Source organism: Hyperoodon ampullatus, assembly GCF_949752795.1.
Source record: "Hyperoodon ampullatus genome assembly, chromosome: 6".
In the NCBI taxonomy this organism is placed as follows: Eukaryota; Metazoa; Chordata; class Mammalia; order Artiodactyla; family Ziphiidae; genus Hyperoodon; species Hyperoodon ampullatus.
In genome coordinates, this window is record NC_136919.1 from 45,716,937 (window position 1) to 45,846,481 (window position 129,545).

A 129,545-nucleotide genomic window follows, 5' to 3' on the forward strand; every position below is an offset into this window, starting at 1 on the left:
CCATTCTGAAAGAGCTCTTAGCCTTTGTTCATTAATCATGGGAAACAGTTGTGCAACATGCCTTGACATTAACTTGAGCATCTAAAATTAGTCCTGTAACAATCAGCAGTTGGGAACAAGGTTTTAGTAGTTTGTGGTATATGTTAAGTAGACATTGCAAGGTTGGAAGGAACTCCCTAGAAATAAGTAAGTGACTTGTGTTATGTGTGTGTGCATGTACCTGTGTGTATACACAATTGAAAGTCTCTTTTTATTAAGCAGATGGACAAATTACATCTGTTACTACAAATGCATTATAAGCATCTTTATGCACTATGCTGTTTAATCATTTTAGAAGAAAAATATATTTATTGAAAACCTGGTATGCTAGAATGGATTTTTCTGCATGTTTCTTTTGTGGTTTTCATTTTTTAAAGGAATAATTGTATTATATATACTATATTTCAAGTGAATGAATTTTTTTTTCTCTTCAGAGTTTATAGAAATCCATTCACAAAAATGACATCCTGGTTATATGAATGTCTTTGTGAAGCTGAACTAGCACAGTATTATCCTCATTTTACTGCCCTTGGCCTTCAGAAAATAGATGAATTAGCCGATGTTACAATGAAGGACTACTCCAAATTGGGAGTCCATGACATGAACGACCGCAAACGTCTCTTCCAACTTATCAAAGTCATTAAGATTATGCAGGAAGAAGATAAAGCAGTCAGTAGCCCAGAGTATCCTCTACAGACAAGCAGTCTGTACATCAAGCCTCAGAAATCTAGATCTGGCCCTCGAAGGCAACTGCATTTTGATTCTTCTGCTGACAACAAAAACAGAACTACCAGCAACAATCAGTTTGAGCTGTGCGATTTATCACATTTATCTGCAAGTGAACAGAAGTCTAGTTACCTAAAAGTACTAGAGCATTTGCTACCAGATGATTCCCAGTACTGTACAAAAACAAGAATTCTGAATGCCACAGCTGCTGATTCCTACCTACAAGAAGAAACTAACACTTCACTCTTTTCATCAAATCACTTTTCTCCGATACAGGGAGATTGTGATAGTCCCGTTATGCAAAGAGTCTGTCATGTTTCAGGGTATAACTATGGAATCCCTCATTCCTATATCAGGTAATAACTTATTTTTTTCTTTTTTAATTTTGGAGGGAGGGTAGCCTTAGGCAAGGGCAGGCTTCTCCATGACCAGAGGAAACCAACTATTCCATATTTACAGAAAATGATAGTGAACAGCTTCTGCGGTGATAATGGAAGTAACTTGATAGGGCAAAATTAATGAAGAATTTGGACTTTCCAGCTGGGAGATGATATTGTTCATATGCATCAAGCAGCTGCTACTTACCAGGGTCTGCTATTATTCCTATAGCAGACATATTTTTATTATTATAGTGTAACATGATACATCGAATGCATCCATGAAGGTAAAATATCAATAGTTAACTAGCCTCTGCAGTGAAAAACAAAAATTACACAATCCACAGGATTTTTTTTAAGGCTATCAAATTCACTTCAGCCAGGAGGCATGAAGCTTAGTTAAAAACAGCTGTTTAATTCAACTAGTTGAATTAAATAGGTCTTTGGAGAAATTGATTTACCTGCACATATTGAAATATGGTCCTGATTTTGAGTGCTTTCTACAATTCCAGCCCTGGAAGGACAGGTGATTTTGGTTATTTCAAAGAGTAAGACACTTTTGATGGAGTTTAGAGTTTGGTTGTCAGAGTGACAGTGCTTTGAGTTAGAATTTGAAATAAGGTCCCTAAGAGGTGAAATATCAAGTAATCCCTAATACCAACCTTGGTATATGATAGAAAATACATTCTTTTAAAACTAATGTGTATTGTTTGTTTTGTTATTTTAAAAGTTATAGATGGTGAGTTGTGGAGAATAAAATACATTCTTAAGCCACTTTTAAAAAAAAAAATAAAGACTATTATTCATACCTTAAAACAAAGTATTTACCTCTGGTCTTATATTGGCTAAGGTTTCAGAGGATTTCATAACCAACTAGTTTTTTTATTCTAAAAAAATAGAAGACCCAATTTTAAAGGTAAAAATGCCTTTAGTTATTTGAAATACATAAGTGAATAATATAGTGTTTCTGGAAGAAAAAAAAATTTTTTTTTTGGTTTGGTTTAGCAAAGCACAGAGCATATAGTACTGTTTTCTTCTTTCAGTTGTGAAAGGACTAGATTGTTCTATGATCATCAATGCCAGGATTGTTGCTGTCCTATTGGTTAGCTCAGTGGTGAAAGAACAAATAGTTTCTTGAATGTTAGTCTTTTTTTTTTTGCGGTACGTGGGCCTCTCACTGTTGTGGCCTCTCCCCTTGCGGAGCACGGGCTCCGGACGCGCAGGCTCAGCGGCCATGGCTCACGGGCCTAGCCGCTCCGCGGCATGTGGGATCTTCCCGGACCGGGGCATGAACCCGTGTCCCCTGCATCGGCAGGCGGACTCTCAACCACTGCGCCACCAGGGAAGCCCTTGAATGTTAGTCTTTTTTTTTTTTTTTTTTTTTTTTTTGCGGTACGCGGGCCTCTCACTGTTGTGGCCTCTCCCATTGCGGAGCACAGGCTCCGGACGCGCAGGCTCAGCGGCCACGGCTCACGGGCCCAGCCGCTCTGCGGCATGTGGGATCTTCCCGGACTGGGGCACGAACCCGTGTCCCCTGCATCGGCAGGCGGACTCTCAACCACTGCGCCACCAGGGAAGCCCGAATGTTAGTCTTTTATTGAACAACACATAAAAATCTAAATTGGAATTATTTATAAATAGAATAAAGATGTGACTTTGCATTATTTATTTAGATAGAATGGATATTTTAGTTTAAATATTGCTGTTTTATTTATTTGGCAAATATAAAGTACCACCTCTGCTTGCCCTGATCCTAGATATAAAGATAATTAGGATATCTGGAGACTCTCAGACTCTTAGGGGGCAGGGTAACTGGGAAGACAGGCAACCATATAGTGAGATAAGTGCTCTCACAGAGGTTTGTACGTGGCAAACCCAGAACGAAAGCTATTCAATTGAGCTTTCTCACTTTATATCATTATTATCATACTCTTCCCATTCCTTATTATATTAGAGAAATGGAGGTAAGAAAGTACATTTTCCCCAATAATTCTCAATATTGTCTTCTCACCCAAACCCTAAGTAGGAGCCAGAGTTTCAGAACCCTGAGAAACTCCCTCACCAACTTAAGGCTTCCTATTAGTGAGCCATCCTTGTCCAAAGAGCATTCTCTTTGGATACCTCAAATCAGGTAAGTTCAAAATAAATTACTGGACTCAGAACTTTAATAAAAGTCTAAGGCATTTAGATAACTGGCTGCCCTGACTTATTTAAGATCTTGAACAGACCTAACTCTAGATGTATTAACTCTGCATGTCAGACAGATATATTTTATTTCTTCTAGGGAAGGTTGAGCAGTAAAACCAGAGCATTTTAGAATACATTAAAACTTTGTTGTTTTTTTTTTCTGGGGAATTCCTTGGCGGTCCAGTGGTTGGGACTCAGCGCTTTCACTGCTGGCCCGGGGTTCAGTCCCTGGCTGGGGAACTAAGATCCACAAGCCATGCAACATGGCCAAAAAAGAAAAAAAATTGTTCTTTTCTTATAAAAAAATCTAGCAAAAGAAGATGCAAAAGAAGAGAAAATAGAACAGTGAGCCCCCACATGCCCATCATTCACTTTCAATGATTGTCAAGATTTTGCCACACTTACTGTCAAAATGTTACATTTTTTTAGACGTCTACTCTACATTGGTTAAAATAACAAAACATGCTTCAAAGGGCTTGAGTAGTCTTTTTTTTTAAATTGGCGTATAATTGCTTTATAATGTTGTGTTAGTTTCTGCTGTACAATGAAGTGAATCAGCTGTATGTATACCTGTATCCCCTCCCTTTTGGACCTTCCTCCCACCCACCCCCCATCCCACCCATCTAGGTCATCACAGAGCACTGAGCTGAGCTTCCTGTGCTTCACAGCATGTTCCTCAACCAAGGAATATTGCCTCAATATTCTGGATGTTAAGGTTGATGAGTTCACTGAAGTCAGCCAGAGAAGAAATGTATCTAAATAGAAAGATGCATTAGTGGTGAATTAGCACCAGTGGTGAATTAGCACCAGTCATAAAATTGTCCTGGGAAGAGGAAATATAGGATTGTGTTCTAACAAATAAATATATATCAGGGTAGGCAAAAAGAAGATGCAAGGAAACAAGACAAAGGGAGTGCCAGAATATACCTGGGAGAAACAGGGGGAAAATACATTGAAACCTACCACCAAATTCAAGGTATTTAATAAACCCGGGTAGGATTAAAAAAAGAAATTAGATTGAATGGTCCAGAAAACAGTAAATGTACAATAATAACTGGTTTGAAAGGAAGCAAGAAACCTGCTTTTGGGTGGGGTGGAGTAGAGAAGGAGATAGAAGTAATCAGGAGGATTTATAGCGAATAAAAGAACTCAGTGTCAACACTTCAGTATGTAACATATTGTGTGTATATATGTGTGTGCGTGTATTACACCTAATATGTAGCAAAATGTACTGATACTTTGACCTCTTAAGTAGTTTTATCGTATTATTAAAAATAAAACCCACTTATATATCAGCCAGAACACCTCAGAGAAGGAGAATCCTTGGACTGAGATGGAAAAAATCAGAGTTTGTGTTCGAAAACGCCCTCTGGGCATGAGGGAGGTACGTCGTGGAGAAATTAATATTATTACTGTAGAAGACAAAGAAACTCTACTTGTTCATGAGAAGAAAGAAGCAGTTGACCTCACACAATATATTCTGCAGGTATGATGCTTTCCTTCTGTGTTTGGAACTAACATTATCAAGTGTCAATTTTTTGTTTTTTGTTTGAGTAGCAGTACAAATTCTAAAATCCAGTTCTGGGTTTGGGTGTTGGCATTCATTCCTGATGTGACATTGCATTAAATAATTGATAAGCCTTAGCCTTCATTTTTAAAAAATATAATGCAGTGGGGGATACAAAAACGTAACTCCTCCACTCTTGTGCAATAGAGTTGCATCATACAGTCACTTAACATGCTTTATGTGAACTTAATTACACATATTCAGTCAGAAAAGAGCGAATGAGGGAATAAAAAGAGTTTAAATAATGAACTGGTGGTAAGCAGGGCCAGTCACTGAGCGTATGCACCAGAGCAACTATGAGATGTTCACACAGTCTCAGTTCTCTCCTGTCTCTCACAGTGTGAACTTCTCATTCTGCTGAGTGCGAGTCTGGAGTTTAATGATGGAGGGTATATTTTTGAGCAAAAAGACCCCAGATTGCCAGCCAACTGCTTATTTTGATTCTCACTTGTATTTGGGCCTAGGCTTAATTTGGTGGAAATTGGGCTCCTGAACAGGCCACTTTGTACAAGGTAGATTGCAGTGAGTAAATATAACCCAGGGATATGATTTTACATAGAACATATAAGGGGTTAAATAAAACACTGTAGTTCAAACACATTAAAAAATGTTCACTCCCTGCCAGAATGATCATGATGAGTCCAAGGACAAAGGGTTTGATACTGAAAGGAATTTATTCCTAGCTGATAGGTACCCTTGTGATAATTCCTTCAGTCTCTTATAAAAGCAGCAAACCCCACAGATGGAAGATACCATAATTTAGGTACTCTTAAAATGATGAAGCAATTATGAATAATCTTAAACAGGGGATAATCCACCAGATGTTAAGATTTGGGAATTCAGAGTTTCTCTTATCTGAATCTGCCTCCCTGCATGTTCATATTATGTTCATTCTATTCTCTCTCTCTCTTGCTTCAAAACCCAGTGACTGGGAGTTCCTTGGTGGTCTAGGGGTTAGGATTTGGTGTTTTTCACTGCCGTGGCCTGGGTTCATTCCCTGGTCAGGGAACTGAGATCCTGCAAGCCACGTGGTGCAAAAAAACAAAACAAAACCCAGTGACAGGTAGAAAGAAAAAAAAAAGTGGTGAGTAATCTGGTGTGCAAGCAATTCACCTTAGTCAGCTGAGATATTACTCTACTAGAATAAATCCTTTAACACTGAAGTCAAATTGTTAATATTCTCCCCTCTTTAACACTTGCATTGTTCTTTTTTTTCTTTGCTTACCAAAATTGGCTTTCACAGTAACATTCAAAGCAATCTACTGTGTCTTTCTATGGGCACTAAATTACTAGGCCACTGTATAACCAGCCCAGTCACTTTAACAGCCTTATTGATTGCTGGTCAATGCACAGTCTATTAGGTCTAGGTGGGAGGTACTTATATTGAAGATGGTCCAAATGACCAATTAGTTGTAATACTATCTAGTTCCATGGCTACTTATAGCCATGGTACTAGCCCTATCCAATCACCATCTACCCAAGACTGCCTTAATGATGCTTCTGTCGCAGTAATTCCCTCAAGGAGGCGTCATCTTATCTTTTGTATTTTTCCATTATCCCAAAACACAATAACCTTACTTCTTTGTCATTGCCATTGGTCAATACTTATTGAATACCCATATTTTCCTTAGCACTTTCTCTGCTGTTTGAACTTTGGACCTTCACTCTCATAGGTCAAAGTCCTTACCTGTCAATACTTATAATATATGTGTTGAGAGGCCTTTTTTCTCCCCCTTTTTCTTAAGTAGAAAGAAGAAAAGGGAGGTTCATAGCAAACATAGCAAATAAATATTGATACTAGATTCTTTGGGTTTTATTTTTAAACTTATTCAGGAATTCAAATAGGTTTATGTGTCCTTTAATTAAACATCTTACCCTTTCAAATCTTCTTTTGTTACTTATGTGATCATATACATATAGTGTGCTGTTCTACTTACCATTAAATTTTAGGATATCAACATAATAAGTGAAAAAACAAGGAGACATATCTGTATGTGTTTCATTCCAATTTCTTAAAGAAAAATATATATAGAGAAAAAAAGATGGTACTGAAATATATCAAAGCCAATAGTGGCCATCTCTAGTGGTAGTAAGATTTACAGATAATTTGATTTTCTTATCTGTTGTTATCCATGTTTAAAATCTTTTTATGTAATCAGCAGTGTTACTCTTATAAAAAAAAAGTAAGAACTTTTGAATAGGATAGATTTACCTATTTCAAAATCAAAACGGTATGCAATGAAGAGTGTCTCTAATCCCATTTCCTCCTTGAAGACAACCAGTATTACTTAAGTGTTTTTTTCCAGAGATATTTTATAAAGACACTTATAACTTTAAAAAAAAACTTCTTTAAAAAATAAACTATGCAACTCTGATCATATCAAAGCTAAAGTGAATTTTTTTTTTTGGCCGTGCTGCACTGCTTGCAGGATCTCAATTCCCTGACCAGAGATTGAACCCAGGCCACGGCAGTGAAAGTCCAAATCCTAACCAGTAGGCCACCAGGGAACTGCCTAAAGTGAATGTTAATCCAACTTCATTGATAAAATATGATCAAATGAAAGCATATGTGATGCACATGAATTATAATAGTAATCTTGTATGTTCACATATCTTTCATGAAAGATTCGTACAAAATTACTGGGAAAATCAGTACTTAAATCCTATTGGAAGGAAAGATACTAATTCCTTTAGTCAATACATGCTTTCAAAGGTGTTTACTCAAGAGCACTTATAGAAAGAGAAGAATAGCCATATACTCATGAAATAAAAGAAAACCCCCCAAAAATGTATATCCACATTTACTTCCGTTCATTTTTTTATTTTCCTGAGAAATGCCAAAAATGCTTTTGACTTCATACTTAACTATAAAAACCTACAGTGATATTTGAGCAAAGAATGGATTTGTCTCCTTTCTTAAAGACCAGTTATGAGTTAGATATAAATCATGTCCATTAAAGTCAGATTTTAGAAATATATTTTACTCTTTATTATTGCCATTTTCAAGCTTAATCAAAAGTATAATGAACCCCCATCTACCTATGACCGAGCTAAAACAGAAACATTTAACTGTTCTTAAAATCAATCATATTTTTCAGAGCACTAAATGTTCACAGATCTCTTTATCATGCTGCACAGATTCATTTTTTTTCTCAATTCCTAACTTTTGGAGATTTTTTTTCTTTCTTTCTTTTTTTTTAGTTGTGCCATGCGGCTTGTGGGATCTTAATTCCCTGACCGGATATTGAACCCGTGCCCCCTGCAGTAGAAGCGTGGAGTCCTAGCCACTGGGCCTCCAGAAAATTCCCTGGAGATTTTTTCTAATTGATAAATTAGACTTTGTGGACCCAGTTTCTTTCAGATGACCTAAAAAATTTCCATTCTAATGTAATGTAATGGTACATGAAACAGAATTGAATGTGGGGTATGGTGACCCATGATGCATTGGCTCAAGTCCACTTTTCCAGCCTTGCCCATAAAACTTTTTCTTAACTGAATATTTAGAGCAGGCCCAGAAGGTAGCAGAAGATAGGGCCTCATCTCTCATTCATTATGTGTAGACTTCCATTATGATGCTACAATCAGACTTGAAATTATTAGGATTTCTTACTCAGATATAGTTGGGCTGCCAACATAGTGAGCCTCTAAATTATGGAAATTATTACAGCTGCTGAAGTAATGCTTTCCAGACCCAATTTAATGGGATTTCCTATCTCTCCTCTTTCAGATTACCATGATTTTTCATTTGGGAGTCATCTTGGACTCCTTTCTCTCCCCAGCTATCACAACCAGTCATTGCCAAATTTCTTATGCATCCATTTCCTTTTTATTTCCATTCTCATTGTCTAATTTAGACCCTTCTTAACCTCACCACTGAGTTACTAGTGTTCCTGTTTCCAATACATTCACAGTATGAAGCCAGATTAGTCTTCCAATAAAATGGCTCAGGTCATCCTCTCCTTTGCACAGTTTTTTGTCTTTCCACTTTTACTGAATTAAATATAAGCATTCTACCCCTTCCCTTAAGGCTGGTGTCCCAAGACCCCTACAACATAGTCCTAACTCATTATTCTCACCTTCTATTTCACTTTTCTACCTGCCAAGATCCTATATGTCAAACACATTGAATCCTCCCTGTCCCCTAAAGATTCTTTGTGCTTTCCTGCTTTGACTCTTTGCTCATGTTTCCCCCATGCCCAGAATACCTTCCCTGCCTCAGTCCCTACCTCTTAAATTCCTCTTCTTCCCCCATGGCCCATTCTTAGTACAAGCTTTTTCAGAATGTCTTTCCCAATCAGAGAGATTATGTTTTTCTTTTGAATTCCACATGTGCTTTATCTCTCAAATTTTTTCTACCTTGTGGTCATTTGTATACTTGTCCGGATTAACATCTTTAGGTTGTGGAGTAGGGTGCAATATACATGCTACCAGCTGAGCAATAGATATTTATGGAATTATAAATTAAGCTATGTAACCTATGGAATAAAGATCTTCCTCTAGAATTCCCCCCAAATTTCAAATATGCTGGCTCTAGGTGGGCTATGAGGATAATTTCCATAGAATTCAGTTCCTCTCCTAGACCTAAGGAAGATTGGCTCACTGTTGGACTCTTTAATTTACTTCCCTTAAGAGAGAACAAAAATTGTGTGGTTTAGTTATTACATTGTGAGAACATGTCTACAGAGATCTCAAGTAAAAGAAGGCCCTGTCATTTGACAGTTAATGATTGCTTATTATCTCTAAGTTTGTCATGGACAGTTACTATTAGTTAAAAATGTATTTGCGCCTTTATTGTGTGTTAACTAGAATAGTGATGAAGAAAATCAAGAAAGTGTCTCTTTCTATAAAAACCAAATTTCTTTTTCAGCATGTTTTTTATTTTGATGAAGTCTTTGATGAGGCGTGCACCAATCAAGATGTATACATGAAAACTACTCACCCACTCATTCAGCATATTTTCAATGGGTACGATAGAAATTATTTGCTCCTCCTGCCTTTTATTTTCTATTTTCCATAAATCTTATTTCTTTATAAATGTTACTTATGTTTTTCAATTATTTTGAATTAAACATGAAATTGTGTTTTGACTTAATGAATTTAAATTAGACTCTTCTGGAAAATTCAGTGTCTCTATAAGTATTCACAAAGCATTTAGAAATATTCAGCAAAATTTCCATTTATACTGATGATATTGATTCTCTGTGCTTAGTGGAAAAATATAAGCTGTCAACAATATATTTATTTTTTTATTTTTTAATTTTTTTGGTTGCATGGGGTCTTAGTTGCAGCAGGCAGCCTCCTTAGTTGCAGCTCACTGGCTCATTAGTTGCAGCACATGGACTCCTTAGTTGCGGCATGCGAATTCTTAGTTATGGCATGCCCATGGGATCTAGTTCCCTAACCAGGGGTCGAACCCGGGCCCCTTGCATTGAGAGCGTGGAGTTTTATCCACTGCACCACAAGGGAAGTCAACAATATTATTTCATCACAGTCCTCAGAATAAGAAGGTGTGAGTGGTTGTAGTTAGTCTGAACTTTTTTTTTTTTTTTTTTTTTTTGGCGGTACACGGGCTTCTCACTGCTGTGGCCTCTCCCGTCGCGGAGCACAGGCTCCAGATGCGCAGGCTCAGCGGCCATGGCTCACGGGCCCAGCCGCTCCGCGGCATGTGGGATCCTCCCGGACTGGGGCACGAACCCGCGTCCCCTGCATCGGCAGGCGGACTCTCAACCGCTGCGCCACCAGGGAAGCCCTAGTCTGAACTTTTGATAATAGGAATTATGTATTCTACCTATAGTTTCATTTTAATTTTAAAATAATTATTCACACATAAACATTAAATGGGACAGAGTAGGTACTAGGGGCCTCTGTTGTATATTCAAAATGTAGTCAGGTACAGGTAGAAAATGTTGAACAGCCTGCTAGAGTAACTGATTTCAGAGTATTTTTACTTTTATTTTTTAAAATAACTTTTATAACTTAAAAAAGTTGAGGTATAATTTACATACATTAAGATGCCATAACTAAGAGATCTTAAGAAGTACTCAGGTTTGATGAGCTTTGATAGTTGCACGTATCCAAGTAACCAATACCTGGAACAAGATATAGAACATTTCCATCACCCCAGAAAGTTCTCTTGTGTCCCTTTTTAGTTAATCCTCCCACCTTCACCCCCAGGTCTTATATAACCACTGACTTGCTTTCTGTCACTATAGATTAGTTTTGCCTGTTCTAGAATGTCATAGAAACAGAATCATTACAATATATATCTTATGCCTGGCTTCTTTTGCATAGCATAATGATGGGTTTTTTTTATAAATTTATTTTTATTTTTATTTGTTTTTGGCTGCATTGGGTCTTTGTTGCTGCGTGCAGGCTTTCTCTAGTTGCAGCAAGTGAGGGCTACTCTTTGTTGCAGTGCGCGGGCTTCTCATTGCAGTGGCTTCTCTGGTTGCGGAGCACGGGCTGTAGGCTCACAGGATTCAGTAGTTGTGGCACACGGGCTTCAGTAGTTGTGGCACACGGGCTTAGTTGCTCCACGGCATGTGGGATCTTCCAGGACCAGGGCTCGAACCCGTGTCCCCTGCATTGGCAGGCAGATTCTTAACCACTGCACCACCAGGGAAGCCCTACCACAATTTTTTTATCCATTCTCTTGTTAATGGACATTTGGGTTGTTGTTTCCAGTTTTAGAGAATCATGAATAAAGCTGTATGAACATTTTTATGCAAGTCTTTTTATGGACATCTTTTAATTTATCTCGAATAAAAACCTGTAAATGGAATTGCTGGGTCATTGGATAGGTGTATGTTTATAAGAAAGTGTCAAACAATTTTCCATGCACGGTTATATACTCCTAGAAGCAATGTATGAGAATTGCAGTTCTGCATCCTCACCATAGTTGATATTGTCAGTTTTTTTAATTTTAGCCAATTTAATGGAACTGTACCTCATTGTAGGTTTGGCTTTTTTTTTTAATATTTATTTATTTATTTTGTCTGTGCTGGGTCTTAGCTGCGGCATGCTGGATCTTTGTTGCAGCATGCAGGCTCTTAGTTGTGGCATGTGAAATCTAGTTCCCTGACTAGGGATCTAACCCGGGCCCCCAGCATTGGAAGTGCGGAGTCTTAACCACTGGGCCACCAGGGAATTTCCTCGTGTTTTTTAATTTTAATTTCCCCAGTGTCTAATGATACTGAGCATCTTTTCATGTACTTATTGGCCATTCAGATATCTTCATTTGCCTGTTTTTTGTGTTGTCTTTTTATTTTTAAAATTTATTTATTTATTTATTTATTTATTTATTTATTTATTCCTGTGTTGGGTCTTGGTTGCTGCTTGCGGGCTTTCTCTAGTTGCAGTGAGCGGGTGCTACTCTTTGATGCGGTGCACGGGATTGTCACTGCGGTGGCTTCTCTTTGTTGCACAGCACAGGCTCTAGGCATGTGGGCTTCAGTAGCTGTGGCACGTGGGCTCAGTAGTTGTGGCTCACGGGCTCTAGAGCACAGTCTCAGTAGTTGTGGCACATGGGTTTAGTTGCTCTACAGCATATGGGATCTTTGCGGACCAGGGCTTGAACCTGTGTCCCCTGCATTGGCAGGCGGATTCTTAACCACTGAGCCACCAGGGAAGTCCCTAATTTTTTTTTTAATTTTAATTTATTTTTGGCTGCGTTGCGTCTTCATTGCTGCCCGCTGGCTTTCTTTAGTTGCAGCGGGCGGGGGCTACTGTTTGTTGTAGTGCGCGGGCTTCTCATTGCAGTGGCTTCTCTTTTTATAGTGCATGGGCTCTAGGGCACACAGGCTTCAGTAGTTGTGGCTCGTGGGCTCTAAAGTGCAGGCTCAGTAGTTGTGGTACATGGGCTTAGTTGCTCTATGGTATGTGGGATCTTCCTGGACCAGGGATCAAACCCATGTCCCCTGCATTGGCAGGCGGATTCTTAACCACTGCGCCACCAGGGAAATCCCTGTGTTGTCTTTATTGTTGTTGTGTAGAAGTTACTTTTTTTTTTTCCATGAGCAGGTTAAACTGAAGTCTCTGGGGACTTCCCTGGTGGTCCAGTGGGTAAGACTCCACACTCGCAACGGCGGGGGCCTGGGTTCCATCCCTGATCGGGGAACTAGATCCTGCACACATACCGCAGCTAAGAGTTTGCATGCCGCAACTAAGAAGCCCGCATGCCACAACTAAGAAGTCCACATTGCTGCAACTAAGAAGTCTGCATGCCACAAGTAAAAGATCCCTCATGCCGCAACTAAGACCCCGTGCAGCCAAAATAAATTAATGAATTAAAATAAATTTTTTAAAAAAGTGAAATCTCTTTCAGGTTCAATTCCTATGCACCAAATTTAGGGAGTGCTTTTTGAGAGAGCAAGTTTCTAAAATAAGTTAGAATGTTAAGACATTAATAAAAAGAGAATTGCAAGTTAGGTGAAATTATTAGGTTAGTCCTTGTAAAGTGTAATAAGAGCTTTCTTCATCTGTTGTTTTTTTTTTTAAAGTTCATCACGAAAATGTTCAGAAGATAAGGTGGATATTATTCTTTATTATTCTCATGTTGCTAGCTCTTCTTCAGTGTGTTCAAATTTTTCTCTTGTAATTCTTTTCCTTACTGTGTCTCTGCCAGTGTATTCAAGTGCCCACACTGCTGGGAGCCATGGTTTAAAACACAAGGAGTAACCGGTCTCTGCTTCTAAACAGCTTAAGTCTGATTAGCTCCCATCTCTTGATTCTCACACTTCCATGGTTACTTTGCTCTTGTCATATCATTCTTTCTTTGGTTTCTATCTGGCTTCATGTCCTTTCTACGTATTCATCTCTCTGCCCACCTCCAGCCTCCCTCCCCGTGTCCATACATAGAATTTTTTTCTTGCTGCAAGTAGCTACTTTTATCATTAATCCATGTGATTCCTGTTCAAGAGTCTGCAATAGCTACTTACTGCATAACATTATATTCACTCTCTACTTAGTACTACATAGTACTAGGGCTACATAGTACATAGGACCTCACAGTACTCAAGTAATCTTGGCCTCATCTCCTCCTAAAACATACTTTGGCTGGCAGGTTGGCCTCCCAACTCTTCTGTCCATCTCTTATTTTGCAGTTTTTCACACTCATACAGGTTGTGTGTACATGCACGTATCCACATGCAAGAATAGTGACTCCCACTTAGAATCATAGGACATCAGGGCTAGAAGGGATCTTGGAAATCAAGTAGTCCAGTAATTTATCAATGAAAGTGAAAACTGAGGCCCTAAGATCTCTTTTCTGAGTCCTTCAAATATTTTACTTAAATTGATTTTACCTCTGTCTAAACTTCCTTAATATTCATATGAGTGGTCACTACCATCCTGTTTATCGTATGATCTTCTATTATTTATTGTATTTAATTCTCAATTACTTCTTTCACCAAACTTATCTTTCAGGATTAACACAATTTTTTTTTTCTCTAGGATCCTCTAAAGCACCTAACATGAGGTCTTTGTTTCCTTATTTTCTAGAGTTGTCTTATGGTCTTACCAGTTCCATAAAAAATTCCTAGTAAAAAAAACTCACGTACTGCTTTGAGAATTTTTTTCCTCCTCCCTTGTTTTTATAATGTAAAGCCCCCTTCTCCTTAAAGGGCTCTATATTTTCTAGCTGAATTTTGTCAAGGATTCTTTTTCCACCTGACTTTTGTCATTTAAAAATCTGTGTGTAGATTAGCATTTCTCTTAATATTTAAAAGTAAATACAAATGATTCTTCCCCCAGAGGCAACGCCACTTGCTTCGCATATGGACAGACAGGTGCCGGAAAGACCTATACCATGATAGGAACTCATCAGAACCCAGGACTGTATGCTCTGGCTGCTAAAGATATCTTCAGACAACTAGAAGTGTCCCAGCCAAGAAGGCACTGTTTTGTGTGGATCAGCTTCTATGAAATCTACTGTGGACAGCTTTATGACCTCCTAAATAGAAGAAAAAGGTATTGGATATGAGTAGGAAACTGTAAATCTGTTCTTTATTGTTTTAAGCCAGAGTCCCACTGAATCATGGGATTTAATGAGAGGCTTTGGTACACTAATGCCCTTTTGTGAAATGAGAGTCTCCTGAATCAGATGCATATTTTTTTCAAACTGTCAGTTCAGCTAGAGAAAAATATAAATTAGCCTTCCATTAGTATTTTTAAGTGATCAATATCCTAATGCTCATCAAAAAACTATATCCCTTTTATTTTGGTCTGTGAAAAAGATTATAATTTCAGGAAGTCAGGAAAGCAACATATACTTAAATCCCTTCCTATTCTTTTGACCTATTGTTACACTGGAAGAACTATAATGTTTCCCACTTCGTCTTGTTTTTCTTCTCAATAATCTTAGGGTAAACTTAATGATAGTTTTCTGATATCAGGAAAAAGAAAAGAAAATCTTTTCTTCACATTAACTCTTATAAGGCTTAACCTATTGCCCTTGCAACATAATACAATACTTTGAAATGTATTCATTCAGTAACTGATTTTAAATCCCTATTGTATTTTTCTGGCATAAAGTTTTGTTTAGGTTGAAACAGATGATTTTAACTGAGTAGGAGGCCACAAAGTTGTGGAGGTATCAACTGACTGGGAGAACAGGGAGGAGAGAGAGGGAACAGGGGAAGTGGAAGGATAAGAGGTTGTCAGGACAGAATTAACCAGACCTGAGACATGTTGGGAGCAGCCACACCAGGTGAAGAGGAGTGAGTTGAGGCTGAGCATGGTGGAAGTCTGGGGAAACCAAATCAGTGAAAGAGACTAGCCCCCAGCAAAGATATCTAAGTCCCTACAGAGCTGTCCAAAAGGTCGTGCAAGTTTCATGTGCTCCAGGAAAGCACTGGAATGGGGAGTAGGGGTGGAGGAGCAGCTCCAGTTCATGGAGAGCGTTGATAGGGCGGCCCCTGTCATAGAGGGGCACTAGAGTATTGAGTAGCATAACTGGAGAAGTCACTGGAGTGGGCTTAGGCAGGCCACCATCCTGTGGACTATTTCAACAAAAAGGGGACCTTCAGTATGCCCCAATTCAGAGAATGTACCGGTGTTGGGGGTTCAGTCATGACACAATTGCCAGATAAAGAAGGGTGCTACTTTGGGGTTGCTTTGGGGAAGACTTGCTTTTCTTTTCTACTCTCTCTGTGTTGGTTTTGAAGCCTCAAGTTAGCTCCATCACAGCTTCTCTTTCAAGCCTCAATATCCTTATTAGGAGCCCATTCCAGTCAGAACGGCCACTTCCTTTAAAGAACAGTTAGCATGAAAATAAAAGCCACTGTTGTGTGTGTGTGTGTGTGTTTGCACGCACACATTTTGTTTCTTTGTGTGAAAGGACAGTGAAAATATCCAGCTGTTTTTGAGTGCAGTTCTTTAATGAATGACCCCGATATACTGTCCTGTTATTTCTACATTCTTTAATTATAGCCAAGGGGATGGGAATCTGCTAACTCCTGGGTTTAAAGCTTCTCTAGGGCTCACTAGGGAATACCCACACTTATTCTGCAAGTGTCTTGAGCTGTGGGATTTTGGGTTTGTTTTTTTTTTTATGTCTCTGGTTAATTGGCTAATATCTCTTTATTTCCTGCCTTTCTGAGACTTCTGAAATGTCCTGCTCCATTGATAATACTCTTTCTTGTTTGTTTAGAGCTGTTATGACTCATCCTGTTGTTTTTAAAATAAAATATATTTTCTATAAGAGGGGCTTTGTCAAAGGTAGATAGAAGTATATGTGCTCAGTCTACCTCCTAAACTAGAAACCAAAGTTTAAAGATCTTAAAATTAACTCTTTAAAGTAGAAGATAAGTTGTCTTTACCTTTGCATAAAAAGTGATAAAAATATACTTCTTGCTTCTATGATTTAAAAATACAGCAGTGCATTTTAGGCTATTCATTAGGAACTTTTCTGGGGCCTGGGAAGTATGTTCAGGAGTGATGTGAAGGCTCTGAAAGCTAGATCCTTCTTTTATTCCAGAAGCCTAACTGTTCCAATAGAGTTGTCTTCTGAGAGATCATGGGCATTGGTGAGGCCGTTTTCCTATCCTTCTGTAAAAATTTGGAAACTTGGGGTAAGGTTTAGATGGAGAAAAAAATTTTTTGAGAAAATCTTTTTTTGGCTGTGAAGTGAAATTCCATTTTTATTTTATTTTATTTTATTTTATTTGGCAATCAGTATCTTATTAAGGGAGAAGATAATCTTAGAGTCTTTGATAGATTCAATACATGCCCCTTGGTGGATCTGGTTCAGTGATAATGGTAAACCGTAACCATTCATTTTGTTACACGCAGGCCTGAGGCTTTCAGGTGAAACACCAGCTCTTCCTTGCTTCCTTAGAAAATGTATCAGGACTCCTTATGTTGCAAGTATTTAGTAAAATAAGACCCCACTCTTACTGACTTATGCACTTAGGGGAGTCATTGGCTCGTATAACTAGAAAGCCTAGAGGATAGTCAAGCCTTACGGTCTTTTTACTCTAGCAGTTCAGTGATGTTATAAAGACCCAGTTTCTTTGCATCTCTCTGCTCTACCTTCCATGGTATTAGCATCATTCCAAAACTGTCTCTTTTGTGGATGTAGAATGGCTGCCACTGCTCCCAGGGCCACATGCTTTCACTTCTAGAGAGAAAAAGAGAGCACCTAACAACCAGAGACTAGGACTTTATTTTGATGGGACCAGGGAAGATCCCATATCCACTCCTGAACCAATCACTGTAGCCAGGAATACACCATCCACTGATTGGCATAGGTCTGGGTTAAACGCTCATTCTATTCATTGTAGCCAAAGATGCTGATTTGTTTAAAACAATCAAAGACTGCCTCTGAAGCCTGGGGCTGGAATCAGGAAGTGTGGGGGGTGGTGAGGAGAATGCATATCGATCCCACACAAACAGCAAAACTGCTACTTAATGGAGAGTGGTGGGTTGGGTTCTGGGGAGTCTGTTACTGAAGCTCTGCCAAACCAACCATGTTCTTGCATCCGCAGGCTCTTCGCAAGAGAAGATAGCAAGCATGTGGTACAGATAGTGGGACTGCGGGAACTCCAGGTGGATAGTGTGGAGCTTCTCTTAGAGGTAATTCTTCCTCCTTTACTACCCCACTGTAGCAGCCTAAGTACCAGGGAAGACTTCATTTTGCTATCTCGCAAATATAATGGACTCAGGTTTAGGCAAAGGACGATGACAAATATACCATTTCACATTTATAAAATATGAATCATCCTCTGAGAAGTTGGCTCCTTTCTCTACAAGGTTGTTGTCTCAGTGCCTTGATAGTGGGAAGTAAGGCATGTGAGAGAGCCTAATGCAGGAGAGGATACTTTTGAGCCAGTTTCAAAAGCTGCTAATGTGTATTTTTATGGTAGTGGGCTCTGGTAAAGGCTGCTGGAGAGAAATATTCTATTTTCAATAAAAATTTTAATAGGTAATACCTTCACATGGATTCAAAATTCAGAAAGTACAATGGAAATATTCCTTCCATTCCCTTTTCCTGAGGCAACTAATATATTTTTTAGTTTTTTGTGTATCATTCCAAAGGTATTTTAAAATCTGCTTTTTTCACCCTTTTAAAATATATAATTTAGTGATTTTTTTTTAGTATTTTCAGAAAGTTGTACAGCCATCACCACTATCAAATTCCAGAACATTTTCATCACACCAAAATGAAACCCTGTACCATTAACAGTTACTCTTTATTTCCCCTGTGCCTGGTGCCTGACAACCACTAATTTCTATCTCTCTGGATTTACCTGTTCTGGCCATATCATATAAATGTAATCACACAATATGCAACCTTTTGTCTCTGTATTCTTTCACTTAGCATAATGTTTTCAAGGTTCATCCATGTTGTTGAATGTATCAGTACTTCATTCCTTTTTATGGCCGAATAATATTCTGTTGTACGTATATACCATATTTTATTCATCTGTCAGTTGATGGGCATGTGGGTTGTTTCAACCTTTCGGCTATTATGAATAATGTTGCTATGAACATTCAGGTACAGGTTTTTGTGTGGATGTACGTTTTCAGTTTTCTTGAGTATATGCCTAGGAGTGGAATTGCTGAGTCACTTTTTGGGGAACTGCCAAACTGTTTTCCAAAGTGGCTGCACCATTTTATATTCCCACCAGCAATGTATGAAGATGGGTATTATTTTAAAAGCTCCCAAGGTGATTCTAACATGCAGCCATCATAGTCATGCTAGTATATCCAACAAGCCTGGCTAGAGTCAAAGGGAGAAGGCTCGAAGGACAGGCTGGGTACTTGACAATACCCACCTTTAGAACAGCTTCACAGTACATCCCTCCAGGGACTTGAGTGTGTGAAATGGCGAGGTGGCCCACCATTACTACGTGTCTTTTTCTAACAGTTTCTTTTTCTTGGGACAAATAGGTAAATTTTGTTTAAGGGCTGGAACCTTGTATTTATGTGATTATCAGATTCCTGAATCCTGGTACCCAAAATCAAAGGATGGCACCTCAGTGTGGTTGCAAAGGCAGGCACAGAACAAAAGTGTGTGGGACATGTTGAAGGGCTCTTCTGAGGCTGTTGACCATTCTTAACCTGTCCAGAGCTCCCTCCACTGCAGAGTCCTGAGGAAATGGTTTCTTATACACCTATTCCCTGTGGTCCTCTTGCCCCTACCTCCCCTAGTCGTTCCTTCATTTGGCTGGGAGTTTCAGGAGAGTTGGTCCTCATGACGCTGTTGTCCTTGGAAATTAGACCAATTGAATGGGAAAGGACCAAACGCTAAAAGGAAGTCCCTTTTCCTTGGCCATGGGTCATAACTATGTTAGTGGGCAATCTGGTGTCAAATCACTCTCACCCTGGAAGAGTTTATGACACTCTTCTACCCTAAGGTGTGTTTTCTAAGACAAGCAGAAGCTTCTTGTTAGTGAACATATTATTGCCATTGATACCCTCAGTCTGTAATACATACGAGGTTGTACAAGAGGGAAGCCAGCTGAGATCAAGGTGGAAAGTTGATATAAATTATGCATATCTGACATGGTTACCCTCATAAACATTTACTCACTTGAAACAACAGCACTTGCTAACTCAGGTGTCACACTTTCACTCTCTCTCAGGTGTCACCATTCATGCTCACTCAGGTATCACCTATGTGTTTGCTCAAGTGTCACCCTCAGGTGTCATCTTCATGTATGTCACCATCGCAGATCACCCTCAGGCTCACTCAGGCATGGCTGCTTGTTACCTGCCTGCACAACTGGCAGCTTCATTTTTCACACAGGATTGTCTTTCCTCCAAGAACTTTCTCCTTCCAGGTGTATTTTATTACCTGGTCTTACCAATGCAGGGACCAGGACTTCCCTGCCTTTACAGAGGACTTGCTAATGCAACCAGATTTGGAATCAAGGTTTTGCTTGTCAGGCAAATGATGGACATTTTTTCCCTTGTAGAGTTTTTTGGGCTTTTAAGTCATTCCTACAGACATTTCATGTACTTATAGGTATCCAGTCCTGAACTTCTAATAAATCTGCTTCGTGTTTTAACATTGCCTTGGCTGTAGTTGGTAGCAGAGGCCCACAGAGTAAGAGCTTCCCCTAGATAAGCCTCAGTTGTATGCCAGTGATAGAGACTTAGTCTATACACAGTGCCTATCCTACTGAAGTGCTCATAGCCTGTCTTTGGTATTTGTGCAGGAAGCTTAAAGTCTGTATGGAGCTGGGTCCCAGTGCCGTGTGTCCTTGAGCACATCCTTTACCTTTCTGAGCCCAAAATATGTGGATGTTAGGAGACGATTGGGTTGTGTGACAGAGAAGGAAATGAGATAATATACATATAGTGCTTACTGTGATGCTAGTTAAATTTGTCATGTCTATTATTCTTATTAATAAGTCCCTGAATATTTCCCAGTGCCACAGAATTCCATAGTTGTCTCTACTTTCTATTGTATCAGGTCCCCATTTTACTACTCACATAACATGATTTGTCTAAAGCAGCGGTCCCCAACCTTTTTGGCACCAGGGACCGCTTTCATGGAAGACAGTTTTTCCATGGATGGGTGGGATGGGGGGTGGGGGCAGGATGGTTCAGGTGATAATGCACAATGTGAGTGATGGGGAGCGGCAGATGAAGCTTCGCTTCCTGCTGTGCATATCCTAGTGCCCTGACCAAGGATCGAAGCCATGCCCCCTGCACTGGAAGCATGGAGTCTTAATCACTGGACCACCAGGGAAGTCCCTACATTGTTAAAAAGAAATAGTTTAAGTTTTGGAAGTTTACACAAAGATGTTAGTTCTTGGGACTTCCCTTGTGGCACAGTGGTTAAGAATCCGCCTGCCAATGCAGGGGACACGGGTTCGATCCCTGGTCCAGGAAGATCCTACATGCCGCGGAGCAACTAAGCCCGTGTGCCACAACTACTGAGCCTGCGCTCTAGAGCCCGTGAGCCAGAACTACTGAAGCCCGCGGCGCCTAGAGCCCTTGCTCCCCAACAAGAGAAGCCACCGCAGTGAGAAGCGCGCGCACCACAACAAAGAGTAGCCCCCGCTCACTGCAACTAGAGAAAGCCCGTGCCCAGCAATGAAGACCCAACGCAGCCAAAAATAAATAAATACATTAAAAAAAAAAAGATGTTAGTTCTTTAGTATATTTTCTTTAATTAATATTTATTGAGAACATATGATGTGCCAGTCGTAGTACTAAGTGCTTTACATACTACATATTATCTCTTTTAGTCCTCAAAAGTAACCTATGAAATTACGGTTTTATAGATAAGAAACTGAGGCCCTGAAAAGTTAAGTGATTTGTAAAAGTTCTCACAATGCACAAGTTTAAACAACCGTATTGTCAGAGCTGGCATGTAAACCCAGACAGTCTAACTTCAGATTTCACTCTTAACTGCTACACTTGAGTTGTATATCATTTACAAAAGTCTATCTAATGATCTTCACAGACTGCCTCATTTTTACTCCTCAGAGCTCAGCTGCTTTATACCACAGTTTCTGAAAAACATGGTGATTGCAGACTGTTACTGAAGCTGAGGAAACTGGACCATGGACCAGAAATTCCTTCATGTCTTCTCTGAAAGGCATTTATTTAGTCAGGAAAAGTCACCTCAACATGTTAGACGCACTCACAGGTATCTAGTACATCATGGCACAATGAAAAACCAAGTATAAAACTCTATAATAGAACCTCAGAAGACAGTCTTTCTTGACTCCCCTGGGGATGAACCACAAGGTCACCCCTTGAGCTTCCTGTCAGTATCCACAGTTCCTGAGTAGGTATGGCCTTGAGGCCTCTCTGAGCTCTCATCAGATTCCAGCAGAAGTAGCATCACTGATTACATGTGAGGGTACCTGGCTTCTATCCCTAGCCTGACCATATTCTGCCTGTGTGACCTTGGATAAGCCACTTAACTTAACTTAACTTCTGTGATTGTTCCTTTATCCATCAAGCATATTGCTTACACAATTCACAAATGTAGGCATTTAAAAGATCTCCCCTGTCTCTTCATGGGGTTTGTAAAAGACATATATATATATATATATATATATATATATATATCAAAAGAGCTGTGAGACCCCTAAAACCCTGGGAGGAAATGCACTAGAATCTTGTTAACTCTGGGGTTATGGAAGGTATATATTTTCTTCTTTATATTTTTCCTGTATTTTCTAAGTTTTCCCCAGTAAGCATGTCTTTCTTTTCTAATGAAAAAGAAGTTTGATTTAAAAAAGACTAATACAAATCTAAAATAATCCCTCATCATTGCATTGTAATCTATGAAAGTATGAAATCAGAGTGATAGAGAGAGACCAGGATGAGGAAGTGCATTTAAACTAGATGGTTCATGGGAATTCTCTGGCGGTCCAGTGATAAGGACTTTGTGCCTTCACTGCAGTGGCCCCGGGTTCAATCCCTGGCCTGGGAACTAAGATCCGGCAAGCCTTGCAGCGAGGCATGGATGGATGGATGGTTAGATAGATAGATAGATAGATAGGCAGACAAACTAGATGGTTCAGTCATAGATTTGGCCTTAAGTGACCTAGCCAGCATCCAGGTTTAGTTATCAGTGCTTTTTTTGGGGGGGGGGGACAGTTGCCACACCCAGTATAAAGGATTACTGCTCTAATTCTTCTGATTTCTGATTAGCAGCAACATGCTATCCATGCAGTTGATAATCCAGTTTTGTAAATTAACAATTTCTGCTCTTTACAAAAGGATTCATCAGATAGTCCCTTTAAACTTTTAGCAAGCTATATACAAAATGAGTGCATTTAAAGTTTGATTCTAAATTTGATTCTAAAATACAATTCTGAATCTCACTGATAATCTTTAGAGACATAACTCTTGCTATGGAGGAATTTATTATTAGTTAATTTTTTTAAAAGTACCTACCCCTGTTTGTTAAGATATTTTATGGACTATTGTTGAAGGTTTGACTCTGTCAATTTTTGGACTCTTAATCTGGAAACTGTAGCTATGTTCAATATGATAAAAATTAAACTTCTGAGAGATTGAGAAAAAAATTAGATAGGACTTTCTTAGTCTAATTCACTGCAAAATAGATGAATTTGTCCTAAGTGCCCCACAATGTAGTAGAAACTACATGGGCTTTGGAATCAGACATACTAGATGTGGAATTTGGTTCTGCCACAAAACAGCTGTTTGTGAGCACATCAACCTTTGAATTTATTCCTCAGCTGTAAATTGGGCATAATAATCATACTCACTTCACCTTAGGCTACTGTGAGGATTCTGTCAAATATTTTTAATGTTCTTCACCTTTTTGATTCTCAGTAATCAACACTCCCCCAAATCAGGGCAGGATATTCTTATATGGCTGTGTTTTCAGTGGCTTGAGGCCATTCCTGAGGCTTCACATCTTCTCCCCCATTCCTTTGTGGCCAGAGGGACCCAAGTTAGCCTTTACTCCCATTTGGAGGGGCAGTGGTCTCAAGGGAAATCATGGGCTTATGGCACTTGCGATAACTCATCACTTCCATGTTCCCACACATCAGTCCTGGTCTCCTTTATGACTGCATCGTGGTGGAACAGGCGGATGTGATCATTCATTCTGTGATGCACATTTCTGTCCTACTATGACAGATGGGTATGATGGGACCTTACTTTGGAGCCAAGTTATGCCCTGGGGATTTTAGTCAGGATAAATCCATCAAAGATATTAAAAAGAGGATATGAGATCAAGAAGTAAATTAGCTCTTGAGCTATTGAATGTTCTCCCCCAAGATTAGTATTCCACATTGTTTTCATTGCTCTTGGGTACTTATTCTGTATGATTTAGAGTTTAGGCAGCTTTCCTCATAGAGAGAAAAGACTGCAGTCTACTAACAAAGCTATATGTCTGGTCTCTACTGCTCTCAGCCAACTCTTAGGAGCCAGAGGGCTTTGTTTACTCCTTGCAGAAGTCACCCTGTGGATTTTATTTTCAGGTGATCTTGAAGGGCAGCAAGGAGCGCAGCACTGGGGCCACTGGAGTTAATGCAGACTCCTCCCGCTCTCATGCTATCATCCAAATTCAGATCAAAGATTCAGCCAAGAGGACATTTGGCAGGTGAGCTGGAAATACACAGGGAATCGCATTGTGTGCCTTTCCCTAATGTGACTTTGAAATATGTGTTGTCAACAACAGGACATCCTGCCACTGTGGAGTTCTTTATTTCAGGGATACACGGTAGAGTTATTAACTCTGAAATAAATCATTGTACTAAAGTGCCATCAGTTGATTAACCATGAAGTAATGACCTATTGTTGGTCAACCCTAAGTTATTAAAAGGGACATTGATTGCTTCTAACGTGAAAAACAGTATCAGCAGAGGAGTAGTAGGAAATGCATCTCAGAGAGCTTACAGGCAAAAAAAAGAAAAAAGAAAGAAAGAAAATTAATCCATCCTTCCTGAAAGAAGCCATAAGACAACTGGGTACATTCATTGCCTCTCTGGTGCTATCTTAGCAAACTCTGCCACAATGATGGATGAACCTATCTCACCTCTGAGTAATGAGTCTTCTTTTTTTTTTTGCAGGGAGAAGGGGGTTTGCTGGAAAGCAGCCCATGGAAGTTTCTATTTAATTATCTAAGTGGTCACCTAAGTGATTTGCATTGTGGTCATTTAGCCTTATGGGAAGAATGTTTAATTAATTTCAGTCATACTTTCTCACAAATGATTAAAACCAACAGAAGGGTCTAAGTGAACAGTGCCAGCAGTAACTGACAGATTAGAATCTTGCAATACTTTTGGGAAGCTGACAGTAATATCTTTTACTTTCCTGAGGATGGGTCAGTGTTGATTTCTTCCTGGGGTCACAAAATGCTGGCTGATGTAAAAATAAACCCCAAAGCCCCAAATAAGTCATCCCTGCTGTGTCTTTTCTCTAGGATCTCTTTTATTGACTTGGCTGGCAGTGAAAGAGCAGCAGATGCCAGAGACTCAGATAGACAGACAAAGATGGAAGGTGCAGAAATAAACCAGAGTCTTCTGGCTGTAAGTTGTTCAAAACCTTTAATCTAAAAATCATTCTTGAGAGATTTTGCCCCTCTTTACATGAAGCCAAAGTAGGTGAGGGTGGGGTGGAATAAGGCAGTGGAATTCCAAGGATGGAGACAGAGACGAAGGGTGCCCAGTCAGATTCTCGGCAGTTCTCGACAACTCTTCCTTCTCTCCCTGCCTTCTCTTCCTCTGGTCAATCCCCCTGACAATTAGGAACAGAGAAGTATTTCTGCAGTTGTTTGAATGGTTAACTTAGGTACACTTTCTCCCTCTCATCAAGTCTTAAAATTATTTTTTCAAACATATAATAGTAGAATAAATAGTATAATGATCTCCCAAATACTTGTCCCCCAGCTTCAACATGCGAAAAGTCTAACCAACCCTTTCCTTCCCCTGGTTGGATTATTTGAAAACAAATCCTGTCATCATGTCATTTCTTCCACAAATATTTAATGATGTATTTCAGATATAAGGACTCTTATTTTTTAATATAACATAATACCATGCAGACCTAAAGAAATAATTATTTAATGATACCTGTTATCCAGTAAGTGTTATAATTTTACCAGTTGTCCCACAAATGTCATTTTACAGTTGATTTATTCAAATCAAAATACAAACAAGATCCTCGGATTGCTTTTGGTTGATATTCCTCTTTCATGCCATATCAGTTCTTCCCCTCTCTCTCTCTCTTTTTAATCTTAATGTATTTGTTGAAGAAAACTCAGTCACTTGACTTATGAGATTTCCCACATTCTGGATTAGGCTAACTGCATCCCATGTTGATGTTTAACATGGTACTCTATCCTCTATTTTCTATAAAGTGGTTAAGATTTATATTTGTGCTGTCCAAGATGGGAGCCACTAAGCCACATGTGGCTATTGGGTACTTGAAATGGGGCTAGTCTGAATTGAGATGTACTCTAAGTGTAAATTACACATTGAAGCATGTAAGATATCATTAATGATTCTTCATACTGATTACATGCCAAAATATTATTGGATGTGTCAGATTAACTAAAATATATAATTAAGATTATACATTTAATATAATATACAATTAAGATTATATGTTTAATATAATATATAATTTCATCTGGTTTTATTTCTTTTTATTTTTTTCCTCTCTTTTTTTTATTGGGTTATAGTTGTCTTACAATGTTGTGTTAGTTGCTACTGTACAGCGAAATTAAGTAGAGTTCCCTGTGCTATACAGCAGGTTCTTATTAGTTCTCTATTTTATACATACTAGTTTTCTTTCTTTTTAATATGGTTATATTTCTTTTTAATATGGCTATTATAATAAAATTACATATATGGTTTGTATTTGTGGCTCACATATTTTGATTGGGAAAATGCTGATCTAGAGGCTTGATCAGATTTAAGTTCTGTTTTTTTGGCAAGAATAATTCATGAGTAGTTCTTAGACTTTCTAAAGGAACACATCAGGAGGTCCAGAATGTCTGATTATCTCTTTTTGTGATTTTGAAGTGTTATCAGTCTAATTCCTCCATTACTATGTTTTCCGTCAACCTTTTTCACCTTATGGTTTTAGCAGCCATCAATGAACATTATTACCTTTATCCATTGCTTCATTAGGGATTCCAAAATGGTGATATTCTAATTCTAATATTCCTTCTGTATTTATTAACTGGAAAGAACTTTCCCCCAACTATCTGATTATCCTGAAATATAATTCATACAATGGAGGCAAGATAAATGCTTGATTTTTTGCCTTCACTCACCAGTTTTCAGAATGAGTTGATGTCCTGGTAACCTAAACATGACCATGAGTTTGTTGTTGTTGTTATTTTTTGTTTGTTTTCATATTTTTATAAACATTGTCATCTTTTTTTTTCTTCTTCTTCTTCTTAAATTACACATTTTTGGCCAGTGGGAGTCTTTTCAAATATGTTCCTACTAGTCCCTGGCTTTCTGGTATGACAAGATGTTGTAGGCTCATCTTGTACATTTCTTTCCCCAGGCTTTGAATCAGCCATTTCTTCAACAAGCCTTGGTTTTAGAGGGAAATGGTATTTAGAGTCCATTTAGAGTGCTAGTGGTACTTACTACCACTGTTAGTCCTCGCTTCTAGGCCTTTTTGGTGGACAGAGCTTGGAAATAGGTTTTTTTTTTTTTTCTTTTGGCTGCATTGGGTCTTTGTTGCTGCACGCGGCTTTCTCTAGTTGCGTCGAGCGGGGGCTACTACTCTTCGTTGCGCAGCTGGGCCTCTAGGCACGTGGGCTTCAGTACTTGTGGCTCGTGGGCTCCAGAGTGCAGGCTCAGCAACCGTGGTGCACGGGGTCAGCCGCTCCCTGGCATGTGGGATCCTCCCGGACCAGGGCTCGAACCCGTGTCCCCTGCATTGGCAGGCGGATTCCTAACCACTGTGCCACCAGGGAAGCCCTATATTTTTTTTTTAAAGGTAAAAGTATATCAGGGACTCGTACTAATAAATTAATTCAAAATTAAGACTGCAGGATTTTTGCTTAACTTTTTAAGATTTGTATTTCTCTCCCTTTTCTCTTATGCTAAAATTCTTAGTTCCTAACAACATTAATATAATTTATTTGCTCTACTTCAATATATATGTATACCCAAATCATGTTACTATTACTCATAATATGATTACTGAATTCAGATTAAGATTTCTTTGCAGTTTCCTTTTTACCCTTAAATTGTATCCCACTAGGGATGTACAGTCATAATACTGTGTTGCAAAGTCACTTGAAATAATTCTTCTCTGTGTGTTTAAGCTTACGAATTTTGTATTGAGTTAAAGTTATAAAATAAGCCACATTCAGAAAAGTCTAGTGTTCAACCCTGTCCTCTCAATCCTGTTACCTCCCTCCCCTTAGATAATGATTTTCTACCAATATATATGTTTGTATTCACCCCTTTCTCAGGAGGAAAAAAAATAAGGGTAGCATACTGTAAGCACTTTACTTTTTTCACTTAACAGTATCCTGGAGCTCACTCCATGGCTGTGTACAGAGACCCTCATTCCTTCTTATAGATGCATAGTCCTGTCTTGTGCCCCTCCACAGTATTTAAGTCCTTTTGATCAGAACTGAAATCTCCAGCTAGACACATTATTTCCAGGCCTCATGAGGGATAAATTGGGAGGCTGAGAGAAGTGAGAGAATCAGCGTCTTTTTATTATTGTTTAAATTTTTTGAATAATTTTAGATTTTAAAAAAGTTACAGTCCGGGAAGATCCCACATGCCGCGGAGCCGCTGGGCCCGTGAGCCATGGCCGCTGAGCCTGCGTGTCCGGAGCCTGTGCTCCGCAACGGGAGAGGCCACAGCAGTGAGAGGCCCGTGTACCGCAAAAAAAACAAAACAAACAAACAAACAAAAAAAGTTACAGAAATAAACATGTAGCATTCCTTCACCCAGCCTTCCTAATGTTAACATCTTACATAACTATAGTCATCTAAATCAGGAAATGAACATTGATATAATACTATTAACTATCTACAGACCTTGTTTGAATTTCATCAATAGTCCCACTAATGTTCTTTTTCGGGTCCAGGATAACATTTAGTTATCATGGGTCTGTAGTCTCCTCAGTTTTTGTCAATTTTGACCTTAACACCTTTGAAGAATGCTGGCCAGTTATTTTGCAGAATATCTCTGAATTTGGGTTTGTGTAATGTTTTCTCATTATTAGATTGAGATAATGAATTTTTAGCAAGAATACCACAGAAGTTGTACGCTTCTCAGTGTATCGTACCAGTCAATATGTCTTATTACTGGTGATGTTAAACTTGATCACTGAGTTAAGGTGGTTTGTGCTAGGTTACTCCACTGTAAAGTTATGATTATTCCCTTTGTAATAAGTATCTTATGGAGAGATACTTTGAAACTATGCAAATATCCTGTTTACATCACACTTTTGCTGCCTAATTTTAGTATCCATTGATGATTCTTACCTGCAACAATTATTACTGTGGTGTTTACCTGATGGGATTTTCTATGTTCATCATTCTACATTAATTAGTTAGAATGCTACTGTAAAAAAAGAGCTGTTTTTTCTCTTTAATTTATTTATTTGGTTATTTAGTTATAATAGTAAATGGATATTTCTTTTATTTGCTAAATTAGAATCCATTTCTATCATTATTTATTTTCTTGCTCAAATTATCCCAGATGGCCATTGGGAGTTCTTTCAAGTTGGTTTCTGTATCCTTTTGACATGCCCCCATCATTTTTTGAGCAGCTCCTTGTCTTTTGGCACTATAAGGTGTCACACACTCTTCCCTGCCCTAGCCCTGGAATCAACCATTTCTCCAAGGAGCCCCAGAACCAATATATTTGAGCACGTACTATATGCTAGTCAGTTTACTCTTCACAACAAAGCAGGTTCTCTTATTCCCACTTTATAGATCAGGATTCTGAAGCTCAGGTTAAGTGAATTGGCCAAGGGTCCACAGCCTCTAGCTAGAAATCTTTGATTCTCATATTTAAATTTATGGTCCAGGAATTAACCAAGAAACCTAAGAAATACCTGTGAAGTTGGAGAACCCTCTGGGGCTTGACTGTGTCTATCTCACATGGGCGATAGCATGTAAAGGGGCCTGAGAACAAGCCTTATAGAATAGGATCAAAATCTTGTGCTTTGATGGGCTTCCCTGGTGGCGCAGTGGTTGAGAGTCTGCCTGCCGATGCAGGGGACATGGGTTCGTGCCCTGGTCTGGGAAGATCCCACATGCCGCGGAGCGGCTGGGCCTGTGTGCCATGGCCGCTGAGCCTGCGCGTCCGGAGCCTGTGCTCCACAACGGGAGAGGCCACAGCAGTGAGAGGCCCACGTACCGAAAAAAAAATAAAAAATAAAATCTTGTGCTTTGTGAGGTGCACAAAGGTGCCCCTTTTTCTTTCCTGGGTATTTCCCTTGGTTTTCCCTTAGAGTTTAGTAAAGTCTACTTTCCATTCTGATTCAAGGCTAAGGGGACCCAAAGGCTCATAGAGATTGATAGCCACACTTGGATTTGAGTACATAAGGGGCAGGTGTAACTCAGGGACCAGGTTTGGGTACCTGCTCGTCCCTTCTAGAGAATATTCCCAGTGCTAAAGTTTGGGGATATTGGACTGATTTGTAATAAAAGAGGAAATTCCCTTATACCTTCTTATAACCTGGCAGCTTCTTAGATAGAGAGGGGTTAGTTGTGGGCATCTGTAGCTGCTGCCAAGAACAGCCACAGCAGACTCTCAAAGCTAATTACCTGTTCTTGGTGAACTCCCAGAACTGGCACTGCCAAGGGATTCCTTCCATTCTTTTCTCTCCCTTTCTTCTCATTTACTGCCACTTAGCGGAGATGCAGGACTCAGAAATAGAAGACCTCTCCTCCCTGATCCTGTCCCCCCAACCCCTGCTCTTTCTGATGGGCATGTCGCCCCTAGAGATCTACATATGCAGGTTTCTGCTGGTACTAGTGATGTCCAATGAGCACTTCTTTGAGGGGCTCTGCCCAGGAGCAAGTGACATGCCCTTGCCTTTGGGCCACAGCCCCCCATTTATTTATTTATTTATTTGTTTATTTATTTATTTATTTAATACTGACTTTTTTTTTTTTTTTTTTTTTTTTTTGGTGGTACGCGGGCCTCTCACCACTGTGGTCTCTCCCACTGTGGAGCACAGGCTCCGGACGCGCAGGCCCAGCGGCCATGGCTCACAGGTCCAGCCACTCTGCGGCATGTGGGATCTTCCCAGATCGGGGCACGAACCCGTGTCCCCTGCATCAGCAGGCGGACTCTCAACCACTGCGCCACCAGGGAAGCCCCCCCACACCTTTTTTTTAAATGAGGAGGTAGACCTAGATGATTTCTCAGTTCCTTCCCAGCTCTGACTCTAGAATTTCTCCTGTCCCATCCAGACAACTTGAATCTGCACTTGAGTCCATAGCTATAGGTGTGCATGTGTGAGCAGGGAGGCAGGGGAGTAGTATAGTACTTTTCTATTTAAGTGCATCTTGTAGTTGGGAAGAGTGTGACAAGAGGAGAGAAAGGGAGCTGGCAAGCCAGAACTGCCACCACATAAGCTGGACTCTGGGACCTGTGGGAATGTCCCTGGGTTTGTCTGTTCTACGCTATCAGGGCTAATCCTAGGATCACAGCCTTTAAATTGGGGGACCCTTAACTAGGCACAGCTAGCACAGGATGATGTTTCCCAGTCTAGCTTGATTTTTCTTGTTGAACGAGAAACTACCACAGCATTTTGACTTCCTTTGGGGAATTGCATGACTGTGATTTACTTAAGAAAAACATGATCTGTTATTCTCACTTTGCATGTGATATTTGATGTGCTTCTTATTCTGCCACTTTGCAGCTGAAGGAATGTATCCGTGCACTGGATCAGGAACACACTCACACTCCCTTCAGGCAAAGCAAATTAACTCAGGTAAAGTTATATATGAGCTTTGAGTTCTGGTTCACTCATGTGTTCCTTCTTCCATTCATTTATTCCTTCAGCAGAGCATCCACAGCCAGCAAGGCGTGATGCTCCCTGGAGTGAGGGAGGGCGGAGGGGGGAGGGGCAGAGAGAGGAGGGGGAGGAGTCATGTTCCTTCCAGGAGCTCTCAGTCTTGGAGAAGAAAGGGGCATCCTCAGGCAGAGATACCTGCAGTACAAAGCAGCCAGGCTCCCTGTGGGGCAGCAGTGGTCACCATCCAACAGCTTTCTGCTTATTTCTAATGTAAAGAAACCTTGTTGATTTAGTGGAGTCTCTGAGCCTTTGAAGGGGATGGTAGTGCAGCTGTACTTGGTACTTTCTTAGTTGTAAGACTTAGACCAGTGTTTCAAGACGAAAAATCATAGCTGCAGTTAAAAAGAATGAGATAGATTTTTGACATGTCCTGACAGGAAAGATGACCAAGATCTATAGTTTAAAGATATGAAATGAGAAGAAAAAACTACACAGAAATTATGCATATGTTAGCTGATTATTTTGAGTGGTAGAACCATAGGTAATTCTTTTCTTCCATTTCTCTGTCACGAAAGTGTGCTTCTTTATTAATGGGAGACGCCAATAAGTGCGCATCTGTAATAGCTGCGGAAGAGTGGCCCACGGAGGGGTCTGCCTAGGTACAAACAGCTGTGAAGACAGTTATGGGCACCCCTGGTTCCCTTCTGCACCAAATCCTGTGCACAGGAGGGACAGACTAGGTAGAAGGCAGTCTAGGTGAGGATCTTTGTATTCTGGGAGAGGTTTTCACCCTGTGCAGCTAGACCGGCAGCCCCACAGGACCTGGGGCAGAACCTATAATAACATAGCTCCTTACTAGTCAGAATTGGGTTAGATTGTTTCTTCTCAAACATGATTTCAACCAGGGATCCAGGAAACCCTTCTTATAGGTGGTTGTCCTGATTCTGACATTGGTTTTGTTATTTTTCGAAACATGTCCTCCATCCCCAGAAATTGTGTCCTATTTAATTAAAAAAATAATTCCACACATGGATCCACTTACAGAATAATATACCTTTTTCACTCAAACATAAGTTTTAGATCTTTCCAGGTACCTAAGTACATATATACATAATTATCTTTTATGGTTGTATGCAGTTTACAATTACTTAGTTTGTTACCTGTTTATAGACTTGTAGATTTTCCAAATTTTACTATTATAATAAGGTAATGAATATCCTGTGTATACTTTTTTGGGGGGGAATCAATTGAGCAATTATTATCTCTTTAGGATAAAGTCCTGGAAGTGTGATTGCCAAACCAAGAGTGTGAACATTTTTTACCAAATTTTTACCATATTGCCAAACTGCCCTCCCAAAGGCATGTACCAATTCATGCTACGTGGTATACGGGCAGTGTAGCAGTGTACAAGAGCGCCCTTTCCCTAGACCCTCACCAGAGCAGGGTAGTACGAGTCTTAATCTTATAGGTGCAAAAATTTTGGTTTTTTATAATGGTTTGTTTGCATTTCTTTGATTAGTGGTGAAGTGAGTACCTTTTCTTTTGTTTATTGACTGTTTATGTTTCTCCTTTTGTGAATTACCTTTTTGTAGAAGGGGGTGAGGGTGACTGTGGCCCAGTGTCCTGCACACAGTAAGTAGTCAGTAGGCCCTTGGTTAGTTGACTTCATTGACCTGCCTTCTGTTTCAAACAGGTTCTGAAGGACTCTTTCATTGGCAGTGCCAAAACCTGCATGATCGCCAACATCTCGCCAAGCCATGTGGCCACCGAGCACACTCTGAATACCTTGCGCTATGCTGACCGGTGAGTCCCCCTCAGGTGGCAGGTCGTGTGTGTATGTGTGTGTGATACACACACAAGGATCTGACCTTGAGCTCCGCAAGCCTGTTCTTGGGGCAGTAATCCTACTGCCAGGGGAATGTGCAATTGGTCATTTGGAGAATGTGACCTAGGAGGCCCTGCCATTTTACAAGTGTGAATGTGACAAGAGGAAGGTGACACGCTGCCTTGTTTAGGAGACAACTCCATCAGTGGCTTCCCCCCCACCCCCGGCCACGCTGCACGGTATGTGGGATCTTAGTTCCCCAACCAGGGATCAAACCCACATCCCCTGCATTGGAAGCGTAGAGTCTTAACCACTGGACTGCCAGGGAATTCCCCATCAGTGGCGTTTAAATGGCTAGCGGAAGATGAAATATTTTTCCAGAGTGGAAGGCTTAGTGAGGTTTTCTTCCTGCTAGCCTCAGCTCTAATTATTAGGGATAGAATACCTATTACTTGTCAAGGCAGAAGTACTCAGAGCTGTGTAGGTCCAGAAGAGACCAACCTTGTGTTATGGAAGGAGAAACTGAGGCCCAGAAAAGGGTGGAAACTTTAATAGGGCTCACTGGGAGTTGGTGTCAGAACTAGCACCTCTTACTGCCAGATCAGGGCTCTAGTGACTTTGGTATCTGCCAGGGTCCCTCCCATCTCTTACCCTGGGGTCAAGTGTCTCCTGCACATGTGAAAATGCTCTCATTACCATTCTTTCCTCTGGCTGCTTTGCTGCTGGTCCTGTCTTACAACACCTCCTCTTCAGTCTCCCAAGAATCCATCTCCAAAGTTAACAAACTATTTGAGGGGAACCTGTTTGTTTTTTTTTTTAATTACTGTTGAAGAATCTTTAGTATCCATGGCATTTTATGAAACTCATTGGGAAGGAAAGATAAGCTACCATCTAAGTTCCGTGAGAACAGGAACCTTATCTTTTTCTCCACTGTATCTCTCCTGCCCAGACAGTACTTGGTACCTAGTAGATGTGTAATAAATATTTGTGAATGAAAGGAGGAGCTCCTCCTGGGCTTGGGGGCTTGAGTGAGGTTCTCTGTGTACCTTATCTCATTTAAATAGGAGAGATCATTTACAAAGTGGCTACCAGAGTGGACTCTGGAGTTAGACTATCTGGGCCAATACCCTGCCTCTGCCACTAGCTAGCTGAATGGTCTTGGACAAATTGCCAATTTCTCTGGGCCCCAATTTCCTTAATGTGAACAGGGATAATGATAGCACCTATCTCATATAACAGTTATGTGGAATCACTGATGCGATATGTTTGAAGGGCTTAGCACCACACCTGGCAAATAGTGAGCACTCATTATATGTTAACTTTAACAATAGGAATATTACAGGCATACTGTAGAGATATTGCAGGTTTGGTTCCAGACCACCACGACAGATCAAAGATCACAGTAAAGTGATTTTTTAAAAAATATATACATACCTTAATTTAAAAATAATGCTGTTGGAAAAATGGCACCAATAGACTTGCTCTATGCAGGGTTGCTACCAACCTTCAATTTGTTAAAAAAAAATGCACTATCCACAAAGCAAAGCACAATAAAATGAAGTATGCCTATAATATGTCCCCCAAATAAGTTTCCTCGAGGGGGGTTTCTTTTTTTTTTTTTTTTTTGTGGTACGCGGGCCTCTCACTGCTGTGGCCTCTCCCGTTGCGGAGCACAGGCTCCGGACGCGCAGGCCCAGCGACCATGGCTCACAGGCCCAGCCGCTCCGCGGCATGTGGGATCGTCCTGGACCAGAGCACAAACCTGCGTCCCCTGCATCGGCAGGCGGACTCTCAACCACTGCGCCACCAGGGAAGCCCATAGAGGAGGTTTTCTTGTTGCATGGTTTCCTAATGCCAGCACCCTAGCACTACTAGAAGACAATGAAGACTGAGATCAGATAGAAGACATGGGATGATCCAAAATTGTTCCCCCAAAACCAGTATGGCTTCAAGTTCTTTCCCCCCACGTATCCATTACCCAGCTTCAACAATTATTAACCCTGAGTCAATCTTGTTTCATAACCCCATTCACTCCCCAAATCACAGACATATCAAGTACTTGAAGTAAGAACATCATTAAGGAACAGAGAACAAGACTTTCCTCTCAGCGCCTCAGTAAAGGAGGACGAAAGTAACCCTTTCTCAGAGGGGATGTATTGAGTACGATTGAGAAATTATTTGAAGTAATTTTGGTTAAAAAATAGAATAAGTATAATAGAAATAATCTCTTCCATTTAAAGCAGTCTGACAAATTATTGAAAATAAATATGAAAGTTATTTATTTTATGTGTTTAAATTAATTGTTGGTAACAATCCATACACACACAGGATGAGGATGATTTTATTGCTTATTTAAAATTTTCCCCTGATTTAAAATTTTCATCTCTGCACATACTAGAAGAACGTTGCTAAATAGTCCAAAAATAAAGTTCCAGCTGGACCCCTAACAGGTGTATCAGAAGAGAACTCAGTAACAGGAGTGATTTTGGTAAAAGGTAGAGTACAGGGCTTCCCTGGTGGTACAGTGGTTGAGAGTCTGTCTGCCGATGCAGGGGACACGGGTTTGTGCCCCGGTCAGGGAAGATCCCACATGCCGCGGGGTGGCTGGGCCCGTGAGCCATGGCCGCTGAGCCTGCGCGTCCGGAGCCTGTGCTCTGCAACGGGAGAGGCCACAGCAGTGAGAGGCCCACGTACCGCAAAAAAAAAAAAAAAAAAAAAAAAAAATGTAGAGTACACTGGAAGCCTTTAGCATCAATGACCAAATTACCTGTAAGATTTCTTCCGGCACCCTCAGGTTTCTAGAATTATTTACTATGACTGCTAGGAGGAAATTTTGGTGTCTCTTTTTTTTTTTTTTGTGGTATGCGGACCTCTCACTGTTGTGACCTCTCCTGTTGCGGAGCACAGGCTCTGGACGCGCAGGCTCAGCGGCCATGGCTCACGGGCCCAGCCGCTCCACGGCACATGGGATCCTCCCAGACCGGGGCACGAACCCGCGCCCCTTGCATCGGCAGGCGGACTCCCAACCACTGTGCCACCAGGGAAGCCTGGTGTTTCTCTTTTAACAAAACTAATAGCTCAGATTTTTATAACAGGAAGTAATTTGGAACCATCTAGACTTGGTGTGGGACCTCTCAACCCATTCCGTGGATGTATGCCCTACTGCAATACCTCAGCAAAGGCCCAAGGACACAATTCATGTGTCTTTAGTCACATCCTATGTCTCTTTGCTTACTGTGTTATCTGCTTGACTTGCCTCTCAGACCTAAAAGGAAGATTTAAGTCAAGTCTCAGTGTCAGGTTTACTATCTTGGTTTTCAGTAATGGCCAGAGGAGTCATTTGGCTACTGTTGAGTGGATTAAAATCAAAACAATGGAAAAGACATTTTCTGGGAGCTCCCAGACAGAAGTACTGCTCCCACCTAGGGGATTTCCACAGAGAATCTATAAACAAACCACTGGAGAGTCACATTTTACTTGATGTCTCCTTGTAAATCCAAATTCTTACACTGTTTGTATTTTGTTTTAGGTATCACAGAGTGAGAGACTCTGATCTTGGCAACTGAATCCTAGCAGAGACTTAATTCTGGATTTTTCCATGCTCTCTAAAATTCCCTTGTAAAATAGAGCATGGTTCTCCATTTCTGTATCTAGGGTGCGATTTTGCCTCCTAGGGGACATTTGGCAATGTCTGGAGACAATTTTGATTGTTGTGACTGGGGAGAAATGCTGCTGGGATCTCAGGTAGAAGCCAAGGAGGTTGCTAAACACTCCACAGGACAGCTCCCCACAACACAGAATTATCTGACCCCAAACACCACTAGTGCTAAGGTTGAGAAACCCTGTGAATAGACAGGTCATTTTTCCCTTAATGGAATTAGCACAAGCCTGCTTATTTCCAGAGGGCTTTTGCTTCTTGAAGTGCCCAGCAGGTTCGAGGGAACTCATTTTCTCAGAGAAGCCTGAAAGGAGGTGGTTGCAGGGAAAAGAAGACTCTGATTATGGAAGAGTGGGTAAGGGGTAGACACTAGGCTCCTGAGTTGGCCGATCTTCAGGAAGCGTGGCATGGGCCCTGCATGGGCACAGTTCTGAGACTAGCTCCTCTGGCCTGGCCCTCACATGGGACTGTGGTAGTTCCAAAACTCTCCTGATCATGGAATACTGGATGCACACTACTATCCTGAGAGAAGACACCGGTCTTCTTTGTTCAGGTAAAGAGAGGTATTTCATGCTGAAATAGAATCTCCCCATTTCCTCCAATTCTCTCCCAGATAAAAAAGTAATTCCCAGGGGCTTCCCTGGTGGCACAGTGGTTGAGAGTCCGCCTGCCGATGCAGGGAACACGGGTTCGTGCCCCAGCCCGGGAAGATCCCACATGTCGCGGAGTGGCTGGGCCCATGAGCCATGGCCACTGAGCCTGCGCGTCCGAAGCCTGTGCTCCGCAATGGGAGAGGCCACACAGTGAGAGGCCCGCGTACCGCAAAAAAAAAAAAAAAAGTAATTCCCAGTCCTTGTAATAGTTTTCTTTGGTTTTTGTTTTCCCTGAAAGCTATGGGAAAGAAGGTACAGAACATGCAAGAATGCACATTTAACATAAAATGGTCGTTTACAGGGTCAAAGAACTAAAGAAAGGCATTAAATGTTGCACTTCAGCTAGCAGTCGAAATCGAACATCTGGAAACTCTTCTCCGAAACGAATTCAGAGCTCTCCTGTGGCCCTGCCAGGGGACAAGTGTTCTCCCAAAAAAGTCAAGTTGGGGCTCCAACAGTCGCTCACAGTGGCACCTGGCTCCACGAGAACGAAGGCCCATCCTCTGGCCAGTCACCCAGCCAATATCCCTTTTGCTTCTGTACCTAAGGCTCCTGGTAAAAGGGGTGGCTCTAGAGGGAGTCCTCCCCAAGAGTGGGTCATTCAAACTAGCTCTGTCAAAGGAACCATGCGGCCTGGACATGTAGCCAAAAAAAGGGCAGAAGAATCAGCTGCATCATGCTCCGAGAAAAATCCAATCGGCAACAAAACTGCCCTCCGGTGGGGAAGCAGGGCCCCTGGCCCAGGAGAAGCAGCAGTCCGTGGTAAGCTGCCCTCCCGGTGCAAGAAAGTGCAGACTGTGCAGCCAGTGCAAAAGCAGTTTGTGTCACGAGTTGAGCTCTCCTTTGGCAACGTCCACCACTTAGTAGAGTACAGTCAGGGCAGCAAGGGGGGCACACCTACCAGGCCTGCCTCTGAAGCTTGGACAGACATCCCTCCACATCAGAAGGAGAGGGAGGAACATTTGCGCTTTTATCACCAGCAGTTCCAGCAGCCACCTCTCCTCCAACAGAAGTTAAAGTACCAACCACTGGAAAGGTTTTTATGCCAGTCCCGGCCTCCAGAGGGGCAGCTCCAGAATGACACCCCTCCTCCCTTCCCCTCTTGTTGTGAGAGCCATGATGGCGCCCAAGCTGAGGACTTTGATGACAGTGATTTCAGTGAAGATTCTTTTTCACATGTCTCCTGTCAGAGGACCACAAAGCAGGGAAACACTCTGGAGAATAGCGAAGGCTCGTTCTTCCTTCATCAGAGGGAGCAAGGTCCTGAGGAGCAGGTAGCTGAAAGGCGGCAGAGTCTGTTTTTTAGCCCCAGGACAGAAGGTGACGAGAAGGGTCTAACTGGAAGCTGGATGTACTCCAGGGACGCTGCAAGCCACAGGATAGCACTTGATCACGGCCACAGCCCAAGTCAGGTGCCCTTGGACTGGAGCAGAGAGGAGGACTCCACCTCCTCAGGGCCTCCTCCCGGAGAAAACCTGGCAGAGAAGCCTTACTGCTCACAGGTAGACTTTGTGTATAACCAGAAAAGGGGGGTCAGCCCAGCCTTTGACCTCAGACAGGATGCCTTCAAAAATGAGGTTCCTCGGCAAGCTGAGGGCAGCTCCCCATCCCTGGAGGAAGATGGTTGCGCTTTCTCACTATCCCACATCACAGTTCCTGGATCCCCAGACCAAAGAGACACAGTGAGCACACCTCTGAGAGAAGTCAGTGAAGATAGCCCAACTGTGGTGACCAGAACAATGAAAAACAGTAACCCTTTCCAAGGAGAAGACTCTAGAGGGGAACTAGGCACATGCTCTGAGCATGCTTCTGGACTGATGGCTCCCCTCACCGTGTCTCTCCTGGAGAGCCCAGACGATGAGGGCTCTCCTCCCTTGGAGCAGTCGGCCCAGGATGGAACTGCACACAGTCTAGTGGCAGCAGACACAGGGGGGCCAGCTGTGGGCCACACAGTGTCACCTGGTGATCAAGAGGCAGACCTGCCAATGTCTTCAGCAACTGAGCACCTGTGGCTCTCATCATCTCCCCCCGACAGCAAGCCTGGGGGTGATCTTCCAGCTCTGTCCCTGTCACCCATCCATCAGCACCCACCTGACAAGCTGCCCAACAGGGAGGCTGACCTGGGGGAGCCCTGTCAGAGCAGAGAGACTGCACTCTTCTCCCAGGGGCACTATGATGGCGATGCTGAGACAGAGCTGGGCTGCTCCCAGGGTTTCCCAGAAAAACCCTTCCTCACCATACATACCGGGGGACCCCACTGTGGGCCTACACTCACCCCCCAGACAGGAAGTAGTGATGTGGCTGACCAGCCCTGGGCCCAGGAGAGAAAGCACCTGGCAGGGCTTGGCTGGCAGGAGCTGGATTTGTCCACAGACCCCATCAAGCTGTCTTGCTACAATGAGGACATCGCGTGGCTCAAACGCAGGCCAATCCCAAGGTACTTAGCAAGGCTAGGCTCTCCCAAGACTGCCAGGACACTCCGTCAGCCCATCCTGGAGCACGCACAGTAAGTTGGACTTTCCTACCTAGACTTGAGCCCCTTTGGCACCCCTACTCCCACTACAGCTGAATGTTTTGTCTGTTCTGGGAATGGCTGTGGTTGGCTCAGAGAAAGGCTTTTTGTCCACCTTTTCAAGGGAGCCTGCCTAGATGCATCTGACATGAACAGCAGGAATAAAATGTATTGGAGCAGGTAGGGTAGGTGGGATGTGAGTGAAAGAAGCTTGGGAAAGCTGAGATGTGAGTGAAAGAAGGGAGGATCTGACCCTATAAGCAAGCCTAAGACCTATGGTGAGATCAGAATCCTCTTCATTCTGTTGGGTCTGTGTTCCTGGAAGTGCTCCCCAGGGACACAGCAGCAGCAGCAGCCTTGTGACCCCAGAGCCAAGGCAGGCTGGTCACCTTCCAAGATGGTGAAGGTAAAAAACAGGGGCTGGTGATTTGTGCTGCTTTCCCCGAAGGAGGCTGTGGATGGTACAGCAGAATGAGAGAGCCTTTGAGAATATGAGAGAAAGGAGGGGAAGAGGTCTAGCAGCGTCAGAGGCCCAGGAGCAGGAAGGCAGGGCAGGCCTGTGGGAACAGATGCTTCCTCTGTGAGGCTGCAGCCCTCTGCTAGGGCTCCTGATACCTGGGCAGACCGTCTGCCAGCTGCTCGCTGGGGCTCAGGCCTGGGCCTTGGGCAAAGAGAAGGGCGTGTAGGGATGTGCAGCGGTGGAGCCCACCTCTACAAGATGGACAGTCTTGCTGTTTCCGTGGTCTCTATCCATCAGTGGAGTCTGACACAGTTAGGTCTAATAACCCTGTAGATGTTTCTAAATTTGGGGATCAGAGGATGGGGGGGTGGTCAGTGGTAACCTAGAGGTTGGAGACCACAAGCTAGGGAAGACAACATGCTAAGCCCAGAGGTTTTATCAGCTGGATTCTTCTGACAGAAGGCAGATCCTCCAGCTTCTAGCTCAAACCCCCTTGCTTTTTGGTCCCTGAACTCTCCAAAGAAAGTAGAAATCACAGCAGGCTAGGTGGCTGGCTCTACCTTGTGCCAAGTGTGCCAGCTGCAGTGGCAAAGCCTTGAGCTTTCTTGCAGGGAAGATGTGGGCAGCTCCTGCGGAGGAGAAGCAGCATCCAGCCCTGTGCCTCAGTGTACCTGGAGGCAGGGGGCAGCTCCAGAAGCCCATCTCTTGCCAGAATCTCATTTGTAGCCCCCTAGCCCCTTGACAAGGCCTGAAAAGAATGGGTGAGGGGCAGGAGGTGCTGGGGAGCTGGTTCTGGTCACAGCCTCGGCCTCTTTGGGCAGAAGCAGCTCCTGGCCTGGAAATGAGGCTCACTTCCAGAAAGCTGCCCAGGAGAGACGGGAGGCCCGGAGGACCACAGCATCCCCTCTGGTTCCCAGGCAGGTACTCATCCGAGCACACCAGGAACAGCTGGATGAAATGGCCAAGCTGGGCTTCAAGGAGGAGACCCTGATGAGCCAGCTGGCTCCTAATGTAAGTGGTCTTGGCCAGACTCTCAGGGGTTGTTGGGAATTAGCCTGCAGCTAGTTTGACAGACATCCTTTTTTGCTGTAGCTGTGTGTGCAGAAAGGGTCTGCTGTCACACTCTAACCTTGTTGAGGCCTTGGACCTGCTCTTGCCACCCCTCTGAGTTGGCCTGAGGGCGTGCAAGGACAGGTGGGAGATGGTGCTACACTACACTCCCCATTCCCAGGCCAAAATGTTTCCAGCCTCTGTTCTTTGCCATTCTGCCCTCCTAGTGGCTTGTCGGTGCCCCTCCCTGTGATGATAACAGTGACTTACTTGCCTCATGACCAGAGGTACTTCTAGGAAACCACCCTTCTGCCCTGCAAAATACCTCTCTGCGTAGAGAAGTGGTCCCACCCTGTGCCATGGTGACTGTCCTGCAGATTTTCCAGCTGGAGGAAGGGCCTGGGCTCTGAAATCTTCATACAAGAGAAGGGACTAGAAAAGCTGATCTGGCAGCAAAAGCTCCACTTGTCCTTTGTTTCTTTTCCAGGATTTTGAAGATTTTGTTACCCAGTTAGATGAAATCATGGCTCTGAAGTCCAAGTGCATCCAGAGTCTGAGGAGCCAGCTGCAGCTATACCTGGCCCGCCACAGGCGAGCTGCGGCCCCTGAGAGGACAGCAGTGTCTTAGAACAAGATCCAGCATGCGGTGGCTGGGCTCTCAAGAGCTGGAGGGCCCTCTGCCAGGTCCCCCTACAGATATCAGAACCCACTCCCTGGTCCTGCCCATGCTGGCCTCTCCCTAGCCACACGTGGCCTTGGCTGGGTCCCAGCCCCTCTCTCAGGGCCGAGCATCTGTCCCTCAATTCTAAGCACAGGAGCATCTGTAAGGAAGGACAGATCAGCCTGAAAAACTTAATAGTCCCCTCCCTTTTCTTTGGGGCTGGAGGAGGATTTGCCTCTACTGACCGACCCCTTGTCTGTGGAAACACAGGTCTAATAACCCTGTAGATGTTTCTAAATTTGGGGATCAGTGGATGGGGGGATGGTCAGTGGTAAAAGAGGTTGTGTTGAGGTCACAAGCTAGGGAAGATAACATGCTGAGCCCAGAGGTTTTATCAGCTGGATTCTGTGCCTTTCTCCAGGACTTGGTCAAAAACTAAAACATTGGTGCTAGTGGGGTGGGGGAGGGTGAGCTCTGCCCCATCAGCCCTTAGAGATTGATTTGGGACTTTAGGTAGCTTTTGAAAATGTAAAATGAATAAACCTTGATGTCTTTAACAGCAGCAGATGTGGGACAGGCTTTATGCTTCCAGTTCCCTTCCCTCCCTGCAATCCAGTATTTAGACAGAAGAGGGAGCTCGCGTCACTGCATTATTCTTTTCCAATCTCTACCTTGTGCTGGGACCATCCACCTGCGTCATGCTCCTGGCTCCTGTCTGTGAATCCTCACCCCCACGCTCCCTCACGGAATAGTGGAAGAGCTGCAGTATCTCAGGCAAGTCTGTCCCCTAGTCTCACCCTCATCCGGGACTGCCCTGGCCATCTACTCCTCCCTCAATGGCCTGTGTTCAGGGTCTTGGCACTGAGTGCTCTGGTCAGTAGTGTGAGGCTCTAAAGCAGTTCTACACACATACACGCACACCTTCATGTGAGTTCTTTCTGTATCTTTTTAGCAGAAAGAAGCTTAAGAAATACCAAGTGGCCTCCAGGTGGCCCACTTAACCAAGGCCACCCTGGATCAAGTTGAAATTCATTTCAAAGCCCTTGGCCCTGACACCATTTTGGTATGAAACTTTGATTTCCTACAGGTAAAGGATAACTTTTACAGGTTTTAAAAGAAGGGTTTAATTAATTTTAAAGGCCAGAAGAGGGGCTTTCTGAGACAATGGCCATGCCTGATCTGACCACCAGAGGGCAGCCTCTTTCCAGCTTGGTGCTTCCCAGCCCAAAGCTTCTGTACCCGCTCCTCATGTGATCACTAAAAAAAAATTAGAGACCCATCCAAGCCAAGAGCACTGGAGGGACTGTGGGACAGTATTAAGTATAAGGACAAGAAACTCTAGGGATAAATCTAGTGCCATCAGATACATCAGCACTACTGAGAGCTAGTAAAGCAGTCTGAATCCCAGTCCTGCCTATGGAACACATAATTATGCATGATGCTGCTCAGAGGACAAAGAGTTTGTTCCTCATTTCTGAGTGATTCCCTTCAAGGCCCAGCCTGTCTCACCGCCACAGTCAGTCTTGCAGGAAGGCATATGTCTATGTCCTTGACCCAGAAACTGGGCTAGGTCAAGTTTAAACAGACCCTTGTCTACCCCTGCCTTTACAAACCGAAAACCAGGGCAGACTGGGGGGACCAGCTCCTGGGTCCCATGGGCCTAAGAGTTGGAAGAAAGTACTGCAATGACAGAAAATGGCTAGCTCCTGTTCCATCCCCAGCAAATCCCTTTACCACTCACTCACCTCCACCCTGCAGTAATACAGTCCTTGGCAATAAAGAAGTTATCACAGCAGGATATACCTTTTAGATTTTTATTAGTAGTTCTCTCTGAAGAATCAAAATAGTTAGCAAATTACTTTAGATTCATCAAGACTGTATATCCTTTGTATTTAGATCTTTAATGATGTATAACATAATACAAAACAAACCAAAGAGACTGATTTCTATGACTAGGTGTTATTCACTGTGTCATCCTAGAGCAAGGGGCTGGAGGGAGAGGCTGTTCTCCAGGGAGAACTGAGGTGGAGTTAGTGCTGGGTGACTAAATCACAGCCTCTTTCTTCCCCACTTGATGTGCTGGGAAGGGGCCAATGATTTCTTAAACTGACAACTGTTTTCTAGAGCAGGGGAATTTAAAATCTCGGGTAGCAGAAGACTGTGGTCCAAACCAGGCCAAAAGAAACAGGCTGGGGCAGGGAAGTATGGTAACTGCCTGGCAGAAAAGGCAAACTCAGGGCCCCAAGGGGAAAAGGGCATTCTTTGCACCTCAGAGACATTGCAGAACCAGTGTTAACACTAAGTGACATCGTTAAAAGGGGAAAAAAACAAAACCCTGGAAGAACCTTTCAATTGCACTCAACTTGGATTAGAGGTCAGTCCACCCTTGCAGAGAAGGGAAACATCTAGCCCCAGAGCAGCACTGAGTCTGGCCCTCCCACCTCCTTCTCCCCAACTCCTTTTGGCAGCTGGGCCAGGTTTCGGCTGAGGCCATACAGACCCCAGAAAGACCAGAGAAGTCTCTCTGGATGGCCAAGGTGGGAAGGACACTTCTCAGAATACAAATACTTTTACTATAGAAGGAGCCGGGACAGTTCCGGGGGCATATGCATGCCCAAATCTTCCCCACTTTCTCCCCAGCTGAGGACCTAGGCTCATAGAGACTTGGCAAGCACAGTCTCTACACCTGACCTTCCACCCCCAAAAGAAAATCCTAAAGTGTGCCCCTTCTTCCCCACAGGTGGTCTCCTAAGGGTCTTCGGCAGGGGGGGCTCCGTGGCAGGGCCTAGGCAGGGCCTGGTCTCAGCTGGCTCCCGCCCGAGCCATGAGGTCTTCCAAAGCATTGTCCTGGTCATTGTTGTGTAATAGCAGAACTTCCTTAATATCTTTCAGTTCAAATCCCATTTCCTTAAATTTGCTCATTAGCTGAAGAAACTCCATCATCTAAGGGAAATAAGAGAATACAGACTCAAGAAAGGGGTCCAGCCACACAGCACAGCTGAATGGAGGAATATGTGTGTAAGGGGGCTGCCTGGGGGAGCGTTCTTTGCCGGAGCCTCACGAGCCTCTCTGAGGTCCCCTAGCAAGCAGAGGAGGGCCGTAGAGGAAGCGAGGCCGTGGAGGAAGACAGGTTGATGCCATGGCCAATTGTCCATCAGGAGCCATGCCCAGTCCCAAACCTTGCTGACCTTCACTCAGGTCGCACCATCCACATCTGTGCTCCCACCCAGCAGGATACTGAACCCAGAAATGGCTGCTCTCTGGCGAGCAGCCTAGGTGAAGTGACTAGCAATCTCCCCCAACATCCAAAAGTATGGCTTTTTGCCCAGGTCATTTTTCCCGTCCCTTCCCTGGGATTCTAGATAGTCTTCAACCCGATACTTTATCTGAGCCAAACTAGCCAAATGCCTGTCTGGACATGGGAGATTCTCTGCTTCAACTACCTCTGCCTACAGTCACTGGAAGGGATGAAGGTTGTAGTCCAGGAGGACCCCCAAGACAGACTATTTTGTCTCTTCTTTCCAGAGGGTTCCCGTGAAGCATGAAGGTTCCTACCTTTTCCTCTGAACACTGCTGCATTTCCAGAGCCTCCTCCACTAAAAGAGGGTCAAAGCCCTTCTCACAGAGCTGTCCATGTGCAAAGAGATAGTCGAGAATCTAAGAAAAGAGAAAGGTTTAAGCACCTATTGCCACTCTTATCTGTGCTTCCCAAAAGCCTTACACAAACCAGCAAGTGTGACATCTGCTCCCCACCTTGGCTATTAGATCCTAGATAGGACTTGATTTTGTACCTTGAATTGTGTCCAACACAGCAGTACCTCAGTGACCATTTGCTGATAGGTACACCCTTCTAAACATGCATAGCCATTTTTTAAAGGAGTTCCTGTCACAGCTGACTCACATCTCCCAGCTGATGTCAATTCCACAGCCTAGGCAGGATATTCTTTTTTTTTTTTTAAACGGTGGTTTTTCTTTTTTCTAAATTTATTTATTTATTTATTATTTATTTATTATTATCATCATCATCATTGGCTGCACTGGGTCTTCATTGCTGCACACAGGCTTTCTCCCTAGTTGTGGTGCACGGGCTTCTCACTGCAGTGGCTTCTTGTCACACAGTACAAGCTCTAGGCACATGGGCTTCAGTAGTTGTGGCACGTGGGCTCAGTAGTCGTGGCACGTGGGCTCAGTAGTCGTGGCTCGTGGGCTCTAGAGCGCAGGCTCAGTAGTTGTGGCGCATGGGCTTAGCTGCTCCGCGGCATGTGGGATCTTCCCGAACCAGGGCTCGAACCCGTGTCCCCTGCACTGGCAGGTGGATTCTTAACCACTGCGCCACCAGGGAAGTCCCAAGATATTCTTCTAAGAAACCACCCAAGTCAGAAAGTGCCCCCAAGGTTTAGGACTCCAGTACCCTATTTTGGAACTCCCTGGGCAGTCCTGACAGGATAAACATTTCTGGAAGAAGACATCTGACCATACCTCAAGCCTAGAATGCTGTCTCAGGAGAGGCAGAGAAGGGGATAACTGGGTAACAGTCAACAACTCCAATACTCTCAAAGCTCTCCTTCAGCCTAGGTCCCAGAGCAGCCCCCAAAGCAGAAGCACTGCTACTGAGGCTGCTGGTTTGCCCAACAAAGCACCCTGCATCCTGCCCACACCCCCTCAAGTCACAGGAAAAGACAATGGTGCTGTGAGTCTGAAGGACTCTAGGATAAAGGCAAGACACTATTCCAGCTCCAGAGATGTGGGACCTCTCTCCTACCCACGCCCTGCCCCACGGCTGACTAACCGCTCACCTGCTCAATATTCTCTCCTTTCTTCTTCATGGCTTTCAAGACACACTCATATGAGTAGCCCATGCTGACCACCGTCTCCACACAATGCCGCTCACTGGGGGACAGCGTCTGCAGTTCAGAGTAAGCCTGAGGACAGCTGGGAGTGTTGGGCACTTGTGACATTGAGAGATTAGGAGGTGTGACCTGGTGGTGGAGAAACAAAAGGATTAAGGCAAGAAGAAAGACATGGGCCCCGGAAGACACTCACTGAGGTAGCCCAATCCACGGGCTTGTCGTTTCTGACCTAATCAAACCTCCCAGTCAAGCAACCTGCCAGACATCCTGAAGAAGACTGAAGAGTGGTAGGGGAGCTCCAGCTGAGGGAGAGAAAAACTGGGAAGACAGATGCAACTGTGGCTGTCCTCTGCCTTCATCCCACCTTGCAGAGTGAGGAAGCACCACAAGAGCCACATGCCGGGATTCCCTGGTGGTGCAGTGGTTGAGAGTCCGCCTGCCGATGCAGGGGACGCGGGTTCGTGCCCCGGTCCGGGAGGATCCCACATGCCGCAGAGCGGCTGGGCCCGTGAGCGATGGCCGCTGGGCCTGCGCGTCCGGAGCCTGTGCTCCGCAACGGGAGAGGCCACAACAGTGAGACGCCCGTGTACCGCAAAAAAAAAAAAAAAAAAAAAAGAGCCACATGCCCTTCCATGCCCAAATCCCCTGGGCTTGAGGTGGAGAAAGAAGTTCTGAAAACTACATTTGGGACTGATGCCCAAGCTGGCTGCTGTTATTTCTCTCCAGGGCTCCTTTATCCCTTTCCTAGGCTGCCGTATCTGAGTCCTAAAGGGATCAGTAACCTCAAACACCCCCACTCTGGAATGACTCTGCCAGTAATGTGTCCATCCTCGCTTCTACTATCGCTGGCTGGGCAGAGACTGCCAGCGCCATTCCCACACTTGGCCAGCTCAGGGCTCCCGTGCTCTGAGGGCACTCCATCTCTGCCCCACACCATGCACTGTGCTTTGATTCCCTGCAATAGCCGCTGTCGTATGGAGCCAAGACTGAAGGACTACTACCCACTCCAGGCTGTGCCCTCAAGGACTGGACTGTGGTCTCTAGCATCCTGCCTCCACTGCACTGGCTACAGGACCTTACTAACCCCAGCCTGACTGGTGGACAGATTCCCAGGATTAAATCCTCCCACCACTTCCGATAATGAGTCAGCCCCAAGGCAAAAAGGCAGCTCACTCCCAGGCCAAAGGACAGAACCACCATGGGAACAAGGTCACAAGCTGTTTGACAGCTTGGCCCAGCTCTGAAGAACCAGGGAAAACTTTTCAACAAAATTTTATTTCCCCCCTTTTTTTTTTTTTTTTTGCGGGGGGCCGGGGCTGGGGAGGGAGGAGGGAAAGGAGCCTGCTATCCTAAAAGCATGTTCAAAATTATATAGCTCGGGACTTCCCTGGTGGCGCAGTGGTTTGAAATCCTCCTGCCAATGCAGTAGAGACGGGTTCAAGCCCTGGTCCGGGAAGATCCCACATGCTGCGGAGCAACTAAGCCCGTGCGCCACAACTACTGAGCCTGCGCACCAGAGCCCACGAGCCACAGCTACTGAAGCCCACGCTCCACAACTACTGAAGCCCACGCGCCTAGAGCCCGTGCTCCGCAACAAGAGAAGCCACAACAATGAGAAGCCCGCGCACCACAATGAAGAGCAGCCCCTGCTCGCGGCAACTAGAGAAAGCCTGTGCACAGCAATGAAGACCCAAGGTGGCCAAAAACAAACGAATAAATAAATAAATATTTTAAAATATAAAAAACTAAAAATAAAATATTTTTAAAAATTACATAGCTATAACCAGATGCTCTCCTCCAAGTCAGCTGGGAAAATCCAAGAAGATTCTACAGGAGTAAAAGCCTGTAGTTTCTGCTTAACCATTTCTCACCCACAGCATACTCCAGGCAGTCCAATCGTGGGGCTCAGTCATTAGGTTACAGGAGCCACGACAGGGCATGGGAACTGCATCACACCCGTCTGGCCACTTTGCAGGCCCCAAGATTGTCTCTCTCTTTTCAGGGGCAGGCTCTACCTGGGCTTGAGAATACCAATAGCCAAACAGCATTTTGGTCATACTGCTGGCACAGTACTTATTACACACAGTATGAGCTCCTAGAAGTTAGTTACCATGTCACATGCATTTCTAAATGCCTAAGGCCTGGTTTTGAGCTTGAAACTTACCCCTAATCAACAGTTACTGAATAAGTGGAGCTCTATTAGGATTTCAAAGGGGGGATATTCATTTAACACAATAAATTGACACTGATTCTCCTCTCCAAAACCCACTAAAATGATAATAAAACAATTAAAACTGTATTAACCGGGCTTCCCTGGTGGCACAGTGGTTGAGAGTCCGCCTGCCGATGCAGGGGACACGCGTTCGTGCCCCGGTCTGGGAGGATCCCACATGCTGCCGAGCGGCTGGGCTTGTGGGCCATGGCTGCTGGGCCTGCGCGTCCAGAGCCTGTGCTCCGCAGCGGGAGAGGCCACAGCATTGAGAGGCCCGCGTACCGCAAAAAAAAAAAAAAAAAAAAAAAAAAAACTGTATTAACCTTTAAGGTCAAAGAAAAAGAGGGAACAGCAGAGGACAATATATTTCAATGAAATTTTAGAAGGTGGAATGCTAATGAAGGCAGAGTAATGGGCAGAGGCAATGAAGATACACGCCCCTGGAGACCCCGAGAGATGGGTTCAGCATTTGGAAGCACCGGGTACTGTTGGGATAAGGCAAGAAACGAAGACAGTGATCAGAGCAGAAAACCCTCAGGCAGACCTTCCCCACCTCACCTTTGCAGGAGGCAGAACGTTAAGTCTCTAGAAAACGTGAGCCAAAAAGGACTAAGGATACCAAGCACAGCATATGGCAGAGTGAGGTGCAAGAACCAAAAAGGGGATTAAGTAAGTCTACACCAGCATTCCCCACCTTCTTTAGCCTTCAAGCAGAACTCTCTAGATAAACTTTAATAGCCCCCAAGACCTTCACATGTTGATGTTTTGCAGAGCTCCCCTCAAAGCCAACTGACCTTCAACCTACAGTGAATCTTCATGATCAGCAAGCACACCCCAACATACACATTCCCCGTTTTGATTGTTTTATTTTAGTGCCTCACTCTTAAATGTGAATAGAAAGCCAAAGCCACCAACATAAGACCAAACCAGAAGAGGGAAAAGACAAAGCACTTGGAAATTTAAAATAAAGTAAAAATTTTATTTAAAAGATTATGAGATTTAACAAAAAAAAAAAAAAAAAAGGTTATACACAGGCAAGGATATATCCCAGAAAGTAAAACATAAAGTCAAAGAGATAGAAAATACAAAAAAGAAAATACAAAGTAACAAACCACATCAACCAGATTTTGAAAACTGAGCTGAGCCTTTGGATCCAGGAGGGCCAAGCACAATGAATGAACAAAGCCCATCACTGGTAAATTTCAAATCTCCAGAAATGAAGAAAAGAAAGCTTGTGGGAGTAGGGGAAGAAATCAGAATTGCTAGAAACAGTGGAGCTTACATACTTAAATTTGATTTTTTTTTTTTAAGGGAGCAATGTCTTAAAAATTCTTGAAGAAAAATGACCTTCAACTAAGAAATCTAAATCCAAAGTATTATTCACATGTGAGGGTAAAATTAAGACATTTTTAGATATTCAAGGACTCAAAAATAGGACTTCCCTGGTGGCACAGTAGTTAAGAATCTGCTTGCCAATGCAGGGGACATGGGTTTGATCCCTGGTCTGGGAAGATCCCACATGCTGTGGAGCAACTAAGCCCACGCGCCACAACTACTGAGCCCGAGCGCTGCAACTACTGAAGCCCATGTGCCTGGAGCCCGTGCTCCACGACGAGAAGCCCCTGCACTGAGAAGCCCGTGCGCCGCAACGAAGAGTAGCTCTCGCTCACCACAAGTAGAGAAAGCCCACACGCAGCAACAAAGAACCCCCCCGCAAAAAAAGACTCAAAATCAGACAGGTTGACCAACGTGCTTGAAAGTATTTGAACAAGAAAATTATCATTAGGTCTTTGGCAGCTCGTTTGGAGCATTTGGACAAAATTAGCAACAGGCACAAAGAAAGCATGCAGAATTTTTTAATGGGGCAGTTAAACTAGAGAAACAAAAAGCTACCAAAAAAATCATCATCATCACCACAGTATACCATCTGAACTCAGTAATAAATATTTACTCAATCATAATAATATGAACAATAACATTAATTGAACCAAAATTTGTGATATAAATATGATGGGAGATACAGGAAGAAGGTAGAGGAGGGGCTATTATCAGAGTTAAATCCTCAACTACTGCAACAGGAAGTATAAACCTGTCTAAAATTGATAAATTTAGAAAAATATAAGCATCTAATTCAGAAATACAGAGATAAATCCCAGCATAAACAGTTTAAAGGTCAAAAGTGCCTGACTATGGGAAGCAAAACTGGAACTGGGGAGAGGTGAGGCAGGGAACTACTGTTTTTCAATACAAGCCTTTTAAATGCTACTTGATTTCATTAAAATATGCTTGTAGTACTTTGATAAAAATAAATTCATTTTTATTTTTATTTATTTAAAAATTTTTTCATTTGTTTCTTTATTTCTTTTTTGAGGCTTCCTATTTCTTCCTTCCTTTTCTTTTTCTTCTTTTTTTGGCTGTACCACATGGCTTGTGGGATCTTAGTTCCCCAACCAGGGATCGAACCTGGGGCCACAGCAGTGAAAGCGCCAAGTCCTAACCACTGGACTAGCAGGAAAGTCCCTCATTTTTTAAATCTAGAGATGGAGAAGGACTCTACTGTAAGTATTAAAGCAATGACAACATAAGAAACGATCAACAGATTCAAACACCGAAAAGCTAAGAGATTGTATGTATTGAAAATTATTTAAAATACAATTTAAAAGCAAACTGGCACTACTCGTATGCTTCTTGGCCAAAATTAGTAAATTGAGAACTCAGAAGTATAAGGAAAAAGGCAAATATTTTGCTGAAGTAACTGTGAAAGAGTGGGAAATATATATCCATACCCGGAGAAAGAGAACCCAATGGCAGAATGAGCCTAACCTGTGAGCAGAGCAAGACCCCTTGAAGGGTTGAGGGGCAGTGAGAAGAGGCCCTGGTGCTAGCTCAGGCAGGTCTATGCTGGACACATTGTGGCACATCACAAGACTGTCCCTCTTAACATGATCCCATGGAGTTCTCAACTTCTAAGATTAGTTTATATAAAACAGTGAAACATGAAATCAAAATCTGAAAACTGAGACCCAAACACTGGGCCTGAAATAGCTGACAAGAACCAAATTCCAGGAACACTTCCCTAGGAGTTCCTATTTGAAGGATGTATACAGCCCAGCTGACCACCATCATCACCCCCCTGCCTCAAGTCCCTATCTTGGAGACAAGTGCTTCTCTCACTGGGAAGCTCCTACCGTGGGCCTCAAAGACTCGCACTAAGGATAGAAAGCCAGGATGGGAACTAGGCTTTGCTCCCTGGAGGTAAGGGTCATGACTTCCTTAAAAGATCACCAGAACTCCAACTCTGTTTATATTTGCCCCCCAAAGGCAGTCAGTCCCCAGGCCAGGGTGAAGCATGGTTTCCTCTGACACTCTAAGTTGGTGGGAGTGGGGGAACCTTTCAGAGTGCTTTTAATTCCTCTAAAGCACACAATGAGTCACAAAGCGAAGAGGAGTATCCTGCTGACCAAAGTCCAACCACAAACCAGGAGGAATTAGGATAAGGTCCATCCTAGGAGATGTTATGCACTGTATTTAGTTTCTCTGGGCCATGGTCCATGGACGTTTACAGGCAGCAGTAAGCTCTGACAATGGAAGCACTCACACAGAGAAAATCATTTACCAAGAATGTCACTGCTGGGAACTTGCACTCTTTGTAAGGCAGGCCAAGGCTCATCTTTTCTACCAGCTAACAGCAGGCTTATTATGGTCTCTCAGAGATTTCCCGCTAATACAATCAGGCTCCTTTCTGGCTCTAAATACTGTCTTGATATGCTGTCATTTAAAAAATCTGAACTGGTGTAGCAAAAGGTTCTTGGTCTTCTGTGATTTCTATTCTATAATGCAATTTTTCTGTGGGGCTGAAACAACCACATAAAATAAAGTAACCTCCCTGTATATGTATGCATCTCTCTTGTGTGACAAATCAGATTTTCTTCAAGATGATACAAATTACAACTTCTGTATCAGTCCACCCGTCAACACTAAATCTGACTTCCAACCTTTCCCTCTCCCTCCCTTTGGAGAAAACTGCACAATTCTTAGTAGTAAGAAAAAAAAAGTAATTGCAGGATTAAAACCTATAGGTTTAAAAATGACAAATTTCTATCTTTTGCTAAAACTTCCAATACAAATTATGCCCCAGTTACTAAAGTACCGCCCAGTTTGAAGAAACATAACCCCAAATTAGTCAAACACAAAAGAGCCAAACTTCAAGGCAGAGTGAGATGGAAAGAGGGAGGAGAGGGAGGTAGGGAGAAGATAAAAGGAGGAATACCAAGCAACCACAAAAAAATTAAGAAAGGTAATAGGAAAAAGTAAAAAGGTACAAAGAAAGAAAGCCTTTAAAAAATGCAAACACGGGCTTCCCTGGTGGCGCAGTGGTTGAGAGTCCGCCTGCCGATGCGGGGGACATGGGTTCGTGCCCCGGTCCAGGAAGATCCCACATGCTGCGGAGCGGCTGGGCCTGTGAGCCATGGCCGCTGAGCCTGCGCGTCCGGAGCCTGTGCTCCGCAACGGGAAAAGCCACAACAGTGAGAGGCCCGCGTACCGCAAAAAAAAAAAATGCAAACACAAGACATGGCAGCACAGAAAAGAACAAATTGATTAGGCAGGAAAACATCATTCACATGATACACATCTTTTTGAAGGAAAAGACCAAAAAGATGCAGGGAGGAACAAGCCAACATTAACCAGGTTAGGTGCAAAGCTAATAATCTCTGTCCTCAGAAAAATAAACAGAACTACATATACTTAATGTAAGCAAGGTCAATTTGGTCATGCCCCATCCTGCCCTAAACCTTGCAAAGAAGAATGTGAGGGTGGCAACTGCTGGGTAGAATTTAGAAATCTGTGGAGCTTTAATTCAGGGGGATTTAAAAGGCTTACCGTGGGACTTCCCTGGTGGCACAGTGGTTAAGAACCCGCCTGCCAATGCAGGGGACATGGGTTCCATTCCTGGTCTGGAAAGATCCCACATGCCATGGAGCAACTAAGCCCGTGCGCCACAACTACTAAGCCCTAGAGCCCGCAAGCCACAGATACTGAGCCCGTGTGCCAGAACTACTGAAGCCCGCGTGCCTAGAGCCCATGCTCCACAACAAGAGAAGCCACTGCAATAAGAAGCCCGTGCACCACAATGAAGAGTAGCCCCCGCTCACCACAATTAGAGAAAGCCCGCCCGCAGCAATGAAGACCCAATGCAACCAAAAATAAATAAAATAAATTTATAAAAGGCTTACCGTGGGACAGGTATTTGGAGGTGATGATTCTTCTGTGCACACAGACAAGACAGAGAGGGAAGGCATCTGGGAATGGGTCAGGGTTGGCACCTCTGTGCCACTGTCCAAGTTCAAAGCTGAAAGCCCAAGAGCATGATGCCCATTGAGCTCACTGGCACTGCTTTGGGTAGAAGGCTTTAGGGAATTCCAGAACGTGCCACTGCGGAGGCAGGATGTGCTATGGAAAGTGCTTGCCATCTTGGCTGTCTTCTGACTGCTGTCATCAGAGTCAAGTTTGGGGAAGGACAGGGACTTGATATTGCTTACTGCAGGGATGGGAGGGAGGGACACTTTGGAAGACAGCGACATCTTTTCACAGTTGCCCAACTGTGGTAAGGTTATAAAGCCATTGGGTTTGTGAAGAGGCTTGAAATCTAGGGTTGCCCGCTCCAGGGATGCCAGGACCTCCTCATCCTGTAACACAGACCCAGAGCCACCTCTAGGCAAGTTACTGTCCAATAACTGGGCCATAATGGGTCCACTGGTTCCTACCAGAATGTTTCTCAGCTCTTCCTTCTCGTCAATAGTTTTTAACTCCAGATTATCAAACGGGTCTTCTTCACACTCAAAGTCAGCAGGATTGAAATCTGCCTTTGTGTGGGGTGGGCTGAGAACTTTCTGTTTTGTGGCACTGCTGCTGACCCGAGTCGGGGTGAGGATGCTGTTGTGCTGTAAGCTGGCAAGGATGGGATTGATAGGAGGTGGCATTGTGGCTGTACTGTGAGTCTTGGAGAAGCTCATTTTGCTGTCACCCTCTGGGCCACTCTTAGAATTCACCTTAGCTTCTGCTTCCTCAGCCTTGCGCTCTGCTTCCCACTGGGCTTCTTGGATTTTCTTAATATCTTCAGCCCACTCAATGGTTTTCTTTTCCAAAGAGAAGTCATACTGCAAAGATATATCAGAGAAAGGAAGTGTGAACCCAGGTGGCTGCCCCTCCCCCACCCAATTCCTCCACCCAATTCACTTCTTCCTCACCCTGGCACAAGAGAACTGGGCAAGGCAGCATTTATTAAGGTGTATGGGAGGATCCCCACTCAGGAAAACTAAGACTTCCTAATCTTACTTGATTTAATCAAACTATGCTCCCTGGTTACTTCTAAAAATTAACTAGAAAGAGCTCCCACCACCTCTAATCCTACTTACCAGGCCAAATGTACCTTGCCACTTCCCTTGCTTCTCTCCCCTCAGGCCATTTCCCTTCCTAGAATTCTTCATTGGTGGCTCAGGCAGAACTCAGCTGCCTCCTCTATAAAGCTTTCCTGATGGCCCATTCCCTCCTCTGAACTCTTACATAGTGTCTGTCTCTATCATTTGATGCTGAGCACATGTGACCACAAGTCACTTTAGTTTTCCTCTAAACATTTCCCCAACACTATCACAAGCCTCTTGTGGGCAGCAACTGGGCTTTAGACCCTCTTAAGGTCTCCATTATCTAACACAATGCCCCAAATAGATCCCGTGCTCAATAAAAACAACAGCCCCTAGTATTTAAGAAGCACTTACAAGGTGCCATGCATGATTCTAAGCACTTTTTACGTATCAGTTCTCTAGATTTTTTTCAACATTACAGGCGCTATGCTCAAGGTCATAAAGCTGTTAAGCGGTAGAGCCTGGATCTGAACCCAGGCAGTCTGACAACAGATTCTATGCTCTAAACCACTACCAAATTACAATGAACAGACTGTACTCTAAATGTAGGAAAACTGCTTATTAAGAATCTAGACATAATCAAATTAAGATTTTACGATGCAAACTCAACAAAAAGCAAACAACCTGATTAAAAAATGGCCAGAGGATCTGAATAGACATTCTTCCAACGAAGCCATACAGATGGCCAAGAAGCACATGAAGAGATGTTCAACATCACTAATTATCAGGCAAATGCAAATCAAAGCCACAGTAAGATATAGCCTCACGCCCAGTGAAATGGCTATTATCAAAAAGGCAAGAAATAACAAGTGTTGGAGAGGATGTGGAGAAAAGGGAGCCTTCATACACACTGTTGGTGGCAGTGTAAACTGGCGCAGCCACTGTGGAAAAGAGTAAAAGCTAAACAATGTGTGCACATTCAAGGTTGGAGGCACAATAAGAATAAAGAGGGGAAAGGGAGAGGAAGGAGGCCTACCATGACCTAGAGCCACGGTAGGCCTAGAGTTTTAGAGAAGAAACATAATAAAGTACCTCAGGTCATCCCTAAACCTTTCAGCTTCAAACAACACAAAAGAAGCCTGGAAACGCACATGTCAAGAAGTTCACTTACACACCCTGAGCCAGTTACTGGGCCCCAAAAAGACACTTGGGGGATCACAGGGCTTCCTTTCTACCACTAACTGAATAGTGAGAAAACAGCACTGGGCAAAGGTTGCTGCTTCTGTGGAGGAAATCCAATTATGCAACTGGTTTCCTCCACCAAAAACTGAGGCTGTGACCAACTCCCCACCGCCTGTAAACACAGATCTCTGAAGTTTTACTCCCAAAAACAAGTGTAAATTTCTTTCCTCTTTAGTGCTTTTTTGTTTTTTTGTAATTACCAAAGTAATGTAGAATACTTGGAACACAGGAAAAAACAGAGAGGAAAAAACAGCAGAAATATTACAGTGAAAAAGAATGTGATTTTTGAGTGTACAATAATAAATAATAACATCATCTAACATTTATGGAGTACCAGGAACCAGAATAAGCATTATAAATGCATTATTTTACTCAATCCTTATAATAACCTTAAAATCTGTACAAGATTACACAGCTATTACACGGCAATTCCAGCCCATGAATCGCTGAACCAGAGTCTGCTCTAAACCATGACACTAAAGGCCACCCTCCACTACTGTGGCCACTACCACCATTTCGGTGAAAACTTTCCGGACCTGGGTGCAAAGGTTTATGTATGTTTTACTGGCTCACTTTGATGATTTTTAATCTGAAATCTCAAGTTTGTATTGTCATGCAAGGGCAAATATGAAAAAGTTACAGGAAGCTTCAAGCTGTCTAGGGCTCTAGGTCTGACTCTTCTCTGGATAGAGAGGGAGCCAGCTCCAACACCACACCAATACCACAGCCAAATCCCCCACTGGAGACCCTAGGCAGTCAAAGTTTAAGGAAGCTACTGCAATTAGAGAACAAAAACACTGCAGCTAGCCCACACAGGAATGGAGCTTGGAGCCTTGATCTCCTCTTTTGTTATTAGTGGGTGTGATGAGTATGACAGGCACAGTACCAGGCACTCATTAGTGCGTCACACTGATCAAATAGAAAATTCCCAGCAAAGCCTATTAACGGCAACAATGTGGGATTCCAAACAAGCCTTCTGAATGAATCAATGAGGCAGCGAATAATATGAGGACTACTGAAATAAGATGGAGGTGCTATTTAAATCATATTGCTAGCAGTATTCTGCACACAGAGTGGTATTTACTGAATATTTGTTGCTGCCAATAAAAAAGCCACCAAGGAAACAGAACAAGGTAAAACTTCATAAGGGAAATCTCTATCTCTTCTGGCCCAATAAAGTCTCCATACACAAAAGGAGTATCGGTTCAGTATTCAAAAACATCTAAGATAGTCAACATTATTAGTAGCTAGGGAAATGTACATCAAAACCACCATAAGAGGGGTAATTTCCCTGGCGGTCCAGTGGTTAAGAAGCCATGCTTCCACTGCAGGGGGCGTGGGTTCAAACCCTGGTCTGGCAACTAGGATCCCAAATGCCACACGGCCAAAAAAACAAAAACAAAAACCGTAAGACCACTGCACACCCATTAGGATGTATATAAATAACCAAAAAGACAGATGATAACAAAAGTTGGCAAGGATGTAGAGGAACTGGAAACTTCATGCAGTGTAGGTAGGATTGTAGAATGGTGCAGCCACTTTGGAAATTAAGTCTGGCAATTCCTCAAAAGGTTAAACATAGTTAATATACGACCCAGCAATTCCACTCCTATGTACATACCCAAGAAAGCTGAAAGCATATGTCTGCACAAAAACCTGTAGACAAATGTTCACAGCATGGATTTCCCTGGTGGCGCAGTGGTTAAGAATCCGCCCACCAATGCAGGGGACATGGGTTCAATCCCTGGTCCGGGAAGATCCCCACATGCCGCGGAGCAAATAGGCCTGCTCACCACGACTACTGAGGCCACGTGCTGCAACTACGGAAGCCCGCTCACCTAGAGCCCATGCTCCGCAACAAGAGAAGCCACCGCAATGAGAAGCCTGCACACAGCAAGGAAGAGTAGCTCTGGCTTGCCACAACTAGAGAAAGCCCACACACAGCAACGAAGACACAATGCAGCCAAAAATAAGTTCACAGCAGCATTTTTCCTAACAGCTAAAAAATTGGAAACCATCAAAAATGTCTATCAACTGGGGACTTCCCTGGCGGTCCAGTGGTTTTAAGACTCCGGGCTTCCACTGTAGGGGGCGTGGGTTCGATCCCTGGTTGGGAACTAAGATCCCGAAAGCCGCACAGCCAAAAAAAAAAAAAAAAGTCTATCAACTGATGAATGGATATACAAACTGTGGTATGTATCAATACAATGGAATTATTCAGCCATAATAATGAATGAAGTACTAATACTTCATTCATACAATATGGATAAAACTTGAAAACATTAAAGTAAAATAAATCAGTCACATATATATTTATGAATAGTTATATATAAAAGACTAAATATTGTATTATTCCACTTATATGATATTCCAGAATAGGCAAATTCATAGAGACAGAAAGTAGATTTAGTGGTTGCCAGGGGCTGGGGGAAGGGGAAAATAGGGAGTGACTGCTAATGGACACTGGGTCTCTTTTCAGGGTGATGAAAATATTCTGGAATGAGATGGTAATGATAGTTATGCAACTGTGAATATACTAAAAAAAAATTTATTTGCATTTCCCTTAAAAGGGAAAATTTTGTGGTATGTGAATTATATCAGTAAAACTTTTATTTAAAAAATATAACTGAAGTTCTCCCACTACGATTATTCCCTAAAAAAGACTGGAAGGTAAAACAAAGAATACACTTTATTTTATTTTATTTATTTATTTTTAATTTTTTTTTTTTTTTTTCTGGCCACACTGCCTGGCTTGCAGGATCTTAGTTCCCCAACCAGGGATTGAATCCAGGCCCTTGGCAGTGAAAACACTGCATTCTTTCCACTGGACTACCAGGGAATTCCCAATTTTTTTTTTTTTTCAAAGAATACATTTTAGAGTAACATGGTAATGCCTTAGTAAATCCCCCTTCTTTGCCAGGAAGTTGTATTTTAGAAAATCTAGAGTCACAGGAAGAAGTGTTTGGGTGAGTAGCGTACCTTTCTGTTTTTCCATGTAACTCCTTCTCTAAACTGTAAACTCCTTGAGGAAAGTGATTAAGGCATTTATCTCTATCCTCAGCCCTAGCAGAGCGTCACTCAAAAGCAGGCAGTCAGGGCTTCCCTGGTGGCGCAGTGGTTGAGAGTCCGCCTGCCGATGCAGGAGACACGGGTTCGTGCCCCGGTCTGGGAAGATCCCACATGCCGCGGAGCGGCTGGGCCCGTGAGCCATGGCCGCTGAGCCTGCGCGTCCGGAGCCTGTGCTCCGCAACGGGAGAGGCCGCAACAGTGAGAGGCCCGCGTAAAGCAAAAAAATAAAAAAAAATAAAAATAAAAAAAAGCAGGCAGTCAGTAAGTGTGTAGGAAGTCACGTAACATGGGGCTATTTGCTGCTTTCAAGATGTAATTTTATACATTTATAAATAACTGAGCTTTAAAGACATAAGGGTTGAAAAAGAAGCTATTGAGGAGACGGCATTTAAGCGCACTCTAGAATAGATAAATTTTTAACAAGCAGACAGCTTTTAGTATGGTGAGAAAGAGAAGAATATTTCAAGTGGGGATAACAACTCATGAGAAAAGCATGGTTCAGACAGGTAATACACACAGTACATTCGACAAATTGCTATAGTATCGTTTCGGAATATAGAGGAGGTGATGAGCTAAGGTACTCAACCATAACCTTATGTCTAGACTTGATTCAGTAAGGGCTGGTGAATCACTGTAAGTTTTTAAATTCAGGAATATTATTCTAGAAACAATATGAAAAATAGAAGGAAAATGCTGTAAGCAGAGGAGCCCATTAAAGAGGCTACTGAAATAGCCCAGGTGAAAAAATAAGCTAAGGATAAACTGAATGGCAAAGGGAAGACACAGCAGAGAGAAAATACTATGTAACTTGAGTGACCAAGAAGGTAATGAGGACATTAATAGAGAGAAGGAAAGAGGGGAAGCAGCAAGTCAGATGAGCAATGGGGATTTGTTTTGGACAAGGCACAGAATCCCAGGAACATACAATCTATCAGATTACACAAGATCTGTAACAGATATATAAACATATATAAATGTGCGTGTGTGTGTGTACGCACACCTGTGTGTGAGACAGTGTGAGCCAAACGATAACAGGAGCTATCAGAAACACAAATAAGAGACAGAATTTTTTCTTCTATTTCACTATACAGCAAATTCTTACTCCTTAAAATGTTAAATGTACTAAACTTTAACTAAAAATTACCACTTACCTGTACTTCTCTGACAACCTGCAAACAATCAGGCAAGGAGAAGCCAATAGGTAGACCAACTTTAGCTGGTGTTTTGAATTTGTCTCCTATCTTAAATGGGACATCATCAAGGTAACTGAAAGTCCCTACAATCAAAAATAAAGTACAAAATATCAGCAAAGAACTTATTATTTGTTTTGGTATAATCTTACGTCTAGGATACAACATTAATTTATGCTATCCTAAGACTAGAAGTTACAGAGTTCCTTCTCTGGCTGCTTACCTTCTCCTGACCCTAGATCTTTAATAAGGACTCCTATTTGAGGTTACTTGATCTTATTAGGGTTTATATTCAATTATACTTAGCGTAAAAGCCAAAGTACTCACAGTAGCCTAAAAGCCCTCCCCAACGCCCATTACCTCTCTTGCCCTCAATTCCTGGCTCACTGAACTAAGTCAGAGTGATCCTCTGTTCCGCAACCATGACATGGTCAAAACTACTTCAAAAAGTCTGCACTGGCTGCTTCCTCTATCTGGCATGTTCTTCCCTCAGATATTCACACAGCTTACTCCTTCACCTCCTTCAAGTCTTTGCTCAAATGGCACTTTCTAAGTGAGGCTTACCCTGACCACCCTATTTAAAATTACTACCACACCCTCACCGCAGTAACCCTACATTATCATCTATCTTTTCTCCATAGCACTTATTACCTTCTACCATATATGTAATTTGCCTTTTAATTATATTTATTGTCTGTCTTGCCCAGTGGAATATAAGCTCCCTGCAGGTAAGTATTTAAGTCTGTTTTATTCACTGATGTAGTCTCAAAACCTCAGCACTTCCTGGTACATATTAGGCACTTATTAAATACTGATGAATTGATGATAGAATCTTCACAAAAGAACCTCCTTGATTAGGATTTCTTTAGTAAGAATCATTTTTTAATTAATACAAAGAACTACTCTAGATTTTTTTTTAAGCTACATTCTGGAGATACGGAAATATTTAAGAAGTACAGCACTTATGGAAAAAAAGGAAAACCAGACAAGACCATGGGAATCAGACCAGGATTATCAGGAGACACAAACCATACACAACTGAACTGCTTGAACTCCCTAAATGTTCTCTGCCCATCACAGATGTGTAATACAGAAAGATCGGGACATTATCATTGATTTATAGGGTCAGACAAAAATGAGAGTGGGTCTTGTATGTGACTCTCACTAGGTATACACTCCAAATCAGGTCATGATTTCTTTTCTGGACCAGGTTTGGGGCTAACTTAACTGGCAGAAGCATCAGGGAGAATGAAACAGTTCATAAAATAAATTTTGCTTTTTGAATATTAGCAGCTAGTAAAATAAGGCTTACTTCTGGGTCTCACACTAGTATATTTTCTTGAGTGCTCATGTCCAGAATAAGACAATTACACCTCTTCCATAAAGAGATTTCTCTTCCTTCTAAGAACTCTGTAGATTTCAAGACTTATCAAGCAAGGTCAAGATATATTTGTAACCTTGTCATCATTCCCATTTCCCAAGGCAGATACTGCTCTGATAGACCTGAAATCCTCCCAAGGAAAGAAGAACAGGCCCCCTCTCCCGCTCTTGGGGGAGGGCGTCTACCTCTTTCCCATACAACTTCTAGCTAGAATTAAAACAGTTTAACTATCTCTCACTCAGCTAGCAAATTAAATCCACAACTGTGTTCAATTTAATAATTTTTCTGAGGCATAACCATAACCGTTAACACTCTAGCAAAGTTTCCAAGTTGGTCATACCTTTGTAAGTGTTCTCTCAGCTGGCAATGCCTGTCACATTCCCACCCTTATTTACTTGATTAATTATGTCTTGTCCTTTAAGAATGAGCTTAAGAACAACTCCCTTCTCAATCTCAGAACAGGTCTTACCATTCTGTATTGATAGTAGTATGTTTCCTTATACTACCCCCCACCCTGCACCAGAGACTTTGATCAAGGATTTGATCAAATTCCTATCCACAGCCCCCCAAGCTCAGCATAACATCCAGCAGATGAGATTTGCTCAATGAGAATAAATAAAGAAGACATGGTCTTACACTTCTCTTGTATTTAATTCTCACACTAACTCACATTCAATTAGTATTTATTAAAATTCAAAATGATTTACCTAAAATGGCAAAGCTAGTCCTGAAAGTGTTTTAACAGAGTACTCATGCAAGATATAAGCACATTTCTAAGGTTCTGCAGAAGTCACAAAAATGTACCAGAGGTACCAAGAAAAAGTATCAGGTACCATCACAGCTTGCCAACAAAACTCTGGTTATAACACTAAAACCTTCTGCCACTTATAAAATGCTTTATATTACAGAGATCAAAAGCAACGCTCTTTTAATTGTAGAGAACTTTTATCTGTCTTCCATGGAAACAGGTGCTCAAAAGTTACTGAAAGTTAGAGTCTAACTTTGGCTAGTGCCCTGATTAACTGAAAACAAAGCTGGAACTAGCATTTTCTAAGAAGCATTGGAAAGATTTACAGTCAAGTTAATAATCACAAAATCAAGTCTTTTGTTTAAGAAAATTTTAAGTATACATTCAAAGTAGGTTAATTATATGACACACATTTTAGAAAAATCCTATCTATAATAATACTTATATGCATATATGATATACAAATCTAAGAAAACCTATCCACATTAATACTAACAAAATTTTCTTAAATGAATACTTCTATTATAGATTGGTAATGGGGAGTTGAGGGGGGAAAACCATCTGTTAAAAAGTACTATACTTGAGATATCTGAGCCAAATGATAATATCTTTCAAGAAGGGTGTTCAGTTTCCTTGCCTACCTTTCAGTTAGGAAACTATGACAGCGTTGTATACACTGACAATTTATATTCTATAAATGGAACTAGGCCCTGGCTTAGAGACAGACCAGATCAAGTAGAACACCTTGAAACAACTGCTGTTTCCCTTCATTAGCACCAATTACAGGTAATTGCTTTAAAAAGCAGTTTCATTTCACTAACAAAGCCAATGCCAAGGTGACTTAGCACATCTTCTAACCTTCCCCCTCCCCCCTTTAAGTTCTGTTAACCAGGAATGAGTAAACAGTTTTGTGATGATTGGGAGGAGGGGGTAGGGCTAAAGGGCAAAAGGCATTTAAGAGACAGCAACAAGAAAAGCAACTTTTTGAATGATGGCCAGAGACTACCATAAGTACAATGAATGATGTTGCTGTGAGGATTAAAAAGAACATTTTTGCAAATACAACCAACTATGCCTTAGGAACTATTCATTTTTATTCAATATATCAGAATATCTATTTAAAGACATCAATTTCTCTTATTTCTCAATACATCTTATTTTTTTAAATAGATTCAATAAAAACTCTACCACATGGCCCAGAGTAAGCATTGTGGTTAACAATCTTCTGGCTCAACCTCAAGTACCTTTTAGTTTCAGTCCTTATTACTGAAAATCTTTCTAAGATGTCTGAGCCCATTTTCCTCAGTTCCATTTAGAAAAAGAGAGTACATCTCTGATGGCTGTGGCAGTTCCTTGAAGTCAGGTTCTGCACACTGCTCGCCATTATGCTATGGTGGAAGGAACTGGGCTGAACGTGTAATGACTCAGGATAAATTCTGGCCAAGTTTCATTCTGTTTACTTTCTTTCTAAATTGCTGATAATGTTTATGATCTTGTGACCTGCCTGTTTTTCTGAAAAAAGGTAATTCCATGTGGGGAGAGAAATTCCTAATAGAGGGTAGCAACTGGATTATGCTTAATTCAGATTTTACTGTGCGTTCAAATTGAGGTTTTTGAAAAAGAAGAATAAAACAGATCAAACTTAAAATTAACTGAAAATTGCAATCCCATGACTAAGTATCATTACCTTAAAGCTGTAAGTCAGGTAACACTTGCAAAATTACATCAATAGTTAAATAGAGCGAGACGCATGCATACACACACACACACACACACACACAATTATACAGATATCAATACAGGATGTGAAGTCAAAAGAAAATGTTACTCATGTCCTAACAAAAAACAAGATAACCTACAAAATCAGCTTTTTAATATGCAGTATCTGGCATTAAATTTTTAAAAAGACACACAAAAAAGGAAGAAAATGTGATCCATCATCAAGAGAAGAAACAGTCATCAGACCCAAATTCAGGGATAGCCAAGATACTGGAATTATCAGAGAACTTTAAAGTAACTATAATAAATATGTTAAAGGATCTAATGAAATAGGTGAACGTGTGTGAGCAGATGGGGAATTTCAATAGAGAGATGGAAATAGAGACAAATGGAAACACTAAAAATAAAAACTGCAGTATCATAGAAAAAAATTTTTGATAGTTCATAAGCCAGGCTATGCTAATCAGAAGACAATACTCAGAAGAGGAAAGAATCAAAGAACTTGAAATTAAGTCAAAAGAAATTAAAAGAATTGAAACACAAAGAGAAAAAAAGAAAAAAAAATGGAACAGAGCCTTAAGAGATCTCTGGGACAATATCAAACAGCCTATGCATATGTGATTAGAGTCTCAAGAGGATAAGAGAGAGACATGGAGCAAAAGAAATGTGAGAAAGAAGAGATTATGGCTGCAAATTTTCAAAAGCAGTAAAAGACATCAACTCACAGATCCAAGAAGTTTAGCTAACTCCCAGCAGGATAAATATATAGAAAATCGGGCTTCCCTGGTGGCGCAGTGGTTGAGAGTCCGCCTACCGATGCAGGGGACACAGGTTCATGCCCCGGTCCGGGAAGATCCCACATGCCGCGGAGCGGCTGGGCCCATGAGCCATGGCCGCTGAGCCTGTGCGTCCAGAGCCTGTGCTCCGCAAGGGGAGAGGCCACAACAGTGAGAGGCCCGCGTACCGCAAAAAAAAAAAAAATATATATATATATATATAGAAAATCAAACCAAGGCACATCACAGTTAAAATGTTGCAAACAAAAGGAAGTCTTAAAAGAAGGGGTATGGGCAGCATATGACATACAGGAGAACAATGATTAAATGATGGCTGACTTCTCTACATTACTCTGTACTTAAAAAGCAATAACAGATTGGGATTTCCCCAGCAGTACAGTGGTTAAGACTCCACACTGCCACTGCAGGGGTCACGGGTTCGATCCCTGGTTGGGGAACTAAGATCCCATATGCCACACAGTGTGGCCAAAAAATTAAAAAACAATGATAAAAATAAGAAATAAAACAATCTAAAATAAAATACCTTTTTCTATCACTCAATAGAAAAAGTATTTCAATATCTTAGTAGAAATTAAACCAAGAGAAAAATAAGCCTTTCCAGAAGTTAGCTAAATGGTCATAAATATGATAGCTTGGCATTTCAAAGGAGGGAGTTTAGTTTTATTAAGTCTAATTACAGACTTATTTTTTTCCCAAATTAGAATATCAGGGCATTTTTCCAGATATTAAAAGAGTAACTTATCTGTTTGTTGAAACATTTTTTAAAATCCTTCAAAAGTCACTTCTGGAAAATAACTTTTTTCTTAGATTAAACAAGTGGAAAATGAGTCAAAAATTAAAGAGAATTGACATTCGGAAAGGCGTGCTTTAAACTGAGCCAAACGTTTGCAATTTGCATGATATAAGGACAATATTTTTAAAGGCCTTTGAAAAGTAACTGTTTGTATTTCTTATTCTATTATTTAGGGGTATGTGGTTATTAATGACAGTGGAAGAAGTTCAACCTCAGTTGAAAAGAATGAACTTGAAGAAAAATCAAATACTAGTCCTAAGACAGCACAGCATAAGATATAGTCAGCCCAAGTATTTAAATAGAAAAAAAGGCATTTTCATATCCAGTCATGAGAGCAGTTGTCACCTCCTTGTCCACACCCCAAGTGCCCTAGAATTACACACACACACACACACTCTCTCACTCTCTCTCTCACTCTCTCTCTCTCTCTCTAACCCCGAGTCAGATAATACCTAACTTAGGGGGAACCAACCCAGAGGCTCATAAACTAAAATGTTCCAGTCAGATACTCCCTTGACCAAAAGATACAAAAACTTCAGCTATATGATGCTAGCCACTATATGATCAAGTAGCAAGAAGCACCATAACTGGGGTGGCCATTTTTGGCCCTGTGCACTCTACACAAGTAGGCCAAGAAAGCAAGTCTATAAACAGAAGAATAAAAATGGAGCACATCTGCGAAGAAAAGCAGTGAAAGATGGAGGGAGTAGTAGCCTCAGTTTCCTGGCTTTCTAATTTCAGCCGTGTAAGGCCAGGCTGAATTTGATTTCCTGCATTCAGATGCCTACAAGATTGCCTATTAAATATTCTCCACCTATTCCCTTTAATTTCTATTCCTTAAACTACATGATATCTAAAAATAAGATTCATTATTCTAACAGCCCAACTAAAGCCACTGAAATTCAAGTAGGAGCTCAGCAAATTAAAGCAGAAGCAGCCAAAGAGAGAAAGAGAAAATCCTTCTCAAATTTTACTCAGGTAGAGCATTTCATTTAAACAATAAAATTTTGGTTAGGAATGTAAAGAGATGGAGGAAGTCCTAAAAAAATAAGTCATCATTGATCAGGTAACTTCAGAATATAATCTTCTCTCTCGATTGTTGAGCTGGAACATATAAACTGGGGTCCAACTTATTTTCACTCCAATCAAAAAGGAGTTTCTAAAGATTCAAGATAGAAAACGTATCTTTTGAAGTAAGATTATAAATTTAATTTTCTCATTTTTGCTCTTTTCTCTCCCTAGGTCTTTCCTCTCTCCTTAGCTCTGTCCTCTCTGTTCCCTTGAGAAAGTGATCAGAGGCAACTACAGATCTGCCTCTCTATATCATTTGAAGACTTTGAAAGAGCCCTGTAATAATCCTTAAACAACAGGAGATAGCTTACCTGAAGATCTGATGCCTGACAGGTTATACAGAATGCAAATTCCAGAGTCTGAATGACTTAATTCCAAAAGAATTTAACAAAACATATGCAAGAAATGTATGTAAGTATATGCACAGTGGCACTTCAAAATATTAAAGCTGTTGTATAAAAATATACAAGCAAGTTAAAAACCAAGGAACTGCTGCACCATCCTGACTCAGAGAAGTGATATTATCAAGTTTACATTTGTAGATCAGAAGAGCATAACAATACATGTTGCCACGCAGTCTAACAAATCATTCTTACAATGACATGATTTTTAAAGTGGAAGATTAGTTTTAAAACCCCTTTTAAAATAATTGTGTTGTCTGGATATTTCTGATGGTTAATTCTTATCTTTGTACAAAGAGAGGGTCTAATTTTAACTTCTTAGGCACTTCCATTCCTATCAAATGCAGATAATAAAAGTTTATTAATGCACTCCATTTTGGAAGGTCATATCTTAGAAAAAGATGATAAACTATTAGTTTCAAACGCAAAATTGTAATTACTACTACTGATACTTCTGTAATATATTGATCTGCTAATCATGTCTTATCTGTAGTAAATCATTTCTTTTTATGGGGGGAGAAAACCTAAACCAAAACATCATAAAACGTTAACTAAAGGCTTAGAATTTTTCACATCTGATGGAGAAGAGATGGATTTTTCACACTTGATGGAGAAGAGATGGACCAGAATAAGAAAAGGAATGGTAACTACTTCAAAATACTGCTGAAAAACAACAAAAATAGGCAGGCTCCCTATCCACCTCCAGCAGTTTCAAGTACAATAAATACAGAGATACTCTAAAGTTTATCCATTTGAACTTCACATTAAAGTTATGTGAAGTCCTATGGAATGAATATGCTACATTGTTGTACAACTTTATTTTCCTCAAGCCGCTCATTTAAATAAACAAAAAGGGACACTTACTTTATGTGATTTCAAATTCTCTGATCAGATCAAAACTTAAACCGTGATATCTAACAGTCCACTTACCATGAAAATCTGCACCCAACTTCTTAGAAGCCATTTAGAACCTGAAAAACAAAGAAATATTTCTTAGGCGCATTATGCCTTGAGGGGATATAAACAAACCATTATAAGAAAATTGAGGACTTCCCTGGTTGCGCAATGGTTAAGAACCCGCCTGCCAATGCGGAGGACGCGGGTTCGACCCCTGGTCCGGGAAGATCCCACATGCTGCGGAGCAACTAAGCCCATGCGCCACAACTACTGAGCCTGCACTCTAGAGCCCACAAGTCACAACTATTGAGCTCATGCGGCACAACTACTGAGCCCATGCACCGCAACTACTGAAGCCCTCGTGCCTAGAGCCCGTGCTCCTCAAGAGAAGCCACTGCGATGAGAAGTCCATGCACTGCAACAAAGGGTAGTTTCCACCCACCACAACTAGAGAAAGCCGCAGGCAGCAACAAAGTCCCAACGCAGCCAATCAATCAATAAATAGCTTAAAAAAAGAAAGAAAATCAAGACTACAAAAAGAAACCAGAAGACTAAAAGGTTCCAGGACTGACATAACCCTCAAACTTCTCAGTCCCAAAGTCTCAAAAAAGAAAGCAGAAAGGGGGAGAAACCACTTTTCTAGGAAAAAAACATTTCTGAATCTGCATGTTCTGGAAAAAAAAAACACATTAGAACAGCAAACTGGCCATTGACCAATTTATACACAAACTGTCAAAAAAATTACTAAACATTTATCTTCCTGATATAAGCTACTAATGTCAATATTTGTAGTTCTGTCAAGATTTTTTATATATCCCATTTTATTCAGTATGTAAATATAGACCTTTTACTGACAAATGTAACTCTAAGACTGACATTTCTGAATTAGGGAATCATGACATACAACCTTCTGTACTGTTTTAATTTTGTATAAAAATTTCAAAAAAGGGGAATTCCCTGGCAATCCAGTGGTTAGGACTCGGAGCTTTCACTGCCGGGCTGGGTTTAATCCCTGGTAAGGGAACTGAGATCCCACAAGCCGTGTGGTGTGGCCAAAAAAAAAAAATTCCAAAACAGGAAGGAAGAAAAACCCATAAAACCACACATCTAGCTTAGTATTATCTTTGCACTTTGCCCTTACATGAGTAGGTACAAAGTCCTTTTCTTGTGAAGACAATCTGAGATCTTCAAAAGTTTATTTCCCTTGATATGATGTTTAGACCTTTAACTTACCTAAGACGTAAGCATAACAAATGTATGGTATGGTCTCTACTAGCCTGTATTACCTACAATACAATGCAAGGCATCATACTTAAAATGATCTACAGGCATACCTCATTTTATTGCACTTCACTTTACTGCACAAATTGAAGGTATGCTCAACCTTGCATTGAGCAAGTCTAAGGTCTAAGGCACCATCTTTCCAACAGCATTTGCTCACCTCATGTCTGTGTCACATTTAGGTAATTCTCACGATATTTCAAACTTCTTCATTATAATTATATTTGCCATGATGATCAATGACCTTTGATGTTACTATTATAATTGTTATGACATTTTTTAGCAATAACCATTTTTTTTTTGGCTGCATCAGGTCTTAGTTGCAGCATGTGGGAAATTCGTTGTGGCACGCAGGCTTCTCTCTAGTTGTGGCTCGTGGGCTCTGTAGTTGCGGCACACAAGCTCTCTAGATGTGGCCCACATGCTTGGTAGTTGTGGCCCTCGGGCTTAGTTGCCCACCCCCCCACCCAGCATATGGGATCTTAGTCCCCCCACCAGAACATAACTTCTACATGCACTGGGCAACCAAAAAACCTTGCGTGACTTGCTTTATTGTGATATTCGTTTTACTTCAGTGGTCTGGAACTGAACCCACAATATCTCCAAGGTATGCCTGTATGTTCCACTGTAAGTTTTTTTTTAAAGAAGGCAAGTATATTGCACCTATCATGTGAAAATTATTCAAAATAATTAAATCTGTACAGGATTTTAAGAAATTGACAAGTTGATTTTAAAATTTACATGTAAAGGCAAAGGAAACAATAGCCAAAACAATTTTGAAAAAGAACAAAGCTGGAGAACTTACTACCTAACTTCAAGACTTACTATTAGAGTAATTTAGACAGTACGGAAATGGCATAAATATATCACACAGACCAACAGAACAGAGTACAGAAATAGACCCATATGAAAAAAATGTCCCAAAGATGTACCATAACGACCAACCACTCAAGTGCTTTAGGCTGTACTTCACTGAGAAAAGAATTCAAACTGACCCAGACATGTGTAGATCAGAAGAGCTGTGTGCTGTGAAGTATGCAACAAGTGGATTTTTTGTTCAAAATGAAATTAAAATAATGACAGTGAAAAAAAAAAAGAAATAGACCCATATGCATATAGTTAACTGATTTTCAACAAAGGTACAAGGCAATTCAAAGGGGAAAGGACAGTCTTCTCAACAAATGATGCCAGACATTTGTATGCAAAAAATAAACCTCAATCCATACCTTGCACCGTATATAAAAATTAACTCAGGGGAATGGGGAAATTATGGCTAAGAGATACAGGGTTTCTTTTTGGGGTAATGAAAATATTCTAAATGTGATTATGGTGATGACTGCACAACTCTGTGAATATACTAAAAGCCACTGGATTGTACACTTTAAATGGGTGAACTGTATGTGATATGCTGATACACTACAACAACTTGGATGAATCTCAAATGCATTAAGGTAAGTGAAAGAAGCCAAACTCAAAAGGTTACATACATATATGTGTGGAATAGGATTCCATTTACAATATTCCAGAATAGGCAAAACAACAAGAACAAAAAAGTAATCTAGCTACTGGACACTAATAGTGGGGGAAGGAACTGACTATATAAAAGGGAATGTGGGAATTTTTTGAGGTTATTGAAACTTCTATATTTGATTGCACTAATGGTTACAGGGCTATATGCGTTTGTCACAAATCACAGAACTGAAAACAGGGTAAATTTTACTATATGTAAATTATACTTTCAAATTTTTAAAAAGTGTATATATATACCCATTACATCGAAATTAGATAAAAGAGAATCACTGACTAACACTAATAATATTTTAAGCTACTCCACTAGGAGTAGAATAAAGTTTCATTTTTAAAATGCCAAAATTCAAAAAAAAAAAAAAAAAAAAAAATGCCAAAATTCAAAATAACATATTATATGGCTGTACCAAATTCTATTAGTATGCTTTCTGCCTGATGACAAGGGTTTTCTACAGTGAAGTACGGTTTCTAACAATGGATTTCTTCCCAATTTAAAAGCAAAAAAAAAAAATTTAAGTGCAAGTAAATCGGTTTATCTCTCTCTTAGCTTAGGCTCCTTTAGAAAGAAAGCATGAAACACAAGTTGAAGATTACAAATTCAATTAACATTATTTTAACACTATGTCTTTAACTGGTAAAATACCTTTTAAACATCGCAAAGAGCAAGGCTAAAACTGTTTTTACAATGCAGTCACCATGGCTAGCAGGAACCAAATTTCTCTATGGGGTGATGAAAATGTTCTAAAACTGACTGTGGTGATAGTCCCAAAACTCTGTGCATACGCTAAACTGAATTGTATTCTTAAATGGTTGAATTGTATGAGATATGAATTATATCAATAAAGCTATTACCAAAAAAAAAAGTAGCTCTGAATTTGATAAGGTACTCAAACTAAAGAATGATTATTTAGGTACAGAGGAAGGGAAAGAGAAAGATGAGTGACATTTTTTCACTTTCATAATGGCTATTATGAGTGAAATAAGTAATAATTTCAGTCATTGGTAAAAGAGACATTTATTCATTAATTTTTACAATCTGAAGGATAATAAATTAACTCTCTTTAGTGGGGGGGAAAAGCAGCTACCAAACAAATAAAACAAACCACTTCCAATAGCCCATTCTTTTTTTTTTTTTTTTTTTTTTTTTGAGGTACGCGGGCCTCTCACTGTTGTGGCCTCTCCCGTTGCGGAGCACAGGTTCCGGACGCTCAGGCTCAGCAGCCATGGCTCACAGGCCTAGCTGCTCCGTGGCATGTGGGATCTTCCCAGACCGGGGCACGAACCCATGTCCCCCTGCATCGGCAGGCGGACTCTCAACCACTGCACCACCAGGGAAGCCCGAGAGTTAAAATTTTAAAGTATATGGATCATCAATTTTCAAAGAACCAACAAACCATACTGACAATGATTTAACTTTCTTCTATGTACAGAAGATATTTCATAGACTCTTACAGGCTTCAGTGTCATCATAATGTACATAAACCACAACAATACAGGGAGACTTTTAAACCCAGAAGCAAGATTCTTGGCAGCCTCAGTCTTCCCACAGAGGCACAGACCAGAAATGTATTTTTTCTAAATCTCTGTTGAAAGAAGCAGAATCTAAGCATCCAGCAATGAGACCTGGGAATATGCTCACACACAGGTGCAGGAAATCAGTGTTTTCATCTCTGTGTTCCTAATATTTATTGATATTGTGGGATATCAGCTGTTTGAAGAAGCAGCTGTTTTTGAGAGGTAAATGGCTTGGGAGAGGCTCTGATTTCTTTTGTTTGGGGGGGGCTCTGATTTAATAAATAATTCTGTGAACAACCTAACATCAGGAATGTTTTAAAGAAGCAAATTTAAATGAATTTTTTTTCCCTCGAAGAGTTTTGAATTTTATTTTTTTTATTTGGCAGGTTCTTATTAATTATTCATTTTATACATATTAGTGTATATATATCAATCAAATTTAAATGAATTTTTAATGGCTTTTTAAAAAAAGCCTCAACCAAAGAAAACCCACAGAAAGGGAGAAAATATTGCAAATCATCTATCTGATAAGGGACTTGTATCTAGAATATATAAATAACTCTACAATTCAATAATAAAAAGACATCCAATTAGAAAGTTGGCAAGGGCTTCCCTGGTGGCGCAGTGGTTGAGAGTCCATCTGCCGATGCAGGGGACACAGGTTTGTGCCCTGGTCCAGGAAGATCCCACATGCCGTGGAGCGGCTGGGCCCGTGAGCCATGGCCGCTGAGCCTGCGCGTCCAGAGCCTGTGCTCCGCAACAGGAGAGGCCACAACAGTGAGAGGCCCGCGTACCACAAAAAAAAAAAAGTTGGCAAAAGAATCTGAATAGTCAACTCTCCAAAGAAAATACACAAATGACTAAGAAGCACATGAGATGTTTAACACATTTTTCACTAGTCAGGGAAATGCAAATCAATAACTACACCCTACCCCATTAAAACACACATATTGGGACTTCCCTGGTGGCGCAGTGGTTAAGAATCCATGTACCAATGCAGGGGACGCGGGTTTGATCCCTGGTCCAGGAAGGTCCCACATGCTGAGGAGCAACTAAGCCCGTATGCCACAACTACTGAAGCCTGCGCATCTAGAGCCCATGCTCCGTAACAAGAGAAGCCACCACAATGAGAAGCATGCGCACCACAGCGAAGAGTAGCCCCCGCTCACCTCAACTAGAGAAAGTCCGCATGCAGCAACGAAGACCCAACACAACCAACAATAAATAATAAAATTAAATTAAAAAAAGAAACATGCATATTATCAGCAACAAAGCAAAATTTCTCTTAAAGAAAGACTAATAAATGAAAATTAAAACACAGTACCCCTTATTACTAAAAAACAGGTGAAAATTCTTTAAAATTATGACTCAATAGAGCTGATAAAATGTAGATTATCTAGGGGTTTTCTTTAAATATTAAAATAGTTCACTGAACGCAACTCCTATTATATTTTCCACAAACCATAAGAATATGAGAAATCCATCCATATTTGGTCACTTAAAGATTTTTCTAATGTCTGCTATGCAGTAACACTTCACTATCTCTGAAGTATCAAAAGCATTTTAATAGCTACTTAGGGTCAACTTTTTTTTCCTGGAACATCTGAGCAAAATTAAGTGGGGTGTGTGTGTGTGTGTGTGTGTGTATGAGCTTCCACATAAACTTCCTATATTTTATTTAATTATAACTACTTATTTTATAATACTTTCCTATAATCTAAATGTTCAATCATGAAAATGATTAAATTATGGAACATTCAGAAACTAGGTTGTGATGGCACGAAGAGTGTTCATTAAAAGCATATAAATGATGGGAAATAAGTATAAGTTTTAAAATGTTTTTGTAAGTTGCTTTTACTAAGTAACAAATGTACACAAAACAAGACTGAAAAAAATGTATTTGCCCCAAATGTAAAATTACAAATGCTCACATGAGAAAAAAATTCTTAAGCAATCATAAATTTCTGCTAAAATAAATATAAATGCTTCTATTAAAGGAAAAGTAGAGCTAACAATAACACACATTTTTAATTCATAGACTTTACACTAATAAAGTGTAGAATTCCCTGAAGCAACCAAGAATTAAAAGCAATGTTTTATTTTGCTGGTTCAGTGCCACTTTAGTTCAAATGCTACAGGAAGAAAACCGGATAACTTAAAATTTTGAATCACTGATTAAAGACATCTAAGAACAAAGAGAGATGGGGAAATAGGTAACAAGAATAGAACTGCAGGGAGAGAAGGAGTTAGAATGCAAGAGGCAGAAGAGATAGAGTAAGGAATGAAAAAAAGGGAAAGGTGAGGAGGGTAGGGGAAAGGAAGTAAGGGTAGGAGACCAGGAGAATGAAAACATATTAGCAAGGCCCAGGCAGCTTCGTAAGGGGAAGAGAAAGCCCAAGGGCAATTTAATATTAATGTTCTAATTTTCTTTCTTCCCTTTCTCCTATCATCATTAAATTACACACTACAAACATCTTCCCAATACAAAACAGCAATTTAACAACTAAGTAAACTATCCTAATCACACACAACAATGTGAGCTGTAATCAGGAACTTCCCAAGATGCAAATTAATCCTGGAAATTCTCCAATTTACAGAGAAAGATGGCTTTGGTAATCATCAAATTTCAAGTCTGAAAACCAAGTTAACATCCATACAACATATATATGACAAAAATCACACGTGTAGGAAATTCCCTGGCATAGTCCAGTGGTTGGGACTCAGTGGTTGGGACTCCGAGCTTTCACTGCCAAGGGCACGGGTTCAATCCTTGGTTGGGGAGCCAAGACCCCACAAGCCCTGTGGCATGGCCAAAGAAAAAGAAAACAAAATCACACATGTAGATGCCATTAAAATGTCAAAGCCATGTGGCACGGCCAAAAGAAAAAAGAAAAAAAAATCACACATGTAAATGCCATTAAAATGTTAATATTAGACTATACTATACTCATTGACAAAAAGCTTTCTTCTCTCTCAGGTCTCAAGAGACATTTTGGAGCCTCAGTTTCTTCATGGGTAAGATAAGGGTAGTAGACTGAATAATCAGCCAACTCTAAACATACCATAAATCTATAATGGTATAATAAAATGAAGGAAAAATATTCATGTTTTGTTTCCAAATTAAATATTCAGTATTCAGGTTAAGTGGTATCATTTACACAGTAACGTCTTAAAGATGTCTTTAGGGACATCCCTGGTGGTGCAGTGGTTAAGAATCTGCCTGCCAATGCAGGGGACACGGGTTCGATCCCTAGTCTGGGAAGATCCCACATGCCACAGAGCAAATAAGCCCGCAAGCCACAACTACTGAGCCCATGTGCCACAACTACTGAAGCCTGCACTCCTTGAGCCCGTGCTTCAAGACAAGAGAAGCCACTGCAATGAGAAGCCCGCTCGCCGCAACTAGAGAAAGCCCACACGCAGCAATGAAGACCCAACGCAGCCAAAAATAAATAAAACAAATTTATGGGGCTTCCCTGGTGGCGCAGTGGTTGAGTCTGCCTGCCGATGCACGGGACATGGGTTCGTGCCCTGGTCTGGGAAGAAACCACATGCCGCGGAGCGGCTAGGCCCATGAGCCATGGCTGCTGAGACTGCGCGTCCAGAGCCTGTGCTCCACAATGGGAGAGGCCACAACAGTGAGAGGCCCGCGTACTGCCAAAAAAAAAAAAAAAAAAAATTTATAAATAAATAAAGATGTCTTTACTGGCAAAATGAAAAGTTGGCAACCATATGTTAAACACCTTGCCATTTTGGAAAAGAGGGCAGTATATCTATGTGAATATGGAAACAAATAAGGATAAGACATAGTCTTATAATGGTGGTTATATCTGGGTGATGGGTTTACAGGTAAGGCTTTTGATTTTTTCTTTTTATGCTATTTCTTTCCAACTTTCCTATATTGAGAACATATCTACCAACTGACATACATACACATACTTTGTAATTAAGGGGGAAAAAATATAGTGAGCAACAGAGGGAAAACAAACTGCAGACACTGGTAAGATAACTATTTTTTCTTAATTTTTTCCCCTTGTGCTACCTGCTAAAATGAGCAAATGCCACAATAGTGCTTTTCCAAAGAAGCAGAACTATTAACAATTTATAGCCTGTCATGTTGGTTGTGTTTCAAACTGATGCTTGAATTTTCAATAGCTGTGGGAAAAATGATGTAAAACACAGAAAAGATGTACAATATTGCAGTGTTTTTTTTTTTAATCTGTTAGTGCATTATTGCACTGAGCATAGTAAATATCTGTGATAGACCTAATATTAGTTCTAATCTTATTTTTGATTTTGGGAACCCAAAATAAAGGAAGTGATGTTTTCATGTTAAAACAAAACAAAACAAAAAGAGAAACAATATAGTATGTAACTAGTAAAAGGTTGTAATCTCAGAGACAGAAGAAAGAATAATTCGGAGGTTTCTAGACCACTAAGAATACCTGAAAACATACAAATGGTTCTAGGTAACAGACTTCATGGAAGTGTAATAGGTGTTCTACTTTACTGACAATAAAGAATGCAATCCATGATGAAGAGCAGAATATACCTTTCAAGTACCCACAGAACACTTTACAAAAAACTGAGTAATTATTAGGCCACAAAGAAAACTCCAATGAATTTCAAAAATCAACAGTAGCACAGCCAATAGTCAAAAGGCAAAAAATTATAATTTAATTACATCAGAAAACAAAAAAGTCCTACTACCTGAATTACTAAACTGGCTCTTACAGAACTCATGGATCAAAGCAGGAACCAAAAGGGAATTCCCTGGCAGTCAAGTGGTTAGGACTCCACGCTTCCACTTCTGGGGACCCAGGTTTGATCCCTGGTCAGGGAACTAGGATCCCACAAGCCACATGGCACAGCCAAAAAAAAAAAAAAAGAGGAAACCAAAAATAAAATGCAAAAGATAACGACAATGAAAATACTGCACTTGAGAACCTACAACATGCAGCTAAAGCAGTACTCAGGAAAATCTATAGCACACAGCAGTCTCAGAGGAAAATTCACAGCATGAGAACTTAGGGTATAAATAACCACACCCACAGAAAACACAAGAATGGAAACAGCAAAGATATAAACAGAAAATAATCAATTAAAAATCAGAAAAACAGATCAACTAATAAATAAACCCAAGAGCTGATTCTTTGGAAAATTATAACCATCCAGCTAACTTAATTTTAAAAGGGGGCGGGGGGTGGATATGTATACAAAATAATAGAGGAAATTAAAATAATCCCAAATCATTGCTTTGTTCCCCTTCTGTCAAATACATTTGAGAACCTGGATAAAATGGATTATCTTCTAGAAAAATATTAACTATCAAAACTGACCATAGAAGAGGTAGAAATGTTAACAAGACCTATAACCAAAGAGGAAAGAGAAAAAAATTATCAAAGAGCTCTTGCCACCCAAAAGAAACCTTAGTCCAATGAGATTTTCATGGTTCTAAAACATAAGAAAAGAAGGAAGGTTTCTAATTTTTTTAAAGTAAGAATATGACGCCATAAAAGAAAAAAACTACAGAAAAATCTCATGTATAAATACAGATTAAAAAATCCTCAAAATAAAAAACACAAACTTAGTAGTACATTATAGGAATACATCATGTCCAAGTGGGATTTATTCCATGAATACAGGACAGTTCAACATTAGGAATCTGTTGATATAATTCACCATATATTAATAGATCTAAGAAGAAAAATCATATAGCCATGTCCTTAACATAAGGTTAAAACAATAACAAAAATCATCCCTCTCAATACCAAAGCCAGAGAATGCTAATGGGGAAACTATATAAAGATTCCACTAAGCACAGGAACAAGACAAAGATGTCTTATCACAATTGCTTTATTTAACATCAGATGAAAGAAGTAAAAAGTATAAAGAGTCAGAAGATAGACTTTCCCTAGGAAGCCCCCAAACTGAAAAACTATTACAAATATAATACAAAAAGGTGTTTAATTACAAATGAATATTCTGAAACAAATACCCTTTATATATACAATGACCAGATAAGAAGTATAAAGGAAGCATGATATACCACAGGAGATAAGAAGTAGGAATAAACTAAGATGTAATGGAAGAAAACTAAAGCTACTGAGACACAAAAGAAGACATATACAATTGCAGAAAAATATATGATAATCTTGGCTAGGACACACAACATCATTAAGATCAATTCTTCCTAAGTTGCTATATTCATTTGGCATGATGCAAATGAAAACTGGAGTCTTCTGTTTTCATTTTTTTAACTAGACAAGCTAACTCTAAAGGTCATATGGAAATAACAATTAACAGTAGCCAAGAAAATTCCAAAGAAAATAATAAAGGGAGAATAGCCTATCAGATATTAAAATACTTATTAGAAAACACAACACTTAAAGCTGTGCTGTACTGGCACATAAACAGATCAATGGGACAGAGTAGACATTTAAAGTGCCATTTAAGGGACTTCCCTGGTGGTCCAGCAGTTAAGACTCCACGCTCCCAGCTCAGGGGGCCCAGGTTCGATCCCTGGTCAGGCAACTAGATCCTGCGTGCCACAAGTAAGAACTGGAGCAACGAAATAAATAAATATTTTAAAAAAATAAATAAAGTGCCATTTAAAATCTGTGAAGTGATGAGACAGCTGAGCAGCCACCTAGGAAAAAGTAAAGTTGGATGCTCACCTCACACTTCCATACCAAAATAAATTCCAAACAAACAAAAGTACAGTAACAGTGCACAACTGCCCAAATACATAAAACCCATTTCACTCTATACAGAAAGCTAGTGGGCAAAAACAACTTTCTGAGACTTAAAATCCAACAAAATGCTTGCCTCATGAAAAACTTTGAAAACAAAAGATTATTTTTAAAGTCAAATTGTTGTACTGTACAAGGTTTCTCATTAATTTCTCTTGCAAATGAGGTGTTTACCAAAGCTACTAACCATAGAGTATACTAAAGGCTTTAAGAAAAGCAAATAGTGACTGAATGCAAACTTCATTTCACAGTTTAATAAAAACTGGTTATAGTTAAATATCAGCTCACTAAAATTTAAAAAGCAACAAGTAGTACCTAAAAAAGATAATATAGTATTGTCAAGGCAAGTTACTGACTCAATGTGATTTTATCAGAACTGCAGTTAAGAACTCTAGTTAATTCCAAAATGGGTCAAGAAAAATCCAAACAAGGATTTTCCTGGACTCTGGGCTCCTCTTAATCCTCCAAGCACAGTGTCTAATCTTTAGCAGAGGTGGCCTTTTCATATCTTCTTGCCCTCTCAAACTTTCTGAAAATATGATAATTTTATATCGCTAACTAATACGTAACTTGGGAATGAAACGAGACAAAACAATGCCCTTAAAAAAGTTAAACAATGATTTCCTGTAGTTACCAATAAATAGTATGAAATGGTAAGGCCTGTGAGGCTAACATAATGTAAGAACAGGAAAGTACTGACTAGCTAAAAGCTAGAATTGGGAGTCATGACATGAAGCATTAGCCAATTAAAAATTTCAAGTCAATATCTTAACCAATTTATTAAAATTCACTTAACATTCCCTTTAATGTAATTTAGAGTTCAGCAAGTAAGAGCACAACGTCCCAAGAGGAAATAAAGCCATAAACCTATCCAACTTAATTTTTTAAACTATGAATAAACATTAACTGGGAAAAAATAATTTCAAGAAATTGCTGAACCAAAAATATCATCTCCTCCCCAACTCTTTCAAAAACTACATCACAACTTATGGCAGAATACAAGAGAGAAAAGAGCACTCTGGACAGTTAAAAACTTAGGTTCTAGTCTCACTTCTTTCATCAATTTGGTATGGTTTAGAGCCAGTCAAAACTTTTCAAAGAAAGAAGAAGAAAAAAAAAAATTCAGGGCTTCTTCTGTAAAAAGAGAGGCCTGGAGTAAATTACCTCTGACAATCTTTGCAAAACCTTTAAGGGTCTAGACACATTCTTTTATAACTATGTACTTCAATCATTTTTATAGTAATATATATAAGAAAGATATCACAAGACTTCATATTCTTAGTTATGAGGGCACATAAACACATGTAATTACTTGTTGAATCTATGACTCAGTAGGTATACATAGTCCACACCCATGGTTTTTTTTTTTTTTTTGCGTTTCGCGGGCCTCTCACTGTTGTGGCCTCTCCCGTTGCGGAGCCCAGGCTCCGGACGCGCAGGCTCAGCGGCCATGGCTCACAGGCCCAGCCGCTCCGGGGCATGTGGGATCTTCCCAGACCGGGGCACGAACCCGTGTCCTCTGCATCGGCAGGCGGACTCTCAACCACTGCGCCACCAGGGAAGCCCCACACCCATGTTTTTTGAAGAAGAAAACGCTTACTATTTGACACTAATAAAACAATTTCACTCTACTAGAAGCCAATACAAAATAATTGGTCAGTTTAAAATACAAAGAAGCTGATTATCATATCAGAGGCTATTAATCTGACCTGAGATAAGTAATCAAAAACATAATTTTTCTGTTTTTTCAACAGTCTTCACACTCAGTAGATTGCATCATTCTGACTGTTTCAGTCATGTGAAATCTGAATGATTTTTTTCCCATAGAAACAAAGAAGTAACAGAGCCTTGCTCACCAAACTTGAAAACTCATACCCCCAGGGGAACACTGTGCAATACCAGGGAACAAACAATATAAAAATGGCACGACTTCACAGAATAATATCAAGGATCTGAGGAGAGAAGGTAAGGGTTGCTAAGTAATTTCACAGGCAAATAAAATAATTTTATGTAAATATAAGCATCAGAATAGATGATTTTATTTAAAGTTCTAGCAAGTCTTTAAACAACAAATTATTCCTATTTTACTTAAATTATTCCAACACATAAAATGGAAACAAACACAGCTTTGCACTTTGTAGTTTTATACAGGGTTTATTTATTGCCTAGCTTTCCCCACTAGGCTTTAAGCACTATGAGTACAAGAACCACTTTGGTTTTGTTCACAATTTCACCAAGCATAGTGTCTGTAAATAGTGCTCAGTAAGTACCTATTAAATTAATGTTGCCAAATTTCCAAGTTATCATATGAGATAAGCATAATACTGATACCAAAATTTGACAAAGGAAGGAGAAAAAAAGGAAAATAAGAAACAAACCTCATATATTTGTATATATGTATACTTATATTTATATATAGACACTAAATTCTAATTGAAATAGTAGTAAATTGAATTAAACAGCAAACTCCTAGCTGTAAGACACTTTTCAGGAAAAATTGTTTCCTTCAACACAGAATTTCAAAGAAAAAAAAAGAAAAATAGAAAGGAGGGAATCTGTAAGTTAAAAAAGAGCATAAGCAATAAATCTAAAGCAATCACAGGGACTTCCCTGGTGGTGCAGTGGTTAAGACTCTGCTCTCCCATGCATGGGGCCCAGGTTCAATCCCTGGTCAAGGAACTAGATCCCACATGCATGCCACAACTAAGAGTTTGCATGCCAAAACTAAGGAGCCCACGTGCTGCAACTAAGGAGCCGGCTAGCCACAACTAAGACCTGGCGCAACCAAATAAATAAATTAAATTAAATTAAAATTTTAAAAAATATTATTTAAATAAATAAAGCAATCACAACATACAGATCTTATTCGGATCCCAATCCAAACACACTGAGGAAAAAAGTCAAAACAATTGGGAAAATATGAACACTAACTGGATATCTGATAATATTAAATAAGTTAAATTTTAAGGTAGGACAATGGTATTACAGTTTTTTTATAATTCCTATCTTTCAGAGATACACAAAAATATATTTACAGATGGAATGATATGACTGGGATTTGCTACAAAATAACTGGGAAGAGGGCATGTATATGAAATAAGATTGTTATAACTATAAATGGAGTATAACCTCTAAAAATTGTGCATCACTATGTTGTATACCTGAAATTTATTAAAAAGAAAGAATGAAAGAAAAAGAGGAAGGGAGGGAGAGAGGGAGGAAGAAAGGCAGATTGACAGCTATTATGGCTAGATCTACATTTATAAGTTTGGAACTTTCTAAAATAAAGAAATAAAAAGATGCTACTGCTATAGTGTAAAATGAAAGAGGCTGCAGAATAATCACATTTTAATTTTCTAAAACTGTGCATTAAACCTAACTCATAATTGGCAACCATCATATCAATAATCTGAAGAATCAGTATCAGTAGATGCTAAAACAAGTGGGTTCAAGTTCCACAAGGGTAATGGGATATGTACATAGTCTCAGAGTATCTCCCCACAATATATTTTTTATTAAGTATGGTGGAGAAAACAGTAACTTTATCTTGGCAGACACCACCTTAACCAAGTGATCAAAATTAACATTACCAGTAATGGAACAAACTGACACCTCCATATATGATACACTGAGAACACATCAATTCTGTGGTATTCCTGCCAAAAGTGAAACTATCATGAGGAAGTATCAAACAACCTGAATCTAATCATGAAGAAATATCAAACAAACCCATCTTGAGAGACGTTCTATAAAATAAATGGTCTGTACTCTACAAATATGTCAAAGTCATAAGACAAAGGCTAAGAAACTGTTTCAGATGAAAGGCAATTAAAAATACAAAACCACTAAATGTAATGCATGATCCAGGATGTTCTTTTGCTATAAGAATGTTGCTGGACAATGGGTGATTCAATAACAGTTAATTTCCTGATTTTGATCATTAGTATGTGGCTATGTAAGAGAACGTTCTTATTTTTAGGAAGCACGCACTGTAAAGCAGTAATCGGGTACCGTGTCTTCAACTTACTTTTCTTTTCCTTTTTTTTTGTTAACTTATTTATTTTTGGCTGTGTTAGGTCTTCGTTGCTGCATACGGGCTTTCTCTAGTTGCAGCAAGCGGGGTCTACTCTTCATTGCAGTGCGCAGGCTTCTCATTGCGGTGGCTTCTCTTGTTGTGGAGCATGGGCACTAGGCACATGGGCTTCAGAAGTTGTGGCACGTGGGCTCAGCAGTTGTGACGTACAGGCTTGGTTGCTCTGCAGCATGTGGGATCTCCCCAGACCAGGGATCGAACCCATGTCCCCTGCCTTGGCAGGCGGATTCTCAACCACTGCGCCACCAGGGAAGTCCCCAACTTACTTTCAAGCAATTATGAAAAAAATAATATGTATATGTAAATACAAATAGAGGACAGATAGATGATAGGAAAGGAGAATGAGTGAAGAACAGAACAAAAATATGAAACATGTAGGTAATCTCAACAGAAGGTATACAGCAACTCTTTGTACTATTATTGCAAGTTTTCTGGTAAATCTGAAATGGTATCAAAATAAAAAGCTTAAAAAACCCTCAACAGGGGGCTTCCCTGGTGGCACAGTGGTTGGGAGTCTGCCTGCCAATGCAGGGGACACGGGTTCGAGCCCTGGTCTGGGAGGATCCTGCATGCCATGGAGCGGCTAGCCCTGTGAGCCACAAATACTGAGCCTGCGCGTCTGGAGCCTGTGCTCCGCAGCGAGAGGCCGCGATAGTGAGAGGCCCGTGCACCGCGATAAGAAGTGGCCCCCACTTGCCGCAACTAGAGAAAGCCCTCACACAGAAACGAAGAGCCAACACAGCCATAAATAAATGAATAAATAAATAAATAAATAAAAATTAAAAAAAAAAAAAACCCTCAACAAACACATATATTTGCATGGCTTTTTGTATGTACACAAAAATCAGAAAGGATTCATACCAAACTGTTAACAATGGTTAGTTCTGGAAGAAGGTAAAAGAAGGTTTTCATGTTCAACTTTCTGTACTTCGGTAGTTTTAATTCTGGAGCTAAAAATATACTAACTGAAACAAAAAGTGCACTAGATGGGTACGACAGCAGATCTGAGCAGGCAAACGAAGAATCAGCAAACTTGAAGATAGAGCAATGTCTACAAAGAAAGAAAAAAGAATAAAGAAAAGCAAACTGAGCCTAAAAGACCTGTGGGATGCCATTAAGCATATCAACATCCACATTACAGGAGTCCCAGAAAAGAGAAAAGGGCAGAAAGACTATTTTAAAAAATAGCGGCCAAAATCTTCCCAGATTTGATGAAAGACATGAATCTACAAATCCAAGAAGCTCAATGAACTCTAAGTAGGATAAACTCAAAGTGATTCAAACCAAGACACATTATAACCAAACTGTTGAAAAAAAAGAATGAATCATTAAAAGCAAGAGAAGCAACTCATCATTTACAAGGGAGCCTCAACAGATTAACAGCCAATTTCTAATCAGAAACTATGGAGGACAGAAGACAGGAGGATGACATATTTAAATTACCAAAAGAAAAAAAAACTGTCAACCAAGAATACTGTATCTGGCAAAAACTGTCCTTCAAAAATGAGGGAGGGGGACTTCCCTGGTGGCGCAGTGGTTAGGAATCCGCCTGCCAATGGAGAGGACATGGGTTCGAGCCCTGGTCCAGGAAGATCCCACATGCCACAGAGCAACTAAGCCCATACGCCACAACTACTGAGCCTGTGCTCTAGAGCCCATGAGCCACAATTTCTGAGCCCTCATGCCACAACTACTGAAGCCTGCGCACCTGGAGGCCGTGCTCCGCAACAAGAGAAGCCACCGCAATGAGAAGCCCACACACCACAAAGAAGAGTAGCCCCCACTCACGACAGCTAGAGAAAGCCCACGCACAGCAAGGAAGACCCAATGCAGCCAAAAATAAATTAATTAAAAAAACAAAAAATGAGGGAGGGGGACTCCCCTGGTGGTCCAGTGGTTAAGAATCCACCTTCCAATGAAGGGGACAGGTTCCATCCCTGGTCAGGGAACTAGGATCCCACATGCCACGTGGCAACTAAGCCTGCCCACCACAACTACTGAGCCCACATGCCACAACTACAGAGGCCTACGCTCTGGAGACTGCACGCCACAACTACAGAGCCCATGTGCTCTGGAGCCCGCGTGCCACAACCAGAGAGCCCATGTGCCACAACTACTGAGCCTGTGCACCAGAACTAGAGAGAAGCCCACACATTCCAAGAAAGAGCCCTCGCACTGCAATGAAAGATCCCACATGCCGCAACTAGGGCCCCGACACAGCCCAAAAAATAGATAATTTTTTTTTTTTAATGAGGGAGAAACTGAAACATTCTCATATAAATAAACCTGAGAGAGTTTGTTGCCTACAAGAAATGTTAAAAGTCCTTCAGGCTGAAATAGCAGAATACCACAGTAACTCAAAGCCTCAGGAAGAAATAAAGACCTCTGCTAAGAATAAATGGGCTAGGACTTCCCTGGTGGCACAGTGGTTACGAATCTGCCTGCCAATGCAGGGGACACAGGTTTGAGCCCTGGTCTGGGAAGATCCCACATGCCGTGGAGCAACTAAGCCCGTGAGCCACAACTACTGAGCCTGCACTCTAGAGCCTGCAGGCCACAGCTACTGAGCCCACGTGCCACAACTACTGAAGCTTGTGCACCTAGAACCTGTGCTCCACAACGAGAAGCCACTGCAATGAGAGGCCCGTGCACCACAGCGAAGAGTGGCCCCCACTCCCCGCGACTAGAGAAAGCCTGCACACAGCAACAAAGACCCAACGCTGCCAAAAATAAATAAATAAATACATACATAAATAAATAAATAAATTTTAAAAAAGAATGGGCTAAAAGCTAGTATTGTTTTTGGTTTCCAACTCCCCTTTTTATTTAGTACAGATTTTTTTTTAATGCACAAAAATTATTATAAATCTATGTTACTGGACTTCCCTGGTGGCACAGTGGTTAAGAATCCACCTGCCAATGCAGAGAACACGGGTTTGAGCCCTGGTCTGTGAAGATCCCACATGCCGCGGAGTAACTAAGCCCGTGTGCCACAACTGCTAAGCCTGCGCTCTAGAGCCCACACACCACAACTACTGAAGCTTGCGTGCCCTAGAGCCCGCGTACCGCAACTACTGAGCCCATGTGATGCAACTACTGAAGCTCATGTGCCTAGAGCCCATGCTCCACAACGAGAAGCCACCGCAATGAGAAGCAAGCACACCTCAATGAAGAGTAGCCACCACTCGCCGCAAATAGAGAAAGCCCGCCCGCAGCAATGAAGACCCAACACAACTCAAAAAAAAAAATCTATGCTATTGTCTTTCTACGCCTGGCTTATTTCACTTACCATAATGCCCTCCAGGTTCATCCATGTTGCACATAAGTTGCAATTTGTGACAACAACGTTTAAAGGGGGTAGTACAGAACCATACAGGATCAGAGTCTTTGTATGATATTGAAGTTAAGTCGGTTATCAGTTCAAACTAGACTGTTCGAAATTTAAGATGTTAAGTGTAATCCCTGAGAGAAATGAAAACATAAATCCACATAGACAAAGTGGAAACAACCCAACCGTCCATCAACTGACAAATGGATAAATTAAACATGATATATACATACAATGGAATATTATTTGTCAATAAAAAACAATGGCATGGGACTTCCCTGGCAGTGCAGTAGTTAAGAATCTGCCTGCCAATGCAGGGGACACAGGTCCGAGCCCTGGTCTGGGAAGATCCCACATGCCGCAGAGCAACTAAACCTGTGTGCCACAACTACTGAGCCTGCATGCCACAACTACTGAAACCCACACACCTAAAGCCCATGCTCCTCAACAAGAGAAGCCACTGCAAGCCTGCGCACCACAATGAATAGTGGCCCCCGCTCGCTGCAACTAGAGAAAGCCCGTGCGCAGCAACGAAGACCCAATGCAGCCAAAAATAAATAAATAAAATAAACTTATGGGAAAAAAAAATGGCATGGTTGAACACAGAAAACATGCTAAATGAAAGAAGCAAGTCACAAAAGACTACATATTTCCATTTATGTGAAATGTCTAAAATAGGCAAATCCAGAAACAGAAAGTAAATAAGTGGTTGCTAGGGGCTGTGGGGAGAGTGGAATAGGGAGTGAATGCTAATGGACATGAGGTTTCTTTTTGGGGTACTGAAAATGCTCTGGAACATTTTCAACAGACTGTAGTGGCGGTTTCACCACGCTGTGAATACTAAAAAAACACTGAACTGTATACTTTTTTTTTTTTTTTTTTTGCAGTACGTGGGCCTCTCACTGTTGTGGCCTCTCCTGTTGCGGAACACAGGCTCCGGACACGCAGGCTCAGCGGCCAAGGCTCACGGGCCCAGCTGCTCTGCGGCATGTGGGATCTTCCCAGACCGGGGCATGAACCTGTGTCCCCTGCATCGGCAGGTGGACTGTCAACCACTGTGCCACCAGGGAAGCCCTGAACTCTACACTTTTAATGACTGAATTTCGTGATATATGAATTATACCTTAATAAAGCTATTTTTAAAAATCCAGCCCTAAATACAGACGAGTTTAGAAGGTGGAAAAAATATGCCATGGTGAAACTGTTTCAAGCTCAGGATCAACAGTTTTAAGCAGTTCTCAAATTGGTCTAACAGGACTTTCAGGAGAGAACTGAGAGTATGGAAAAAGAGAAATAAAACCTCTAAGAGCTAAATAAATAAATAACACAGTCTTGAAACTAGAAGAGGTGAGTACCAAGCAAAATGCACTGGTAAAAACTGAAATCTAGACATATCATAAAAATTTAGATCATCACCAGATTTTTAAAAGTCTGAACAACAAACAGCTTCCAGATACAAAGTGGTTATATACAAAGGAAAGAGAATAAAACTAGCTTCAAGAACTCACTATCATCAACAGAGGCTATAAAATTATGGAGCAATTATCTTCAAAAATCTAATTAAGAATAGTTGTAAAATTAGAACCCTAGTATCTAAATAAGGGAGCAAAATGAAAACATTTCAACATCTAAAGACTGAAAATTCCCTCTTCATTGATTCCTCCCTGAAAAAAGAATTCAGAGATATAGTTTACCAAAGCATAAAATTAATCTAAAGTAGGAGAAATGGAAAACATCAGAAAAAGCAGTGGGCAAATAAATCAGTAAAATATACGTAGTCCAAGGCAATTCCTGACATAAAAGTAAATAAGTGATCTGGAACTAAAATCTGAGATGACCTGAAAATGGGAGAAATATGGAAGAGAGGAGGAAGTAAAACAAACTTGTCTTATTGTAGGGATTACATATACAGGACATATGGATTTTATGTATAAAAATTACATACATTGGACTTCCCTGGTGTCCAGTGGCTGATACTCCATGCTCCCAGTGCAGGGGACCCAGGTTCGATCCCTGATCAGGGAACTAGATCCCACATGCCACAACTCAAGAGTTCGCATGACACAACTAAAAATACTGTACACCACAACGAAGATTCTGCATGCAGCAACTAAGACCCGGAACAGCCAAATAAATAAATGAATTTTAAAATTACATATAAAAATTCTAACAGCAACCAACATAAAAAAAGGAATAGGATGAGCAACTTTCAAATAACTAAAGCAAATAAGTCAAATATAAAAAATTCATCAAAAGGAAGAAAAAGATTTTAAAAAACAAGAAAAAAGGAGGGTAAACAGAAAACGTAGAATAAGAATAAAACTAAATAGATTTATAATCATAATTAATATGAAAGAATTTATTCCCCCTGTTCAAAGAGCAATATTCGGCCTGGGTTCAAAAAAAGAAAAAGCATAAGTCAAGCCTTTTAGAAAATGGGAAATTAGGATAGGAAATGTTATAGAAAAGATATCTGTGTAGTTAGAGTCTAGGAAACAAAATCAACAAAGGCTCCTCATCCTTTGAAAATTATCCACTAACAGATTTGCTTCAGATTACCAAATGTAGCAATTAACATAATAAGATTATTGGCAATTGTCCTAAGAGCTCTACTTCTAAAGCTAAAGGTACATACAATACATATACAAAAGAATTTTTCTTCTATATTTTATAATTTCATATATTTTATTATGAAATGATTTCCAATAAAGGAAAACAAAAAGCACATGGCAGACCTTTCAACAAATCTTAGTTGTTTTACAAGTATCTATCAAAACGGGTTGTAATATATCTCTAATAACAAAACTCAACAAACACATTCTTCTTATAAGTAAAAGCAAAGATTAATAATATAAGAAATGTTAATATGAAGTAAATCAAAAGGGTTATTATAAGGACAAAATAAGATAACACAAGCAATAGCTACCACTGTCTACTGGGACCTCCTCACTTTCCTAAACCAGATCTTATTATTTTTTTTTTTTTTTGCTGTACGCAGGCCTCTCACTGTTGTGGCCTCTCCTGTTGCGGAGCACAGGCTCCGGACGCGCAGGCTCAGCAGCCATGGCTCATGGGCCCAGCCGCTCCGCGGCATGTGGGATCTTCCCGGACCGGGGCACGAACCCGTGTCCCCTGCATCAGCAGGCAGACTCTCAACCACTGCGCCACCAGGGAAGCCTGAGATGGTTAGTTTTAAATGGGAAACCAGAACTAGAACTTTAGATCTTTCAACTCACTGTCCAGAGTTCTGTCCATTACAATATAATCTCTCCTGGCAAAAGACGTTAATTAAAAAGCTTATATTAAGAAAACATCTCATAAAAAGGTCCCAAATCAACCTCATTTTATTGTAAATTCAAAACTTTACTATTGAGGGACTTCCCTGGTGGCTCAGTGGTTACGAATCTGTCTGCCAATGCAGGGGACACGGATTCGAGCCCTGGTCTGGGAAGATCCCACATGCCGAGGAGCAACTAAGCCTGCGAGCCACAACTACTGATCCCGCGCGCCGCAACTACTTAAGTCCACACACCTAGAGCCCGTGCTCCACAACAAGGAGAAGCCACCGCAATAAGAACCCCGCGCCCCACAGCAAAGTATAGCCCCCACTTGCTGCAACTAGAGAAAGCCCACGCACAGCAACAAAGACCCAACGCAGCCCAAAAATAAAATAAATAAATTATTTTTTAAAATTACTATTCAAAGTATGGTCCTTGGGACATCAACATAACCTGGGAGCTTATTAAAATACACAATTGCAAGCCCACCCAGAACTACTGAATCAGAATCTACATTTTACCACAATCTCCAGGTGATCTACACGCACAATAAAATTTGACAAGCATGTGTCGAGAACAGTGCTGTCCAAAAGAACTTTCCATAATGATAAAAATGTTTTATATCTGGGGCTTCCCTGGTGGCGCAGTGGTTGAGAGTCCGCCTGCCGATGCAGGGGACATGGGTTCGTGCCCCGGTCCGGGAGGATCCCACATGCCGTGGAGCGGCTGGGCCCATGAGCCATGGCCGCTGAGCCTGCGCGTCCGGAGCATGTGCTCCACCACGGGAGAAGCCACAACAGTGAGAGGCCCACGTACCGCAAAAAAAAAAAAAAAAAAAGTTTTATATCTGCACTATGTGGCTATCATATTTGACAGATCAAGAACATCTCAAACTAGAACTGTGCCTAAATATAATTTCTTACAATACTAAATAAAATAAGCCTCAGTTACCCTAACATGTACACTCTTTCACTAAATTTTACTGCCAGTAATACATACAGACCAAAAACATTTTTTTTTTTTAAACAGAGACCCAACAACTCAAAAAGCATAGCTTCCTAGAGACATTTGGAGTAAGACCTACATTATTATGGGGTAAGCCATACATTATTACTGACTGCATTATAAAAGGTATAGTTATAAAAGATTCTCATTTAATAATCTACCAATAATTTTGTTTAACATGGGCTCTCAAAAAAGAAACGTTCCGGGCCTCCCTGGTGGCGCAGTGGTTGAGAGTCCGCCTGCCGATGCAGGGGACACGGGTTCATACCCCAGTCTGGGAGGATCCCACATGCCGCGGAGTGGCTGGGCCCGTGAGCCATGGCCGCTGAGCCTGCGCGTCCGGAGCCTGTGCTCCGCAACGGGAGAGGCCACAACAGTGAGAGGCCCGCGTACCGCAAAAAAAAAAAAAAAAAAAAAAAAAAAAAAGAAACGTTCCAAAAAAAAGAAAAAAAAAAAGAAACGTTCCATTATCTTAAAATTCTGCTTATATAAAACACCAAGTTCTCTGAATAAGCCAGGTAAGTGAAATGTTATTGTAAAAACTATCTACTACAAGGATAAAGTTAGATTCCCTATTAAATTATAAGAACTAGCTAGAATTTCCTGTTTCAGAAAATGGATGGGACAGGATATAAACAATTCAAAACCTTCAGTAATTTTAAAGTATTTCAGAACAAAATTTGTGGTAAGTTGGTTGGTTGATTTCCTATTGGTGTTACCACTTGGAAACAGAGTAACCTTTGATGGAAGAAAATTTTTTGAGAATTCACAAGCTACGCCTAAATTCCACTCCATATAATAATTTGTAATCTAGCTGACATTTGACTTTGAATTCCACCCACAGAAAGGAGTCATTTATCATACATGGTGTGGTATAAGGTATAATCTGCCTGAAGGAGAAAATAGGGAATTTACTGCCCATATCCTTCGCCACTGAACTCTAGAAGGAAATATTAACACTCCCAAACTATAGGAAGATGTCAGGATTAGGAAGATTCCATTCTTACTAACGAAGGAAGAAATGAGGATATGAACCCTGCCTAGGACTAAGACCATGATGATAAGATGCAGCACAAGACAAGCAAAGCCAGTCTGACCTTGAGTCTCCAAAGGGTTATTAAAAGAGGCTGGGGATAGGCCAGCCAGCAGTGACAAACAGCAAAAGACTGGGGGTTAAAGATAGTTGAAGACTGAGTTTAGCATCAAAATCTCTAATTCTGTTGTTCTCTTCTATTTACCCATCAAATCTGATGGTAACTAAAAATTTTCCATTATACTCTTCTATAAGCTATGAGGGACATTCTAAAGTATGGTATTTATGCAAGGATTATCAAAACTCTACGGACATATCTTTCACAAATACCAAGGGTGTACTGTATATCACTATACAGTATTTGCAGTATAATTAAAGTCTGGTGGATGTTTTATATTTCAACATGATCTTTGCCAGGATCAGAACATCCAACTGCTTAGAAGAACAGTTCCCAAAGTTCATAGTACTCCATAGTCTTCTCATGAAAAAAAGAAAAAAGTTTTTAGAGGCTTTAATACACGACAGAGTAAATCAAATCGCTCAAGATTTTTATAAAAATAACCTAAGAGATAAGGGTTTAATGGTGGATAGGAGCCACACAGTCCAAAGAACTGGGCAGGGAGTTTAAAAAACAAAACAGAAAAACCATATCCTCCCTCACATATGTTCTAGTCAGTTTGCAATATTCATCATAATTTTTTTTTTTCTTTTGGCCACCCACGTGGTTTGCAGGATCTTAGCTCCCTGACCAGGGATTGAACCTGCTCCCTTGGCAGTGAAAGCTCGGAGTCCTAACTACTGGACCACTAGGGAATTCCCCATCATAACTTTAAACAGATGTAGCTTCTCCAATACTAAGAAGAGTACTTCATTCTTTTAAATGTATCTAATGCAATTTAAATACCATAAACATACGAGCAAAAAAAACCGAAACCCCCCCCCCAACACACAGGAACAAGTTGTTGTTTTGTTTTGTTTTGTGGGTTTTTTAAATTAATTAATTAATTATATTTATTTTTGGCTGCTTTGGGTCGTCGTTGCTGCGTGCGGGCTTTCTCTAGTTGTGGCAAGAGGGGGCTACTCTTTGTTGTGGTGCATGGGCTTCTCATCGCAGTGGCTTCTCTTGTTGCAGAGCACGGGCTCTAGGCACACGAGCTTCAGTAGCTGTGGCTTGCGGGCTCTAGAGCGCAGGCTCAGTAGTTGTGGCTCACAGGGTTAGTTGTTCTGCGGCCTGTGGGATCTTCCCAGACCAGGGCTTGAACCTGTGGACCCTGCATTGGCAGGCGGATTCTTAACCACTGCACCACCAGGGAAGTCCAAAGTTGTTGTTTAACTATGAAAATTTACTATTTCTCCTTTTTACTTAATGTAATTACATTCCACCTAATTTTATCCTAATTATATAATATTGTATTACTTGAAAATAAAAACAAAAAAACTCTTCCAAAATGTTTCCACATCAGCTCTCTCACAAACCACAATTATTCTTGATAAAGCCCACACTAGACAGGACTAGATATCAAAAAATCTTTCTAAACATATTTTAGTAGAAATCCTAACTGCTCAGAATGAGTGACTCATGAATTGTCCGCACAAGAAAACTCTCTCACTGTCATACCACATTATTAACATTTTGTAAAATGCATACATCATTCACAAATCTGTTAGTTTCCCAGTTTGGGGAAATATATGTAACCTGTGTATAAGGCACAACTCAAGCTGCTTTTAAAACCCTCTGGCCCAAGACTTCCCTGGCAGTGCAGTGGTTAAGAATCCGCCTGCCAATGCAGGGGACACAGGTTCGATCCCTGGTCCGGGAAGATCCCACGTGCTGCAGAGTAACCAGGCCCGTGCGCCACAACTACTGAGCCCACGAGCCTAAGGCCCGTGCTCTGCAACAAGAGAAGCAACCACAATGAGAAACCCACACGCCCGCAACAAAGAGTAGTCCCTGCTCGCCGCAACTACGCGCAGCAACGAAGACCCAATGCAGCCAAAAGTAAATAAATTTATTTTTTTAAAAAAGTCTGGCCCTGTAACTCCAAAGACAATACAAACAACTCTTGAGAAGCTGGCCTTTCTAATCAAGCAAATATTGGTAGTAAATGTCACATTAGATGCCATGTGACAGACACGTATACTCTTGTATTTATTAAAATAGCATGCCTAGAAGAGGATTTCCTAAATATGATATAAAAAGCATAAAAGACTGAAAAGTTCAGTTCACTAAAATTATGAACTTTTCTCATCAAAAGACTATGAAGAGATAAGACAAGTCACAAATTGGGAGAGGATATTTGCAAACCATCAACTAACAAATAATTAGTATACAAAATAAATAAATAACTCTTAAAAATCAATCAGAAAAAAACTCAAAAATAGGCAGAGAACTGGAATATACACATCACAGAAGCACAAATGGCCAATGAACATACAAAAAAGATGCTCAACTTTGGGAAATGGTAATAAAAACACAGTAGATACTATTTCAAACCCAAGAGATTTGAAAAAAATTTAAAACTCTGACAATATTAAGTGTTGGGGAGGAAGTGAAACAACCAAAACACACACACTGCTGGCTCTTGACTCAGTAAACCACAAGATTCACAATTACCATGAGCCAATTCAGTGACTCAAACACTGGAAGTGTTTGGTAAGCATTAAGCAACTGACAATGACCAACCCAAAATTCTGAGAACACATGAGGATTACTGCCAAATACAAATTTTGGCCCTTGCTGAAGCAGGTCCAACCTGACTCAGCAATACAAGTATAAAAACTTTTAGTCCCTTATCTAGTTTATCCAGTTTATTTTGTAAAGTACAAAATATTCAGGTATTTACTTCCTCCTAGAATACTGATGATATCTTAAGTGACTAAAATTGTAATGAACTATTTATCATTCCAGTTACACTACTATTTCAGTGAGAACAAGTAGTTTAAAATGGTATTACTTTAAAACTCATGCTTATACTTTAAATTTACTTGATAGGAATTGAATGGCCCTGTGACCATCTAAGTGGGGCAAAATGATGTAACAGATGCAGTAAAGGCACTGAAATCGGACAAATTTAGTAAACTTGGTTAAGTTACTCAACTTTTCTAATCCTCAGTTTCCTCAACACCTAAAAAGCATGCCTCTCACGACCTGCTTACCTAAACAAATTGTAAGGATTAAGTGAGATTATGTAAAGTGTTTAACAATGCCTACTCATTAATATAGACCCAATTTTAGCACATATCCCTTTGTAAATCTAGCTGCCCTCACCTAAAATTTTTTAAATCTGAAATTATAATTCTCAATTCATAGGAAAATATTATTCTTACATTCAAATTATTTTCCAATATTACAAGAAATTGTGTGCTACAGGTTTAGAAGAGCAACACCCTGCTTACATCTTTCTCTGACTGAAAGGCTCTTTCCTATAAGGAATTAGATTCTGGAAAAGAGGATAGATTTTCACTTATCTTCGTGATACAGATGCAAGGATTCCCATGCTATGTGGGAAACTAAATCCAGTTATTTCTAAGCTTCAACTCAAGGTTTTCTTGACTCCAAGAAGCAGCTTATTTAATACCTAATTTAAGGTACTGTACGCTACCTTTTGCATTTCTTGAGAAAGATTGTCTGAAGAAAATTACCTGGTTAATGATAAACTGATGGTCTAGTTTTGGTTTTGGGTGCTCTGTGGGGAAAATGTTTACACTTAAAATAATCTACATATTAAAAACCCTCAAAACATTCAACAATACAATTAAATAACAGGAAAAATGTATAATACTGACAACTACACTCTGAGGTAATGAAGATACATTTATAATGCTGAAAAAATTCAGAGAGAATTTTAGTCACTGAATTAAACTTCAGGGATCCTCATTTTAAATACCTTACCACAGTCAAGACATCAAGGAAAAGTCACCCAAGATAAAGTGATGTTTGCCAGCCTAAGAAATGGGAACTGATGAGAAAAACTACTGATGAGAATTGTCCACAGACCTAATATTATCATATTAGGATACTGTTACCGTCTTCTTCAAAATCAAAAAGAAAAATAAAATCTTTCAGATATACGTAAAGTATGTCATGATGAAATAATGAGTCAAATACGAAACAAAAGAAAAATTCAGTAAGTTCTTATATTTACATAATTTTATAAGACTTCCTTAGTCTTCATTTCCAAAAAACACTTTTTCTTCCAATGAGGCTGTGCAGTGATATTCTCACTAGAGAAATATTAATTTTCCCATTTCCATAATTATAATGACTTATTAATGCAACACACATTTGGCAGTCAATAAACGTTGAATAAATAAGTAACAAAGAATGAATAGGATGGATTAGAAACAAAAATTTAATTTACAAAATCCCACTTTAAAAAGTAGGTTAATGCAGACAATGTAATTCTTTTAGACTTCAGACATTTTACATTCTTTGCTACAAAATAATACAGAAACTTTCAGTTTAACTAGTTTGGGACATTAACTAGAAAGAGCTATCACTAAAGACTAAGTGCCCCGTTTTTCACATCATCAAATCTGACAAAATTCTAAAGAGAAACATCCATCATATCTATCCAAATTCTCAAGTTCTAATAATTAGAACTGAGGAAAGAAAGAAGCCTTAGTAAGTTGAGTTAGAACAGAAGCTATTTAATAGATAACTAAATTACCAAATCTGGTTTTGCAACACTCCGTGGTGTCTAAAAACTCTCAAAATTTTATTTCAGTTTAATATAAAATGTATTTTTATGCCTAGCCACACTTTTAAGAAACTGTCTGGAAACAAAAACATGTGGCGACAACACAAAGGTCAGAGATCGCTGATAGAGATCAAATAAATGAACTATAAATTAATGATCCACAAGCAAGATTAGGGGCTGTTTCTGAAACCCAGGGGGACTGTACAGATAAGTCTCCACCCAAGAAACAAACAAAAGAAGCAAGATTAACATACCTGGAGAAGACCAGGCAAGGCCAAATATATCCCCAAAGATCACTCGCCCCAGATCTGGTCTCCTCCCTTTCCCCCTAACCTCACCGCCTCAGGGAAAACTAAATCTGTATCTCACGTCCCCAGCTCAACCTCAAGTCGTCCCCATCTCTAACCTTTACTAAAACCTGGGTCCCTCTCCCCAACATCCTCTAATTCCCACCGAGCTCTCGCTCCAGCCAGATAGATGTCTACTGCGCCTATTTTCCAGTAGAGTATTAGTCCCCTTAATCCTAACTCATTTATTTTCCCGCGTCCCATCTGCCCTCCGCCCCTTCAACTCTGGTCCCCTCACTCCGACCCTTCTCCCAGAATCCTCCCCAAGTCACCCGTCTCTGGCCCCTTCGCCTTCACACCCCCTGAGATGCCGCTCCTCTCATTCCACTCAGCCTCCAGCTTCGTCCCTATCCCTCCCCCATCCATCTCCCGGTACCTGCTCCCTCCCCCAACTCCGCCCCTCTCCCCCTCCCCCAGCGGGAGGCCCCCTCACCTGAACGCTGCCGCCGCTGTCCCAGAACCGAAAGGTGCTGCCGCCAACCGGCCTCCCAGGCTCGGCCCCCGCTGAGCTCCTGACGGCCCCTAGGGAGAGCGAAGACCACCACCTCCAACTCTGCCCTCCCCAGGCCAGGCCGTCACCGTAGCCACCGCCAGTGCCACAGCCGCCATGTTGAAGCCCAACTTCCCTCCTCCTTCCCCTCACCGCTCCTCCCCTTTGGGCGTCTGACGTCATAGCGCCGCGCTCCATCCCTCGAGCCAATGGGAGGAGTCAACAGTGACGTGACTAATCTCCGCAAGGGCTGAACATCTGCTAGGTTTCAGAGCGTCGCTGTTGGAACCAGGGAACCCGGCACACCCAAAGGGAGGGAGGAAAGGTGGGGGTCACTGAGAGGGTAATGCGTAAGGGCTGGAGAAGGGGCCCAGGTGGGAGTCCGAGAGACTTGAATCTCGAAGGGAAGCACAAAGGCTTACCAAGGAGACCCACTTGGAAATCAGAATGTCTGGCTGGTCCTGGGTCATTGAGTTGGTACAAAGTCCTACCCTTTCTGGGCCTCACTTTCCCCATTTACAAATTGTAAGGGAGCACGACCCTATGAGGCCTTACCAGAACAGACCCCCACCCATGTCCTCTGCCTGCCTTTTGTCTGTAAAAAAAAAATTTAGTCGAAGAATAAATTTAATCAGAGAATTGAAAAAAACGCAGAAAGAAAGAAAAACAGTCAAGCAAGACACAATAATAATACTTTAGCCATTAAGCAAAGTCAAGGACCTTTAGTTCTTCCTGAGGGACTATAGATAATATTCTGAGCTATGTCCTTTGAGCTCTTTTGCAGATACTGAACCCCTACCCCCACCAGGTGGAAGAAGTTAACTGTAGGCTGCCCACAAGCATGTAGACCCGAGACCAGTTGGAACCAGAAGGTAGATGATGCCGACTCCTGATTACCTCATCACCAACCAATCAGAAGAATGTCCACGAGCTGACCACTCCCTGCTCGTTGAACACTGTAAGACTCCTCACTACCTCGTCCAGGGCGGGACACACAGTCTTGAGGGCATTAGCCCACTGTGACCCCCTTTGCCTGGCAAAGCAATAAAGCTGTTCTTTTCTACTTCACCCAAAACTGTCTCCATGTTTCTATTAGGCACCAGTGAACAGAGGCCGAATTTCAGCAACACAATGAATGGGTTGAATGTTGACCTCTAAATCTCCCTCCAGTTCTGACATTCAACGGGTTTAAACCAGGTAATCCAATCCCAAACCTTTACTGCCTTCTATACTTATTGGATGTCTCCTAGAATCAAGTGCATTGAGGTTCATAATTGAATGAGATGAGTCATTGTTCCCAAAAGTTCCTAACTGGTGGGAAAAATAGAAGCATAAACAGTAACTCTAGAGTCAGGGTGATGATCACATCAGTTACTCTGGAAAAACTGACCTTTGGCTAAAGGATCAGGAGAGATTTACATCTCTATACTTTCTTGGTACTGTACTTAAAGAATGTGTACCCTCGTGTCTAATTCTCTAGCCCTGTTTTCTCTCCAGAACTCCAGAGAAGATTAATTGTATTTTGAAGAGTGCAGCAGTTTTAATCCACAGTGAGAGAAAGTGGGCATTCCAGAAGAGGGCAGTTAAAATGAACAGAGAGGGACTTCCCTGGTGATCCAGTGGGTAACACTCTGTGCTCCCAGTGCAGGTGTCCAGGGTTCCATCCCTGGTCGGGGAACTAGATCCCACATGCATGCTGCAAATAAAAGTTTGCATGCCACAACTATGAGCCCGCATGCCACAACTAAAAAAAAAAAATCCCACATGCCACAAGGAAGATCTCACGTGCTGCAACGAAGACCCAGCACAGCCAAAATAAATAAATAAATAAAAATACATATTAATGGACTTCCCTGGTGGTGCAGTGGTTAAGAATCTGCCTGCCAATGCAGGGAACATGGGTTTGAGCCCTGGTCCAGGAAGATCCCACATGCCGCAGAGCAACTAAGCCCATGCGCCCCAACTACTGAGCCTGCACTCTAGAGCCCATGAGCCACAACTACTGAAGCCCATGCACCACAACTACTGAAGGCCACGTGCCTAGAGCCCATGCTCCTCAACGAGAGGCCACCACAATGAGAAGCCCGCGCACCACAACAAAGAGTATCCCCCGCTCCTGCAACTAGAGAAAGCCCACACGCAGCAACGAAGACCAAATGTAGCCATAAATAAATAAATAAATAAATAAATAAATAAATAAATAAAACATTAAAAAAAATACATGTTAAAAAAAATAAACTGGGGCCTCCCTGGTGGCGCAGTGGTTGAGAGTCCGCCTGCCGATGCAGGGGATACGGGTTCGTGTCCCGGTCTGGGAGGATCCCATATGCCGCGGAGCGGCTGGGCCCGTGAGCCATGGCCGCTGAGCCTGCGCGTCCGGAGCCTGTGCTCCGCAACGGGAGAGGCCACAACAGTGAGAGGCCCGCGTACCGCAAAAAAAAAAAATAAAAAAATAAAAAAAAAAAAAAAAAAAATAAACTGAACAGAGAATAGCAAATCATCACTTTTGGACTACTTTCCTACTTAATTCAACAGATAATGGGCAGCCACAGAAGGTTTGTGGAGAGAGCAGTATCTGAGCAAATCTCTTCATCAGGAGAATTAAAATAGTAGCAGTGAATAAAATGGATTGGAGACTACCTTGTAGACTTCTACACTGAGTAAAAGACTTACACCTGAACTAAAGCATAGACAGTGGGAATGGAGACTAGGAGATAAGCTGAAGCAAGACTTAGGAAATGGACTCAACAAGATTTAGAGACCTGCTATATGGAAGGAGAAATCACAAAGAACAAAGAGCCAAGTTTTGGAGGTGTCTTATTAACAGAAATAAGGCCTAAGATTTACTGAAGTACTAAGGGATATAATAATGAGTCTAGCTGGCCAAACTGAGATTAAGATGATGGCAGATTTTCTGCACAGACGCTCAGGAGGAAATGTGAGCTTGGAAATCAGGAAAGAGATAAGGAGTACACAGGTATAACATAGTGGTACTCCTTGAACAAATAAATTTGTCATTCATTTATCCAGCAAGTATTAATCGAGTGCCTGCAGTATACCAGACACTGTTCTATGCACTAGGGATACAACAGTATATAAAAATACACCCCCCCCAAAAAAAACCCTGCTCTCACAAATCTTACATTCTAGAGGAAAATAATAACAGTGGTGACAGCTTTTACGAAGAAGAATAAAGCAAGGAAAGGAAATAGAAAGTATCCAGGGTTGAAATTTATAAAGGATGGCCAGGGAAAGATGACATCAGAGAAACTGAAGGAAGTGAGGACATGAGGTCATGCAGATACCTAGGAGAACAAAATGCCAGGCCAAGGGAACAGCAAGTACAAACACCCTGAGATGAAAGCTCACCTTCTATGTTCTAGAATCAGTAAGCAGCCAGGTATGGCTGGCATGGAGTGAGTGAGCAATGAAGAGAATAAGGCAGGTGAAAGCCCAGAGGTAACAGGGGGCTAAATCATACAGGGTTTTGTAGATAATTTTAAGGACTTTGACTTTTACTCTAAGTGAGAGTCTTGACAGAGAAGGAAAATGATCTAAATTTTTAGCAGGATCACTGTAGTGACTACACTGAGCATAGCTAAAGAAGGGCAAGGGCAGAAGAAGAAAGACCACTTGGAGGTTATTGCAGTAATCCAGACAGGAAATGATAGTGCTGTAGATTGAGAAGTAGTAGTAGTGAAGGGGATAAGAAATGGTCGGGTTCTGGGTAGGTTTTGAAGATAAAGCTGTAAGAATTTGCTCACAGATTAGATGCACAGTGTGAGAAAATGAGAAGACTCAAGGATGATTTTAAAGTTTTTGACCTGAGTCAAATTTTTGCAGGTATGCCTACAAGAATAGAAAATCAGATTAATTCAAATTTCTGGGGATACGACCCTTTGGAACACTGACAACTACGGCATGGGAAGATAAAGCAGAGAGATGGAAAAATGGTGGCCAGAGAAGTAGAAAAGGAATCAGGAACTGTGGTGCCAGGGAGGACTAGGAAGGAAAAACTCTGGAGGACTGGGCCTGTGCCTCCTCTCAGAGTAGGACTCCCTGAGGCCAGAGACAAACCTCCCCCATCAGGCAGGGACTTCCTGGCATTCCTCATAAGCCTAGGTCTCCTGATCTAGTAATTTTTCCTTCTCTGCCTTCTTGCTTTAAGTGGGGACCGAGTTGCTGACCACCTACAACTGGGCCAGCCTGCCATGTCCCTCCAACCCCCATGGAGGCAACACATCCTTAGGAAATGGAAAGGCACAGAGAACTATATTCAGTATACTATGATAAACCATAATGGAAAAGAATATTACCCAAGAAAGAATGTATATATATGTATAACTGAATCACTTGTCTGTACAGAAGAAATTAACACAACATTGTAAATCAACTATACTTCAACATTTTTAATTTTTAAATAATATTTTTTAAAAAAGAAATGGAAAGGAAGTGAGGATATTTCCTAGACAAACAAATAGTTCTTCATCTTCCTAGGAATGACTCATACTTGTCAGTTTCCACATATGAATCCCAGTGCTAGCTCACCTGGGGCCAGAAGATGGTGAACAGGGTGCCAGTCCTCTACTTTCCCTGCCCTGTGTCTTTCCCTCCCAGTGCCAGCATACCTGCTGGCCTAGAAGGAGCTCTCCAGGCAAGGAGCACCAGTTTGTGCTTCTCCCACTTTTCCTCTTCTTTCTCCCTCCCTTCATACGCTAGGCTTTGGGGTATTTAAAAGCAGGGACAGGAAACACATACAAGCAGCCCCAGAATCTTTCATTCATTTAGCCATCCAACATGGACAAAATCCTACTATGTGCCAGGCACCATGAGTCTATAAAGATGCTCCAAAGAAGGTTAAGTAAGGAAATCAGACAGGTGTACAGATAATGATGGTACCTGGCAGAAAATCACCTGAGTTTCCTAGGTAGCACGTTTCCTGCCTGAGGGGTAGAGAAGAGAGAGAATTCAGGCAGACTTGAGAAATCAAAGAAGACTTCATGGAGAGCTGAAGCAGTTAAGTTAGGCCTTAACAGACAGGTAGAACAAAGGGTGCCCAAATCAATGAGAACAAAGCAGTTTGAGCAAAGGCATGGATTCAGGAAAGTTCCAGGAAATTCAGATTTAATAAGTAGAGCAAAGGGTATATGTAGAAGAGCAGAGGGAGATAAGGCTGGAGAGACAAGGGGGACAAGGCTTGGCTTGGGTTTAACAATTCTAAAGCTGTAAATAAAATTACTGACATCTTTCCACCTGGGAAATTCAAGAGAAAAGTCTGGATGAGTCCTTACAATCTTGGAGGTCAGGTTGAAACCCTCTGCCCTTCCACAGAAGCTCAAGGACTCTGGGTGACCTCTGGAGTTCCTTCTGATTGTAAGACCTATGTGATGACCATCATATGAAGATGCAATTATCCTGATGATCATGAATGGATAAAGATGATTTCAAATTCCAGAAGGATGAAAATATAAACACACACACACACACACACACACACACACACACACACACACATTCTAAAATATTAGAAGAGAATATAGAAAAATATTTTTTGAATCATGCGTTGGGAAGGACTTTTCTAATCATGACGCCAAATTCAGAAGGCATAAAGGAAATGATTGTCAGATTTGATAATGGCAAAAGACCCCCTACACAAAGTGAAAAGATAAACTGACAGAAAATATCTGTGACCTATATAATAGGAAAAGGGTTAATTTTCCCCACATACAAAGAGTCCCTACAAATCCGTAAGAAAAATAGAATGATTCAATAGAAAAATATGGGTGTAACTTGTTAAGATGCAATCACTAAAGAAGAAACACAAATAGCTAGTGAACATATGAAAAGATGCCCCATATCACTGATTCTTTTTTAGTTTGAAATAGGTTATATGCCATTTATCTGTTTTTTAAAATTAATTAATTTACTTATTTATTAGTTTTGGCTGTGTTGGGTCTTCATTGCTGTGCGCAGGCTTTCTCTAGTTGCGGCGAGCAGGGGCTACTCTGATGCGGTGCACAGGCTTCTCATTGCAGTGACTTCTCTGGTTGCGGAGCACGGGCTCTAGGCATGCGGGCTTCAGTAATTGTGGCGCACAGACTTAGTTGCTCCAAGGCATGTGGGATCTTCCCAGACCAGAGCTCGAACCCGTGTCCCCTGCATTGGCAAGTGGATTCTTTTTTTTTTAATTTATTTTTGGCTGTGTTGGGTCTTTGTTGCTGTGCGCGGGCTTTCTCTAGTTGCAGTGAGCGGGGGCTACTCTTCCTTGCAGTGTACGGGCTTCTCATTGTCGTGGCTTCTCCTGTTGTGGAGCACGGGCTCTAGGTGCTCAGGCTTCAGTATTTGTGGTACGTGGGCTCAGTAGTTGTGGCTCGCGGGCTCTAGAGCTCAGGCTCAGTAGTTGTGGTGCACGGGCTTAGTTGCTCCGCGGTATGTGGGATCTTCACGGACCAGGGCTGGAACCTATGTCCCCTGCATTGGCAGGTGGATTCTTAACCACTGCGCCACCAGGAAAGTCCCATTTATCTGTTCATTAAACGTTTTCGGCTCTTCACTTGTTGGCAAACTATGGTCATGGGCCAAATCTAGCTCTACTGCTTGCTTTATTTCCCCCAGTTTTATTGAGCTATAGTTGACATACAACATTGTGTAAGTTTAAGGTGTACAGCATAATGATTTGACTTACATATATAATGAACTGATTATCACAAGTTTAGTGAACATCCATCACTTCATATAGATATAAAATTAAAGAGAAAAAAAAAGTGTGTGTGATGAAGCTCTTAGAACTTACTCTATACAACTTTCACATACAACATACAGCAGTGTTCATTATGTTCATCATGTTGTACATTACATCCTAGTACTTATTTACGTTATACCTGGAAGTTTGTACCTTTTGACCGCCTTCATCCAATTCCCCCTTCCCACACCCTCATCTATGGTAGCCACAAATCTCTTTTTCTATGAGTTTGTTTGTTTTGAAATATTTGACCTACAACACTATGTTAGTTCCTGTTACACAACATAGTGATTTGGCATTTCTATACATTTCAAAATGATCACCACAGTAAGTCTAGTTACAATATGTTATTTTACAAAGATATTACATAGTTATCGACTATATTCCCCACACTGTACATTTCATCCCCATAACTCATTTATTTTGCAGCTGGAAGTTTGTACCTCTTAATCTCCCTCACCTGTTTATTTCCTCCCCCTACTCTCTTCCCCTCTAGCAACCATCTGTTTGTTCTCTGTGTCTATAACTCTGTTTCTGTATCACTGGTCATTTTTAAAATGAAATAAGGCCCCATGTTTCACCTAACAGATTGGCAAGAGCTAAAAGGATTAATTACATCCAAAGCTGGCATGGATGGAGAAATAAGCATTCTTATACACTTTTTTTTGTATCTTTAAAAAAATTTTTATACAGTTTCTAAAGGTTGCTTCCCATTTACAATTATTACAAAATATTGGCTATATTCCATCTGTTGTACAGTACATCCTTGAGCCTGTCTTACATCAAGTAGTTTGTACTTCCCACTGCCTCACCCCTATGTTGCCCACCCCCATTCCCCACTGGTAACCACTGTTTTTTTCTCTATATCCGTGTCTGCTCCTTTTATGATATATTCACTGTATTTTTTAGATTCCATATGTAAATGATATCATAAAGTATTTATCTTTCTCTTTCTGACTTATTTCACTTAGCATTAGGTTCTCCAAGTCCATCAATGTTGCTGCAAATGGCAAAATTTCGTTCTTTTTTATGGCTGAGTAGCATTCCGTTGTGTATATATACCACATCTTCTTTAACCATTCATCTGTTGATGGACACTTAGGTTGTTTTCATGACAATTTACTAATTGGAAATAGTGTTGCCATGAACATTGGGGTGCATGTATCTTTTCAAATTAGTGTTTTCATTTTTTCTGATATATATCCAAGAGTGGAATTGCTGGGTCATATGATAGTTCCATTTTTAGTTTTTTGAGAAACCTCCATGCTGTTTGCCATAGTGGCTGCACCAATTTACAGTCCCACCAACAGAGTACAAGTGTTCTCTACATCCTCACAAACATTTGTTTGTGTTCTTTTTTTAAAATATTTATTTATTTATTTATTTAGTTGCACTGGGTCTTAGTTGCAGCAGGCGGGCTCATTAGTTGTGGCTTGCCAGCTCCTCAGTTTTAGCACGTGGGGTCCTTAGTTGTGGCACGAGAACTCTTAGTCGAGGCATGCATGTGGGATCTAGTTCCGTGACCAGGAATCGAACCCAGGCCCCCTGCATTGGGAGCACAGAGTCTTAACCACTGCACCACCAGGGAAGTCCCATTTGTGTTCTTTTTGATGATAGCCATTCTGACATATGTGAGGTGATATTTCACTGTGGATTTGATTTGCATTTCCCTGATGATTAACGATGGTGAGTATACACTCCTGATGACAGTATAAATTGGTGAAAAATTTTTGTAGAGCAATTTGGCAGTGACTATCACAATATATCGTGTAATAAAAAAGCAAATTGCAGAACAATGCATATTGTATTCATTTTTGAAAAATTAAAAGTACATATAGATACATATTAAAATGCATAGATAGGGACTTCCCTGTGGCGCAGCAGTTAAGAATCCACCTGCCAATGCAGGGGACACGGGTTCGAGCCCTGGTCCATGAAGATCCCACATGCCGCGAAGCAACTAAGCCCATGTGCCACAACTACTGAGCCTGAGCTCTAGAGCCCACGAGCCACAACTACTGAGCCCGTGTGCCACAACTACTGAAGCCCGCGTGCCTAGAGCCCGTGCTCCACAACAAGAGAAACCACCACAATGAGAAGCCCATGCACCGCAACGAAGGCCCAACGCCAAAAATAAATAAATAAATAAAATGCATAGATAAAAACCTGAAAGGATACACACCGAACTATCAACTGTGTCTCTGGAGGGAGCAGGACTTGGCTGGAGGTATATGGGCAGCAGGACCTGGAACGAAGGAAGAAAGGAAGTAGAAACCATGTAGAAGACGGCAGGCCCTGCTGGAAAATTCTCCCACAGTTACAAAAAAGAGGAAGAACCACCCTGACTTCTCCCTTCCTCCCTCTCCTGTCAGTGCCTAGCTGACAGTGAATCTAGCTAGTATCCAGTCGGCAAAGGAGCTGGGAAATGTAGTTTTCAGGAGAAAAACAAAGAATTGGTTTGAGAATGACAATGTAATAACCAACTTCAAAAAGTTATTGTGTAGTTCACAGAATTAGTAAGAGAGATGAATGTGAAAAACAGGAGAAAACCTAGTAAAAACACAGCAGGAAGTATGGGAAGAGTCATTCCGTAAAAGAATAAAAGTAAATAGTAATAGTAAAATATAATTAATTAATTTTATTTAAAAAATCTTAATGGTATAGGTAGACTGTCCTGGCACTGAGCTAAAAGAGTCTGTCCCTGGTAATCATTTAGCTAATACACTGATGTCAACTATAAACCAAACCCTGCGCTGCAATGGGAACAAAGATTAAATAAGACCAGGTTTCAGTCATCAAGAATCTTTGGGAAATTCCCTGGCGGTCCAGTGGTTAGTACTCAGCGCTTTCACTCCTGTGGCCCAGGTTCAATCCCTGGTCGGGGAACTAAGATCCTGCAAGTCACGTGGCCAAAAAAAAAAATTTTTTTTTTGGAGGAAGAGAAACATGTAGACAGACAACCACAACAGAGTTAATTTCAGCAAGCTCAAGGACAAGGCCAGCAACTAAACTAAACTGTGCCTTTGTGTAAGATGGAAAAAGTCACCCTCTCTGAGTGGATGCAATGCCAAGGTTTACAATTTGGCAGGCTGAATGCAGCTGAATTTCAGCTCTCTGGATCTTCAACCAGGTACTTCTGTACAGAGGACAAAATGCACATCCATGCATAGCTGCCTGGCTTGAGGAGGTAGATATAGGCACCTATGAAGCAGAGTAGAGGTAGCCTATATGGATGTGCACCTGTGCAACAGGAAGCTCTGGGAGCCCAGCCTCCTGGCCCAGAACATCATTAGAAACCTCAATGATTTTGTTTTTGGTGCTGCTAACTGTGACAAGGATTTGGCAAAGCAAACCTCCAGAAATTTGTAAAGGCTCCTTTGGAAGGCAAAATTGACAGATGGTGTTTACAGCTTTGCTTTGGTTCTTCCATCAGAGTGAATGCCAGATGTTTTCTTTGGTTTCCAAGATAGTGTGTGAGATCTAAAAGGCTCCTTTGCCCAAAGATTATGAAACATCAGTACACACAGTTAAGTGTGAGTATGTGGGCAAGTGAATCAATCATGTGCCCAAGGTCGGCAAAATTTGATTTGCTGCTGTGTGAATCCAAGGTTTGGTGTTATCATTCTAGTCTTTAAGTCATGTAACAAAATCAGTGAAACTGAGCGGTGGGGCTCCCAGGCACAGAGGCCCTTTTGTTCCCTGTTTCTTGTAAGCAAGACTCCAGCCTCCACGACCTTCCCTAGATTCCTGAGGGCAGATTTGAAAAGCTGCTAATCAAGGGAGGAGCAGCCAAGAAACCACCTGAGGCAAGATTAAAGGGACCAGAGAAGCTCATCAAGATTAGCAGACCTGGGGCTTCCCTGGTGGCACAGTGGTTGGGAGTCCGCCTGCCGATGCAGGGGACACGGGTTCATGTCCCGGTCCGGGAAGATCCCACGTGCTGCGGAGCAGCTGGGCCCGTGAGCCATGGCCGCTGAGCCTGCACGTACTGAGCCTGTGCTCCGCAACGGGAGAGGTCTCAACAGTGAGAGGCCCACGTACCGCAAAAAAAAAAAAAAAAAAAAGATTAGCAGACCTGACCACCTGAGATGAGATTAACGACGTGCAAGCCCTGCTCACGCCCTAATCTTGTCAGAGACCCCACCTCTGAACCATTGTCATAAAACCCTCATCAAACCCTCCCGGGTTGGGACACATAGTTTTTCGAGGCAGAAGTCCAGTGTGTCTCCCTTTGCCTGGCAAAGCAATAAAGCTATCCTTGTCTACTTCACCCAAAACTCTGTCTGGGACTTCCCTGGCAGTCCAGTGATTAAGATGATGTGCTTCTAATGCAGGGGCGCAGCTTCCATCCCTGGTTGGGGAACTAAGATCCCACATGCCCTGCGGCGTGACCAAAAAAAACCCCACAATCAGAAGAAAACTGTCTCCAAGATTTGATTCGGCACCAGTGTACAAAGAGGCAGAGCTTTAGGTAACATCAGAGTCCCTTAATAGAGGGTAAGTTGGACAAATCCACATGAGACAATGTTATGCAGCCATCAAAAAGGACGTTATAGGGCTTCCCTGGTGGCGCAGTGGTTAAGAATCCGCCTGCCGATGCAGGGGACACGGGTTCGTGCCCCGGTCTGGGACGATCCCACATGCCGCGGAGCGGCTGGGCCCGTGAGCCACGGCCGTTGAGCCTGCGCGTCCGGAGCCTGTGCTCTGCAACGGGAGAGGCCACAACAGTGAGAGGCCCACATACAGCAAAAAAAGGATGTTATAAAAGACAGAATTATAGACAAAGTAAGATCAGTGGTTGCCAGGGCTTGGAGAAGAGGGATGAATAGGGGAAATACATAGCATTATTAGGCCCGTGTCTTTTTTTTGTTTTTCTTTTTTTGCGGTACGCAGACCTCTCACTGCCGTGGCCTCTCCCGCCGCGGAGCACAGGCTCCGGACGCGCAGGCCCAGCGGCCATGGCTCACGGCCCAGCCGCTCCGCGGCATGTGGGATCCTCCCGGACCGGGGCACGAACCCATGTCCCCTGCATCGGCAGGCGAACTCCCAACCACTGCGCCACCAGGGAAGCCCCTAGGCCTGTGTCTTAATGGTGAATACATGACATGGGGTTGTCAAAACCCACAGAACTGTACAAAGAATGAACCTTAATGTAAACTATGGACTTTAGCAAGTAATAGTGCTTCAATACTGATTCACTAATTGTAACAGATGTACCACGCTAATGCAGTGTGTTAATAGTGATAGTAGGGAAGGGCTTCCCTGGTGGTGCAGTAGTTAAGAATCCGCCTGCCAATGCAGGGGACACAGGTTCGCGCCCTGGTCCAGGAAGATCCTACATGCCGCGGAGCAACTAAGCCCATGCGCCACTACTGAGCCTGTGCTCTAGAGCCCGCGAGCCACAACCACTGAAGCCCGCGTGTCTAGAGCCCGTGCTCCGCAACAAGAGAAGCCCCTGCAATAAGTCCGTGCACTGCAACGAAGAGTAGCCCCCGCTCACCACAACTAAAGAACGCCTGCGTGCAGCAACAAAGACCCAACGCAGCCAGAAATTAATTAATTAATTAATTAATTTTTAAAAAATTGATAGTAGGGGAAATAATAGTGGGGCTGGGGGAATATGGGAACGCTGCACTATCTACTCAATTTGTTTCTGTAAATCTAAAACTGTTCCAAAAAATAAAGTCTAAAAAAGGATGTTAGAGTATGTAAATATGCAAAGATTATTCTAAAACATTACTAAGTTAAAAAAGAGCTACTAGCAATGTATACAATATGGTCTCATTTTTTTGGTAACATTATACACACATGCGCAATATAATTTTGAATCTGAAATTCTGAAAGGACATATGCCAAAATATTTACAGTGGTTAAATCAGTGGAAAGATTATGGGTAATTTCTAATTTCTTTGCTTTTTTTTTTTTTTTTTTTTGCGGTACGCGGGCCTCTCACTGTTGTGGCCTCTCCCGTTGCAGAGCACAGGCTCCCGACGCGCAGGCTCAGCAGCCATGACTCACCGGCCCAGGCGCTCCGCGGCATGTGGGATCTTCCCAGACCAGGGCACGAACCCGTGTCCCCTGAATTGGCAGGCGGGCTCCCAACCACTGCGCCACCAGGGAAGCCCTTTGCTTGCTTATTTTAAAATGCTTTTGAACATTTTTTATTACACAAAATGCACGAATACTTTCCCATTGTAAATGGTTCAAAGAATAGGAAGTATATTTTAGGACTGTTTTGATGTGCTCCCCAGATCTCCACCCTTCAAAACTGAAACATTCATTCCCCCAGCTGCTAGCAGTGTTAATGACTGATAGTTTGCAGTTAAGCTCCCCATACAACCTTACCTGAGGTTCATTTAAAATCATGCCTTCTTCCCCAGGGCAGCCCACATTCAAAGACTGATTGGTGCAAGGGCCTCGTAATAAAGGCCTCGTTACCCTGGCTTCAAATGTTGCAGGAAGGGGGATCCCTTCCAGGGCCCGAGAGTGGGTTCTTATCTAACACTCAGAAATGAATTGTCTGAGGAGACACACGTGCTGACAAAGCAAGAGACTTTACTGGGAAGGGGCGCCCGCGCAGAGAGCAGCAGGGGGAGGGAAACCAGGAGGACTGCTCTGCCATGTGGCTCTCAGTCTTGGGTTTTATGGTGATGGGATTGGTTTCCGACTTGTCTCTGGCCAATCCTTCTGTCTCAGGGTCCTTCCTGGTGGTGCGGGCAGCCGCTCAGCCAAGATGGATTCCAGCGAGGAGGATTCTGGGAGGTTGGTAGGCCATGTGGATTGTCATCTCCTCTCTCCTTTTGACCTTTCCCGAATCCTTCTGATTGGTGGTGGCTTGTTAGTTCTGCGTTCCTACCAGGATCTCCTGTGGTAAAATAACTCATGCAAACTGTTACTGTCTTTGCCTGGCCAGGGCAGGCGGTTTCAGTCAGTGTTTCCCCTAACACAAATAGGGACAATTCCACAGGGCCATCCTAGCTCCAGTGTTCTGCCTGGAATAGACTGAAGCTTTTTTGTGAATACATTGCAGCCTAACTTCTGCCCAGCCTTGCTTCCTTCACTCTCCCACAATGAACCCAAGAGCTTTCGCCAATAAACTTCCAAGATTCAAATTTCTGCTTCCTGGGGAACCTGATTGACAGTAATTGGTGCCAGGAGTGAGCCAAGAAAGCAAACTCTAAAATGGGATTTCAGAGATGGACCACTCACCAGCCTGTTGACAATGAGGATTCCATCACTAGTGGTAGGTGGAGCATTGTGTAGCCTGTGGTAGTAATGCAATTGTTAAAATTTTCACCAATAGTGGGGCTTCCCTGGTGGCGCAGTGGTTAACAATCTGCCTACCAATGCAGCAGACATGGGTTCGAGCCATGGTCGGGGAAGATCCCACATGCCGCAGAGCAGCTAGGCCCATGTGCCACAACTACTGAGCCTGCGCTCTAGAGCCTGCGAGCCACAACTACTGAGCCCACATGCCACAACTACTGAAGCCCGCATACCTAGAGCCCGTGCTCCACAACAAGAGAAGCCACCACAATGAGAAGCCCGCACACCACAACAAAGAGTAGCCCCTGCTCGTCACAACTAGAGAAAGCCGGCATGCAGCAATGAAGACCCAACGCAGCCAAAAATAAAATAAATTAATTAATTTTAAAAAATTTTTTCACCAATAGTAAATTGGAATGTTTTTGCCTGAGGAAAGGAATACATGGGGCGTGGGGGAGAACAATGTACTAGGCATTTGAGAAGTAATAGGATGTTTGTCATTGAGAGTAACAAATACATTGGAGAAAGACTATAAAGGTTAAGTGTGAAAGTCAAAGGGTCTTCTTGGCCACCTATAAAGAGACTATCATCTCCTGTAGCCAGAGGGCAGAAAAACTTGAGGATCAGGATCAGGATCAGGCCGAGGTCTTAATTATAAGATTATCAGGAATTCCAGAGAATTGAAATCTCAACCATGACAAATTGGCTACATCCAGGTTAGAGTCCTGATTGAGGAGTGGAAATCGGAGGTATAGGATGTTAAAATCTAATTGCCTGTACCTCTTGAACCTCCAGTTACCCCTGTACCTCTGGGCCTTTATAAGTTACCCACTCCTTAAAGATTAGTTCTCCCAATTGCTTGAAAATGATGCAGAAATCTCTGCCTTACTACAAATGTGCCTCCCCATCTGGATCTACCCCAACATCCCAACCTGGCCATTAGACCAATAACTGGGATTAAGTAACAACACAAATGTCCAGGACCTGACAAGGGAGTAAAGGAGCCTAAAAGAGCTGGAGAACATAACCAATATGATCTGACAGAAGCCAGGAGAATATAAATGGGAATGCATTTTGAGAATTCTGAGGCTGCATCTACGTTGGGAGAAGTTGAACCTAAAATTAGATGAGGGAGAGGTTATCAATATGGGAGCATTAGAATAAAAATATATATATATGGGAGCATTTCCTAGGACACAGGCTTTAACACACTGACAAGGACCCTGAGAGACAGTGCTAACATGTTGCTAGGAAGGTTCTTGCAGAAAGCTATGTATATGAAGTAGAAATGTCAGAACCACTATGGGAGATGGTGCAAGTAGGGATCGAAGGCTCAGAGAAGAGGAAAGTTGAAGTGGATATAGCATGTAAAAACCAGAAAACTCACCGAATGACCATTCCACAGGAGGACCCTGAGGAATGCTCTGGGGAAAGGGGCATTGGCATCACTGGGAAGCTTAGTAGTGGCTACTGCATTTTCAGAACGGGGCTCCTTGGTAGCAATAGGAATGGTAGTGAAACGGGAGGGAAGGAGGCAGAGCACAACCTTTGAAAGGATGACATAACCCGAGGACATGACATAAACTGATTAGAACCAACTGGGTCCAAGATGGCAGACAAGTCAACTTTTTCCACTAGACCTTGAGCCTCAGCAAGCTAAATGACACACCAACAGGCGCCATGACAGTTCCAAGACCGACCATAATGATCAAAATGTGGGCTGTGGCCCAATTCCTGGAAATCCCCACCCTTCCCTAAAATAGCTGGAATATTCCTCCCACTCATTAGCCTATGAAATTACCCACTCCTATAAAAACTAACAACCCCATACCCTGCTGCCTTTCTCACCTTCTGAGATGGCCCACACTCTGTCTGTGGAGTGTGTTTCTCTCTAAATAAATCCACTTCTTTCCTATCACTTTGTCTCTCACTGAATTCTTTCTGCAATGAGACATCAAGAACCTGAGCTTCATTAAGTCCTGAAACCAGGTGTGTGGTCTCAGTTGGAAGACTATGGGTTTTGGCCAGGTTCGAGTCCTGGCACATTGGTTCAAGTCCCAAACTGAGGTGCATGGTTTCATCAGGATCCCAAAATAATAAGAGGCCAGATGGCAGGACTTAACCATCAAAAGCACCATGGAAAAGGAGAACCAGAAATATACATAGTAGCCCCATTGAATCTGATGCTGAATAACACACTAAGCTGCATGTGACTAGGCTGAAACTCCATAAGGCTAGATAAATACCTTGTCAAAGATAAACAAAGCCAGATGCTAGCTAAAGTGGTAAGGACAAATTTTCATCTGTAACATACTGTTGCAACAGGGAAGAGAGTCCAGCATGAACCAAGCTTAACTTTGATTGGTACAGGGGTGACTGGGAGACAATGAGGGAGTAGGCAGGGAGAAAGGTAGAGGCCTGAAAAGACTAAGGGAATTAAAAAATTACAAAGGCCAGGGTAAATGCCAGTTAAGTCAGCTATGTCTGTTAGCTGGCAATTATCTAAGTCTATCCTTCAACAGAGCCTGGGAGAGCCTTATCTATCCTGATGATTACATTTCAAAGGAATAGATTTCAGTCCTTGAGAAAGACACTTTGGGGTTATAAAAGATGTAGATACATCTCAAAAGGACAGAAGAAAGGCTCATAATTGTAAGCCCTTTTTAGTACATGTGTTAGGGGAAACACTAACTAAAACCCGCCATCCCTGGCCAGGCAATACAGTAGCCACTTGCGTGAGTTATCTTAGAATAGGAGGTCCTGGTAAGGAACGCGGAACTAACAAGCCACCACCAATCAGAAGGATTCGGGAAAGGTCAAAGGGAGAGAGGAGATGCCAGTCCACATGGTCTACCAACCTCCCAGAATCCTCCTCGCTGGAATCCATCTTGGCTGAGCGGCTGCCCGCACCACCAGGAAGGACCCTGAGACAGAAGGATTGGCCAGAGACAAGTCGGAAACCAATCCCATTGCCATAAAACCCAAGACTGAGAGCCACATGGCAGAGCAGTCCTCCTGGTTTCCCTTCCCCTGCTGCTCTCTGCGCGGGCGCCCCTTCCCAGTAAAGTCTCTTGCTTTGTCAGCACGTGTGTCTCCTCAGACAATTCATTTCTGAGTGTTAGATAAGAACCCACTCTCGGGCCCTGGAAGAGGTCCCCTTTCCTGAAACACATGCTCTAAGAAAGAGCAGTCAGGGGCCTATTGTCAGGTGTTGGATAAAACAAATTCCTTTGGTAACTTTGAGCTTTCTCGGGCACTTTAAGGAGAATTATTCTAAGGATGCACCCTTGAGCTGTTAGAAACAATGTTAGTGTTTGTGTAAGATTTTTAATGTGGGGGAAGGGGTCTGAACAAAATAATTTGTGCTGAGAGTCTATAGATTTTATAGGCCAAAATTGAGTCCATGAATAAGAGGGTGAGGGCTCAGAGGAGCCTGGCTAGAGTTTAATCAAAGAGAGTCTTTGTCAGACTATAAGAGAACTGTTGGCTGAACAAGTCCCAGAGCTCACACAGGGCTGAAGGAAGTTCAGTTTCCAACCAGAGAGGAGAGAACCCATTGAAAACCTGGGGAATTTAGTAGAGAGGCCCAGAGGATCTCACCTTAAAGTGGGACTGAACAAGCCCTAGAGCAAAAGCTGCTCTAGACCTTTCCCAACAAATGTTAAAAATAAGCCTTGAAAGGATCAAGCTTATCTGAAAGTAATTTAACAGCAAGCCAAAACAAGAGTCAATGCTATATAAAGGGAAAAAAAAAATCCAGACTCTCAACAATGTAACATTCACAATCTCTGGCATGAAATTTTTAAAAATGCAAGACATGCAAAGAAGCAGAAAAATGTGACCCAGAACCAGGAGAAAAAAAATCAGCCATTAGTCCAATCAAAAAGACGTCCCTGGTGGTCCAGTGGGTAAGACTCCACGCTCCTAATGCAGGAGGCCTGGGTTCAATCCCTGGTCAGGGAAATAGATCCCACATGCATGCTGCAACTAAGTCCACATGCCGCAATTAATAAGCCCGCATGCTGCAACTAAAAGATTCTGTGTGCCGCAATGAAGATCCAGAGCAGCCAAAATAAATAAATTAATTAAATAAATATAGTTTTAAAAATGGCCTGGGACTTCCCTGGCAGTCCAGTGGTTGGGACTCTGCGCTTCCACTGCAGGGGGTGTGGGTTTGATCCCTGGTTGGGGAACTGAGATCTTGAGTGCCACGTGGTGCATGTGGCCAAAAAAAAAAAGGGGGCAGAACACCTAAATAGACATTTCTCCAAAGAAGATATACAGATGGCCAACAGGCACATGAAAAGATGCTCAACGCCACTAATTATTAGAGAAATACAAATTAAAACTACAATGAGATTGGGACTTCCCTGTTGGTGCAGTGGTTAAGAATCCACCTGCCAATGCAGGGGACACGGGTTCAAGCCTGGTCTGGGAAGATCCCACATGCCACGGAGCAACAAAGCTCGTGTACCACAACTGCTGAGCCTGTGATCTAGAGCCTGTGAGCCACAATTACTGAGCCCGTGTCTAGATTACCTTAAAATACTTCAGTATAAAAAACTGAATTGAAAAAAAATTGAATTGAAAGGGGAAAAATATTGACTAGAATCTAAAGAAGTTTCAAGAGAAATGTTTATCTGTTCCTAAAGTAATTACTCCTTTCATAAAATCATTACAAAATTAAATTTAAAATTTTTAAATTAAACAAAATAATTAAATTAAAATACTATAAAAATATGCAGCTGTTTCTGAAGAGCATTCCTGATTAAATTTATTTTTGACCTAGGTTATCACTGTACATTAATTTTTCACCATATCTAGATAAATTAAAAGTTATGAGAGAAAGAAAGTGAAGAAGGAACACTATATGTCAACACGTTTGGGTTTTTTTTTAATTTATTTATTTATTGGCTGTGTTGGTTCTTCCTTGCTGCGTGTGGGCTTTTCTCTAGTTGCAGCGAGCAAGGGCTACTCTTTGTTGCGGTGCATGGGCTTCTCACCGCGGTGGCTTCTCTTGTTGCAGAGTGCGGACTCTAGGCGCACAGGCTTCAGTAGTTGCAGCACATGGGCTCAGTAGTTGTGGCTCACGGGCTTTGCTGCTCCGCGGCATGTGGGATCTTCCCGGACCAGGGCTCGAACCTGTGTCCCCTGCATTGGCAGGCGGATTCTTAACCACTGCACCACCAAGGAAGTCCCAACATCAACACGTTTTATTACACTTAGCACTATGAACTCAAGCAGACCAAAAAAAAAAGATGTTACAAAATTTAATGGTACCAAATTATAACAATTTCTGTCCTAGGTTTATTAAATATTTTCTTTTCTCTAGTTTACTACTAATTTTTGTAATTACTAGTTTTTATTGAAGAAGCAATTTTATCATGAATATGATTTTTAAAATTAAGTAGAACAAAAGGATATGCAGTGAAAAGTCTCCCTCAGAGATAGTAGAGTGATGTTATCAATTTCTTATGTAAATTTCTGTAAGTACATCTTTTTACCAGGAGGAAGCCTATTACACACAATGTACTGTATATTTTTTCTTTCTTTTTTATTACTTTACATTATATCTTAGAGGTCATTCCATATTAGCACATTCTACCTTATTCTTTTCCAACAGTTTCAGAGTATTCCATTTTATTGATATTTCAGAACTCTATCCATTCATTAATTCAACAAGTGTCTATCTTTTGTTCATCCACTCTGTGCGAGGGAGAGAGCAGAGGACCGTGCAAATTCATGAGAAGGGGGACACTTAGGGAACAGCAGGTGCAAAGGTCGAAGACAAGAACAAGCTTGGCATGTTCAAAGGGCACAAGGCCAGTGTTGGTGAAGAGCAGTAAGCAAGGATGAGAGTGGAAGGGAATGAGATTGAAGAAGTGGCCAGGAGCCAGATCGTACAGTCTTGTAAGGTCGTGGAAAGACTTTAGTGCTATTCAAAACATGATGGGAAATCATTGGAAAGTTGAGAGCTGGATGTGGCATGATCTAACTTATAATTTTAAAAGATCACATTGGCTTCCAGGTGGTGAATGGATCGTAATGGGCAAGAATGAGAACATGGAGAGCAGTTAGGAAATGATTACAGTAGTCTTGGCGAGAGATGATGGTAGCTTACGCTAGTGAAGTAGTAAAGAGTTGAAGGTGATCAGATCCTGCAGGTTTTAAATGTAGAACTGATAAGAATTGCTGATGTATTGGTAACATCAACTGAATCAATGGTCTAGACCTAATTCCAGCCTAAGTACAACAGAAGTCCACTGTTTAGGTTGTCCTGAAACACTGGAACATTCTGTATGTGAGGAGGACATGAGAGTATGGGGGATTGCTGGGAGGAGGTAAGCAGATAAGATAGAACTAACATTTACCTAACATCTGTGCAGCAATTATGGTTCCGAGGTTGCTAGTAACAGAAACTGTCTCTGGCTAATACGATATAGAAAAAGGAAGTCATTGGAAGGACATGGGGTGCTCACAATCTTGAAAGAACAGCTGGACCACCAGGCCTTAGAAAAGACAAGAACCAGGTGGCTCCAAGGATCTAGATAACACCTGGGAAGAATCAAATCCAACCATTTTTCATCTCTGTTTCACTCTGCAAAGGGTTCACATTACAGGAATCAAGGGTCTGGCTAGTCTAAGTTGGGTCATAAGCCCACTTGCCCTGGGCAGAAGGGCACCTTGACTGCCAGATCCACCATTAGAGAGTGCAGTGGGGGAAAGGGAGCTCTCCAAAGAAAAATCAAAATATGCTACTAGAACAAGGGATACTGGAACTGGCAAAAGCAATAGATTCCACCACTACTTAGATGTGCTAGGCATACAAATACATCATCTTGTTTACTCCTCACAATAACCCTGTGTGATAGGTATTAATATCTCTCAGAAAGACTCAAAGATGTGATGGAATTTGAACACCATCATGAAGCAATTAGGCAGCATAAACAGCATTTGAACTCAGGTCAAAACCCTACTTTCAAAACCCATACTCTTTCTGTTACAGCATGCTATTCCACTGGGTAGAAGATTAAATTTCTACTCCTTCTCAGTTTTCCCATCAGTAGAAAGAAGTAATTACTTGCTCTGGGTGTCCTGAGTAGCTTGGATATCTTAGCTAACAGGGTTGCAGAGCATCCAGGGCTCTCTTGGAAGTGAGTGACCTCCTATTTCCTTTGTTTCTTCTGTCATTGATTAGAAGATGAAGAAAAAAAAGCATGGTGTAATGAAATACATAATATTAGCCATTTTTCAAGTGCTAACTATGTTCTAAGCAAGGCTTTAATGTGGCGATGTTTTGGTTGCTTTTGATTACATTCACCGTTTCAGAGGCTCCAGATCTCTGGGGCCACCAGAGGTAACTGGAGTAGGAGAGCAAGAGGAGGGGTTCTTCCCATCACACAGGAGCCAGTCTCCGTAGTTTATCACTTTATTACTCCAAGCCCAGCTCTGTCCACAGGTTCCTGTGGCCACGGGCATGCTGATGGACCTGGCCCTTGTGGGTGTGTGTTCTCTCGACCCTCACCTGCCTGAACCCCATGCAAATATTAAAGTCCCAAATGAAGGCCTCCTGCTTAGGCGACTGAAGTTCAGGTCTCTGTGGCTAAAACATTGGGCGTTCATGGTGGGGTCCCCATTTCTGACAGGCAGGGTGATGAAGTGAGGAAGAGTATGAGAGGCCAAAGGACCAGAGCCTGTAAAGCCTTGGAGGTGCACCTGAGCCAGAAGCATTCACAAACCTGGGGTGCGACTCCTGTCTGCAGGGATCAGAGAGTGTGAGGAGGGGTCACACCTGCCATAGCAACCTGAGCATTTGGACTCTCAGTCTGAGTATTTGGGGAGACTTGGATGGTTGTGAATAAAAGAGAACATGATCTAGGTTATGGTTTTAATGTATTTCAACGGCTGCTTAGGGAGGAACAGAGACGTGAGTGATGAGGGTGGGGCAAGACCTGTGAAGAGGCTACCACCATAGACTCCAAAGAATGATGCTGGTCTCTAGACCAGAGCAGCGGCTAGAGGAAGAATATAAGTAATAAGATTCCTGATAAATAGAGTGAAGGACAACTGAGATTTGGGGGGGTGGGGGTTGTCTATTTTGTTTTGTTTTGTCTTGTCTTGTTTTGGCTGCACATCTGCAAGAGTTGAGATGGAGAAACCAGTGCGGGCAGCAGACTTCAGGGAGAAATGAGGAGCTGGATTTTGGACCTGCTCTTTCTGAGGTGTCAAAGCAGAGATGACATATAGGCAGCTGGAATCTCTGGTCTGGAGTTGAGGGAGGGGTAGCTGGCACAGTCCATGTGGTGACAGCTTAAGTCCTGGAGCAGGACCAAGGCTGGATCTCAAATTGAGAATGGAAAGGCTTGTCACTTTTCTGTGAGACAGGCTGTGAGATGAAGGAAAAGAGGGCTGGGGCTGTGGATTGTGGGGGAAGGGAGGCAGGGCAGTGCGGGTGGGACTTTCTGAGGCTGCCTACAGATGGAAGGGTCCTGTGGTTCCCAGGCTCTCTGGGGGAGGGGAGGGTGTATGGAGTGAGGAGCCCTGCCTAGGATGAAGATGGAGATGGATGTGTGAAGTGGAGTCAATTTACTGCTCTCGGGACGCAGAAGACTGTTCACCCCTGAAGATCCAGGGAAAGTTTAGCCAAGCTGATGCAGCAGCTCAGGCCCTCAAGGGCACAGGTGCCTCAGTTTCTCTCCCAAGAAACTACAAGTTTAAAGCTGTACAGCTTTGGGACTTCGCTGGTGGCGCAGTGGCTAAGAATCCGCCTGCCGATGTAGGGGATACAGGCTCGAGCCCTGGTCCACAAAGATCCCACGTGCCGCGGAGCAACTAAGCCCATGCACCACAGTTACCGAGCCTGCGCTCTAGAGCCGGTGCTCCGCAGCAAGAGAACCCACCGTGATGAGAAGCTCACGCACCGCAACAAAGAGCAGGCCCCACTCGTGGCAACTAGAGAAAGCCCGCGTGCAGCAACGAAGACCCAACGCAGCCAAAAATAAATAAATAAATGTTATTATTTTTTTAAGTCTACAATAACAAATGCTGGAGAGGGTGTGGAGAAATGGGAACTGTTCCACACTGTTGGGGGGAATGTAAGTTGGTGCAGCCACGATGGAAAACAGTATGGTGGTTCCTCGAAAACCGGCTCCGCACGGCATGTGGGATCTTCCTGGACCAGGGCTCTAACCTCTTGAGCTCACAGCTGATTCCCCGGACACGTCACACTCAGAAACAGGATGAAGTTTCTGTAAAACCCAGACAGAGGGAAAAGCAAGGTCCCACATAATGGACTTTGTGCCAGGACCAGCCCTGAGCCAAGCTTTGAACCAAGCTCTGAACCAAGGGACTTGGCTTATTCAAGTAAAGAAGGGGGCTCCGGAAGGCTGGGCGTGGGGAGGTAGGCTGCAGATCAGTCGGAGAAATGACTGGGTAGAGTGAACAGTGAGATACAAAAAAGAGAATTTGTTAAGAAAAGTGGGCCACCCTTTGAGGAAACTTCATTTTCTACTCCTCTTGCCCTCATCTTTAGCTCTGTTTTCTTTCTTTCCCATATTCTTGGGAGAGTAGGGAGGAGTAGATGAAGTTGAAAGGAGTTTGCTGCTCAATGGCAAAAAAAAAAGCAATAATTTAAACCAACTTTCTCCTCTTCCCAAACAGCCCACAATCAGTGTCATTCTAAATGGTAAATAGGAATCTGAAAACTTCATTTTTGCTCATGATTTTTCATTATAGAGAATCAATTTTAACCAGATCAATATACTATGATTACTAGAATTCTGCTGTAATGTCATTAACCTGCATTTGAGTGTAGAAAAGATATTTCCTTGCTCACCCTGATGACTCAGGCTTCAAGTTAAGTCAGGTCTGCAAAAGGGAGATAAAGGGGCAGAAGTCTCTATGGAGAGAGGAAAAAAACACTCCTTCAGCCAGAGTAGGTTTCCACCCAGATGCAGCTCTTGGATATTGGTTGGTGGCCAAGAGTGGGAGGATGTCAAACGGTCCCCTGATGTTTGCCAATGCCCAGGGTATTGGGGCACGGCTGGATGGGAAGGATTTCTGCCTAGAGCTCCATCTCCCAGCCCTACTCTCTGACAAAAGAGATCCCCTAGCCAGATGATAGGGAATGGGGAGTAAGGAAGTCTGGAGAAGAGGAGGACTGGCCAGATTAGCAGGCAGTCCCTTCACCAGAGCAGGGGCTTGTGTGTCAAAGCAGGGCACAGATGGTCGTCCAAGTAATTAGAGAAATTAAATCCGCAGCATTTTTTAATCCCTGTACATCCAGACTGCTAAAAAAAAAAAGAAAAAGAAAGGAAGGAAAGGAAGGAGGGAGGAAGGAAGGAAGGGAGAGAGGGAGGAGGGTGAAAGGCTCTTTGAATCGCTTGGGCAAAGGGGTACATCTTGACATTCCTTCCCAAAAGCACTAAGGTTTCTCATCTTCCTCTTTTACAATTTCCTGAATCATGTTTCATCCTTTGTCTCTTCCTCTAGCCCCCACCCTCTCCCATCCGGCTCATATAATTAGGAGAATTGGCTGAAATATAATCTCTTGGCTGAGGCCAGAAATTTCTTCCTTATAGGTTCTTGCTGATTGTTTCAGCTGAATTCCCATTAATAGTAGAAAAACTTCATTATCAACATCCTCAGTAATGTTACAACTTGACCTGGGAGCCTGGGATAGTGATTACTGCTTGATTTTGACCCCATCTTTAACTAGTTGTGAAGGATGGGTGAACGCTTTGTCACTAGCTCTGACTACACATTTATGGTGACAGGTGTACAGGATCTAGTGTAAGAGGTACCTCTTGTCTCTGGCCAAGGAGAAGGGGCTTTACAAAGAACCAGAGGGACAGATGCCCTTAACAGAGCTACCTGTTCCTAGAATGAACTTCCTAGACTATGATGGGGCTTTGTGAGTATTATCTCACCACTACAGAAGGTAAACAGTGTCCCTAACAGTGTGATATAGGGGAAAGACTGTTGGATTGGGGGGCAGTGGATATGGTTTTAGTCCTGCCTCTGCCATAATTCACTGTGTTGCTTCTGCAACTTGCCTTACCTCTCTGAGCCTCAAATTCCTCCTTTGTAGAATGGAGATGATATTGTCTATTTCTCAGGGTTTTTGAAAGGCTTAAGCAGAATAGTGCTGTGATAGTGTTTTGAAAAGCATAAAGAGTTATAAAATAGAATAGAATATTATTTTATCCATCTATTCCCCTAATCATTCTTTTATATTTTAAATGTATGAATAGGTTCCTCATCCCAGATACTTACTCCTGGGACAACAAAGTTGAACTGAATGATTTCAGGAGTTACCAAGCATGGACTGAAATGGATTTGAAGAGATGTGGATCATTGGGCCATGATTTAGCAGGTTCACTGAGGGTGTGTGTTCGCTCATTCACACAACAAATGAGGCAGAAGTGAAGGTGTCCTTTTCTGCTGCCACAACAGACTGTAAAAGCCTCTGGCCAACTATTTTATCTAACTACCATGCTGAAGAGTCAGCTGGTACTAGGGCAGGAGAAAAGCAGCTGCTGCTCTGCTCTTTGTGCAGATTTTAGGATGCTGGTTTGGAAGATTTTAAAAAATATCTCCAGCTGCCTGGAAAGCACCATTCACAAGGCTAAAATGTAGCAATTAGCTGCTTTTTTCAGACTAGCAAATATTTTAAAAATTGATAATACTGAGTGTTGGCTGGGATGTGGGAAAATAGACACTCTCATAAGGAAAGTGTAAATAGCAGAATCTTTGGAGGATGATGTGGCCTTTCTACTCTCTCCCAAATTTCACAACACAATCGGGCTATGGAAAGGAAGGAGGATTCCCTAGATCCTGAAAGTCTGCTTTATAATAATTCTTAACATGTTTAAAGCATTTTATAACTTATATATGTGATCTTATGTGATCCACAGTGTAAGTCAATACATGTATGTAATCATACATCAATTTGACAAATAAGGAAACCAAGGTTCAGATGTATTCCCTTGATTTGTTCAGAGTCTTACTGTTAGGAAGTGGTGGAGGTGGGATTAAGAACCCTAAATTCCAGTTGGTGCTCCTTTTCCTACACAGCAAAACGGACAGAACACAAAGGAGGGATATTCTTACGAGAAGGGACCAACAATACTTTCTGGAATAGGATGGAACATAAGTCAATTTTTTAAAAAGAAACATCTGGGTAGGCATAACATCTGCCAAAGTGTCACTTAGATGTTTTTGATATGCCCTGTGGATTGTCAAGACTTGTTTGCTCGCAAGTGACAGAAACTCTACTTAAACTGCAGCAGGTTCCCAGACAAAGTCATCAGGCTTGGCTTTTATCCCTTGGTTCTGTTTTCCTCAGTGTTGACTTTTTTTTAGTTAGGCTCCCCCCATGGCAAACTCATCCCAGCAGCTCCAGCCTTATACTCTTCTAGTGTAGTAACCCCAGCATTATGAAAGTCTTTTTCCCAATACCTCCAGCTTTTTTTTTTTGCGGTACGCGGGTCTCTCACTGTTGTGGCCTCTCCCGCCGCGGAGCACAGGCTCCGGACGCGCAGGCCCAGCAGCCACGGCTCACGGGCCCAGCCGCTCCGTGGCACGTGGGATCCTCCCGGACCAGGGCATGAACCCGCGCCCCCTGCATCGGCAGGCGGACCCCCAGCCACTGCGCCACCAGGGAAGCCCTACCTCCAGCTTTGACCAGAACTGGATTACGTATGCAATCCTGGGGTCAAATGACTGGGTCAGCCCCAGGCCAAACCCCATGACCTGAAATTGAAAGTAAAAACAGGATTCTGTTACCAAAAGCATGGATACTGAGAAGACCAAAACAATACTTACAATACTCTGTAAAGTAACATAGAGAAGTTAGACATTTTGATTGGAAAAGGGGAACATAAGACTTTTGTGATTCCCACATTGAAGACTTCCTCAAAACACCCTTTTATGGAAAAAGAGAAAGCTTCCCAGGAAAAATACGGTTCCTCTATTCCCTACAAATCGATTTGTACAAGGAAAGCAATACCCTCTGCCCACTGTGACCAGGAAGACGTCCTGTCCACTGCTTGTCCAGATGCCTACTGCCTCACTGTGCTCTGTGGGGAGCCTCTGAGGAAGGAAATGGTTTCCATACTTAGAGCTGTTTCACTGGTGGCTAGATTAAGCAGGAAGAACATAGAAGATGTGAATCTGTTGATATGTCTAGAGCTAAAAATCTGGAACCAAGGGGATATGGAAGAGCAAATGTGTGTGTATATGTGTGTTTGTGTGTGTATATACATTTATGTATAACTGTAGGAAACAAAGGATAGATCAGAAGAGGGGAAGGGAAGGAAAAAAAAGAAAGAAGAAAGGAAAAAGTGAGAATTTGTCCTTCTAAGTATGTTCCATATCCTCATTGCCTTTCTTCTCTTCTTCCTGCTTTTATTAGTTAGGATATTGACTAGATGGAGACAAAAATATCCATGACTTAATCAAGGTAGAAGTTCTGTTTCTCTCCCAGGTAAAACTCTGAACTAGTAGACTGTGCAGGGCTGATCAGAAGCACTGTTCCCCAAGGTCATCCTGGGACTCAGTTCTAGCCATCTTGTTCTAGCCATCTAGTTCCCTGGTCAGGGAACTAGCTCCCACATGCATGCCACAACTAAGGAGCCCACGTGTCACAACTAGGGATCCTGTGAGCCGCAACTAAGGAGCCCTGGAGCCTCAACTAAGGAGGCTGCCTGCCACAACTAAGACCCAGTGCAACCAAATAAATAAATAAATAAATACTTTTTTAAAAAAATTATTTATTTTATTTATGTATTTTTGGCTGCATTGGGTCTTCATTGCTGCATGCGTGCTTTCTCTAGTTGCGGAGAGCAGGGGATACTCTTTGTTGTGGTGTGTGGGCTTCTCATTGCAGTGGCTTCTCTTGTTGCAGAGCACGGGCTCTAGGCATGTGAGCTTCAGTAGTCATGGCACGCAAGCTCAATAGTTGTGGCTCGCAGGCTCTAGAGTGCAGGCTCAGTAGTTGTGGCGCACAGGCTTAGTTGCTCCGTGGCATGTGGCATTTTCCCAGACCAGGGCTCAAACCTGTGTCCTCCGCATTGGCAGGCAGATTCTCAACCACTGCACCACCAGCGAAGCCCAATAAATACTTTTTTTAAAAAGTCCCCTACTATTATTGTGTTAGTGTCAATTTCTCCCTTTACTTTTGTTAATATTTGCTTTATGTATTTACGTGAACTTATGTTAGGTGCCAAAGTTATGGCCATAGTGTGTGATAAGTGCTTAGTTAAGATGGAAAAGACATTAAATATGTACAATAAGATATTTTGAGAGAGACCACATTCACATAACTTTTATTATAGTATGTTGTTATAATTGTTCTATTTTATTATTATTCTTGTTTATCTTTTCCTGTGCCTAATTTATAAATTAAACTTTAGCATAAGTATGGATGTACAGGAAAAAAGCATAGTGTATACAGGGTTCAGTACTATCCACAGTTTCAGCCATCCTCTGGGGGTCTTGGAACATATACCCTGTGGATAAGGGGAGACTGGTCTATATCCATAAATGTTTTATTATCCATTTCTTTTTTTAAAAACCCAGAATATGGGCTTCCCTGGTGGCGCAGTGGTTGAGAGTCCGCCTGCCGATGCAGGGGACACGGGTTCGTGCCCCGGTCCGGGAGGATCCCACATGCCGCGGAGCGGCTGGGCCCGTGAGCCATGGCCGCTGGGCCTGCGCGTCCGGAGCCTGTGCTCCGCAACGGGAGAGGCCACAACAGTGAGAGGCCTGCGTATCGCAAAAAAAAAAAAAAAAAAAACCCAGAATACTATTATCAATAACACTTGAAAATAAAAATAAATTGTTAATATTATGAAAAATTAATACTATGTTAAAACTTTGAGTAGGGCACTTTTAATCCATGTTACCCTACATGAACAGATTTCCTAGCTGCCTTTTCTGCTTCCAGACCCTTAAGTTTGATGTTTTAAAACTCTATGATCAGAACTTTCCTGGCAATCCAGTGGTTAAACCTCTGTGCTCCCACTGCAGGGGGCACAGATTTGATCCCTGGTCAGAGAACTAACATCCTGCATGCTGCTGTGTGATACAGCAAAACAAACAAACAACAATAAAAACAAACAAACATCAATGATCAATTAGGCAGATATATAGAAATGAGAATAGACACAAGGATCCTTGTTCCAGTTCCAATTCCCTGTTCATTCAGTTCTGCAAGATACACTTGAACTGCCTACTTCATCGGAAACTAGTTTTTTTCACCTATAAATGCGTCTTTCCAGTCACAAAGCTAGCTTTTGTATGATCATTTTTTTATTGGCCACCAGCAAACAGAATGAGTGCTGCGGCACTCTAAAGAGGTTGGAGGTGATGATATTAAGTAGAGGGTAAGGTAGCTTCGGAAATTTCTTTATCATAATTGCAGCAATTTTCCAACAAGTGCAGCAATTTTCCTGCCAGAAAGACCTTGCCAGTCTTCCTCTATCAATGTGCTATACCTAAAAGAATCTGGCCCATGTTGGCTATAAGATTTTTGATTTACCTCCTCAACAGAAAGCTCTTCTGAGAACAGTTTATTCAAAGTAGTTGACAATGATAATATGCAGTAGCAGTAATGATAACAATGTGTTGAAATAGATAACACTCATGCTGCTAAATGGTGCAAACTGACATGAACTTTCTGAAGGGCAATGGGACATAATCTATCAAGAGCCTTAAAAATGCTTATACCCATTGACTTAGTACTCTTACTTCTGGGAATTTATCCCATGAAATCAGAGATATGCACAAAGATTTCTCCAGGAGCCTGCATATTCTCTAAATCAGCATGTAATATTTAGTGCTGTTTCTTCAATACCCAATATTCATAGGTCCAGGAATCAAGGGGTAAAAATAGGAGTGGCACCCTCACTGTTATGCCTAGTAATCTACTAGCAAAGTGTTTGCTTTCTGTCCCCATGACCTAATGCTCTGCTTTGTCTAGAAATCTTAGTTCCAAAGGGAAGAATGCATCTGCTGGGAGATAACAACGATTCCATTGAACCAAAGTTAAGACTGCCACCTGGCTAATTTGAGCTCCTCATGCCTCCAATCAACAGGCAAAGAAGGGAGTTACTATACTGGCTGGGGTGATTGATCCTGATTACCAAGGGAAAGTTGGACTGCTACTATACAGTGGAGTTATGGAAGATTACATCTGGAATACAGGTGATCTCTTAGGGAGTCTCTTAGTATTACCAGGCCCTGTAATTAAAGCCTATGGAAAACTACAACAACCCAATTCAGGCAGGACTACTTATGACCCAGATTCTTCAGGAATCAAGTTTTAATTCCTCCTACCACAAAATACCACAACCAGCTGAGGCGCTTGCTGAGGGCAAAGGGAGTATGGAATGGGTATTGGTAGAAGCTATTAGCTATGACCACATGACCAGTTGCAGAAACAAGGAGAAGACTGTAAGTTTATGCATAATTCTTCCCTTTTTTGTTCTGAATATGTTTGTGATGTGTATCAAATATCTTTGTTTCTTCCCTCTCTTATCCACCTGTCATATAACATAAGATGCATTAATAAAGTTACCTTTACATCAAAGTATTTCAGTTACAGGATATCAAGGAGAAGAGTGAACATCACCCAGAGATTTTGTGTCCTCTTCCGGGGAAAGAGTTGGTGTATTTTTGGTTGTATGCAGGATAGTTGTATTATGTTAGGCAAAAGTATGATTTTGTTATTGTCCTTATCTGGAGATTAAGTATAGCTTAAGGAGTTAAGTATAGGTGTCAAGTTGACAAGGGGTGGACTGGGATAATTAGTTTTATGTGTCAACTTGGCTAGGCTATAGTA

At 41.7% G+C, this 129,545-nt stretch overlaps 2 protein-coding genes across 3 annotated transcripts; one reads left to right on the forward strand and one right to left on the reverse strand.

Annotated features, from left to right (window-relative positions):
- Positions 1 to 480: 480 nt before the first annotated feature.
- On the forward strand, positions 481 to 42,580 carry KIF24 (kinesin family member 24; the record flags this gene model as incomplete). Its single annotated transcript, XM_079705922.1, has 12 exons — positions 481 to 1,121; positions 4,626 to 4,815; positions 9,764 to 9,861; positions 14,647 to 14,862; positions 17,880 to 17,967; positions 24,315 to 24,436; positions 25,259 to 25,364; positions 31,699 to 31,770; positions 33,488 to 33,597; positions 38,232 to 40,436; positions 41,820 to 41,913; positions 42,440 to 42,580. The coding sequence occupies exons 1-12, from the start codon at positions 499 to 501 to the stop codon at positions 42,578 to 42,580; spliced, it is 4,065 nt and encodes a 1,354-aa protein (XP_079562048.1). The 5' UTR covers positions 481 to 498.
- Positions 42,581 to 44,495: 1,915 nt separating this feature from the next.
- Positions 44,496 to 98,761, reverse strand: UBAP1 (ubiquitin associated protein 1). Of its 2 annotated transcripts, XM_079706317.1 has the most exons (7): positions 98,638 to 98,761; positions 69,379 to 69,419; positions 61,500 to 61,624; positions 54,910 to 55,833; positions 47,410 to 47,592; positions 46,169 to 46,270; positions 44,496 to 45,556 (listed from the first exon to the last, which is right to left on the reverse strand). In XM_079706317.1, the coding sequence occupies exons 2-7, from the start codon at positions 69,410 to 69,412 to the stop codon at positions 45,416 to 45,418; spliced, it is 1,509 nt and encodes a 502-aa protein (XP_079562443.1). In that variant the 5' UTR covers positions 69,413 to 69,419; positions 98,638 to 98,761; the 3' UTR covers positions 44,496 to 45,415. The 2 variants fall into 2 exon arrangements, with proteins under 2 accessions (XP_079562443.1, XP_079562444.1); XM_079706318.1 differs by lacking the exon at positions 54,910 to 55,833.
- Positions 98,762 to 129,545: the final 30,784 nt, after the last annotated feature.

What these genes read in the sequence shown, in the direction of transcription:
- UBAP1 (XM_079706317.1), bottom strand. Translation starts at nt 69,412, where the DNA reads ATGGCTTCTAAGAAGTTGGGTGCAGATTTTCATG. An exon ending in GTTGGGTGCAGATTTTCATG is followed by an intron (nt 61,625 to 69,378) that starts GTAAGTGGACTG and finishes TTTTGATTGTAG; the next exon opens with GGACTTTCAGTTACCTTGAT. An exon ending in AAGGAGAGAATATTGAGCAG is followed by an intron (nt 46,271 to 47,409) that starts GTGAGCGGTTAG and finishes CTCTTTTCTTAG; the next exon opens with ATTCTCGACTATCTCTTTGC.